Source organism: Bufo gargarizans, chromosome 3 (genome assembly GCF_014858855.1).
Source record: "Bufo gargarizans isolate SCDJY-AF-19 chromosome 3, ASM1485885v1, whole genome shotgun sequence".
Classification (NCBI taxonomy): domain Eukaryota; kingdom Metazoa; phylum Chordata; class Amphibia; order Anura; family Bufonidae; genus Bufo; species Bufo gargarizans.
Window position 1 is genome coordinate 235,785,701 of NC_058082.1, and position 144,179 is coordinate 235,929,879.

At 45.7% G+C, this 144,179-nt stretch overlaps 2 protein-coding genes across 2 annotated transcripts; both read right to left on the reverse strand.

Moving 5' to 3' along the window:
* Nucleotides 1-14,624: 14,624 nt before the first annotated feature.
* On the reverse strand, nt 14,625-73,066 carry IPO5 (importin 5). Its single transcript, XM_044284782.1, is given in 27 exon segments — nt 14,625-15,829; nt 16,367-16,508; nt 17,640-17,868; nt 17,962-18,181; nt 18,346-18,468; nt 19,436-19,491; nt 20,319-20,430; nt 21,031-21,144; nt 21,146-21,204; nt 21,641-21,737; nt 28,278-28,399; nt 28,984-29,116; nt 29,318-29,401; nt 29,523-29,741; nt 29,842-30,015; nt 30,843-30,932; nt 32,559-32,683; nt 44,699-44,805; nt 46,269-46,356; nt 46,430-46,550; nt 46,628-46,750; nt 46,880-46,984; nt 49,329-49,425; nt 55,700-55,802; nt 57,737-57,929; nt 58,899-58,979; nt 72,894-73,066. Coding segments are annotated over 27 exon segments (3,285 nt in total). The 5' UTR covers nt 72,975-73,066; the 3' UTR covers nt 14,625-15,742.
* A 38,208-nt stretch (nt 73,067-111,274) lies between these two features.
* Nucleotides 111,275-136,468, reverse strand: LOC122932305 (DNA dC->dU-editing enzyme APOBEC-3G-like). Its single transcript, XM_044286647.1, has 4 exons — nt 136,411-136,468; nt 120,798-121,357; nt 116,447-116,498; nt 111,275-115,353 (listed from the first exon to the last, which is right to left on the reverse strand). Exons 2-4 carry the CDS (start codon nt 121,344-121,346, stop codon nt 115,175-115,177), a joined length of 780 nt encoding a protein of 259 aa, XP_044142582.1. The 5' UTR covers nt 121,347-121,357; nt 136,411-136,468; the 3' UTR covers nt 111,275-115,174.
* Nucleotides 136,469-144,179: the final 7,711 nt, after the last annotated feature.

Sequence of the window (144,179 nt, forward strand, 5' to 3'; positions counted from 1 at the left end):
AACTGACTGTTGTCACGCCCCCTTGGAAATAAGCGAAGGCACCTAGAGGGTGTAATGCAACAGAAGCACGGTGATGTGCAACACCCCGCCTATGAAAAGCTAGTGCGACAGTTGGAACCGTATTCAATGGTAGCGTAATTAGCTACCCAAGGAAGGTGGATGCATACGGCAAGTACAAGTCAGTGGTAGGGAGAAGAACGCACCTACGAAGGGGGGGGGGGGCTTGACCACAGCCAGTACTAGTGCATATGGAGAGTCTTGTACCCCATGGGAGTGCAATTGTTGCATCTAAGGGGGTAATGCATACAGCACACAATGTACCAGTGACAATGTAATCACGCCATGAATGGATATGCATATAGCAGGTCCCAAAACCCATGTCATTGTACTTAGTACAATGACATATTATAATGCCTTATAATGTATAAGGCAGGTACTGTATCCTGAAGTAGTGCAATTACTCTACCTAAGAAAGGGTTAATGCATATGACAAGTACCACTGGCCACCTTAGAAGCAATCTTAGGAGATTGCTTCAGACTCATGTATACCGCGAGTCCTTGTCTGAGCGTGACCCGGGGAGGAATGCAGTATCAATCAAGCGACTCCGGAGGTGGATTGTATAGGTGGAGAATCATCCCCCAAACGAGGGCGAATTGGGAAAGTCAGAGGTCCCCAATTGAATGGCGCCGGCGAAAATGTATCAACCAAATGACCCCAGACGCCATCTTGACCCCTCCTCTGGTCCAGCAGGGTCACCCCTTCAGCTACTGGCATCGTAGTGGCAGGACACTGGAAAAGGGGGGGCTTGGCTGGCGCCTGGTGGGGAAGGCAGCAGTGCGCAACTCGACCCCGGGAGAACACGGAGGCGAGGCGTCCACCGTTTTCCCATCTGAAAAAGGAAAAAAATAAAATAACAATTCTTCAGGAGATCCCTGCAGAGCAGGGAGGTCTTGCCTCCTATTGACACTAGAAAAAACTGAAGCTCCTTCTCCAGGCTGCAGGGGGTATAGCTGCCAGGGGAGGAGCTAACAGATTTTACTAGTGTAGCCTCCTAGAGGACATAGCTATACCCACGGTTCCTGTGTCCCCCAATGAATATGGGCGAGAAACACGTGTTTTCGAAGCGTGTTGGAGGGGTTTTTTCCCCCTGGAGGCACCCGTTTTAATAGGTGTGATGTCACACAAACATTCCCTGACTAACTCTTACCGGCTTCGCTGTACGCACTCTATACACCAGCCGGAGAGGCATGCGCATGAAAGGGGAAGCAAGACGACCAAGTCATTTTACTACAGCACTTCGAAAGGAATAAGTATCTCGCCTGCATTATACCAAAGGCAGCGGGACGGCTGGAAATGTAGAAACATAGGTGAGTACATTTTACACATACCTATATTGATTGCAGATAAATACCTTTGGCTAATTAGATATACCAATAAAAAGAAGTCTCTTTTCCTCAACGCGGATATCCACTTAACCCTCTACAACAGGGGTGGCCAACCTGAGGCTCTCCAGATGTTGCAAAACTACAACTCCCAGCATGCCCAGACTCCCTACAGCTATCCGCCTACAGCAGGGCATGGTGGGAATTGTAGTTTTACAACAGCTGGAGAGCCACAGGTTGGCCATGCCTGCTATACAATCTAGACATTTTATGTAGTCAGTTGGCCGCTGCCTATGTGCGCCATCACCCATCCTCATGGCCCTCTGCGCTCACGTTCCACTGCAATGGCTGATGGAGGGGGCGGGAGCAGTACCAGCTCCATCAGCAGCAACTTAAGTCTAGAGTCTCTGATGAGCACTTTTCTTCACCAACCTAGTGAAGAAACCACCCAGCAGCAGCAAGACATGGAACAGAACCTGAGCCAGCAGGTGGTGGCACACTTGGACTGTTCCCCGCCTTCCCACATCGAAGATCCCCTGGACTACTGGGCAGCCAAACTTGATTTGTGGCCGCAACTGGCCAACTTTGCCCTGGACAAGCTTTCCTGCCCGGCCTGCAGGGTGGCATCACAGCAGGTGTTTAGTGCGGCAGGGAACATAGTTACCCCAAGGAGAACTCCCTCTTCCACCCAAAATGTAGAGACTGACCTTTGTGAAGATGATTCAGGCGTGGATCAGCCAGGATTCCCACACACCAGTGCCTGATGCATCAGACTAAATAATTCTAGGTGCCACTCCCAAACTTTGTCAAGAGACCCGTTTCTTGTGGCCACCTGCCTGTTACTGCCACTGCTTTTGCCCCCACTCTACGACGGGGGCACCATTGTCCCTGTTTGGCCTTGTTGATATCAACATTAATTTTACCCCTTTTCTGATCAGTCAGAAGGACTGAAAATTGAGAAACACAATGTATCCTGTCTTTGGAGCAGCCATAAGGCCTGTATCATACGGTCCCTATTTTATCAGGATTTGCTCATGGTTTGGAAGTCAAAAGAAGGAGTGGGTACAAAATACAGAAGGACATGCAAACTTTCCATCTCCGTTTTGGATCCACTCCTTTTCGGCAAAATAAAGTGAGGTAAACACAAACTTACTGTTGACGCCCTCTTCACTCTGTTATGGGGACACTACTTGTATCAGAGTGTAACAGAACAGGTTCTGTAGAAATCTATGTGGAATCAGCTGATGGTGTAAAAAGGAGTGAGCTCTCACTCTATTGTAGTATCTTAGGCCACTGCACGGTTCGTCATACCTGGCACTAACATTGACCTGTAAGGCAGAGTTCAAACTTGAGTTGAGTTATTTGGTCAGTTTTGGCCCCGTAACTAACCAAATAAGTGAAGTGTGAAGTGATTGTAAGAGTGACGCCTGTCATCTGCATGTCATACTGACTCACAGTACTGTTTCACTACCACAGCGGACCTATGCATGTTTCTGCAATGCACAGTGTTCTACACAATATACAGGCTCTCTGCAGCCAGGAAATAGCTGTTTAACGCAATAGATATATCGATCGATATATATCACACACAAAACAGTGAACATTTATGGTTATGCAGTCCGGCAAAAAAATAAAAAACGAGATTTTTGTATAACTTACCAGTAAAATCTCTTTCTCGCTCTTTCCTTGGGGGACACAGAAGACCTTGGGTATAGCTCATCTCCCTAGGAGGCGTGACACTAAGAAAAAACTGTTAAGCCCCTCCTCCACAGCTATACCCTCAGCCTGGAGAGAAAGGCTGCCAGTTGCGTGTCCAAGTAGTGAGAAAAGGCAAAGCCCAAGAAGTGGAACCAACAAGCCAACTACCCAACGGGTAAAACAAACTCGGAAACTCGCGTAGATAAAAACAAAGAATGGGTGGGTGCTGTGTCCCCCAAGGAAAGAGCGAGAAAGAGATTTTACTGGTAAGTTATACAAAAATCTCGTTTTCTCGCCCAGTTTCCTTGGGGGACACAGAAGACCTTGGGACGTTCAATAGCAGTCCAAGAGGGGAGGGACTACAGCACCAAGGCGAAGCACCCGAAGGCATCAAGAAACCGCCGCCTGCAGACCAGGCAGCCCAAGACAGCATCCGCTGAAGCCCGAGTATGCACCCTGTAGAACTCTGTAAGGTGTGCAAGGAAGACCAGTAACCGCCTTGCACAAATGCATGGCCGAAGCCCAATGCCTCCGGCCCAGGGGACACCGACCGCTCTGGTGAAATGGACAGTGACACCAAAGGCAGAACCCTGCCCTTGGTGCGGTAACCACAACAATAGCCACTCTGAGAAAGCGGAGGAAGCCACCCTGGAGGCCGCAACCCTTGCACGGACCTCCTAGAAACACAAGAGACCAAATGTCGACAAGAGCCGGAGATCTCCAAGCAAAAACGCAAGGCCCAAACAACGTCCAAACGGTGAAGTGTCCGTTCCCGGGGGCGGGAAGGGGAGGACGAATGCCTCGCGGAACTGAAAGACAAACACCACCTTCAGAAGGAAGGAAGAGACGGGATGGAGAACAGCCCTGTCCTATGGAAAGACAGAAGGCTCGGAACAAGAAGGACCGCCACTCAGGCACCCGTCAGAGACCCGACGGCCACGGAAACACAACCGCACAGGACAGAAGGAGTAGAGAGAACTACTGTAACGGCTCCAAAGGAAAGATAGGAGCGCCAAGAACCCAGTATGTAGATCCCAGGGAGGTACCGGAGGGCAGTACAAAGGGAACCCAAGAGCCGCTCCATGGAAGAAGGTCTTGACAGGCCCAGAGGGCCGTGGAACGCTGAAAGAGGAGGGACAGCGCCGACACTTGAAGCAACAGGGTCCCAGTCCCAGGTCCAGGCCGGACTGGAGAAAGACAGAACCATGGAGAAAGAAAGGCAGAGAGGGGAAAACGCCCAGCTTCCCACAGAACCCCAGGTAAAAACCCTAAGTCCTACAACAGAACCTGGACGAAACACGGCCAGGAGCGAACACTAACGAGCCCGCTAGAGTCGCCTGGGCAAGCGGGTGAAAACCCAACGAGATCATGCGCAGACCAGTAACACGGCCAGAACGGAAGCCGTTCTACAGTCCCAGTGTGGGAGATCCAAGGGCAACCCTGACCGAATGGTAGTCCTCCCAAGTTACCGAGAAGGTAAGTCCATGGCAGAACCATTGCCGAGAATGGAAAAAAACTCAATCTGCACCCAGCTGGAGGACAGAACGCGGCAGACCCGGTAAATAGGCACACAGCTAGTACAGCTAGTACAGCCAGTGTGAACAAGGGAAACAGTACGAGGCCAAAAGGAACACCGGAACCATCCACATGAACAACCATGCTCTCCCCAGAGGGGAGGGCAGCGAAGGAAAGCCTCTGAAGCATGGCCGGGACAGAAGCCACATCGGAGTGAACTGTACCGAGCGGGAGCCAAACAGAGCCGGCGAGAAAAGGCAGTCGAGACAGAGGCCGGCATAACACCCTCCAACCGAAAGGAGGGGTGGGCAACAGGGAAGCCATAGGACAGCTCAAGAGCAGAACCCCGCTACACCGAGACGCCCGGTTCACCGCCCGCAGAAGGCGAATACCCTGAAGAACCCAAGATGGAGGTCCTCCGGACCTGGGTACGCGAGCACCCAAGAGAAGTTGGGTGACCTTCCCGAGAAGAGCGGCCCGAACCTGGTAACAGATCAGACTGAAGCGCAGAGGGCACCAACCGGAAGGACTCACACCACACCGCATCTGAAGAGGAGGAATGGTAGTAGGCGAGGGAACCGTAGTCCCGCCAGAGAAAACGCAGAATTCGAGGGACGCTGCAGACAGCACTCTCGACTATGTGACCACCAACGCAGGGAAACAATGCCGCGGGAGGACGAACGGGTACGCATCTAGGGACCACGAACACACCCCGGGCGGAAGGGACGAAAGGAATGAGTACCACCCAGCTCGGTGCAGTAGCGAACAAGTAGAGCTCGTCTACTTATATGTAAGGTATATATATATACCTTTGAACACATTGGGCATTCATTAGCTGTTTGTTGAATACCACCGTAGGCTCACACAGGTGGACAGAACGAGCTCTTTAGAGAGATAGCGCAAGGCTAGCTGCAAGCATCGTATCTCAAGAGAAAAAAAGGTATGTTGCAGGAGAAAGGGAGGCATACGTACGAGTAGCCCCGTAAGCAGTGAGAAGACCAACCCACCCATGGGAGGAGAAGGCATACCCGGCCCAAACAACGGACAGAGCGCACAAGAAAGTCCGCTCACTGCAAAAAAATAGTCACTCAGCGAAGGATCAGCCAGAGTCCAACCGTACCAACGGAAGTGCAAGTGCAACCTGAAAGGCAGTCATGCACAAGACCAGCACGGCATGCAATGGAACGCAAGCAGTCCGCCCAGAAAAGGGGGGAAATGTACCTGGCCAACACAGCAGTCGGCAAGAGTGCAGAAGCCCGCCCCAAAAGGGGGGGGGGATACCAAGGCCAGTACCTACTTTGGAAAAGTAGGACATACCATATTCCGCCCAGAAGGGGGCCATGCCCATGGCCGCACATGTCCAGCAGAACGCAGGAAGGTACACTTAGGGAAAGGGGGCATGCACAGGGTTATTCTATCATTAAGTGATTGTGCAAAAATCCACCCAACACCGAATTTCGTGAGAGTGCACCACTCCGCCAATGAAGGGGGACGCGTACCAGTTCAGCACCGCATAAACACGGACAGCCATGGAAGCCCGCCCCAAAAAAGTTTGTCCTGGGATTTGAACTCATGACCTCTACACATCAGAGGCAAGGCATTTACCCCCACAGCCATGAAAGCTGTCCAGCACAGATTCCATGGGAGTGCAAGCATTCCACCCAAGTTAGAGGGCATGCTCATGCCCAGAAATGGGGGTCATGCACATGGCCAGCATCGCATCCAGTGAGAGTACGAGCACCCCGCCATGGATGGGGCCATGCACATGGCCAGCAACGCACTGGCGAGAGAACAAACACAGTCAGTGAGAGTGTACGTATGTCGCCTGAGGAAAGGAGACATGTCCAAGGCCAGCAGCGAATCCAGTGAGAGTGCGGCACACCGCCCACGGAAGGGGGGGGGGGGGGGTCATGTACATGGCCGGCAACGGATCCAGTGAGGTTCAGTGTTCCGCCTATGGAAGGGGAACGTGCACATGGCCGGCACCGTATCCGTGGAGAGTGCAGTGTACCTCTTATGGGAGGGGTACACGCACATGGCCGGCACCGTATCCGGTGAGAGTGCAGCATTCCGCCTATGGAAGGGTTCATGCACATGGCCGGCAACGAATCCAGTGAGAGTCCAGTGTTCCGCCTATGGAAGGGGAACGTGCACATGGCCGGCACCGTATCCGGGGAGAGTGCAGTATACCTCCTATGGAAGGGGTTCATGCACATGGCCAGCACCGTAACCGGTGAGAGAGCAGCAGTCCGCCTAGAAAAAAGGGGGGGTCATGCACAAGGCCAGGCCGCAGCCAAAGAGAGTGCAGTATTCCGCCTAGGAAGGAGGGCCATGCACCTGCAGCCACCAGAACTGGGTGACGCATACTGGCCAGAAAAATTTTATGCATGCACTTGGCCAGCGCCGTATCCCGGGAGAGGGCAAGAAAACGCCTGGGAGGGGGAACATGCCCTGGCCAGCGCCGCAGCCGGGGAGCGCGACATACCGCCTAAGAGAGGGGGGCATGCCTACAGACAGCATACCGAATGATGAGGCTGCCGCGTCCTGCGCAGCCCACAAGACCAGTTATTTAAAACAAAATTATAATTAATTTTTTTTATTTTTATTATATTATTATTATATTATTATTATTATTTATTAATATTACAGCCTCCCTGAGGCAGAAAAGGGGGGCAACCATACAGGGGCACAGGCCGTACGGGCCCATCAGGAGCTGGCCAGTACCCAAAGGGTTAACAGGCATCTGGCCTGTGGGGGGGGGGGGGGGGGGGGGGGGGCGGCGCTGCGAACTCTTGGGGGCGGGGGAACCTCCAGGCGGGAAGAATTCGCGCTTGGAGAGTTCCCGCCCCCCCCACAGAGGCCTGAATTTGCGGCCTAGCAGACCGTGAAGCCGGGGCCTAAATTTTACCGGCGCCCGGATGACCGGGGCCGCAAGCATTTAAAGCCTAAGCCGGCCGCGGGTGCCCACATACCGGCCGCGGGAGCCCACCCCGAGTGCCGGAATTGCGGTCGGCAGGCCGCGAAGCCTGACAAACTATGCAGCGCCCGGCCGGCCGGCCGGAATGCACCGACGGCCGGCCGGGGCCTGTTTGAGCACAGCTCTAGCCAATGCCGGCCGCGGGTGCCCACCCCGCGGCCGGAAGAATCAGGGACCCGAGAGGAGCGTGAGGTGCGGCCCAGCAGGCCGCGACGCCTGGGCCAAAATTTGCGGCGTCCGGCCGACCGGACCGAAGGTCGGCCGGGCCTAGTTGGAGCATAGCTCGCACATGTAACGCCGGCCGCGGGAGCCACCCCGCGGCCAGGAAGAGTCAGGGGCCCGGGAAGGAGCACCGGATGGTGCGGCCCAGCGGGCCGCGAACGTGGACTAAAGTTTTGCGGCTGCCCTGAGCACGCACCGGCAAGCGCCCCCTCTTTGCACGGACCTCCATCCTGTAGTGAGGCTGCCGCGTCCCTTATGATCTATGGAGGGGAGAGAGGGAATGGGTGAGTGCTGTAGCAGATTGCCGCCTTGCGACACCCCAGGGACCAGCCTAGGTCCAGCCACCCAATAGCCACTCTGCTTGGATAGGCTAAAGTATGGGGGTCAGTCACGCAGGAGACCGGGGTGGGGGGAGGGGGTCGTAGGGCTGGAGAAGCCACTCTCTCACCATAGCCGTCTTCACCCTCGGTCCGTTCCAGCAGGGTCGCCCCTTCAGCTACTGGCACCGTAGTGGCAGGACGCTGGAAGAGGGGCTTGGCGTGCGGGCGACCCTTGCGCTGGCGGGATGCAGGGGAGCTGGGCTGCCCTGGTCCACCTTGCCTTCTGTGGGGGAGGCAGCAGTGCGGATGACCGGCACTGGCGCAGCTCGACCCCGGGAGAAACAGAGAGGTCTAGTGCGACTCTGTTGTCCCCGATTGTCTGGAACAAAAAGAAAAGAAAAAGTAAAAATCAAAATTTAACAAGGAGAAAACAGCCCTGCAGTAGCAGGGAGTGTCTTGCCTCCTTGGACACTAAGCAAAAACTGGCAGCCTTTCTCTCCAGGCTGAGGGTATAGCTGTGGAGGAGGGGCTTAACAGTTTTTTCTTAGTGTCACGCCTCCTAGGGAGATGAGCTATACCCAAGGTCTTCTGTGTCCCCCAAGGAAACTGGGCGAGAAATATAAATAGTGGGACTTTTCAAATACAACCTTGTGCTCAGCCTGCTATATGATGACCAATAAGAAACAATATTGCAGCTTGCACAGGTGTGTGAAATTTAGTATTTTCCCCTAGTAGCATTAAAAAATTTTGCACAAGGCTTTGAAAATACTGTAGCTATATTAACCACCTCCCGACCGCTGTACGCACCGATGCGTCCGGGAGGTGGTTGTTTAGTTCCTCCTGGACGCATCGGCGCGTCCTCTCGCGAGACGCGAGATTACGTCACAGCCGGCCCGCGCATGCGCATCGCGGGCCGGCATTTCGCAGAAGACTATTTCGTCAGCAGCCTGCCGGCCACGATCATTGGCTGGCAGGCTGCTGATTTTTAAAAAAAACAATCAGCAGCCATATAACCCCACATATTAGTAAATATGATGGGGTTATATGGCTGCTGTGCTCCTCTGCTCCTTTTGGTCGGTTGGTTCCAGCAGAGGAGCACATCATTACTGTGAGTACCCACCACACCACATTTAGCCCCCAGATCACCCCAATTAACCCTTTGATCACCCCTTTTATCCCCCCCTGTCAATCACTAGTGAAAGGAAAAAAGTGATCAGTGCAAACTGTCACTTTTTTTTTTCACTGTTATTGACCGTTAGGTTTTAGGTATAGTTTAGGTCCCTTGGTTAGGTAGTTAGCGATCAGTTAGCGCCCAGCCCACCGCACCGCAGTCCGTTATTCGCTGATTAGCGTATCGCTAATCAGCATTTGTACTTTTATAGTATCTGGAAGTGATCAAAACTGATCACGGTCAGATCTATAATAGTACTAGTGTCACTTTAGTTCACCCTCCACCCAAAACGCAGTGTTTGCCCGATCAGGCCTGATCGGTCGCCCACACGTGCGTTCGCCCACACCCGCCCCACCGCAGTGACAAAAAAATATTTTTTTTTTGATCACTGCACATTCACTTTACACGCACTGCGGCGATAAAAAAATCAGTTTTGATATTTTTTATCAACTGCAGCAGCCTCCGGTACTTCGCTAGCCTCCCATTTGTAAGACAGGCTTGCTTTTTTTTTCTTGGGTAGTCTCAGGGAATACCCCTAAATTTAGTTGCCCACATGTCAAACAGGGGGTATTCCTCTGAAGAGGCCTACAGGCTTCTGACCCAGTCGGATGAGGAGTGGGAACCCTCATCTGATGAATCCAGCGGGTCAGAATACGAACCTGTAGAAAGCAGTGGCTCTCTGACCCAAAGTTCGGACGAGGAGGCTGAGGTCCCTGATAGCAGCAGGCGTACCCGGCCCCGTGTCGCTAGACCACAGGTTGCGCAGGATCCGCTTCAAGAGCAGCAGAGTGGGGCTGGTGCTGTCGGATTACGTGGTGAGGCATACACCAGCAGCCCAGCCCTTCCTGGACCTAGTACCAGCACTGCCGTACAACCTGGTGAAGTAGCGAGCACCAGAAGGGCAGTTGAAGCTGGTACGGTGGCACGTGCAGTAGTGACCCCGTCGCAGCCACCGCAAAGACGTGCCCGTAGAGCCCCTAGAATCCCAGAGGTGCTGGCAAACCCTGATTGGCAGTCCCCAACTTCAGCCGCACCCGTAGTTTTCCCTTTCACCGCCCAGTCTGGAGTTCGGGTTGAGACAGCTCAGATCGATTCGGCCCTGGGATTTTTTGAGCTGTTCTTGACTGCGGAGCTTTTAGACTTAGTCGTGGCAGAGACAAACAGGTATGCCACACAATTTATCACCGCTAACCCGGAAAGCTTTTATGCCCAGCCTTTCCGGTGGAAACCAGTCCAAGTTTCCGAATTTAAAACTTTTCTGGGCCTCCTCCTCAACATGGGCCTGACAAAAAAGCATGAATTGAGGTCATATTGGTCCACGAACCCGATTCATCAGATGCCCATGTTCTCTGCTGCTATGTCCAGGACACGATTTGAGGTCATCCTGCGTTTCCTGCACTTTAGCGACAACACCGCCTCCCGTCCCAGGGGCCACCCTGCTTTTGACCGGCTCCACAAAATTCGCCCCCTCATAGACCATTTCAACCAGAAATTTGCAGATTTGTATACCCCTGAGCAAAACATCTGCATAGACGAGTCCCTAATACATTTTACCGGGCGCCTTGGCTTCAAACAATACATCCCAAGCAAGCGCGCCCGGTATGGGGTCAAATTGTATAAGCTCTGTGAAAGGGCCACAGGCTATACCCACAAATTTCGGGTCTATGAGGGAAAAGATCAGACCCTGGAGCCGGTCGGTTGCCCTGACTACCTGGGGAGCAGTGGGAAGACAGTTTGGGACTTGGTGTCACCCTTATTCGGCAAGGGGTACCATCTTTATGTGGACAATTTCTACACAAGTGTGGCCCTCTTTAGGCATTTGTTTCTAGAACGGATTGGCGCCTGTGGTACCGCGCGAACTAGTCGCGCGGGCTTCCCCCAACGGCTCGTTAGCACCCGTCTTGCAAGGGGGCAGAGGGCCGCACTGTGTAACGAAGAACTGCTCGCGGTGAAATGGAGAGACAAGCGTGACGTTTACATGCTCTCCTCCATTCACGCAGACACGACAATACAAATTGAGCGAGCAACCCGTGTCATTGAAAAGCCCCTCTCAGTCCACGACTATAACCTCCACATGGGAGGGGTCGACTTCAATGACCAGATGTTGGCTCCGTATTTAGTTTCCCGACGCACCAGACGCTGGTATAAGAAGGTGTCTGTATATTTAATTCAATTGGCTCTGTACAATAGTTTTGTTCTCTACAGTAAGGCTGGGAGAACTGGATCATTCCTCAAATTTCAGGAAGAGATCATCGCGAACCTCCTGTATCCAGGAGGTTCCGTGGCCCCATCCACCAGTGTAGTTAGCCGTCTACACGAGCGACACTTCCCCAGTGTCGTTGCTGGTACCTCAAACCGACCGCCACCCCGAAAAAAATGTCGTGTCTGTAGCAGGAGTGGAATAAGGCGTGACACCCGCTATTTCTGTCCTGACTGTCCCGACCACCCTGCCCTATGCTTAGGGGAGTGTTTCCGAAAGTACCACACACAGGTACACCTAGCATAGGGATCACATCTCACCAGGATAGGCACACAGGGCTATTAGGGCCCATTCACTCACAGCTGCTGCAAACGTCTCCTTTCACATGGGACAAAGTGCATAACGCACTTCGCCACATCTTTGGGCGATTTGCGCTTTGCACATTGACCCATGGGGAAGGAGAGGTTTGTTCTATAAAGGTAAAAAAAAAAAAAAAAAAAACAGGTAAGCAAACAGGTTAATGTTTAGTTCCAAAAGTTAAAGTTACATGTTCTGTTCCAAAGTTAATAAAATTATTGCGTTGTGGCCTGGTTTTTTCTTTTTTTTTTGTCTTTTTACCTTCCAGGTGGACCAACCGATCTACTAGCTGCAGCACCGATGTGCATTCTGACAGAAGCATTGCGCTGCTGTCAGATTACACGCAAGTCGGTGTATGCGGCGCTGCAAGACGGGATTTTCTCCTCTGCAGTGACAGATACGTTTGCCAAGGCATACGAGCTGAGGAGGAGGCGGCGTTCCTATGCTTTGGCAAGCATTTTGTGTATATATATATATATATATATAAAAAAAAAAAATCCCGGCAATGATTTATTCATCCACATCGATTGATGCGAATGGAGAAATCTGGTTTGCCAGGGCATACGAGCTAAGTGGGTATGGATGTTGGGCGGAGCTCCTATGTCCTGGCAGACGCCTTTCCCCTCCATTTTTTTTTTTTGGCAGAGATTTTTTCATCCACATTGATCGATGCGAATGAAGAAATCTGTGCCGTTCATTTTTTTCTTTCAGCCCAGAGGCTGAACGGAAAAAAAAATCTCATTACCTGTATGCTCAATATAAGGAGAATAGCAGAAACTCCTAATGCTGGCCATACATGTAATGATTGCGGAGACCCTCAAATGCCAGGGCAGTACAAACACCCCACAACTGACCCCATTTTGGAAAGAAGACACCCCAAGGTATTCCGTGAGGGGCATGGCGAGTTCCTAGAATTTTTTATTTTTTGTCGCAAGTTAGTGGAATATGAGACTTTGTAAGGAAAAAAGAGAAAGAAAAAAAAAATCATCATTTTCCGCTAACTTGTGACAAAAAATAAAAAATTCTAGGAACTCGCCATGCCCCTCACGGAATACCTTAGGGTGTCTTCTTTCCAAAATGGGGTCACTTGTGGCGTAGTTATACTGCCCTGGCAATTTAGGGGCCCAAATGTGTGAGAAGTACCTTGCAATCAAAATGTGTAAAAAATGGCCTGCAAAATCCGAAAGGTGCACTTTGGAATATGTGCCCCTTTGCCCACCTTGGCAGCAAAAAAGTGTGACACATCTGGTATCGCCGTACTCAGGAGAAATTGGGGAATGTGTTTTGGGGTGTCATTTTACATATACCCATGCTGGGTGAGAAAAATATCTTGGTCAAATGCCAACTTTGTATAAAAAAATGGGAAAAGTTGTCTTTTGCCAAAATATTTCTCTCACCCAGCATGGGTATATGTAAAATGACACCCCAAAACACATTCCCCAACTTCTCCTGAGTACGGCGATACCAGATGTGTCACACTTTTTTGCTGCCAAGGTGGGCAAAGGGGCACATATTCCAAAGTGCACCTTTCGGATTTCACCGGTCATTTTTTACACATTTTGGTTGCAAGGTACTTCTCACACATTTGGGCCCCTAAATTGCCAGGGCAGTATAACTACCCCACAAGTGACCCCATTTTGGAAAGAAGACACCCCAAGGTATTCTGTGAGGGGCATGGTGAGTTCCTAGAATTTTTTATTTTTTGTCGCAAGTTAGTGGAATATGAGACTTTGTAAGAAAAAAATAAAATAAAAAAAATCATCATCATTTTCCGCTAACTTGTGACAAAAAATAAAAAGTTCTATGAACTCACTATGCCCATCAGCGAATACCTTAGGGTGTCTACTTTCCGAAATGGGGTCATTTGTGGGGTAGTTATACTGTTTGGGCATTGTAGAACCTCAGGAAACATGACAGGTGCTCAGAAAATCAGAGTCGTTTCAAAAAGCGGAAATTCACATTTTTGTACCATAGTTTGTAAATGCTATAACTTTTACCCAAACCATTTTTTTTTTGCCCAAACATTTTTTTTTTATCAAAGACATGTAGAACTATAAATTTAGCGAAAAATGTATATATGGATGTCGTTTTTTTTGCAAAATTTCACAGCTGAAAGTGAAAAATGTCATTTTTTTGCAAAAAAATCGTTATATTTTGATTAATAACAAAAAAAGTAAAAATGTCAGCAGCAATAAAATACCACCAAATGAAAGCTCCATTAGTGAGAAGAAAAGGAGGTAAAATTCATTTGGGTGGTAAGTTGCATGACCGAGCGATAAACGGTGAAAGGAGTGTAGTGCCGAAGTGTAAAAAGTGGCCTGGTCATGAAGGGGGTTTCACCTAGCGGGGCTGAAGTGGTTAAAGGACAGGTTAATCGGGAAATTATTTTAAAAATTTTATGCTAAACAGTTTAAGAATGTGTTTTTTTTTTTCCAATGTCTATGTAGAGAAAATATACAAAAATAAACCATATGAAAATAAAAAGTTTAGAACAAAATGAATGCTAAATTATTTAATTTGTCAAAAAAAACATAGGTGATACATCCCCTATAAGAAATTTGGCACAGAAAAAAGGCACACAAAATGGTGCCCAAAGGTGGGCATTGTCTTTACACTTCTGAGGCTGACACCTGGTTGACCTAGTTCTACAACAAACAAGATGCTTCCTGTTCAAATGGAAGCTATGACACCAGTGTGGAAAGAGCATTCTTCTGTTTTGCTTTCTAACAATTTTTAATATCAAGAAATATCTGTAACTGTTTTAAACAAAACAAGGTATAATTTTGTGGCATTTTTAGTTTAATGCAGAAGTTTTTTTTTTTGTTGCAGCATAAACTGAACTAATACAACAGAGTAAGCTGGAAGTGTTAATGCAAAGTGAAATTCTTATTTGTGCACACATTAAGTATCAGAAGACCATAAAACAAATGTATAGTGTTAAAACTCAAATGAATGCAGCTTTGAAAATAAAGGCATCCTATACATAAGACAAACATAGAAAAATCATACCTGTAACAGTCAGCAAAAATATAAACTGCTTACATGCAGAGTATACTGTATCTGTGTGCTGCAAACAAATCGCATAATGAAGTACAACGTGAATAAGTGAGACAGCAGGGGACTCGCGCGGAGACTCATGGCGTTTGTATTTCATTGTTGTTTATTGAAGAGTGAGGGAGATATTGCCAGACATGCCAAAAAGACATTTCACATTTAAGGGCCTGAAGCTAAATGTCCAATGTCAAAATCACATAAATTTGGGCACTATGGGTGACCAAAACTAATAAAAATATACCAATATAAATCTGTGCAAAATGAATGTTCTTGACCATCATATTTGAAAATGAATCCTATAACATGGCAAAAGTTGTATTCTACAGACTTCTTTGTTAGTACACTGTGGAGACAAATTTGTCTTGACGATTATAACATCGTGCTAATAATGAACTCGACATACCACTTTTTGCGAATGGCATGGGGAGCACCATTTTAAAAAGCTTTGAAGGCCCTTTGGATGACACCAGATCTAAGTCCATGAGTCTTAAAATTCATCTACAGCAACCACACTCCTAATTAGTTGATAACTGAAGACAATGGTAAGCAGTTTTTCCCAAGCCACAAAAGTGGAAAACTGGAGATAAAGGATGACAGAATAGAATAATCCAGTTAGAGTTACAGGCCTGCAGGGAACATCTGTCTCTTCTAGAAGAATTCATTTTAACAAGTTCTTTTATTCCATTCTGGGGTTTGATGCATCTCTCCTGACTTAACGCCTGCAGAACAACTGCTTATACTCACTACTGCTCCTTTTTCCTCAACACAAAAAGAAAGAAACCTAAACAGAAGAGGTAAGTTTATTTCATGTTAGTTTTCCTGATATACGCCAACAGTAGTGGTCTTCACGCAGCACTAAGGAGATCTTGTAAAGCCTTCTGCTGGACTGGACTCAGCTGTGATACACATTGTGTGAACAGTCCGCCGGATGCCTAAAAAATAAAATAAAAAAAGGTTTAGCAACATTAATATATGCAATTGCCAACATCAAATAACCTTCTAATAGCCTCAAATAACCTTCTAAAAATTCACATTGGGTTGTGGCAGAATCAACAGCATATTCTGCTTGTTATCTATTACTTGCAGTGGATTTCAGCTATTGCTGAGGGTAAAAAAACTGTGGGAAAACGGTCATTCACCCTTCAGTGATCTGAGAAAGATCAGAGTAGCAGCTCTGCGATTTTAGGCAACCAATCGTCGTTACATTCTTAAACCGGTTGCTTGCAGCCATTAATAAGCATTCCTGCAGAACCCCCTTTAAAGTTAATGGATCTGCCAAGGGATATGCCTGAATACAGTTTTCAGGTATTTAAACATACGCACCCACCTTCCACAGCAGAATGCTCAGCAAACAGCTGAAACCAATTGTAAACACAACCTTAATTTTCTGTATGCAATATGTGCTAGGTGGTATAGTACAGTACATAAAATAACTACAAGTGTACAAACCATCAGAAGCTAGAACTTACCTGAACTTGTCGTACTACATTGGCAAGTCTTTTACCACAAAAGTCTTCATTTTTGACAGATTCATGGACTCCTCCATCTGCTATAATACTAAATATTTGGGGTAAGTTTGAGTTGTTGGGTCCAAGCACAATTGGATTGTTACTGTGGGGAAAAAATAAATAAATGACATTGATGCAAGTGTAAAAACACTGCAGTAATACTATATATTTTTGGGAAATTAATGATTGCTAGAGGTAAGTGTTTATAGAAATATACATCTATACATTTATCAAAGCAAAATGCAACAGAACCAGTTTTGTATGTAAGATATAGAGCAACATGGAATTAATAGGTAGGGCACAAGAACTTAGACTGGAATTGAAACTTTAAAGTCAACTTTCCTTTTCTCTAAAGTGAAGCATGGTCCATAAAGCATGTATTGACTACTTATCCATCAGCATGTACAATACAAAGTAACTTATGCTACCATGATGGGAAATATTAAAAACACATAGCAGGCACCAATCTGTATAAATTCTGAAGCATATTTCTTAACATTTCTCCCATTCTAGTCTACTCAAGGTAGTCTAATCTAACTGCTGTCTGCACACCCCACAGTAGAAAAGGGATGTTCTTTCATCTGAGCACCGAACCCACCACCTAGAGCAGGCATCCTCAAACTGCGGCCCTCCAGCTGTTGCAAAACTACAACTCCCAGCATGCCCAAACAGCCTACAGCAGGGCATTGTGGGAGTTGTAGTTTTACAACAGCTGGAGGGCCGCAGTTTGAGGATGCTTGATCTAGAGTCTATAGCTAATTTAAGGAGTAGTTACAATCCTTTTTAAGAAAAGCTTCCCCTGAAGAACTGATTACAGCTGATCAGGCCGCAGAGATCCCCAACATTCAGCTGTAATCTGTAAAGGACCTGGTAGCAAGTGTCAGATCCCCCTTGCAGCACCACCAATGGCAACAGAAAGCATTTACCACAATGCCTATTGAAATCAATGGATTGACTATGAACTATATGGATGTGCCGAGTTCTCTAAAGTGAGAGACACTTTTTGCAGCCACTTTGGAAATTGACAAGCGGAAAAAAAGATTAGTAAAAACCACAATCACTTTTGTTTTTTAAATTTTAACATAGAACTGCTTTTATTTAAGACAAGTAGTTTACAGGCAGGGAAAGAAAAAGAAGGCTGAGAACATGGAGGTAGATGGCACCCTAAGAATATATATTACACATTTTTACATGTACTACTGATTTATGCAATTTGACAGATATAAAATTTTACCTTTCTAGAAGGTCACAGAGAAAGTTAAACGTGTGAACAGCTTCCTCCTTGTCCTCATGCAGCGGCAGCCATGACAGCCAATGAGGCAGAACTTCATCCACATTAACGCAATCTGGTCTGTATTTCATTATTTTTCCTACAGCTGAAATGCAATTCTCTGTTGCATTGATATTCTCTTTGGTTTTAGAGTCGGGGGTCTGTATAACCCCAACAAGAAGTGGAAGAGATTCTACAACCAAAAAGGGAAAAGACAGTGTTTGAAGAAAAATAAAAAATAAACACTAAAAGTAAAATGGCCTATTATACACCTACAATCACATACCTGTACAGAAAGGACGATAATTATCACCACCAAACTGTGCCATCACACCAACACCATAAGCAGCCGCTTGACGAACCTCTGGACTGCTGTCACAGATTGACTGTACTAGAGGTCTAAGGAAGTATTCGGCGTACTTGAAGGAAGTGGGGCTACAGTGTTCAATAACGTCGTCAAAGATACAGAGTCCCCACTGTCTGTCTGGCCATGGTCGATGAGGACACTGAAGAAAAATAAATCAAGCACTGGCTATTTAGGACATGTAGACAAAATGTAGTATTAAAAAAAATTACATGAAAACATGCAATAAAAAATGAAAATGTGCTACAATCAATTTGACAATAGCATTTCAATCACCACAAATAATAAAGTCTAAAGTTAACTTACAATTAAGTTAACAATTAATGGCAGCAACTGCTCAAACCACGGCAACACCTTCTCTTTGTAGCTACTGAATACAGAGTGCAAAATGTCTGCTACTTTAGTCAGAATGTAAACGTCATTGTCATCCTGTGGACATAAAACAAATAATTTGTTATGTGGGAGAGAAGTCTTCATAAAAAAAAAAATTCAAAGGTAATTAGTGTAGTCTCATTCAGGCTCCAAACCATAAACTGAGGCAAGTGAAGACACGGCAAAAAACATCTGCTTAGAAAGGAGATAGTTTTGCATTTACATTGGGGTTGGTAGCACCAAATTTTATGCGAGTTTAAAGGGGGTTTTCCCACAATTGGATTATCACCTATGCACAGAATAGGTGTAAATGTCTTATGGTTGTCCAATTGCTTGCACCTCCATATTGCTATGCCCCACCACTTCCAAGATGGTTGCAAGGGAAAGCGTCTGGGAAAAAAATGCCATACTCAGAGCATGCTATATTTTAAATAAATTCCAAGGAAGCAAAATTCATTTGGAAATATTATGTGTGCTTCATTGCTGTTTTTTCATATATTAATCCTGGAAAGCAAATGGTTCAATTTCCTGGTTTAGACCATTTGGTGCAAGGCTATTTAGTCTGAAAATTCATTTTGTTTCACTGCGGGACATTTGTTGAAACTGTTGGAATCCCTGGGTTTATGGAATCTTTTTGTCTGTAATTGTCCATTTTCTATAAATATGGTTAGATCCAGGAAATTAATTTGTTGTTTATCCCAACCAGAGGTAAAATGAAGATGAGTCATTTTTTTCAATTCATCTGAAAACCCAATCAGTAGTATTTCCCCTCCTTTCCATATAAAAAAAAGCGGAGGAGGAAAGAAGATATTTCCACCTACTACCCCCTGCACAGACAGGTAAAGAAAACAACTATAGACAATGAGCACCATTAAACGCACTGATTAACATCAAGAGGCTAGTTTTAGCAATGAGAATGGGACAAAGTTTCACATTACACTCTCCACCATTGAAATTGTTGGGATATAGAGTTTCACTACAGAGAATGTGAACATTTATGTTTAACAGCAAATCTAAGACGTACCTCATCTTGCAGGGATTCCTCAACTTGTTCATCATAATCTTCATCTTGTCTTTTCACTAAAAATAAAAATATTAAAGGATCAAATTCCTCACAAGCATATGTACATATATAACACAAGAAGAATTTTAAAGGGAACCTATCAACTTTATGCTGCCCATACTAAAGGCAGAATAGAGTAGAGACAGGCGAGTTGATTTCAGCGGTCTGTCATTTAAAAGTTAAAATTAAGTGGCTGCCAAGAACCAACATCACAATCATTGCAGACTGGGCCTGGAAAAGAGTCATGGTTATTCATGAATTCCTGCTCTCCCTGCCCATCTGCTGGTCATTGACAGGCTTCTACCTAGTTTTCTCTCTCTCTCTCTCTCTCTCTAGGAGAGAGCTGCCAACCATCAGCAGATGGGTGAGGGTGTGGGTGCAGGAGATTATGAACGGACTTGCTTCTGGACGCAATGCGTTTTTCACTGAAGCCCCATTCACTTCTAAGAACAGGCTGCGTTTTTCACGCATCAAAAAACGCTCATGTACACATACCCATTGAAATTAACGTGTCAGGATTCAGTGCAGGTGATATGTGATCACGTCACACATTGCAACTGCGCTGAAAACTCGCTCGTGTGAAAGGGGTATAAGAGAATTACTACATATAGGTTTTAAAAATTAAAATTGGGTAGATCAGGGATGGCCAAAATGTGGCTCTCCAGCTGTTTTAAAACTACAATTCCCACAATGCCCTGCTGTAGGCAGTCTGGACATGCTGGGAGCTGTAGTTTTGCAACAGCTGGAGAGCACCAGTTTGGTCATCCCTGGGGTAGATCATTAACCTTGTGGTAGAGAAGCAAATAAAGTAAATCAGCGCGTCACCATTAACCCGTAAACATACCTTGTCTTAGCTCTTGATTTTTAAAGTGCTCTTCTAGTTTACTCTTCAGCATGCCTCCAAGTTCTTCAAAATGTTCATTGTTTAAACATCCATCTCCCATCACCTCTATGCACTGCCAGAAAAATTTAAAGCAGAGAAAATCTGAGCAGACTTGCACCACATTAACGAAGTTCGCAACAATATTTTTCTCAGATGTGAAATATGAGAAAGAAGGATCAATGAAGTGCAAACAAACTTGCGAGAATGCGAGGCCAATGGAGCAGCGGTCATGGTTACTCCGTTCAGCTCTATAGGGCTGCCAGAGATAGTCAAGTGCTTGTACTCTGCTATAGCCGGGAGTTCCATAGAGTTGACTGGAGCATTTAGAATAAGGAAAGAGGGGATTTGATTTTTTAATTGGGCTTGTGTTTACTGAGAATTTAACTTTGACAGGCCTTAGGAGCCTTCAGAAGGCCAAGGCTGCCAGAGGAACCGAAAGGCTCCTGGATACTACCATTGAAATTGCTGGAGGTTTCTAATTTGTGCATTCCAGATACTGTAAGAAAATTTGATCTGCAGATTTTGAGATCTATTCCTCTGACACCAACTCAGATTAGATTTCTTCCCCCAGCCTTCTATATGCAAATATATCTGTAGTATGCTGTAAGAGATATATATATATATATATATATATATATCGTAATAAAATACTCTGTAAAGTTTCACAACTTACCTTAGCAAAAGAGTGCATAATTTCGGACAGAACATCAGAATCTGGTTCTGTTCCAATTCCTTTTATAAGAGCATCGCACATGAAGTGCCACATTTGGGTTAGGTACTCGGGGCCAGCGTACCCGTGCACATTCCAACAACAGTGGCATAGACTCTGCAGCAGCAACTCTTACCCGTATGGTTAAGGTTAAGGAAATACACAAGCCATGTTAACTCACTTTAAGTGCAACGGAACAATATACCGTAAATCTCAAACTGCTCACATAGCAATCCTTACAAATACTGAAATCACATAAAAAACCTTTGTATGTGCAAATAAAGTAATAAAAGAGGTCTGATGCAAAAAGATTTTTTATCAATGATCTTCTGCTATATTTTCCTTTATAAACTTTGGGCCTTAGCAGAAATGCAGGAAATCACAAATCCTCACAGCTGCCTTTAGAGACCATAAGCAAACAGGCGACAGGCAGCAGGAAAGACAAAGGGACCCGAGGAGCACACAGTTTAGCCCTAGTTTAGGCAGATTACTTAGCTATGTGGCTAGTTGTTTTTTTTAGCTCACAATTTCGAACACCACGAGTCACACATTAAAGATTCACTTGCAAGGATATCGTCATGAAAATAGAACTTAAGGAGTGGAACCATTAGTTTTACAACTTGTTCTGTGTACTCCACAAATCCTTCCTTCAGCTCTTTAGCATAACAGACCTGTAAGAAAGAAAAAAAAAAAAGTTCAGTTGACCGTTTTCAGACAAATTAAACTTTGGTCCCACCCAACTTGAAATTCCTTTTAGCAACTATCCACAGAACTTGCTCAGAACTTAAGCAACTGTATCATTCAGGGTGCCCTCACACATGACAACACCCCTATGTTAGTCTATGGGGATGAAAAGTGTCAACATGCGAGTTCTGTTCTGCTGCTGATTAACCCCTTAAGGACTGGCGCCATACATGTACGGCAGGCTAATTGGGCGGGTGCAGGAGCTGCGCATGCCTGATCAGCGGCAAACCCAGCAGTCACTGACAGCCGGGCCCCTGCTGCATATGCCGGCATTGGTGAAAACACAGATACTGGCATATTAACCCCTTGTATGCCACAGTCAAAGCTAACCGCAGCCAGTGGAGGGGTATGCATGCCCTCCGCACCTCCAACGGGTCCCCACGCTGCAATGGCAGGGACCCGATGGCAGCCTGATGCCTTCCATAGGCACCAGGGCGTGCCTTCTATGGAAGCAAAAAAGCTTACAGCCAACGCATTACAATACAGGAAGTATTGTAATGCATTGCAGAGGGGAACAGACCCCAGAAGTTGAAGTCCCAGAATGAGACATTAAAAAAAAAGTTAAAAAAGTGTTTTTCATAAATAAATATAAAAGTTTCAAGAAAAAAAAAAAGCCTCTTTCCCAAACACACATAAAATTGTAAAAAAAAAAAAATTTAATAATAATTGGGTATTGCTTACTAGTTTGTCTGGGTGCCGCTCCATTTGCCTGCTGTGCCCCTGTTCACTTTTCCCACCTGGTATGCTAATGAACATCATTGGTACAGGGAGGAGGAGACTGCCCAGTTTCTCAATGACTCACCTTCTCCCTGACTGACGCTGTCCGCTGCGATTAGACTGCGCTACAGCCAGGGAGAAGGAGACGCCCCTTGAGAAACCGGGCAGTCTCCTCCTCCCTGTACCAATGATATTCATTAGCATACCAGGCGGGAAAAGTGAACGGGGTGCACAGCAGAAGAACGGAGCGGCGCCGAGAAACTAGTAAGCTACATTACATCCCTGTACTATGCCCTACATAACCACCTAGTTATTTCATGTCTGGACCCATCAAAGGTCCTCTAAGGTAAAAAATGGCAGGGTCCTGAAAGGGTTAATTGTACAAAGGAACAGAAAGCAAATTACAATTTGTTGCGGATTTCATGTAGCTGAAGGTCTCCATTCATTTCGATGGAGATTTAATCCGCAACATAATTCACAAACATACCCATCCTGTTCCATTGTCTCATTTCTGAGACTGAAAATCAGTTCCACGCATGTGGACGGGGGTCATTTATGCATAAAGCTAGGGCTGCAGCTAACGATTATTTGAATAATCGATTAGTTGCCGATTAATTTCTACGATTAATCGATTAATCGGGAAAAACGACAAAATTACAAAACAGAGGTTTATATGATCTTACTTGAAAAATTATGTTCAAAGGCCATATTAAAACAAATTGTGGACGACACTATTATGGGGGATCTGTGGACGACACTATATGGGGGATCTGTGGACGACACTTATGGGGGATCTGTGGACGACACTTATGGGGGATCTGTGGACGACACTTATGGGGGATCTGTGGACGACACTTATGGGGGATCTGTGGACGACACTTATGGGGGATCTGTGGACGACACTTATGGGGGATCTGTGGACGACACTTATGGGGGATCTGTGGACGACACTTATGGGGGATCTGTGGACGACACTTATGGGGGATCTGTGGACGACACTTATGGGGGATCTGTGGACGACACTTATGGGGGATCTGTGGACGACACTTATGGGGGATCTGTGGACGACACTTATGGGGATCTGTGGACGACACTTATGGGGGATCTGTGGACGACACTTATGGGGGATCTGTGGACGACACTTATGGGGGATCTGTGGACGACACTTATGGGGGATCTGTGGACGACACTTATGGGGGATCTGTGGACGACACTTATGGGGGATCTGTGGACGACACTTATGGGGGATCTGTGGACGACACTTATGGGGGATCTGTGGACGACACTTATGGGGGATCTGTGGACGACACTTATGGGGGATCTGTGGACGACACTTATGGGGGATCTGTGGACGACACTTATGGGGGATCTGTGGACGACACTTATGGGGGATCTGTGGACGACACTTATGGGGGATCTGTGGACGACACTTATGGGGGATCTGTGGACGACACTTATGGGGGATCTGTGGACGACACTTATGGGGGATCTGTGGACGACACTTATGGGGGATCTGTGGACGACACTTATGGGGATCTGTGGACGACACTTATGGGGGATCTGTGGACGACACTTATGGGGGATCTGTGGACGACACTTATGGGGGATCTGTGGACGACACTTATGGGGGATCTGTGGACGACACTTATGGGGGATCTGTGGACGACACTTATGGGGGATCTGTGGACGACACTTATGGGGGATCTGTGGACGACACTTATGGGGGATCTGTGGACGACACTTATGGGGGATCTGTGGACGACACTTATGGGGGATCTGTGGACGACACTTATGGGGGATCTGTGGACGACACTTATGGGGGATCTGTGGACGACACTTATGGGGGATCTGTGGACGACACTTATGGGGGATCTGTGGACGACACTTATGGGGGATCTGTGGACGACACTTATGGGGGATCTGTGGACGACACTTATGGGGGATCTGTGGACGACACTTATGGGGGATCTGTGGACGACACTTATGGGGGATCTGTGGACGACACTTATGGGGGATCTGTGGACGACACTTATGGGGGATCTGTGGACGACACTTATGGGGGATCTGTGGACGACACTTATGGGGGATCTGTGGACGACACTTATGGGGGATCTGTGGACGACACTTATGGGGGATCTGTGGACGACACTTATGGGGGATCTGTGGACGACACTTATGGGGGATCTGTGGACGACACTTATGGGGGATCTGTGGACGACACTTATGGGGGATCTGTGGACGACACTTATGGGGGATCTGTGGACGACACTTATGGGGGATCTGTGGACGACACTTATGGGGGATCTGTGGACGACACTTATGGGGGATCTGTGGACGACACTTATGGGGGATCTGTGGACGACACTTATGGGGGATCTGTGGACGACACTTATGGGGGATCTGTGGACGACACTTATGGGGGATCTGTGGACGACACTTATGGGGGATCTGTGGACGACACTTATGGGGGATCTGTGGACGACACTTATGGGGGATCTGTGGACGACACTTATGGGGGATCTGTGGACGACACTTATGGGGGATCTGTGGACGACACTTATGGGGGATCTGTGGACGACACTTATGGGGGATCTGTGGACGACACTTATGGGGGATCTGTGGACGACACTTATGGGGGATCTGTGGACGACACTTATGGGGGATCTGTGGACGACACTTATGGGGGATCTGTGGACGACACTTATGGGGGATCTGTGGACGACACTTATGGGGGATCTGTGGACGACACTTATGGGGGATCTGTGGACGACACTTATGGGGGATCTGTGGACGACACTTATGGGGGATCTGTGGACGACACTTATGGGGGATCTGTGGACGACACTTATGGGGGATCTGTGGACGACACTTATGGGGGATCTGTGGACGACACTTATGGGGGATCTGTGGACGACACTTATGGGGGATCTGTGGACGACACTTATGGGGGATCTGTGGACGACACTTATGGGGGATCTGTGGACGACACTTATGGGGGATCTGTGGACGACACTTATGGGGGATCTGTGGACGACACTTATGGGGGATCTGTGGACGACACTTATGGGGGATCTGTGGACGACACTTATGGGGGATCTGTGGACGACACTTATGGGGGATCTGTGGACGACACTTATGGGGGATCTGTGGACGACACTTATGGGGGATCTGTGGACGACACTTATGGGGGATCTGTGGACGACACTTATGGGGGATCTGTGGACGACACTTATGGGGGATCTGTGGACGACACTTATGGGGGATCTGTGGACGACACTTATGGGGGATCTGTGGACGACACTTATGGGGGATCTGTGGACGACACTTATGGGGGATCTGTGGACGACACTTATGGGGGATCTGTGGACGACACTTATGGGGGATCTGTGGACGACACTTATGGGGGATCTGTGGACGACACTTATGGGGGATCTGTGGACGACACTTATGGGGGATCTGTGGACGACACTTATGGGGGATCTGTGGACGACACTTATGGGGGATCTGTGGACGACACTTATGGGGGATCTGTGGACGACACTTATGGGGGATCTGTGGACGACACTTATGGGGGATCTGTGGACGACACTTATGGGGGGATCTGTGGACGACACTTATGGGGGATCTGTGGACGACACTTATGGGGGATCTGTGGACGACACTTATGGGGGATCTGTGGACGACACTTATGGGGGATCTGTGGACGACACTTATGGGGGATCTGTGGACGACACTTATGGGGGATCTGTGGACGACACTTATGGGGGATCTGTGGACGACACTTATGGGGGATCTGTGGACGACACTTATGGGGGATCTGTGGACGACACTTATGGGGGATCTGTGGACGACACTTATGGGGGATCTGTGGACGACACTTATGGGGGATCTGTGGACGACACTTATGGGGGATCTGTGGACGACACTTATGGGGGATCTGTGGACGACACTTATGGGGGATCTGTGGACGACACTTATGGGGGATCTGTGGACGACACTTATGGGGGATCTGTGGACGACACTTATGGGGGATCTGTGGACGACACTTATGGGGATCTGTGGACGACACTTATGGGGGATCTGTGGACGACACTTATGGGGGATCTGTGGACGACACTTATGGGGGATCTGTGGACGACACTTATGGGGGATCTGTGGACGACACTTATGGGGGATCTGTGGACGACACTTATGGGGGATCTGTGGACGACACTTATGGGGGATCTGTGGACGACACTTATGGGGGATCTGTGGACGACACTTATGGGGGATCTGTGGACGACACTTATGGGGGATCTGTGGACGACACTTATGGGGGATCTGTGGACGACACTTATGGGGGATCTGTGGACGACACTTATGGGGGATCTGTGGACGACACTTATGGGGGATCTGTGGACGACACTTATGGGGGATCTGTGGACGACACTTATGGGGGATCTGTGGACGACACTTATGGGGGATCTGTGGACGACACTTATGGGGGATCTGTGGACGACACTTATGGGGGATCTGTGGACGACACTTATGGGGGATCTGTGGACGACACTTATGGGGGATCTGTGGACGACACTTATGGGGGATCTGTGGACGACACTTATGGGGGGATCTGTGGACGACACTTATGGGGGGATCTGTGGACGACACTATTATGGGGGATCTGTGGACGACACTATTATGGGGGATCTGTGGACGGCGTAGTTATGGAGAGGGGGATATGTGCACTGTTATGGGCATAACAGTGCACAGATCCCCCTTCCCATAGCAGTGCCATAGACAGATCCCCCTTCCCCCTAACAGCCCCGGCCCCGATGCTTGCATCTTTATTTTACCTTTTTACAATGACGCTCCCGCTCCTGTAACAGCCAGGCAGAGCGGACGGCGGCGTAACGTCACTCAATCACGTGACGCGCCTGCTCCGCCCACTTCATGAATGAAGGAGGCGGAGCAGGCGTGTCACGTGAGTGAGTGACGTTACGCCGCCGTCCGCTCTGCCTGGCTGTTACAGGAGCGGGAGCGTCATTGTAAAAAGGTAAAATAAAGATGCAGCGACCGCCCGCCCGTCCGAATAGCAACGAATCGGCGATTATTCGATAACTGGATTCGTCGACAACGAATCCAGTTATCGAATATAATCGATTACATCGATTAATCGTTGCAGCCCTACATAAAGCACATTGAGGGGACTAGAGTTTCCTATGTCAGTCTATCTAGTTTACATTGGAGTGGGATGTGCCCAACTCATTTAGAGGTGTAAGAGTCTTAGTAAATTAGATGCATGTCTAGCACTCCAGGTCAGAAAGTAAAATCTATGGTCAGCTATAAGATGCTGATTTGAGCTATAATTTGCCAGAAAGTTGTATAAATTATCACAAGTATTCTGGGCTATGGGAGACAGCGACCCTTCTACTAAGCTTGATCACTTTTCAGAAAAGGGGTAAGCGTAATCGCAACCTAAGAGCAAAGTGTTTATGCCAAAAAATTGACCCTGCAGCTAAATACATTCTCCCCATGATTTTCTACTAGCTTCCTTCAGATGAATGAGAATTGCAGAAATCTATTGGGATACACATTCTGGAAGTGTTGTTTCTGGCTATAGCCACCAGACAGACAGGAGGAGGCATCGGCCAGGAGCAGAAGAGAAGACTAGTCAGATGTGTCTTACAAAGTGGTTTCATGAGATCAGGCTGGTTTATACGGTATTAGAAATCACAGGTGACAAAATACATCTGTGTACATGTGATACCCACCAACATCTGGCAAGCAGTTGCTTTTTCTTCAAGTCCAGCAGTTTTGATTCCAAAACTTTGTTGGTCTCCTAGATTAACAAACTCCCATCCATCATCATCACCCATGCTCTCCATGTCTTGAGCTGTAAAAATGGAAACCAGTATAATAAAACTCTTCATATCATGTTTAAAAGGTTTAAGTTTTAAAAATTTTAAACTAATACACTCACTATGACAAAAGTAGTTTTGGGTTAGGGGGAGAGGGTTACAGTTTGGGTTGCCAATCATTCCATATTTGCAATAGTTAAGTCCACGTAGGATCCATACATAGTACTGAACAATAAAGCTTTACAATCTAAACAGAAAATGCACATCAAAGGGGATGTTCCTTCTGGGGTACTGACAGCTGGAACCCACACCCCATTCTGATAGAGCAGTAGGTCAGGCATGGGTGATGCAGGTCCATTCATTCTCTATGGGAAATACTGCCAAGCACTGTGCCATTACATTCACATTCCAGGATCGCTGGGGGTCACAGTGGTCAGACCCCCACCAACCTGTGGACAGGGGACTGTAGAACTTCCATAAATCTAAAAAGTACCTATGTGGAAACAGATTTCACCTGCAATATAATCTATATCTATTCCAAAAACATTTATGTTGAACAAATTTATGTCAAAGTCATCAATTTTTCTGAACATGAAATAAAAAAAGATCTAAAACTCACTGTCAAGAAGAGCCACCTCTGGTTTAATGGAAGCGGTTTTCATGAGAGGTCCCATAACCACAGGAAGGTACTGCTGGAATTCTTTTCCAAGGATTTTACACATACGTGCCCATGCAGATATCATATATGAAATCTGGAAGAACAAAGGACCAAGTGAATTGACAATCCAGAGGGTTTGACCAAGAATTTCATTGTTGGCATACATCCTTCAACGGTTTCAGTAAGTTAACCCTGATGCAGTATCCAAGTCCATGGTCACTATTCAGTTTAGAGTTATCAGCATGTGTGTGAATAAAAAAAAAAAAAAAACACCTTTTCAAAACATATTACATACCTGAGGATCATCATCTTCTAACTCGCTGAAGTCTGTCTGAGTCTTTAGCAGCAGCTGCATCACATCTGACGCATCTTGCATAAACTGCAAGAACCATTGACGCCTTGTAAATTGCATATAAAAGTTATTCTGTACCATAAAACCCCATGCAACCAAAAGAGAAATGCTTAAGAATTTCCCCCTGGTGCATGAGCGTGACACTTACCTTCTCTTTACCAACAGCTAGACCAATAAGACTTATGCACTCAATGGTTTTCCCTCGGAGAAGGCGTAGCTCTTTTTGCACGGCATTTTCCACTATATGTTTCAGGGAGGGCATAAACATATCGTAATAAGGAACAAACTTCTCTTCAGCAGTGTCAGCAACAGAGGCTATTGATGTCACCACTTGTTCCAAAACCAGCTTTGTGCCTTTCTGGATTAACTGCTCAGAACAAAACGGAAACAAAAGAATTTTATAGTTTGAATCTTTAAAGTTGTGAAGCAGAATACTACTTAACAACCTACGTAGCTAAAAAACATACCTCCTGCAATTTGACCACCATAATTGAATGTAAATGTTTAACCAAATTATCCAGATAAGGAACTAGGAGTGACTTGGGGCAATCTTCAGTGAAATTAATAAGAGCTGCAGCAGCATGGGCCTGGACTCGAGGGTTAGCCTGGTCTTCCATGGTTTGCAGTAGGCTTGCAATGACCTAAAAGTAAAATATTAAATAAAATTAAAATAAAAACTCCAGAGCCAGAATAATTTTTTGGCCACCACGCATCCCCCCCAAAAAGTTAATACTTTTTTTTATTGTTTTTAAATGTCACATATCCCAAAATGGTATTAAATAAAAACTTCATATCGCTCTGCAAAACATGAGCCCTCACACAGCTCAGCCATAAGATAAAAAAAATAGTAAAAAAAGGAATGTAAGATTGGAATCTCCATAATAATATTACTGACCTGAAGTCAGAACATGTCACTTTTTACAGTCCTAGCGAACACTAAAAACGAAACCCTAGACTTACATTGTTCCTTCACACTGCATATAAGTCACATAGCAGCAGAGCTCCGGATGTGTTCACTGTGCGTTCAGTGGAATTCGCACCATTTTGCAAGCAAGTTCAGTCAGGTTTGTCTGCAATTGCGTTCAGTTTATTCCGAGCCGGTGCAATGCGTTTTTTCACGCGCATGATAAACTGAAGGTCTACAAATAACATCTCTTAGCAACCATCCGTGAAAAACGCATTGCACCAGCACTTACTTGCAGATGCAATGCCCTGACTCCATAGAAGTGAAAGGGGCTGCGTGAAAAACGCAGAATATAGAACATGCTGCGATTTTCATTAAACGCAGAAGTGATGCGTTATAAACAGATTGAAATGAATAAGTCGGGTTTCAGTGCGGGCACAATGCGCCGAAAACTCGCTCGTGTGAAAAGGGACCTTACTGATAGTGGTAAGAGATGGTTGCTGACCCCTGAAATCACTGTATAGCAGTTATAAGCTATTTATGTACAGGTACAGGCTGCCTTACCTTTTCATGAAACTTTTTCTGGAAGGCAGGGGCAAAGTCAGTTGCCATCTGTCCAATAGCATTGCATGCAGCATAGCGCACTCTAGGATGCTAAGAATCAAACAAGTTGCACACACCTAGTTAATTTCATTTTACCAAAAATCTCATAACAAATAAAATGCAATGTTTAACTAGTATCACGTGAAAGCACTTATGTGCACTTAGGTTTCTAGTATTTTTGACAAAGTGAACAGTACTACTGACTGCAACTGGAAATTAAAGGAGTTGGCCACTTTGTTACAATTTCAGGTTACTTACTCATTTAACGTCCCTGCTCTTGTGCTGGCCCCTCTAATTGACGTCAAACAAAATGGCTCCAGTCCCAAACCGATCCTGCTCGCTGTGTGCACTCCCCTTCAGTGTTATAACGCGCAGATGCCACATCCTGCAATCCAATTCTGTGCAGTAGAAATTATTAATGGCATCTATAAGGACTGGACACTGTAGCCATTAAAACATTTCTAATGCGCAGAATAGAACACTGAAAGGGAGTGCACACAGCCAGCAGGACGTGCTTGGAACTGGAGCCAATTGGGCAGAAACACGGTCATAGAAATTTACAGAAGATAACAGGAGCAGGGACATTAACTCTTTCCTGATATCGCCTGTATATGTATGGCAGATGTCAGGTCTTTCAAGATGTTGCCTGCTCCAGAGTAACACAAGCACCATAGTTACCAGGTGCTTGCCGTTTCACACAGCAGACACCCAGGGCTACTGTCAGCGACCCATAGTAATAAATGTGACCCGGGCATTTGAGAGGTTGAAAACCCAGAAGTGCACACTTTCCAGGGTGGAACTTCCCCCCCGGCTCAGATCAGGGGGAAGCGTTCCATTGAAGTAATAAGCCAGAGCCTGTACTAGGCTTCTAACTGGTATATTCCAATTCAGGCCTGCAGGTGGCAGCACTGGATTGTAATCTCTTTGTATATGGTAATGGTAAAATTCCACTACTGATTCAGTTTTTTCAATTCACCTCCGAAAAAACGGAATAAAAAAAAGGTCACACATCCAAAAACGGTATCAATAAAACCTACAGATCATCCAGTAAAAAATGAGCCCTCAGACTGCTTCATAGACATGACTTTAAAAAGGGTCAGAATATGGCAATGAAAGAATATATTTTTTCCAAAGTTTTCAAAAACACAAGAAAAACTATACAAATATGGTATCATTGTAATCATACCGACTCAGAGACTGATTAGGTCAGGTAAGTTTTACCGCATAGTGATTGCTGTAAAAACGAAACCCATAAAACATTTTGGATTTTTCAGCTTTCTACTGCATTTTATGAAATATGAAATGGTGGCATTAGAAAGTATAACCTGTCCCACATAAACAAGCCCTCATACTGCTATGTAAAGGCTCTGGAAGGCAAGGAGTAAAAAACGGAAACACAAAAATTGCAATGTCAGAAAGGGGTTATATAAATAAGTAACCTATAATTATGACTAAAGTGGCAACTTTAAGTGCACTTCTAGCTGATGGTAAGAACTGTTGAGTCATGCTGTCAATAACTAGTCTACATGGACCAAAACGAGCTTCAAAAACACAAAAAGATCTTGCTTAGCATATTGGCCACATTCTGAGTCTCTCTAATAAAATGTTGACATTGAGTATGTAAGATTTTCTAAATGTATTTTTGTAAAAAAAAAAAAGCACTGAAAACATTTTTACCGGGTCTTGAAGGAAGAGCAATACAAAGTTAACCATCTCATTGAGGATGCCCTCCATCTGCTGGTGACAACCTTCCCCAATGGCTGATAATGCCATAAGACCAGCATGCCTGTACTTCCAGTCAGCTGTAGTAAAAGACAATACACAAGTACTATTTTAAATTGTTCACAAAGCATTTGCCATCAAAAACATGATTCTAGAATAAATACATTCATGTTAACTGGTCTCCCAGCCACACAGAATATAACTGTACAATTTAGAACACTTACCTAGAAAAGGTGCAGTAAACCACTTGTGTATGGGATTATTATACAAGGTATACAACCTTCAACTCTTTTCGTGCCAAAGACATCTCACAGGGCGACACCTCAGTAGTCAAGGACATACGAGATACATACTTGTTACTAATGGCTCTATCTCAGGCTGTATGCCAGCTAGAGAGATGTGTCTGAACCAGTTTTAAAACTAAAAGCTGGTCATACACAGAGCTATGTAAGCCAAACCTGCCGACGTCATGTCAGTAGAGACATTTGGCATGCCTGATCCTTTTGTGCTCAGGCTACTGCCAGAAGTGTCTGGTAGATGCTTTCTCTGCTCTCTTCATTCACCACATATACATGCTTGGCATATGTATGGGAGGATAGGAAAAGAGTGGTTTTCTTGAGTGTATGCACATCTTAAGAAACTAAGCTTTAAAACAAGAGATTACAATAGAGATTGTGAGGTTATCCAGGATACAGCTCAATCACAGATCCAAATGAAGGGCAAGATGCATCTACCTGCAGCTCTCACTCTACACTCCAGCTTTCTAAATGTTCTATCTCCAGCTGTATAGTAGTCTTTATTCAAAGAAAAGCACAGATCACAATGTGAGGACAGGATTCCTTTAGTGACTACATTTTTCCAAAATAGTCCAAATATCAGAAAAATTGTTAACATTGGTCCATTGTTAAAAATAGTCTTGAAGATATTGAGGAGTTTGGCAATTTGCCATTAATGTCCTACCGCAGACCACCTAATTTGCGTGATAAATTGGTTTGTGCAGATATTGCACAAGTAATGGTCTTACAGGAGGGGCAGTCAGAGCCTCCCTGATATACTGCTCAAAAAAACAAAAAATAGAACTCAAGGGGCAGTAGACTAAAATAAAACTTCGCTTTTAATAAACAGGAGATAAAATAGCCCCTACTAGACAAACAACGAATAAGACATGCCCTGTGGGCAACTATACACACAGAACAGATAAGGGGGTCAGAAAAGGGCGGCGGGATTGATATTAAAGCCCACGAACCCTAGTACCTCCCTGCTTGTCCTGTGACTCCCTACAAGGTATCCAAAGGACGGGGTCCAAAAATGCCCCGCAAGGGGTGGCCCAGACAGGAACTCTGATCCTAGGTAGGAAACCCTGATAAGGCCCTATTCGATTAGTGACTGAAAAAAGGCAGAGTTCACACTTTGAGATACTACAGAACGTACAATAATGAACACAGAAAAAGGGGGGGGGGGGGGGGGGTACAACACCACCTAGACATCAGAGGTGGTCAGGGTGGGTGCATACTTAAGTGTCCAGACGCGTTTCTTCGGTTAGAGCCCCAGGATTCTTCAGGGGACAAGGGGCTACGTGTTCGTCTAAGTCAAACCATGGCTAAGCCTGTGGACGAAAACATGTATGTCTAATACGTCACTAGAACAATAGTCAGATAGTCTTTTTCCATCTGACTATTGTTCTAGTGACGTATTATTAGACATACATGTTTTCGTCCACAGGCTTAGTCATGGTTTGACTTAGACGAACACGTAGCCCCGTGTCCCTTGAAGAATCCTGGGGCTCTAACCGAAGAAATGCGTCGGGACACTTAAGTATGCACCCACCCTGACCTCCTCTGATGTCTAGGTGTGAACTCTGCCTTTTTTCAGTCACTAATCGAATAGGGCCTTATCGGGGTTTCCTACCTAGGATCAGAGTTCCTGCCTGCCACCCCTTGCGGGGCATTTTTGGACCCTGTTCTTTGGATACCTTGTAGGGAGTCACAGGACAAGCAGGGAGGTACTAGGGTTAGTGGGCTTTAATATCAATCCCGCCGCCCTTTTCTGACCCCCTTATCTGTTTGTTCCACTAGTGACTTTTTTTTGTGTTCTGTGTGTATAGTTGCCCACAGGGCATGTCTTATTCGTTGTTTGTCTAGTAGGGGCTATTTTATCTCCTGTTTATTAAAAGCGAAGTTTTATTTCAGTCTACTGCCCCTTGAGTTCTATTATTTTGTGCAGATATTGGTCCCCGCAAAAAAGTGTACGACAGACATTTCTTTCAACCCCAAAAAAAAAAAAAAAAAAAAGTTGTTTTCCATGCTTAAACTGTATAAAAAAAAATATGTACAAAAAGGCAACACCTTTACGGATACATCTTCCCTACAAAAACATAGGTTAAATCATTCTCTAACATGTGATTTACATACTATGGTGTCCCTGTCCACTATTATATGTGGGTGAGACAACCTTGGACTTTAAAACAAGGTTGAATCAACACAGGTATACCATCCGGAAAGGTCGGATGGATCTACCTGTGTCAAAACACTTCATAGATTATGGACATAGGGAGAGTGAACTCAAGTGTATGTTGGACGACCATATTCCTATCTCCCGTAAAGTTGGAAATAGGACAAGCAGTTTGAAGAAGCGTCAAATCCAGTGGATAACTAAATTAAATACATTACGCCCCCATGGCTTGAATGTGGACTGTAAACCAGGGATATTTACTTAATTATCTCCTTCCGCATTATAATCCGCCCGCTACATAGACTGTGTACTATTCGATCTATGGTGCTATAAATACGATGTTTGATTATACGAATAGACTAATATTTTTATTTTCTCTTGCAGAATTGTTAGACAGCAGAAATATTTTCTTATAAAAGCAGCATTGTTCCTGTGAAAATTATCTATGAAAAAGGAATACGGATTTAGGCTACATTCACACGTCAGTATTTTTCTATAATCCGAATTTCGGTCCGTTTTTTGCGAATCCGTTGTTCCCGAAAATGTTTCCGTATGTCATCCGTTTTTTGCGGATCCGCAAAAAACGGAAACATGTATACATTTCAATAATCAAATAAAGTTGTTTGGATTTCTTTGAAAAAAAATAAAAATAAAAATTTGCTATGTGTTTCCAGGAACGGATTCCGCAAAAACCGGAAGACATACGGAATGACATCCGAATGTCTTCCGTTTTTTGCGGAACCATTGACTTTGCATTGTACCAGGATCCGATTTTTCAGGAACATAATAGGACATGTTTTATATTTAAACGGACATGCGGAACGGAACAACGGAAACGGACAGCACACATTGTGCTGTCCGATTTTTTCCAGGACCCATTGAAAATGAATGGGTCCTGATCTGTTCCGCAAAAAACGGAACAGATCAGGAAAGAAAAAACGGACGTGTGAATGGACCCTTAAATTATGGTGCACGACATTGATGTTGGTCTCCTATGTATAATTTGGGTGCCTATGTGATAATATTCTTTAAATTTCTTTACTTTCTTCTAGACAGTGGGATAATTATTTGTTTGTACTTAGTTTCTATGGGGATTAACTAATTGCAGGCCCAGTGGTCTGATACTTGGATTACGGGTCCACATATAGTATGGGGGGCACAGGGTGTACATCTATAGTCAGAGGAGATCAATGACATGAGCCCAAGTATGCCGGGGAGGACGGTCATGTGGCGGATTGCGCTCACGTGGCGGTCAGCTGATGGCCAAAGGTGTGTTCCACCACATCACCACTTCCTGCGCTCCACAGGTTATTTATTTTACTTCCGCACATGTGCAGTTGGCTTTGTTTGACGCCGAACGCATGTGGAGTTTCCATGCTGGTTAGTAATCTGCTATGTTCTCAATTTTGTTTTTAATCAGGCTGTGCACGAGTTTTTAATATATCAATTATGTCACTGGATGGAGGATATATATATATATTTTAATAGGAATCATGCATCATTACATTTGGGATTGATAGGCAGTATCACATGTATTTAAATTAAGTTTTATTATTTTTTTGACAATTATGTATTATCTAGTTTAACATATACATATACATATATATATATATATATATATATATACACATATATATATATATACACACATATAGATATATATATATATATAGATAGATAGATAGAAAATGCGGGTCTCAGCAGCACAAGACAAAAAAACGGTGCACGTCCTCACAGCCGTGGGCTCAGGCGGCTATATGTTGATAAGCATCAAAAGGATAAGGCAGCACTCCAGGTAAAGTGAAAAAAGGTGGATCTTTATTCCCTCTGCAACGTTTCAACCGTCTCGATGCAGTCTTTCTCAAATATATATATATGTACTTAGCACCATTGTTATGTATCACTGCTTGAGAAAAGTCCCAGTGAGAGGACTGAAACGTCGCGTTGGTGAATAAAGAACACTATTTTTGATCATAACACTGGGAGTGCCGTGGAATGTTCTTCTCTATCCAGCTGTATAGAAGCTAGTACCTAGGCAGCAGGTTGAATTAGCCAACCAGACATAGGCGGGAGGCCACGTGGGTGCAAATTTAGGCCTGTATGCACTCGGCACGTTTACATTTTAGGAGCTTTGATTTCAACTTGGGTCACAGTTCTAATAATAATTTTTATGAACAATTACTGGTAGATCTTGACAGAAAACTGAATGAAGGTGCCTGTGTGTGTATTTCATAATTTAGCCTATGCAGCATGGTGACTCAGTGGATAGCACTGGTGCCTTGCAGTGCTGGGGTCCTAGGTTTGCCTGGGTTTCCTTCCACACTCCAAAGACCTAGTAATCGAGAACTGCGTGATGCTAATGCCTGTAAAGCGCTGCAGAATATGTCAGCACTATATAAGTGAGTAACTAATAAAATAATTTATGTTTTCTTTGTTTCTTTTAAACAGCATTAAAACTGTTCTAGCAAAAAAGGAGATTTTTGTATAACTTACCAGTTAAATCTCTTTCTCGCTCTTCCTTGGGGGACACAGACCTTGGTATAGCTCAGCTCCCTAGGAGGCGTGACACTAAGTAAAACTGTTAAGCCCCTCCTCCATCAGCTATACCCTCAGCCTGGAGATAGAGGCTACCAGTTGCGTGTCCAAGTAGTGAAAGGAAAACAACCAATAACAGGAACAACCAGCCAGCAACCCAACGGGGCGCCAGACCATAACCCTGTAACCAAACACAGAAGGGTGGGTGCTGTGTCCCCCAAGGAAGAGCGAGAAAGAGATTTAACTGGTAAGTTATACAAAAATCTCCTTTTCTCGCCCATTTTCCTTGGGGGACACAGACCTTGGGACGTTCAAGAGCAGTCCAAGAAGGGAGGGACCACAAACCCAAGGCGGAACACCACCAGAGCATCAGGAAACCGCTGCCTGCAAAACCAGGCGGCCCAAAGCAGCATCCGCTGATGCATGCGTATGCACTCTATAGAACTTTGTGAAAGTGTGCAGAGAGGACCAAGTGGCTGCCTTGCACAACTGTTCAGCCGAGGCCCGATGCCTCTGCGCCCAGGAAGCACCGACTGCTCTGGTGGAATGAGCAGTGATGCCGAAAGGCGGAGCTCTGCCCTTGGCTCGATAAGCCTCAGACACCGCCAGTTTAATGAAACGGGCAATAGCCACCTTGGAGACCGCCAAACCCTTGCGCGAACCCTCCGGAACCAAAAACAGAGAGTCCGTGCGCCGAAAGGATCCGGTGACCTCCAAGTAAATCCTCAACGCCCTGACCACATCCAGACGGTGCAGTTCCCGTTCTCTGGGGTGGGAAGGAGAGGGACAGAGCGACGGAAGGACGATGTCCTCATTGATGTGAAAGGCGGAAACCACCTTTGGCAGGAAGGTCGGGACAGGCCGAAGCACAACCTTATCCTGGTGGAAGACCAGGAAAGGGTCGGAGCAAGAAAGAGCCGCTAACTCCGACACCCGTCGGAGAGACGTGATGGCCACAAGAAAGATGACCTTGCAGGACAGAAGACGAAGGGAGACTTCCCGTAAAGGCTCGAAGGGGGCGGATTGGAGCGCCGAGAGCACCACATTCAGGTCCCAGGAAGGAACTGGAGGGCGGTACGGCGGAACAGAGTGAGCCACCCCTTGTAAGAAGGTCTTAATGGGCCCTAGAGGGGCCAGGGGACGCTGGAGAAGAATAGACAGCGCCGAAATCTGTCCCTTCAGAGAACTGAGGCTCAGCCCCAGGTCCAGACCCGACTGGAGGAAGGACAGGAGTGTGGGAAGGGAGAATCGGAGAGGAGGGATGCTCCGGGACTCACAGAACCCCAGATAGGACCTCCAAACCCGATAGTAGATCCTAGAGGATACAGGCTTACGAGCACGGATCATTGTGCGGATTACGTCCGCGGAGAAACCCCGTCGCGTTAAGACGGCGGTCTCAATAGCCACGCCATCAAACGTAGCGAGCCTAAATGCTCGTGGAAGATCGGTCCCTGAGAGAGAAGGTCTTCCCTGGAGGGCAGTGGCCACGGTGCGTCTGCCAACAGCAACATTAGGTCGGCGTACCAAGACCGGCGGGGCCAATCCGGGGCGATTAAAATCGCGGGAACGCCCTCTGCCGCGATCCTCCGAAGAACCCGTGGCAGGAGGGGAAAAGGAGGAAAGACGTACAGAAGGGAGAATTCGCGCCACGGAAGGACGAGCGCGTCGGCGCCGTATGCCTTCAGGTCCCGTGCCCTGGCCAGGTATAGGGGGACCTTGTGGTTGAATTTGGAAGCCATGAGGTCCACGTCGGGGCGACCCCAGCGAAGACAAAGGGCTTCGAACACCTCTGGGTGCAGGGACCATTCTCCCGGGTCGATGGTGGACCGGCTGAGGAAATCCGCCGCCCAGTTGTCCACCCCCGGGATGTAAATCGCAGATAAGGCCGGCACGTGCGTCTCCGCCCAGAGGAGAATGAGGGACACCTCTTGCATCGCTGCAGCGCTGCGAGTGCCTCCCTGATGGTTTATGTATGCCACAGCCGTGGCATTGTCCGATTGGATCCGAACAGGGTGGCCCTTCAGTAGATGGGTCCAGTGTCTGAGGGACAGAAAAATCGCCCTCAGTTCCAGAATATTGATTGGAAGTCTGGACTCCGATAGAGACCAAACGCCCTGGACGGACCGGGGAGGGAAAACCCCCCCCCACCCCCGTAAGCTGGCATCGGTGGTAATCACCAGCCAGTTCAGTGGGAGGAAGGACTTCCCCCTTAGAGGGATATGCAACCACCAGCTGAGGGAAGCCCAAGCCAGGGGAGGCAGAAGAAAGGTCCTGTCCAGACTCCCCGGTGATTTGTCCCAGGCCGACAGAATTGCCCTCTGAAAGGTGCGGGATCGGAATTGTGCGAACGGCACCGCTTCGAAACAGGCAACCATCTTTCCCAACAACCGCATGCTGGATCTGAGGGAAGGGCGGCGATGACGGAGGAGACTGAACCGACCCGCGAAGGGCCAGACGCTTGTCCGACGGGAGGCGGACCTCCGTCAACTCTGTATCCAGGAGCATCCCCAGGAAGATCAGCCGTCTGGAGGGGATAAGGGAAGACTTGGGGTGGTTGATAACCCAACCGAACCGCGTCAGGGTCTCCAGGGTGAGGTCCACACTGCCGGATGCCTGAGAGAAGGAGGGTGCCTTGACCAGGATGTCGTCCAAGTATGGGAGAAGAAAAACACTTCTTGAACGTAGAAGGGCCAAGACAGGGGCCAGGACCTTGGTGAACACCCGAGGAGCCGTCGCCAGACCAAAGGGAAGGGCGACGAATTGGAAGTGATCGTCCCCCACCGCGAAGCGCAGGAAGCGGTGATGACATGGAGCAACCGGAACGTGGAGGTATGCATCCTGAATGTCGATCGAAACCATGAAATCCCCTCTTTCCAGGGAGGCCACTGCGGACCTGAGAGACTCCATCCGGAATCTCTGTAGTCGGAGAAAACGGTTCAGGCATTTTAGGTCCAAGATCGGTCGCACTGAGCCTTCCTTCTTGGGAACCACAAAGAGGTTCGAGTAGAACCCCCTGAACCTTTCCGTCGGAGGCACGGGGGCGACGACACCCTTGTCCATTAGAGAGCGAATAGCCGCGAAGAAGGCGGCCGCTCGTACGGGATCCCGCGGAGGACGGGATCGGAAGAAACGGTCTGGCGGAATGGACGCAAATTCGATCTTGTATCCGCAAGATACAATCTCGAGCGCCCATGCGTCTGAGATGTGGGCCCGCCATACGTTCCTGAACAGGAGAAGGCGGCCCCCCACCCGGGTGGGTGGGGGCGCACCTTCAGGCAGAGGGCTGCTGGCCTGTGGGAGCCCGTGCAGGCTGGGACTTGCGCCAGGTAGGTTGCGTCCGAAAAAACGGCTTCTTGCGCCTATCTTGGACTGGGCCAGAGGAAGAAGAACTGGCCGCGGGTCTAGACCCGGTGGTCTTGCGAAAGGACCGAAACCGGGACGAACCAGCGCGACCACGGGGGGCGCCCTTTGGCCTGGACTGGGGGAGGAGAGTACTCTTCCCACCCGTGGCCTCTGATATAAGTTCGTCCAGACGGGTCCCGAACAGGCGGGAACCCGTAAATGGTAGGCCGGCCAAAGAGCGTTTCGAAGCGGCGTCCGCCGCCCAAACCTTCAGCCAGAGTTCCCTCCTGACAGAAACTGCCAGGGCAGAGGAACGGGCAATGAGGGCACCCGCATCAAGGGAGGCCTCACAGACGAATTTTCCGGCCTGAACAATTAGTTGGGCTAAGGAGCGGAGGTCCTGAACAGGGACGTCCGACCCTAACTCCCGTTCCAGTTGCAAACCCCATTAAGAGACCGCTTTACCAACCCAGGCGGAGGCAAAGACCGGTCTAAGGGCCGAACCAGAGGCAGTAAATATGGCCTTGGAGAGGGATTCCGTACGACGGTCCTCAACAGACTGGAGGGAAGATCCGTCCTGTACCGGAATAGTAGTGCTTTTGGACAGGCGAGCCACGGGAGGATCAACCTTAGGCGGGGATGTCCACGTGGTCACAGAATCCGCTGGAAAGGGATAGCAAATGTCCAGCTTTTTGGGTGTAATAAAGCGGACGTTAGGCCGGGTCCAAGCCTTGGATACCACAGAAGAAAAATCAGCGTGTATGGGAAAAACCTTGGAGGCCTGTCTGGGGCGGAGAAAGGACACGTCGGCCTGTTCGGAGCTGGGGGGGGTCATCGTGTATCTGAAAGGTATCACGGATGCTAGCGATAAGATGCCCCACCGCGGACGCCAATTTGGACGGAAGCTCTGAGTCCATGTCCACGTCCGAATCCGCCAGTTCTCCCTCAGAAAGCGTATCCCTTTGAGAGGATAGACTCGACTGAGCTCGCACGCATGGCGGAGAGAGCGAAGCATCTGGAGAAGATGTGCGCTCAACCCTTGAACGTTTCTGAGTATGCCGGGCCCTGGAAGATTCGCTGGGAGGCAGGGAACCAGTGGGGGCGGCAGAAACGGTAGTCCCAGCGGGTGCGACAGGGATTGTGGCAGCCTGCGGGAGAGGCGGTCTATCCACGAGACGGCCCACTACGTGTGTAAGGCTTTCCACTGCCTGAGACAGAGACCTAGCCCAGTCAGGGGGTTCAGAGGCACCGGGGGTCGCAGCGGGAAGTGGGCCCTGCATCGGGGCCTGACATGCAAGGCAATGCGGCTCAGATTGTCCACGCGGAAAAAGTTCCTTACAGGCGGTACAGGCATGGTACCAGGGTTGGGGGGCACCCGTGGGATCTGACATGCTGAAAGGTGGTTGTACTCTAATACAGAGACCACAAAGGGTTATAGCAGCTATGACCAGGAGGGTTAGGAGAGGGTTAACTGTCCTACCAGTGCCTCAGAAGAACGTCAGGAGTAGAGATGGAGCAGATCAGCAGCAGCAGAGAGCAGCAACAGCAGTGAGCCAGCAGATAGCGCCCACAGAAGCCGAGCGATGTACACAGGAGTTTAGAGTCCCCCACCGTGTCTCAGCTTCCTGTCAGGAGTGAGGAAGCGCGGGAAATCTCAGCAGAATCGCGGGGAAAACAAGCTCCGCCCCCTCCAGCGCTTGCTCCGCCCCCAACAGGACGCGCGCGTAAGCCACGCCCCCTGCTGCCGAAAATGCTCTCAGGGCTAAGAAGAAGCCAGATGCCAGAAAATAAAGGGCCCGCAGGCCCCTGGAGTGCGGCGATTTGCCCAGGTGGGTGACCCTCTGCCACCAAGTCCCCTGTTTCGCCGAGAAACAAGCTCCACCGCGATCTGCCCATGTCGGGCATAAGCCCCGCCCCCCGATCGGAACGGAGCGGGCGGCGGCGGGAAGGGAGAGAGAATGCCGGGCTGAAGAAAGCAGCGTGGGGGGAACGGCGTGGAGGAAGGCGGCCCCCCTGCTGAGGATAACCTGAGGGGAGCTGGGGAGGGTCTGCTTGAGCGCTCAGAATAAGCGACCACGGGTGCCCCCCTTACCCAGAGGGGTAGGTGCTGCAAATAGGGACGGGGTATGGGCTGGAATAGCCATCTCACCGAACGACGTCTTCACCCTCAGTTCCTTCCAGCAGGGTCGCCCCTTCAGCCACTGGCACCGCAGTGGCAGGAAGCTGGTAGAGGGGCTTGGCGTGCGGGCGACCCCCTAGCTGGCGGGATGTAGGGGAGCCATTGCTGCCCAGATCCTCCTATTGCTTCTGTGGGGGAGGCAGCAGTGCAGATAAATTGGCACTGGCGCAGCTCAACCCCAGGGAGAGCAGAGAGGTCCATGCGTCTCTGGTATCCCTAGGAAAAAGTAAAATAACAAAATTAGAAAAATAAAATATCAAGGAGAAAACAGCCCTGCAGTAGCAGGGAGTGTCTTGCCTCCTTGGACACTAAGCTAAAACTGGTAGCCTCTATCTCCAGGCTGAGGGTATAGCTGATGGAGGAGGGGCTTAACAGTTTTACTTAGTGTCACGCCTCCTAGGGAGCTGAGCTATACCAAGGTCTGTGTCCCCCAAGGAAAATGGGCGAGAAAAATAAACTGGCATAGAAAGGGTTTGCTCCATAAACTACTTTTCAATCTAAAGTTTATTTTCAGCAATTCGTTCATGAGGAGACATGAAGTACATAGAGGTGGTGGTGTGACTAATGAGCAGCAGCTCTTGTATGTAGTCTCCATTACCAGTGTCTGTCCTGTCCGTCCTCTCTGTACTTCATGTCTCCTAATGAGCTCCATTCCTTCAGAGATTCAGCTGAAGTTCTCATCTGTATTCAGGATCATAATCCCTAACAAGTAGAGCAGAGAGGAGGATAAACCAGCTCTTTAGCTCAGTGTTGTGAAGTAACTTGTCCTCCTGTGTTATTAGGACAGGTTTTGTGTGTGTACTAATAGGACGGTGGCCATTTTATTTCTCCTAATGATTGCTCCCTAGACAAAACAAACCATTATAGCTAATGAAAAGGTATTTGGGAATATATTTATAATAAAGTGATATTTAGGTATTTTCATTTTCTTAATTCCCGGAGAGCCCCTTTAAAGTAGTCTCAAGCCACATTAACACGTCAGTGTTTTGGTCAGTGATTTCCATCAGTGATTGCGAGCCAAAAACCACGACTGGAGCCTCTACAGACATAAGGTATAAGGGAAAGATCTGCACCTGTTCTGTGTTTAGCGCCGCACCTGGTTTTGGCTCTAAACATAACAGGAGCAGGTCTTTCCATTATACCTTATGTCTGTGGATGCTCCAGTCCTGGTTTTTGGCTCACAATCACTGATGGAAATCACTGACCAAAACAGACGTGTGAAGCTGGCCGGCAACCTCTGCGGAAGCTGAATGGCGGTCAGACTGGTTCCTAGGTAGTTTTCAAAAAGCTAAAAACTATTTCAAAGTTGACAAAAATAACAGGAAGGATGGTGGGAAGAGGGTGCTCTGAAGCTCATTTACAGACATTTTTAATCTGTACATAAAAGGTGATACAAAACTAGTAATAAGTATAGACGTGTGTTCTTGCACAGTGACCAAAACACCCCAGCAGACCAATAATACACAGTCTTAATACTGCAGTTCATCTGAGATATCATAGGTAGTTTGTCTGGCACAGTAACGCGCTATATATATATTCCTATAACAATTAAAAAGTTGGTTTAATGTAATCTTAGAGAAAAACTCACGGTTTTGTAGCATCTGCATGATGTGCTCCTTTATCATGGGGAGAACAATTTTTCCACCTAAGCCACAGGCCATTCTGTCCAAAGCACTTTCACCAGCTACAGCATTGCTACATTAACGAGACAGTTTTTAACATAAAAATGCTTTTGAAGCAATTTACTTACAAAGTGTTTAGTTAAAACATTGCACGCTTGCCATATTGCAATTTTCTATTAGACTGCACCTAAACAGAAAGCCCCAAGATGAGAAGTTTGCCTTGCTAGCTCCCAAGTTAACATTCAAGGCATTTTTACTTCTCCAATAAGGCAGAGGAGGTCGGTTTGTGACTACGGGAGAAAGATACAAGGATATACAAGACCGTTTTTAGAGGAGAAGGGTAGAAAGTGCTTTTATATATAATATGTATGACTGGTGATCAAACTAATCCGCTTCAAACACCACTGACTGTCAAGTTACAAGTAGGTATCTGGTAGAAACCTCTCAACCCCTTAGTGACCTTAAAGAGGACCTTTCACCGATTCGGACACTGTGAACTAAGAATACAGAAATGTAGAGCGGCGCCCGGGGATCTCACTGCACTTACTATTATCCCTGGGCGCCGCTCCGTTCTCCTGCTATGCCCTCCGGTATCTCCGGTCACAAAGTTATGGTAGGCGGAGTCTGCCCTTGTTCTTCTGTAGCGCTGGCCAATCGCATTGCAGAGCTCACAGCCTGGGAGAAAATAACCAGCGCTAGAGTAGAACAAGGGCAGACTCCGCCTATCATAACTTAGTAACTGAAATCTCTGCCTACTATAACTTAGTGGCCGGAGATACCGGAGCTTATACCGGGAGAACGGAGCGGCGCCCATGAAATAGTAGGTGCAGTGAGATCCCTGGGCGCTGTTCTCCACGTCTGTATTCTTAGTTCACAGTGTCATAATCGGTGAAAGGTCCTCTTTAATGCACTATTTTAATTACATGCAATCATTGATTAAAGGGAATCTGTCACCTGGTTTGATCAGATTCGCCTAATTTATTTAAAGGATAACTGCCAGTTTTTTTTTTTTGCTAAAGTGTAGGGCAAGTGATAGGTAACAATTTTGCTATAGACTTTAGCCAAAACATTTATTTTTGGTAGAAAGCTATTTAGCTAAAACCCCCTTTTTTACGTCAGTAAAAAGGCGAATTAGTGGTCACTGAGGGGTTAAATAAATTAGGCGCATATCTGGCACTCCATGCGATAGAAACTGAAGTCGTCGTATACTTCAGTTATAACCGACACCTGTTTCTAACACAAGTTATAGTAAATCCGGAAGGCCATGCTAAGCCCCACCCCTTTTCTTCCTGCTTTAGAAAAGTAGCAAGAAGTTTAAAAAGTTGCATAATTTGTGGCATTTTTAATCCACCATAATGGCATAAGTCCACTCTATTTGTCCAAATAGTTTTCCATAATTATGTCTACTGTGTTCACTTTGCTATTCAATGAGAAATGAGGTAAATATACAAGAACTTTGCTTCAAAGTGAAGTCAATACACAAAATAGATGGTAACCATTCTAAAACTGCCTAATGCTACATGCATAGGAGTATACCTGTCAAAATCATCATCGTCCAATTCATCAGCATTTGACCACTCTTCATCATCTTCCAAGTCTACCATCATTGCCAACATCTGTGGCACTGAGAAACAAAAATGGATAATGATTTCTACTTCCTAGCCAGCAGATCCTACTCAGATAGAAACAGTACTTACTAGCTTGGGCAACAATACTAGTATGTTTCCTCAACATAGCTGCTGCGGTCTCAGAAAGGGTGACAATGACCTCAAGTGCCAACTGTCTCTGCATGTTATTCAAGCTGGAATCTGCACACAACTACATAGAAAATACAATTACTGGCAAAGGTTTGACTATTTTACAAATTAACGCATGTTTCTTGGGTCCAGGCCTACCTTCAAGCTTAACTGCAGCGTTGCTTCCAAGTGAGGCCTCAAATACTTTGGAACTGTGTCAGCTATTTCAACCAGAGACTTCAGGACTGAGTCGTCATTCTGATAACAGGATTCATTTACTGACTAAAATAAATGGATACATAAATGTGAATTATATCATTTACATCAACATGACAACATTGATTTATCAGTTATTTTACAGGTCAGGATAAAAAGTGAAATGTATTTAAGCAAGGCTCAGTGCGGTCTCACCTGCAGGATGCCAGGTAATAAATCCGCAAAGTGCTTCAGTAATGGAACATTGTGTTCATTGGCCAGAACGAATGCAGCAGCAGCTCTGGCAGACAGTGTCCTGATCTACAAATGAGAAAGGAAGAGCAACAGTAATGCCAAAATCCAGATCTTCATGAGTTTACTGGCAGAATTGCAAGTATTCCACTTAAAATAACAAAAATGAAGAGAATAAAAAATAAATAGCCATATCCTTCCTACTGAACAATCACTACTAAAGGGTTTACCAGATTTATTTATTTTTTGTCTTCAGGGCAGGCCATCAATATTGGATCCCTGGGGATCCAACTCTTCGCATCCTCACAGATCAGTTGTTTGAAGGGACATGGCGCTCATGTGAGTGCTGCAGCCTCTTCAAGGCTTAAAACGCTCTACATGATGTTTGTACTGAGAATGCCTATAGACTACAACCATTTTTTTGGATCAGAATATTCATGGAATATACAACAGCTATTACATGGCTGGAGGCAGTGTGACAGTTGCTCCAAAAGTATATTGTGCAATCTTGATAGATATGGCGTTACTTGAACCAATCAAAAAGGTCACTCTAACATCATTCACACGGTAGACTAACATTGGTAAATGGGACTAAGGCCTCATACACACAAACATTTTCATTCAGTGCCCGTTTTTTTTTTTTTGCAGGATCGTATGCGGAACCATCCATTTCAATGGGTCCGCAAAAAAAACAAAAAGCATGTCTCATTATGGTCCACATTACAGACAAGGATAGTACTGTTCAGTGGCCAGCTGCTCTGTTCCGCAAAATACATACGGTCGTGTGCATGAGGCCTAATACTGGTTACATGTCTTTTTGAATCACTAATCTTTTTTGGGAGGGGAGTGAAGTGATTGAAAAATACAGAAAATTGTCCATTTTGATCCCCCCCCCCCACCCCCCATTATGGTATTCACTGTATGGGATAAATACGTTTATTTTAATAGTTTGGGCATTTGCGATGTGATTATTTTTTTTTTACTGGGGAAAGTGGGCGATTTGAATTTTTTAAGGAGTAACTTTCGATTACATTTTTGTTAAAATGTCCCTAATGCCATAACATTTTTTATAATATACGTTATTAACATTTTTTGTATTTTTAATAGACTTTACCCCCCCCCCCCCCCGCCCCAGGCGCACCTTTCCCTGTGCATCTAAATTTGACTTTTCTGTACACCGCTGACTTCTCAGAGGTGTATGGAGTTTACAGTTTTTCTCAATAGGGCCATAACGTATATTGCTGCTCCTGCCCGTGCCCCTAATCATGTGTAGGGCTGCAGCTATTGATTATTTTAGTAATCAAGTATTCTACCGATTAATCCAACCATTAATGGAGTACTCTAATAAGAAAAAACAAATTAACAGTTTTCTATAAAAACTCATCAGCACCCCCCGTGCCATCAGTTGCTGCCACCAGCTCCCCCTCCAATGCCACCAGCTCGCCCACTCACCCTACTAGCCATCAGTGTCCAGCCGCAGTGCCAGTAACCTAAAATACTTACCTTTCCTATAGGGGTGCTGCCGACACGCCAGAGATCTTCCATCCTCTTCTTCACCCGCTCGGACCTGACGTCACACAGCATCAAATCATAGTGCGTGTTTATGTGCACTGTTTCCTGACGATGTGTGTACATCAGGATCCAGTGCAGCACTTTGCGTGCAGGAGGGTGACCACGGAGCGTGAGTAATGGCAAACTCTTCACTTGCACTCTGTGGTCACATGGAACAAACAAATCATGCAAAATTTTTTTGTGTCAAGTTAATTTGAGTAATTGTTTCAGCCCTGAGCGGAGCGGGCTCCTGTCTGCTTTGCTAAGCTAAAAGCCGACATGCTGGACTTTTAGCTTAGTAAAGCAGGTACAGGGAGGTGCCCGCTCTGCTCAGCTAATCATTACAGGGTAGCCATGTGCTATGCCATGATTTAGTAAACCCCCGGGGGGCACGGGAAGGAGCTGCAATGTGTGCTCCTGCCCATACTCACTGTGCTGCCCATTGAGAAACTGTTAACTCCGTACACCGCTGAGAAGGCAGCAGTGTACAGAAAAGTCAATTTTAAGCGCACAGGGAAAGGTGTGCTTTAGGGGGGTAATGTCTATTAAAAATATAAAATGCATTAATAAAGTATATTAGTCCCATAGAGTGGAACTCTCCATTCAAATGGGGGTCCCCATTACTCTGACTGGTGGGACCCACAACAATCAAAACCCTGTTGATCAGATACTTATCCCCTTATCTTGAGGATAGGGGATTTGAGTTGGTATTGGGCCAAGCCCTTTAACATACTTTAGTGGATGGTTAAAAAGTGCATTGAAATGATCAAAGGACTTCATGCCATTCAAAAAAAAACTTAAGGGTGGACAATAATAAAAAAATAAAAATAAATTGTGGAGTTTGTATAAAAAAAATATTTACCCCTGGATGATCCTGGTCTTGCATGCACTGCACAAGCATTCTTTTGATTACTTCTAGGTAGTGCTGCTGCTGATTTCCAAATATACCAGGGAAATTCCTAAAAAATAAATAAAGTCAAGATTACATAACCTGACACGATTTGTGCAGGAAAACATTTATGGTATACTATATGTAAAATGTATTTAGAAAAATGAATATTACATGCAATTAAAACAAGCATGTAGATAGTACCAATGTGAAGTCAACTGATAAGATTTTAATCATTAAAGAGGACATTTCACTGATTATGACACTGTGAACTAAGAATACAGTCGTGTGCATGAGGCCTAACCTTCATCATAAGATCAGACAGCAGCAGTTAGCATGCAGGTATGTGATGCGTTTTTGCCCAGTACACTAAGTAAAAACAAAAAGACATTAGGATTTGCTGTGGAGCTTAACTTTAAAGAGGACCTTTCACCGATTATGACACTATGAACTAAGAATACAGACATGGAGAGCGGCGCCTGGGGATCTCACTGCACTTACTATTATCCCTGGGCACCGCTGCGTTCTCCCGCTATTCCCTCCGGTATCTCCGGCCACTAAGTTATAGTAGGCAGAGATTTCAGTCACTAAGTTATGGCAGCGCAGAGCTCACAGCCTGGGAGGTTATTTTCTCCCAGGCTGTGAGCTCTGCAATGCGATTGGCCAGCGCTACAGAAGAACAAGGGCAGACCCCGTCTACCATAACTTTGTGACCGGAGATACCGGAGGGCATAGCAGGAGAACGGAGCAGCACCCGGGGATAATAGTAAGTGCAGTGAGATCCCCGGGCACCGCTCTCCATGTCTGTATTCTTAGTTCACAGTGTCATAATCGGTGAAAGGTCCTCTTTAAAGTTAAGCTCCACAGCAAATCCTAATGTCTTTTTGTTTTTACTTAGTGTACTGGGCAAAAACACATCACATACCTACCTGCATGCTAACTGCTGCTGTCTGATCTTATGATGAAGGTTAGGCCTCATGCACACGACCGTAGTTATGGTCCGCATCCGAACCGCAGTTTTTGCGGCTCGGATGGGGACCCATTCACTTCAACGGGGCCGCAAAAGATGCAGACAGCACTTAATGTGTTGTCCGCATCTGTTGCTCCGTTCCGAGTCCCCGCAAAAAAAAAAAAAAATATAGCATGTCCTATTCTTGTCAGTTTTGCGGACAAGAATAGGCATGTCTACAATGGGCCGCCCTTTCCGTTCCGCAAGTTGCGGAAGGCACACGGGCGGCTTCCGTTTTTTGCGGATCTGCGGTTTGCAGACCACAAAACACACCACGGTCGTGTGCATGAGGCCTTAATATGTTGAATAACAAACAAATTAAAAAGGGGTGTTTTTTTTTTTTTTTTTTTTTTTTTTACTGAAAACAAAATGAGTTACACAATGTCCCAATATACGTTTGGTAGCTGTTCATAGTTTTCAAGGTCTCTGCTTGCAGTTATTCAATAGGACTGTTTATTGCCAAGAGAACAGATCTTTAAAACCTGGATGAGTTCATACAGAAAGTATATCGGAAAGTGGTTTTCTGTATAATAGAAAGTTATGCATAAGCCTTTAACCCCCTACCGACATTCAGCATGCATGTACAGCGGATGTCAGGTCTTTAAAGATCGTACCCGCTCCAGAGCTGCTTGCCTTTTCATACAGCAGACACCCGCAGCCAATGTCCGCAGTCAGCCGTGGTCAAATGTGACCACGGCCCTTGAGGGGGATAAAACCCGGAAGAGTGTGCTCCCAGGTAATGAACGCCTCCCCCGGACTGAGATTAGTGAAGACGTTCACACATAGTAATGAGCCTGTACTAGGCTTCCAGGCTCATTACTTTTATATTACAGTTCAGGTCAGCAGGTGGCAGCACTGAACTGTAATATAGTGATTTCCGTATAGAATAATAGAGCAAATAGATTTCAGGACTCTCAGGGTTATAGAGCACTATAAATCAGTATAAGGCCCCATGCACACGGCCGTGTTTCACAGCCGTGTGCGGGCCGTGGAACCGCGGCCTGGATCCCTCCTGAGAGCAGGAGCGCACGGCGTCACTGGTTGCTATGACGCCGTGCGCTCCCTGCTGCCGACACAGTACAGTAATACACTGGTATAGATCATACCAGTGTATTACTGTATTGCGGCGGCAGCAGGGAGCGCACAGCGTCATAGCAACCAGTGACGCCGCGCGCTCCTGCTCTCAGGAGGGATCCAGGCCGCGGTTCCACGGCCCGCACACGGCTGTGAAACACGGCCGTGTGCATGGGGCCTAATGTTGTGTGATCCTGTCAGAGTGGAAGCCAGAACGGGACCTCTCACTGACACACCGAGTTAATCACATTCAACTTGCTCATGTCTGGCCTAAAACACAGATGCTATAGCAACGCAGCATCTAAGGGGTTAAACGGACAAAATTCTGTCAAACATCTAGTCCATTAGAGCAGAAGCCCAGCTGTCATGAAAGTCAAGCTCCTGCTATTCTGTGCAGCCATTAGACTAGGCTACCGCAAAAAGGCAGTAGCTTGACCTAAGGAACCTTAGTGACTGCCATAAAAAAATAGATTTTTGTACTCGCTGTAAAATCCTTTTCTCGTAGGATGCATTGGGGGACACAGCACCATGGGTATATGCCCAGCTGCCACTAGAAAGAAGTGTTGGCTCCACCCATCTGGGCTATAGCCACTGCACATGCTGGAGCTAACCAGTTTGTCAAAAAAGCAGTAGGATCAACAACCGAACAAGAAGAAGCCAACATGTCCTAAACCAGTGATAAAACGAGAACAGAACCCCCCGGGAAAAAACCCGGAAGACTAGAAATAACCAAAGAGGGCGGGATCTGTGTCCCCCAATGCATCCTACGAGAAAAGGATTTTATGGCGAGTACAAAAATCTATTTTTCTCGTGAATGGCATTGGGAGACACAGCACCATGGGACGTCCAAAAGCAGTCCACAAGGGAGGGAAGAAACAGCCATGCAAGCCACCTAACAGCTGCTTGCAGAACCTTGCGACCCAAGCTGGCATCGGCAGAGGCCAAGGAATGGATCTGATAGAACCTCAAAAAGGTATGAAGCGAAGCCAAGGTGGTGGCCTTGCAGACCTGGTAAGCAGAAGCCTGATGCCTAACTGCCCAAGAGGCCCCCGACCGCCCTAATGGGGTGAGCGGTCAACAGAAAAGGGGAATCCGACCATTTGCTACAAAGGCCTCCTTGACAGCCGACCAAAACCAATGGGAGATGGTGGCTTTGGAAGCTTGCAGACCCTTACAAGGTCAGTCAGGAACGACAAAGAGGAAGTCGGAATGCCTGAAAGACTCAGTTAACCGAAGATATAGGCAGAGCGCCCAAACGACGAAGGGATCTCTCCCTGGGATGAGAGGGATTAGGACAGAAAAAAAAGGACATTCTCCTCATTAATATGGAATGAGGATACCCCCTCGGGGAGAAAAGAGGGAACCGGACGAAGGACCACTTTTTCCTGGTGGAACACAAGGTAGGGAGGCTTGCAAGAAAACGCAGCAAGCTCAGAGACCATGCGGCTAGAGGTAATCCCTACAAGGAAGGAGACCTTAAAGGGACTCTGTCACCAGTTTCTGACCCCCACTTTTAAAAATATTGTTCTGTCCATGGAGCCCTTGTGATTACTATGGTGTTGTTATAAGCTAAATCTGCTGGCTCGTTTTGTTAAAAAAACGTTTTATCTAACCTGTCAGTCATATTGTTAAGGTGCCCAGGGCATTGCTCATTGCCTGAAGATGCCGCCGTTGGTGCCCAGCTCCTCCTCTGCTCTCATCAGCGCCGCCTGAAAATACTTAGATACGCCTCCGGCTCTCCCTCACTCCCCCCTCCTTTTCTAAGATCCTGCGCGTGGGCAGTGTTCGCGTTATCAGGAGGTTGAGCGAAGTGCCCGCGCATGCGCACTTCGCTCAATGAGGCTGAACGGAAAAGTCCGCACAGGCCTGTGCGCACGCGCAGGATCTTAGAAAAGAAGGAGGGGGGAGTGAGGGAGAGCCGGAGGCGTATCTAAGTATTTTCAGGCGGCGCTGATGAGAGCAGAGGAGGAGCTGGGCACCAACGGCGGCGGCATCTTCAGGCCATGAGCAACGCCCTGGGCACCTTAACAATATGACTGACAGGTTAGATAAAAAGTTTTTTTAACAAAACGAGCCAGCAGATTTAGCTTATAACACCATAGTAATCACAAGGGCTCCATGGACAGAACAATATTTTTAAAAGTGGGGGTCAGAAACTGGTGACAGAGTCCCTTTAAATGAAACGAAGGAAATAGATACATCCTTCAGTGGCTCGAAAGGAGAAGACTGAAGAGCGTTAAGGACAAGGTTCACGTCCCAAGGCTCCACAGGGGTACGAAAGGGGGGAGCACGGTGAGCGACCCCATGGAGAAAAGTCTTTACCTGAGGAAGGGAAGCCAGAGACCTCTGGAAAAGGGCCGAAATCTGACCCTTGCGAGAGACCAGTCGAAGACCCTTGTCAAAACCGGCATAGAGAAAAGACAGGATCCTAGGCACAGAAAAGCAGAGAGGGCGAAATTGGCCAGATTCACATCAGGAAAAATACGCCCACCAGGTACGGTGAAAAACCCTGGCTGAGTGGGGTTTGCGGACGTGAAGCATAGTCTGAATGACAGACTCCGAGAGACCACGGAATCTCAAGACCGCGGCCTCAACAGCCACACCGTTAAATGCAGAGGCGAGCCACCCCCGAATGGAGAGACGTTACCTTGGCCTGGGGAAGAAAGACTCGCCTGAGGAGAGTGACGAAGATCATGCCCAGGAAGGTCATCCTCTAGCCAGGGACAAGGGAGGACTTGGGAAAATTCACCAGCCACCCGAACTGGGACAGAAACGAAAGAGTAATGTGGAGGCTGGACAGAATGTCTGCACGGCAGGGGGCATTCACTAGAAGATCGTCCACCCCCCTGGAGGGACTCCATACGAAAATGGCGGACGCGGACAAACAGGTTGAGGGCCTTGAGATCCAAGATGGGGTGGAGCAACCCGTCTTTCTTGGGAACCGTGAAAATGTTTCAGTAAAATCCCTGGAACCGTTCAGAGCTCGGAACTGGGACAATGACCCCTAGGAGAATGAAGTGAATGAATGGCCTGAAAAAAAACGTCCGACCCTTGAGGGGGATCGGGGAGGAGAAGAATGGAAAAAACAAACGGAAGGGAGGTCGGAAAATTCTATCCTGTAACCGGAGGAAACCTGTCAGCCCCAAGAAAGAATGACAGAAGGGCAGGTAGACAAGGGCACCCTGACTATGGATAAGGACCCCCCTCATGCTGGGAGAAAAGGGACCCACTAGTTCCATGGGAGGATTGGGGATGAAGGGATCTATCCTTACTTACCCTCAGACGTCTTCAGGCGCAGCTGGGTCACCCCATCGGCAGACTCAACAGGCGAACCTGGGAATGCTGGCATCCACTGCGGATGCAGTTGTGGGGACTGGGCAACTGGCTAAGTACAAAGTACGCGCCCGCAGTAATGATTGAGCCCCAGCCTGCTGAAACTGTGAAAGAAAGAAAAAACAAGAAACAAGAAAAAAGCAGCAGGACCTGCAAAGAAAGAGAGCAGGTCATGTCTGCCTCCTACTGACACTAGAAAAAAAACTGGTTAGCTCCAGCATGTGCAGTGGGTATAGCCCAGATTAGTGGAGCCAACGCTTTTCTTTCTAGTGTCAGCTGGGCATATACCCATGGTGCTGTGTCCCCCAATGCCATTCACGAGAAATTGCATGTTGGTGATCTCGAAGTGATCAAATAACTTGGTGGAGTGTCACTTTAAAGGAATGGCTCTATAATGAGCTGAATGTAGACAGTGTTAAACCAATACACAATCTTATGCTCTTATATGCTAATATTTTACCGTGTTGTCTCACTTCAGTAAGTTGCAGAAAGTTAATACAAGCCACTTACTGATGAATTATTACCCATATTGCTTCCTTTGTTGGCCGGATTCCTTTTTCCATCACATTATATACTGCTCGTTGCCATGGTTACAGACCACCCTGCAATCCAGCAGTGGTGGCCATGCTTGCACACTATAGAAAAAAAGTGTCAGCCTCTCTGGTGGCCGCTACCATGGGAGTGCACATAGGCTATTGCTTTCTCCTATATTGTGCAAGCACGACCACCACTGATTGCAGGGTGGTCTGTAACCATGGAAACGAGCAGTATATAATGTGATGGAAAAATGAATCAGTCCAGTAAAGGAGGCAATATGGATAACAATATATTAGTAAGTGGCTTGTAATAACTTTCTCTACATGATAAATGCCACTTACTGAAGTGAGACAACCCCATTAAAGTTTTTTAAAAGATAGATAAATCATACCAGAAAATATGCAGAGCAGATTCGCGTAGTCCCACATCCTGCGAGTTCACAGAGTCGAATAAGAACTTTAATGCTTCAGGCCACTGATTATTGCCATCATCATCTGATAAAACAGAACCATCTTAAGGTCTAAGAAAAGGTTTGAATTTATTTCTAAGGTAAAAGGTAAATATGGCAATTGCTTTAATATCCTGCACTGCGACTACTAAAAATACAGTGTGCGCAGTATGAACAGTGTCCAAGACCAATGTAATCCATGATGAGGCCACTTTGCCTCCCTTTCACAAAGCCGGGAGCAGGCAGTTTCGAGAACAGCACGATGAAGGCCCCCGGTGGCTGTTCTCGGAACTGCCTGCTCCCACTGACCTCACTTATTTTCAGACCGGCTCACGGCACAGGTAAGGGCTTACCTGTGCCTCACCGGACTTGTGAAAAAAAGATGGCAGTCCGCATATGTTCGCAAGCGAACAATGCGAATTGGCCATCACTGCCTGCTTTCACCAAGTCCTGGTAAAGCCGGCTAGTCCATGCAGAAGCTCACATTAAGGGTACATTCACATGACCGTATAAAATGGATCTGCCTCCGTTCCGCAATAATGCAGAACGGGTGCGGACCCATTCATTTCAATTGGGCTGCAAAAGATGCGGACAACACACCGTGTGCTGTCCGCATCCATTGTTTCGTTCCACAGGCCCACATAAAATATGGAGAATGTCCTATTCTTGTCTGCGGTTGCAGACAATAGGCATTATCTATATAGCGCCGGCCATGTGCGGTGCACAAAATGCGGAACGCACATGGCTGGTATCCATGTTTTGCGGACAGCAAAACACTGACAGTCGTATGAATGCACCCTAAAGGGGTTCTCCAGGAATGATTTAAAATTGCCACCAGCCACTGCTAGAATGTGAGCAGGCCTCACTACACTGCTCTACAATATCTGGTAAAGATGCAATCCTTCTTATGATATGCCATCAAGGCTGAGCAGCCTGACAGAAAAACTTCCCAATATGGAGTAAAAGAAAATGTCAGAGCATAGTGTATAATGATGCCCCACCACCCTAGGCAGCTCTGCAAGTGGATGCCACCGATCCTGCTGACATTCTAGGACTTGTTGCTGGCTGCCATTTTAAATAATTCCCGGAGAACCCCTTTAACACAGGTGCTCGGTATGCCCACTGCTCCCCTGTATATTTCATGGGCTCTCAGTGAGAGAAGAGTGTTAAAGGGGTTGTCCGAGCTATATAAAAACTCAAGCAACCCCTGTAAACAGTCTAAGGGTACTTTCACACTAGCGTTATTCCATTCCTGCATTGAGTTCCGTCCTAGGGGCTCAATACCGGAAAAGAACCGATCAGTTTTACCCTAATGCATTCTGAATGGAGAGCAATCCGTTCAGGATGCATCAGGATGTCTTCAGTTCAGTCTTTTTGCCTTTTCAGGACGGGTGTGGATGTGACGTCATCGGCGCAGGCGCATCCTCAATGACGATGACGTCACATCTACACCCGGCGCAGGCGCATTGAGGATGGAGCGGCCGGGAGAGAGGCCGCCTCTCAGTGCGCCTGCACCGATTAAAGAAAGGTACGGCGCAGGCGCGATATTTTGAATTCGAACAGGGCCAGCAGAGAACGAACCCGTTCCCTGGCCCTGTCAATCAAACGGCGGAGGGGGCGTCATGATGAGAGGAGGATGCGGCTGCTACCAGCAAGTAGCCGCCCTACTTGCTGGTAGCAAGGTAATTTACATATGATAAAACTTGATTTTTAACAATATCTACTGAACGAAAATTAATATTTAGCATATGTACAGGGAGCTTGCAGTGTAGGGATTAATATTAACGGAAAAAAAAAAAGGGTTTAGTGGGCTGACAGAAGCCCTTTAATACTTTACTTTGTAAACATGCATTGCTAAGGGACCCCAGTAAATATTTCAAATATTTAACACCCACAATACAGAACCTTACAAAAATGTCATTTTCTCGACAAAACAGAGGAAGAAACACCACATATGCTTACATTTCACTTAAAGCTTACCAATCAAATTTCGAGCCAGTTCTGCAACAATATCACAAATCTTCTTCCTCATACTGGACTGAGATTCCAGCTGAATGACCACCAGTAGTTCAGTTTTGATAGCATTCTGCACATCAGTTGGAAGGGATGGATAGACCTCTTCAAAGGATGAAGACAAGAGGCGTCGCAGCAAGACTGCTGCCATCTGCCTTGCCTGAAATACAGTTAGAATATTGCCAAACCCAAAAATAAAAAGGTGTTTTACATGGGCACCATGTTTGGCATAACGGTATGTCTATGAAGATATTTAAGTGCAAGTGCATACATTTATATAAACATTCAAGAATGGCATATAGCAGTGATGGCTAAACTCCAGCACTCCCAGCATGCTCCGTTAATTTCTGTGGAATTCTGAGAACAGCCAAGCATCTTGGGAGTCATAGTTTTACCACAGCCGGCGTTCCGGACGTTAGCCAACAGGCATACAACAATCCCCTAACATCAAAAGAACTGTATCATATATAAGAATGGGGCTACACGGCAACTCTGCCTGAAACAAGCGTGTAGCCTTTAATTTTGAAAATAGGCTTCCTTAAAGGGCATCTGTCAGCAGATCGTGCGCACGGGAGCACACTGATAGAATCGCAGGGCAACACTGTGGAATTAAATTTTCTCCCATAGAGTTCCTGGAATAATTTATCATTAATCCTTACGGCCCTCGCACAAGACCGTATGCCCTCCAAGATATACGGTCTGTGAGCAGGACATATGTCCCGAGGCGGCATTGATTGTGCGCACAGGAGCACACAGCATTATATATTACAATGATGCTGTGCACATCGGGCCACCGTGCACAGCATCATTGTAATCTATGATGCTGTGCGCTCCCGTGCGCACGATTAATGCAGCTCCGGGACATATGTACTGCTCACGGACTGTATATCTTGGAGGGCATACGGTCGTGCGTAAAGATGAGTGAAATTATTGCAGGAACTCTATGGGAGAAAATTAAATTCCACAGTGTTGCCCTATGATTCTGTCAGTAAAATCTAGGCTGACCTTATGGACTCCCATACCTTTCCTATAGAGCTGCAAAAAGGCATGTAGCATAATAAAGATGCGCCATTGTGGTAACACTGAAGATAAATGAAATAGTTTCCTAATTTCTCGCTTTAAGGCTTACCTCTTCCGCAGCCCCGGCATTCCGAATAGCTTGTAAAAGAAAAGTGATCTTGGATGGTCCTGGGATGCCGTCATAGGCTTCCTACAAAATAAAATCATATGCATTTATATGTGTGTATTGTTTATGCTCTTCTACATCAACTGACATTACTAAGGTTGTATAGGGCCAGAGAGCACAGGAACTCTGAATTAGTTAGATGTACTGGATCGGGTGCTACCAAACAGAAAATATACAGGTCACATTTACTGACCCCCATTTTGTATGCTAATCTTAATCTTGTGCGCCTCTTCATAACAATGTGCACCATTGTTATTAAGAGGTGCATAAGATTAAGATTGGCAAACAAAATGCTGGCCAGTAAATGCAGGCAGATCCGTGCGCCATAACTGAAAACTATGCCACCTAAGAGCAGGTGTAGATTTCAGGTATAACTTATGCCAGTTTTCTGGGGTAAAGTATAAGAACACGCCTGCTTAGCTCCGTTTGCTATTTTAGAAGAGTGGCGAGCAGGGAGCTGACCCACCAAAAAGTTATTCATTTGTGAGCAAGGAGGGTCTTGCACAATATTTGCAGCTTTTTGATGCCAGAAAACTGTTGTAGGGGTATGATATATTAGTGAACCATAGTGCTGTATGAGACAGCTGCTCATATGTAGTAATGGGAGGATCACAACCGGTTCCATACACCAGATTTGACTCATATCAAGTAACTGACCAGCACTCTGAAAGTGAGGGGAACAGTATTAGGCCCCTTTCACACGGGCGAGTTGAACGCATTGCACCCGCACTGAATCCGGACCCATTCATTTCTATGGGGCTGTTCACATGAGCAGTGATTTTCACGCATCACTTATGCGTTGCGTGAACATCGCAGCATGTTCTATATTCTGTGTTTTTCACGTAACGCAGGCCCCATAGAAATGAATGGGCTTGCGTGAAAATCGCAAGGAAGCGCGGATGCGGTGCGATTTTCACGCATGGGTTCTAGATGACAGTCTATTCACTGTATTATTTTTCCCTTATAACATGGTTATAAAGGGAAAATAATAGCATTCTGAATACAGAATGCATAGTATAATAGCGCTGGAGGGGTTAAAAAAATAAATAAAAAAGTTAACTCCCCTTCTCCTCTTGATCGCGTAGTTCCCGGTCTCTTTACTTCTTTAATGATGAGCTGTGGGCTAAAGGACCTGTGGTGACGTCAGATCACATGCTCCATCACCACGGTGATGGACCATGTGATTGGAGCATGTGATCTGACGTCACCACAGGTCATTTAGCCCACAGCTAGTAAAGAAGAAACCGGGAACTACGCGATCAAGAGGAGAAGGTGAATTAACTTTTTAATTTTTTTTAACCCCTCCAGCACTATTATACTATGCATTCTGTATTCAGAATGCTTTTATTTTCCCTTATAACCATGTTATAAGGGAAAATAATACAATCTTCAGAACATCAATCCCAAGCCCGAACTTCTGTGAAGAAGTTCGGGTACCAAACATGCGCGATTTTTCTTACGCGAGTTGAAAAATCGCAGCGTGTTGCCGCAACGCACCCGCCTCTTATTTGGGCCAAAAATAAGACGCCCGTGTGAAAGGGGCCTTAAGGGCTCATGTCCACATCTGTACGGAGCTGTAACGGAGGTGCACAAGTCCTCGAATGAACCTCTGTATGCCTCACATATTGTTGGATTCCAAACAAATACAACAATTTGTGGCGTGGTGTTTACACAGATGCCGGTGGAGAATAACCCCCTTAACAAACAGTACCCAACATAACCTGTATGAAAGCATAAGGAGGCTGTACAGCTCTATAGTAGGCATACAAACACCTTGTGCATGCTTGAATTTTTTTCTTTTTATTGAAAGGGTGGCCCCATGAGGGACAATCTCTGGCTACATATTTTATTAGGGCATAGAGATGTTGCACACATTGGCAGCGCATTGTATAGTCTGAATGCCAACGACCACTTCCATTATGGAAGCAGTCATCGGCATACTAGAAAGACTGCGCTAGCTCTACTCACTTTCCATGATCTTCTTTCTAGGCCCCATTCTGCTGTGTGTGCACTACGCCCTGACACTGTATGCCGTCAAGACATAGGCATGCACTATGACCTGACATTGTGCGTCGTTAAGTCGGCTGAAAGACCAGAGATTGGCGAGTGCATGGCAGGGCTATCTGGAGCAAACAAAGTATGTTTATTTATTTTTGTTGAGGATCTGATAGAGCTTGGGGGTCTGAGGTCTGCTAAAAATTTGTATTTTCTTTTTTTTCTCCTCCAGATTCTAGGTGTGTCTTATAGTCCAAAAAATACTTTATTTGGCACTGTAATTCCAGCAATAATGAAAAGCTATACAACTGGCAGAGCTGATCTGAGGCTGCCAACACTCAGCACCTCGGCCCAGAGAAAACTGTTGAGGCAGTGGCACTGCTGCTTTTTTTATTTGTTACATAAAATCGCAATTTTATGTAACAATCGCAATTGCAGACAAGAATAGGACATGTTCTATTTTTTTGCAGAACGGAAGTGCGGATCCGCAACTGTGGTTGTGGACAGCACATTCTGGCCCTAGTGAAAATGAATGGGTCCGCACCTGTTTCACTAAATTGTGGAAAGGATGCGGACGTGTGAATGGACCCTTAGTCAAATGATGGTTGTTAAACCCTATGGACACCTTTGGGGGCATTTTTTTTTTATTAATTCATTTTACCAATTTTGGGACATAAATGAAAGATGGAAAAATAAATAAAAAAAAAGTTATGGGGTTCAGAAATTATAAAAAAAATAAATTTAAAACAAACTATATAAATGTGGTATCGTTGTAATCGTACTGATCCAGAGACTAAAGGGAACAGTTTAGCTTTATTGCATAAGAAAAGTTGTAAAAATAAAACCCATAAAACTATGGCACAAATTATAATTTTTTTAATTATTTTTATGTCCATGAGGCCTTACATAGGCAGCTGTGTATTCCTGTAGTAGTGCTGCAGGGAATTAGGGCTAATTCACACGACCATGATTGGCTTAGGAAACACAGCCTGCGTGGCCCTTAGGCCTCTTTCACACGGGCGTCATTTTTTTTGCCCGGATAAGAGCCGGGTGCGTTGCGGGAAAATGCGCGATTTTTTCTGCGCAAGTGCAAAACATTGTCATGCGTTGCACTCGCGTGAGAAAAATCGCGCATGTTTGGTACCCAAACCCGAACTTCTTCATAGAAGTTCGGGCTTGGGATTGATGTTCTGAAGATTGTATTATTTTCCCTTATAACATGGTTATAAGCGAAAATAATAGCATTCTGAATACAGAATGCATAGTAAACCAGCGCTAGAGGGGTTAAAAAAATAATAATAAAAATTTAACTCACCTTAGTCCACTTGCTCGCGAAGCCCGGCATCTCCTTCTGTCTCCGCTGCTGATGAACAGGACCTGGGGTGAGCTGCTCCATTAAATACAAGTTAAGGACCTTTGATGACGTCACTCCGGTCATCACATGGTACGTCACATGATCTTTTACCATGGTGATTCACCATGGTAAAAGATCATGTGATGACCGGAGTGACGTCATCGAAGGTCCTTAAGCTCTATTTAATGGAGTAGCTCACCCCAGGTCCTGTTCATCAGCAGCGGAGACACAAGGAGATGCCGGCTTCGCGAGCAAGTGGACTAAGGTGAGTTAATTTTTTTTATTTTTTTTTTTAACCCCTCTAGCGCTGGTTTACTATGCATTCTGTATTCAGAATGCTATTATTTTCCCTTATAACCATGTTATAAGGGAAAATAATAATGATCGGGTCTCCATCCCGATGGTCTCCTAGCAACCATGCGTGCAAATCGCACGGCATCCGTACTTGCTTGCGGATGCCATCCGATTTTCACACACCCCATTCACTTCTATGGGGCCTGCGTCACGTCAAAATCGGAAAATATAGAGAATGCTGCGATTTCAACTGAACGCACAAGTGATGCGTTAAAAACATCGCTCATGTGCACAGCCCCATAGAAATGAATTGGTCAGGATTTAGTGCGGGTGCCATACGTTCGCCGCACGGATCGCACCCGCACGGAAAACTCGCCCGTGTGAAAGGGGCCTTAGACTGGTAAGCTCCACCACAAATTACAGCTGATCACTGGGAATTTCAAGGGAATGTGTCATCAGAAAAGGTCCTACTGCTTAAATCATGTTTAAATATTGCTTGGTGAGGTTATACCTAATATTTTATATCACTATCTATTTTAAGAAAAACCCTAAACCCGTGAGTGTTTGCACTGGCCACTAAAGGTCCTTTTACACATACTGACAATCAGGTCGATTATCGGGGATGAGTGCTTGCAGAAACTTGTGTAAATGATGCCGCTGATCACCTGATGAACAAGCAAACGCTCGCTCATCAGGTGATGGAGTCTTTCACTAGGCAACTAAAAATCATAATTTCTTGAGTAAACTGGGATCTGCTGTCAAGAAAATCATTTTCTATGGCAGTGGTCAGCAAACTTCAGCTGCAGTGAAACTACAATTCCCAGCCTGCACACCTGCTTAGCTGTTTCTTGTAAGGGCTCTTGCAAAAAATGGATCCGCAAAAAATACAGATGACGTCCATGGGCATTGTGCTTTGCGTAACGGAACAGCTGGCCCCTAATAGAACAGTACTATCCTTGTCCGTAATGCAGACAACAAGCGTCCTAGACGCCTGTTCAGGCCATTTTACTCCCTGTAAAAAGTTTAAGGCATACCAATACACCTTAGACCAGGCATGTCCAAACTGCGGCCCTCCAGCTGTTGCAAAACTACAACTCCCAGCATGCTCTAATAGCTGTAAGCTATCCAGGCATGCTGGGAGTTGTAGTTTTGGAACAGCTGGAGGGCCGCAGTTTGGACATGCCTGCCTTAGGTCCCTTTCACACGAGCGTGATTTCCGCGCGGGTGCCATGCATGACGTGAACGCATAGCACCCGCACTGAATCCTGACCCATTCATTTCAATGGGGCTGTGCACATGAGCATTGTTTTTCACGCACCAGTTCTGCATTGCGTGAAAAATCGCAGAATGTTCTATATTCTGCGTTTTTCACGCAGCCCTGACCCCATAGAAGTGAATGGGGCTGCGTGAAAAACGCATTGCATCCGCAAGCAAGTGCGGGTGCGATGCGCTTTTCACTGATAGTTGCTAAGAGATGTTGTTTGTAAACATTCAGTTTTTTATCACGCGCGTGAAAAACGCATTGCACCCACGCAGAAAAAACTGAACAACTAAACGCAATTGCAGACAAAACTGACTGAACTTGCTTGCAAAATAGTGCGAGTTTCACTGAACGCATCCGGACCTAATCTGCAACGCCCGTGTGAAACCAGCCTTAGACTTTTCCCTGCCATTCACCAGCGCAGTGGGAGCTGTTACCTGAAACAACCAATGACAAAGCTCCTTACAGTAAGGAGATTAGTGATTGGTCAGTTTGAGCAGGCTGCCGGCGCTTATGGCACACCGCTCTGAAGGAAGGAGGCGCATGCGATAGTCACTGGCGGGGTAAGTGGCCTTGCTGCAGCACCTTGTTGTTCAGCCTCACATGCTGTATGAGGCTAATCCGGCTATGTGCGGTGCTCGTCCGCGGTGTGCACCCTTGTCAGGGACCAGCCCTGCTAGTAGTAACTGTTCGGTAACGCCACAGTCCGCACAGGTTACCCATAAGTGACGGCCGGCAGCATGGCGAGTGCTGTGTCACCGACGACGTAGGGGTGGGCGATATAGACGATATGCAACAAAATGATATACATTTGGCCAACGGTAGAGATTTTGTTTATATCGCCATATCGCGGTAGAACATAGCATGCGCCGCTCACCATGTTCTCCTGAGCCGGCACAGTTGAGAAAGAAGGGAGTCCCTTCTAGAGTTGTTGCGATACCAATTTTTTGATTCGGTTTCGATACCATGAAAAAGTATTGCGATACTCGATACCATTCGATACCACGCGAAAAAAATAAACAAAAAAAGCCACGTGCATTCCTCATTTTTAAAAATGGCGAATCGCGCAGTTTTTATTTTATTTTTTCTGTTCCGGCATTCACCACCTAGATTTTTTTTTATATATTTTAATAGTTTGGACTTTTCTGACGTGGCGATGTAATATGTTTATTATTTAAATATTTTATATGTGAAATTGGGAAAAGGGGGTGATTTATACTTCATATTTTAGTGTTTTTTGTTTGTTTTTTTTACACTTTTTATTTAATGACTATTTTCCCCTTAGGGGCTAGAACCTGGGATCTTTCATCCCTTTTCCTATTCAGCCTGATAGATCTCTATTAGGGTGAATAGGACTCCACACTGTCCCTGCTGCTCTGTGCACACAGCATCAGGGATGTTACCATGGCAACCAGGGCTTCTGTAGCGTCCTGGCTGCCATGGTAACCGATCGGAGCCCCAGGCTTACACAGCTGGGGCTCCGATCAGAAGCTGCCACTGCACCACCAATGAGGGGGGGGGGGGAGAGAGGTCCCTGTGGCCACTGCCACCAATGATTTTAATACTGGGGGGTTGAGAGGGGCCGGCACACTGTGCCACCAATGATTTTAATGGGATGGGTGGGTTGAGGGGAGGGGGTGCAATGATAACTACCTCTTTATACAGGAGGCGGGTACTGGCAGATCAGCGGCAGTTAACTGCCGCTGATCGCAGCTCCCTGTCAGGGGCAGGGTGCCGGCAATGCGATTCTGCTGCCGGCACCCGCCTCCTGTATGTGTTAAAGACTGACTACTATATGGGACTCCAGACTTTCACTATCAGGCCACACAGAGCGGCGCCCAGCAATGTCCCAGCACTCACCATTAGTCCTGGGCGCCGCTCCGTTCGCCTGCAGTGCTCCATTACTGTCTCCTCTCCTGCTCCACATGCTGCTGATTACTATCGGAGCGATGGGAGGAGACATCAGATTCACTAGTGGGCGTTCCTTCTCCCTGGCTGTAGCGCTGTCCAATCGCAGCGCAGGGAGAAGGAACGCCTACTAGTGAAGCTGATGTCTCCTCCCATCGCTCCGATAGTAATCAGCAGCATGTGGAGCAGGAGAGGAGACAGTAATGGGGCACTGCGGGCGAACGGAGCGGCGCCCAGGACTAATGGTGAGTGCTGGGGCAACGCTGGGCGCAGCTCTGTGTTGAAATAATCCTATCATTGGTGGCGCAGTGCGCCCGCCCCTCCTCCGCCCCTCTCTTCTCATTGCCGGCGCTGCCCCTCCTCCGCCCCTCGCTTCTCATTGCCGGCGCTGCCCCTCCTCCGCCCCTCGCTTCTCATTGCCGGCGCTGCCCCTCCTCCGCCCCTCGCTTCTCATTGCCGGCGCTGCCCCTCCTCCGCCCCTCGCTTCTCATTGCCGGCGCTGCCCCTCCTCCGCCCCTCGCTTCTCATTGCCGGCGCTGCCCCTCCTCGGCCGTCGCTTCTCATTGCCGGCGCTGCCCCTCCTCGGCCGTCGCTTCTCATTGCCGGCGCTGCCCCTCCTCCGCCCCTCGCTTCTCATTGCCGCCCCTCCTCCGCCCCTCGCTTCTCATTGGTGGCAGCGGCAGCAGCAGCAGCACAGGGGGAGGGAGGACAGCTTCCTTCTCCCCGTGCTGCTGAGAGAGAACATGAGCGCGCCGATAGCAGCGCGCTCATGTTCAGAGATACTAGACTGCGCAGAAGCGCAGCCCAGTATCGAAAAAACGGAAATCCCGGTATCGTATCGATACCGGGACAAAAGTATCGATTGGGTATCGAAATTTCGATACCCGCAACAACCCTAGTCCCTTCCTCCCCACTGTGTGCGGCTGCCGCTGACCACCAATGAGAACAGAGTAGGAGGGGAGGGACTGTGGCCACTCCGCCACCAATGAATATAGTTAATATGCCTGAATACAAACGTAGCCTGCATGTGCCAACCATATGCCATACCCGGCCTCTGACTGCATGCTGTGATCCACAGCAATTACGGCTCGCAGTAATAGAGGCCAGGTATGGGATATGGCCGGCACATGCAGGCTACGTTTGTATTCAGGCATATTAACTATATTCATTGGTGGCAGAGTGGCCACAGCCCCTCCCTTCTAAGTATTATATTAATTGCGCCCCCCCCCCCTCCACACTGTTAAATCATTGGTGGCAGTGGCCCAGTGTGGCAGATTCTGATCGGAGCCCCAGCAGTGTAATCGTGGGGCTCCGATCGGTTACCATGGCAGCCAGGATGCTAGTGAAGCCCTGGCTGCCATAGTCAGCTCCCTGCTGCTGTGTGCACTACGCACAGGGCAGCAGGGAGTGTGTGAAGTCCTATTTACCCTAATAGAGCTCTATAAGGGTGAATAAGACAAGGGTTCTAGCCCCTAAGGAGTCTAAGAATTCTTAAATAAAAAGTTGAAGAAAAAAAAAAAAAAAAAGTTTAAAGGGACACTGACAGGCCCAAAAAGCATATTCAGGGGTATATATGACAGTATAGGTCTTATAAAGGGTATTAGAATCATCTAAGTATCCCCCCTGTCCGCCTCATAAATACAGTAATCTGAAGTTTTATAACCTGCTTTCCTGGTGTTCAATCTGCCCAAGGGGCGGTGCTTCATATCAACTTGCGCCCAGCCAGCCTCGCCACAACTGCCGTTTGAAGCGCCGCCCAGCTCATCAATATTCACTGAACTGGGTGGCTACTCTGAAGCGCTGTACTTGTGTCCCCGGCCATCTTCAGCGCATGCGCCCGTCTGCTTTATGCGCATGCCAGACTGGCACTGTTCTGGGGGTAATGTGGCTGATGGGGTTGTGACTTATGAACAGACTGTGGCTGCTTCCTCTAATTACAGAACAGGCTGTCTCCGGTTGCTATGGGTAACAGCTGTACTGTACTCATCCTCATGACGCACGCTGCCTGCACATTAGGAGGCTGCTGCCCTATGGTTACTTGATAGGCCTTCAGGGCCTAATATGGCTGATGCTGTTCTGCCTGGGGGTAACATGTATGTCCCATGTGATGGATGACAAACCCCAGTGAACAACGGCACAGAAACAGCAGCAAAAATATAAGGGACTGCCCCAAGATCAACACTATTTACCTATCCATACTTCACTCAGAGAACACTAGAACATGGTAACCAAGGTGGGGTCCCCAGCGATCATGTACTTGAAGGGGACATGTCTGTTTTAGTCACGACTTGCATTTACCATGCAATAATTCTAGGGAATCAATTCTTGTGACTCTATATTGTACCATTCCTCTATTATTCCTACTAGAACTTATTAACAAATTGCTAGTAGTCTGCAATAAAGGTCCAGCGGGGGGTTACCAGTTGACAGCACTGATTGAATAATATCAGGCTGTGCAGTGACATCTGGACCTTTACTGCAAACTGCTAGCAAGTCGATCATAACTAATAGCAGAAATAAGAGGAAAGGTGCAACATAAAGTTAGAAGAATAGATGCTCCAGGATTGTTATTACATGGCGGGGGGGGGGGGGGGTGACCTCAGTGGTGCCGACCCCCCTCAGAGCAACAGTGACCTCAGTGGTGCCGACCCCCCTCAGAGCAACAGTGACCTCAGCTAAAATTAAAATTGTCTACATTTGCTATTTATGCATGGAAGACAGTTCTAGAGTACTAGCAATGGTTTCCCTGCATAAATAGAAACCACTTAATGTTATGTAGGCCTTCGTATTAACTATTTGAATTACTGTAACTTTCGTACTCATCGGCTAAAAATACTCCTCAAAAATGGTAAGAGGAGTATTTTTACTCTTCCAGAAGAAGCGACCTCTGGTTTCACACCAGCTGGACTATCAGAGATTGCCGATCCCTGTTCTATTAGGACAAGTGATCACTGTATCAATCACATGCCCCGATACAGCGGAGGTAATTGCAGCTCTCACATCCTCTAACAATCAGGCAATTTTTGGGAACGTTTGGTTCATTCCCAATACTATCCTGAAATATTGGTTCATGTAAAAGGACCTTTAGTCTAATAATAGGCGCCACCTCTTGGTCTGTACAGATCACATTTCTGCAGTCTTGTCCTTCTTACAAAAGCAGAATTAGAACAGATATCACCTATATACGGTAACACAGGATCCACAATATGTGACACCACCGCTTATCTACTCCATCATCCTGCACAGGTAACAGAGCATGCGTCTATGGTCCAAGGTGGCTGCTGTAAAGCATACCCCTAAATGCTGTAATAACAGACAAAATGGCTGGTTGAAAAAAATCCACAATCGGCTATAAAAAGACTAAAGAAATAAATAAAAAGTTGAAAAAACTATAGGTGACATTTACTTTCAGCAGTCAAACCCCATGTAATAAACCTATCGTTTGGGACCTCTGGACATTCCCACAACCTGAATTCCTTATAAACCAGACCTTTAGGGTCTATTCAGACGTCCATAAGTGTTTTGTGGTCCGCAAATAGCGGATCCGCAAGACACGGATACCAGCCGTGTGTGTTCCGCATTTTGCAGACCACACATGAACGGCCCTTTAATAGAAATGCCTATTCTTGCCCGCGATTGCGGACAAGAATAGGACATGCTCTATCTTTTTTGCAGAGTCGGGGAACGGACCCATTGAAATGAATGATGCTGAGCCAGAAATGGACGCTGAGGGGAAGAGTCATCAGGACAGGTGAAGCTGGCTTAGTTGCCCATAGCAAGCAATTAGATTCTGCCTTTCATTTTCCAAAAGAGCTCTGAAAAATGAAAGGTGGAAGCTGATTGGTTGCTGAGGGCAACTAAGCCAGTTTTTCTTTACACCAAGTTTTGCTAAATCTCCCCCTTAAATAGAATGACATAGTGAAAAGAAAAGCTAAACTCATAAGCTGCCTCACTGTAATGCCAATGCAGAGGAGGCAAGTGATACCGACTGTCCCCAATGGCAAATGTTGGGGAACAGAAGGATTAGGCAACATGTCAGAACAATGGATGCAAATCGCTGCCCATTCTCTCCCTATTGTCACAAGAAAGAAAATGCTGAACTGTGCTATTCAATGATGACACTGAGAAAACTATCGCCAATGAGACCCTGGCATCCAGAGCCATTCAACAAGGATTTCCCTCCAAGCGTCACAATGTGGCCTGCCGAGGAAGGATTAAGTCACATCCAGAGTGACAAAGACCTGAGCTGCCTGTGGAAAAGCTGAAAAGAGTGAAAGTGATGAGCGATGGGCTAGAAAAATGAATAGTCTTCCACACTCAGAACAGCCTAAAATGTACAGAGGTTCTCCAGGGATTTGTAAGCGATGACCTGTCCTCAGGTTATCTTGGGCCATGTGCCTGATGAAGGGGACATCACATGGCCTAGGCAAAGCTGTGAGAAGGACATGGTACTACAGCAAACAGTTGAGGGGGCGAGGGTCCTGGGTGTCATACATCCACCAATAAGATACTGATGACCTATCCAGTTTTTACCCATCATCTCTGCATTCGTGTTTCGGCTGCTTTTCTCGGACCCGCACTGACTCCATCATAGTGTTTTATGACGCAGTCAGTTCAGAGCTGGATTTAGAACTTTTTAAACGCCATTTGTGCAACACTTTTTACGGAAATACTATTTTACCGTCGCCCTCTGGAAAGATTTCTTCTAGTAAACGAGGACTGAAATCCACGCTAGGTACAAACTGGCATAGATTTTACTCTAGGTCAGTGTTTCCCAACCAGTGTGCCTCCAGCTGTTGCAAAACTACAACTCCCAGCATGCCCGCAAAGCCAAAGGCTGTCCAGGCATGCTGGGAGTTGTAGTTTTGCAACAGCTGGAGGCACACTGGTTGGGAAACACTGCTCTAGGTGCATGGACGATGTGCTTAAAAGGAATGTGTTACCTGAAAATGACCCCTTTAAATCACATTTTTATGTTGAACTATTTTTTTACTTAGCTACAGGGTCCATAGACACAATGGTCAGGAGAAGACCCCATTGACTTGTATGAGAGAGTCATCTAGACATGCTGTGACCTGTGCAGATGTCAGGAGGGAGTAGATAAGCTGTGATATTATCTATTGTGAATGCAGGATTCTGTGTTATCTATACAGAGGTGTTGGGGTCCAGTCACACCTCCGTAGTGTATTGTGGATCCGCAATACACCCGGCCGGCACCCCCATAGAATTGCCTATTCTTGTGCGGACAAGAATAGGACATGTTCTATTTTTTTCCGGAGCTGCGGACTGGAAGAACGGGGCCGCACTCTTGAAATGCGGATGCGGAGGACACATAGTGTGCTCCCTGCATCCATTTCTGCCCCATTGAGAATAAATGGGTCCGCACCTGTTCCGGATAGTGTGGAATGGATGCAGACCCATTACACGGACGTGTGAATGGACCCTTACTTGTCAATAATTCTGCCTGTGGTGGTAATGATAATCGCGACTGAAAGGTTACCTGTACAGACCAAGAAATCCTGGCCTTTTATTAGACCTAGCGGCCAGTGTGAAAACGGCAGGATTATGTACATTATTAAATATATAATGACATGGAAAAATAAAAAAATACATTTTAAGAAAGGGTTTGAATCCAACGTGCAATAAAATATTCATAATTTATTTTCACATATTAAAAGCCAGTTACACTGCTGTTCGTCGGCAGCCGCATCCTTTCTGCTTCCCATTTATTTCAGTGTGGGGTAGCGCTGAGCAACAGGCAGAAATGACATGGCCACCGGTGGGTTGCCTGGGTGGCTGACCGCGTCAAAATTCCTATCTAAAATCTGTCATGGGAATGTCCCCTTAGTGCAGATTTCACCCTTTTGCACGGATCGGGTCAAAACCGCATTATGCTAATTTTGGTGGGGCAACGCAGAGAAATCCACATGGAAATTATGTCTAAGGCTACTTTCACGCTTACGGCAGAGTGATCCGGCAAAACGTATGCCAACTGATGGCATTTGTAAGACTGATCAGTCAGAAAAATGTATTGAGATGCTGGATCAGTCTTTCCGGGGTCATCCGTAAAAACGGATCCGGCACCAATATATTCTTACGGACAAAATGCTGTATCCGGTATTCAGTTTTTTTGGTCAGAGATAAAACCGTAGCATGCTGCGGTATTATCTCTGTCCTGAAAAGGCAAAAAGACTGAATTGAAGACACCCTGAGCGGATTGCTCTCCATTTAGAATGCACGGGGATAAAACTGATCAGTTATTTTCCGGTATAGAGCCCATAGGACGGAACTCAGTGCCGGAAAAGAAAAACGCTGGTGTGAAAGTACCCTCATAAGTGTTCCGCTTTGTGCTACTGGATGACCCCCTTTAAATAGCGCAGATTGCAATGGGAAAATCTTGGCAGCGCTCTGCCGGCTTCCTCCACAGCGTGACACACTGGTGACTGAATGTGCACTGTCATCTGTAGACACACTCCCTCCACTGGATCCAGACTAGTCAGAGGAGGGGGCTAACATTACCCAGGCCACAATCGCAACTTTACTTTTTCACCTGATTTTACACTTGTAGCCGGCTACAGGCTCACCCAGCAACTGACCAGCGATCAGCCAATCCATCTGCCAAAATATCACTTCCATCAATAGACAGGCTTCCAATAACTAGTGGGGGCACACCCACTCTCCGTTATTTAAGGGGAGACCGGCTCAGGTCCTAGCCCCCACCTTCCCGATCTATACAGACCCCCAATGACTGGGGCAGGCTATGGACACTGCTATAACTAAGAGAGGTTCACTTCAATCAGAAATTAGATTATCGGCCGATCAGTTTATTAGTAGAACTTTACATGGATCTTTCTGGACTTCAGCTCACGTCCGAGGGAGCAGGTTACAAGCCCAGCAGCCACATGCACCGTTTACCGGCCGGCAGGTGCCTGAGCACTGTGTGTCATTACACCAGGACGTGGGAGAGCTCCACAGGGTCGTCCCTCCAGGCTGACGAGGGGGCTGGGAAGGAGCAGCTGTGGAGCACCGCTCTCTGCTAACACGTGGGCCGCGTCTGGGACTGGAGGAGACGGGGACTAGCACAGGAACTGCACCGCTGCACACATCCTCCCCCGGCCCGGCTCACCTCGGCCTGCTTCCTGGTGCCGTTGTCCGGACTCAGCAGGTTCTGGAGAAGCAGGTAAAATTGCTGCTGCTCGGCCGCCATGTCCGCAGCTCCACACACGTAGAGAGAGAGAGGGCGCGACACTGAGCGCGGGCCGGAGAGCTGCCTGCCGGGGGGCGGGGCCACGGAGGAGGGACACTGGCCAGGCCGCGCTCTGACCTCACAAGCCGGACATTCTCTGACACGCCATTGGCCCAAACTGGAATGGGGCGTGGTCTACGGCGGGTAAAGCCGGCAGGAGGCATTTGGTGCAGCCTGAGAGACAGTTAGGAGAAGCCCGCTGATTGGTTCTTGTTGGAGCAGCTGGTTGAATTGGAGGCGTGGCCGCGAGAGGTTGTTACCCGATGACGTATGCCTTAGCGGAGGATGCTGGAACTGGATGTGTCATAGGAAGCGCGGCAGAGTGGAAAGCGCGGGAGATGCGGCAGCTGTCCCGGGCTCACACTGATCTAGTGAGTGCATGCACTGGTCCGGGGTGCGGCAAGCGGCACATACCATCAGCCAAGCGTACTCCAAAACTCATTTAAGGGGTCACTTCTGCAAACGGCATTTATCATGTAGAGACAGTTAATACAAGGCACTTACTAATGTATTGTGATTACCTATATTGTTTCCTCTGCTGGCTGGATTCATTTTTCCATCAGATTATTCAGGGGTTGTGGAGAGCTGCTGTGCATATGTGGCCTTCCACAGTCCTGACCACCAGCGAGGGTTTTTTTTCTTTTTCTTTCTATAGTGTGCAAGCACAAGCCTCACTGATTGTAGGGTGGTCGTTACCATGGAAATGAGCAGTGTATATTGTGATAAGGAGGCAATATCGACAATTACAATACATTAGTAAGTGCCTTGTATTAAAGGGTTTCTGTCACCAGAGTTAACCCTATTAAGCTAGCTGACATTAGCGATGTGCTAATGTCAGCTGAACCTAACTAGCCTATTCCTACCTTTTTTATTTATGCTGCCGTTACTCCAGATATATATATATATATATATATATATATATATATATATATATATATATATATTGTATAATATGTTAAAGGGAGTCTGTCACCACATTTTAGCATGTTAGACCGTTAAAATAGGGTTATGTGATCCAGCCAGAACATAAAAACGGTACCTTTGTGGTAGAAAACTGACTTTTCAATTTGCAGAAAACGAACTTATAAGATTATTTTCAGAGCCCTCTCAAGTGCCCAGGGCGGTCTCTCAATCCTCGGAGCCCCAGGCAGGCACCTCCTAAACGGCTGATAACTCCGCCCTCCGTGCGCCTCTGCCCGCCCGTTTACTCCCCTCCCCTGTCCCTTTCCACTGCGGCTGTGCGGTACAAATCGTAGCGGGCGCATGCGCAATGCGATGCCCGCTCCTGGCAGGGCATCGCAATATCTATTGCGCATGCGCCGGCTAAACGGCGCGAACTCTGCAGGAAGGAGGCGGCGCGCCAGCTAGTGAGTGAACACAGGGGAAGAAGAGGAGAGCCGAGCAGACGTCTGTGCGATCTGCTGTCCGGAGGGTGCGCAGTGTTGACAGGTAAGTTTATCAGCTTCAGACCGGCAAACCCAACTCCCTGGGGGCTCCTTTCTTTGGCTACTTATCTTTTAAGATCCCACCCTGCCTCTGAACTTCATGGTCTCTCTACATAAATGTTATATTATTTCAGCACTCTTGTTTTAATGGGGGGGGGGGGGGGGGGGGGCAATTGGGGGCGGGGGGGGGGTCATTTCAGCAATTGTGGGCACACTTTTCTGTGGTTCCTGGCTATAGAGAAGAATGAGAGATAGATCTATCTATCAATGGGGGCCATTATTATTATTTTTTGGTTCTTTGGGGGGGGGGGGAGGTTAATAATATGTGATATTTATATCATTTGGGGGCACTCTTATGGGGTTCCTGGCTATTGGCTATAGAGAATACAGAGATCTATCTGTCTTCTCTATAGCCAATAGCCAGGAACCCCATAAGATTGCCCCCAAATGATATAAATATCTCACATATTATTACCCCCCCCCCCCCCCCCCCCAAAGAACCAAAAAATAATAATAATGGCCCCCATTGATAGATAGATCTATCTCTCATTCTTCTCTATAGCCAGGAACCACAGAAAAGTGTGCCCACAATTGCTGAAATGACCCCAATTGCCCCCCCCATTAAAACAAGAGTGCTGAAATAATATAACATTTATGTAGAGAGACCATGAAGTTCAGAGGCAGGGTGGGATCTTAAAAGATAAGTAGCCAAAGAAAGGAGCCCCCAAGGGAGTTGGGTTTGCCGGTCTGAAGCTGATAAACTTACCTGTCAACACTGCGCACCCTCCGGACAGCTGATCGCACAGACGTCTGCTCGGCTCTCCTCTTCTTCCCCTGTGTTCACTCACTAGCTGGCGCGCCGCCTCCTTCCTGCAGAGTTCGCGCCGTTTAGCCGGCGCATGCGCAATAGGTATTGCGATGCCCTGCCAGGAGCGGGCATCGCATTGCGCATGCGCCCGCTACGATTTGTACCGCACAGCCACAGTGGAAAGGGACAGGGGAGGGGAGTAAACGGGCGGGCAGAGGCGCACGGAGGGCGGAGTTATCAGCCGTTTAGGAGGTGCCTGCCTGGGGCTCCGAGGATTGAGAGACCGCCCTGGGCACTTGAGAGGGCTCTGAAAATAATCTTATAAGTTCGTTTTCTGCAAATTGAAAAGTCAGTTTTCTACCACAAAGGTACCGTTTTTATGTTCTGGCTGGATCACATAATCCTATTTTAACGGTCTAACATGCTAAAATGTGGTGACAGACTCCCTTTAATCTCTAGGAGAAGGGAAGGGAGTGTTGCCCCTGCTCCTAGGGGCTCTGTTCTCCCACCTCTGGCCACCCCCTGCTACACTAGATTGATAGGGCCAGGCAGCCTTCACCTCTAACTGCCAGCCCTGTCTGCCATGTAAAGCTCACGCCGTCCTGTTCAGTATTCGGCGCAGTGAGTAAAAGGCGCTCACCGGCTGCCAGTTTCCTCATTGCGCTTGCACCGAATACTTAGCGGTGCAAGATGTCCACAGGGCCGGCAGATGAAGGCTGCCTGGCCCTGTCAATCTAGTGTAGCAGGGCGTGGCCAGAGGTAGGAGAACGGAGCCTCTAGGAGCAGGGGCAATGCCCCCTTGCAATCTAGTAGCTAATTATCATATTATAAGTTATATTTCTGGAGTAACGGGGCATAGATAAAAGTAGGAATAGGCTAGTTGGATTCAGCTGACGTTTGCAAATTGCTAATGTCGGCTAGTTTAATAGGGTTAATTCTGGTGACAGAAGCCCTTTCACTTTGATTACATGATAAATACCACCTGCTGAAGCTTAATGTTCACCTGACAGCAGGAGTGGGTTGGTGCCTGTTCTCCTGATCTTATTGTTAAAATTTCAACCAGATCGCAGAATTATATGGCGGCTCAATCCCTAAGTGGTGCTTTGTACTGTTCAAAGTCATTGATTGTATTACAGAGCCCTTGCCAGTAGCAATCCTGTATCGCCATCCTGAGGATGGCGGATATCTTCATAGGGCCATGGGTTATAAGCAATGAGAAACTACAGGGCAGTGATGGTGAACCTTTTACAGACCGAGTGGCCAAACTCCATGTACTTTATCATTTGGCTATAATAGCCTGCCTACATTCAGTGCACTGCCTGTGCCGTTCATAGTGTGCCCTGCGCTGATGAATGGCAGGAAAAATCGAAGGCATATTGGTCCACTTTTAGACTCTTTCCAGGGTGTGGGTGCCCCCAGAGGTCTCTGAGTGCCACCTCTGGCACCAGTGCCATAGGTTCACCACCACTGCTATAGGGGATATTATAAGTATTGGGGGCACTATATAGGGTCATAACTATTGTGAGCACTCTATGGGGGCATAACTACTGTGGGCACATTGGAGGAAAACGTAGTTAATCAGAGGAGACATCAATAGATGTAATAGGTATGTGGTGCTGCATTCTCCTGTATGTTTGTTAGCACCTAATGTAATTTCCATCCAAACGTGTCGTCTGTGTAGGGCAACTATGGGGGCAGTCTACTGTGTGGGACTGGACGTCTATAGATAGGGATTTGGCGGAGTTAGAGGCATGACTTCATTTACATCACTGTTTTGTTTTCCATTCCATGCAAACTGATCATAACTGATGCAAAAAAAAATACACATCAGTTATTTTTTGTGCAAAGTAATGCTGTCAGTATCAGGGACTTAGATTCAGGAGGGGAGCCTGCAGGGTCATGCTGGACCTCCCTGTGTCATCCAAAACTAATCAATCTGAGCTGCCACCACTCGTCCTATCAGGCTAAGGAGACACCTTTGCATTAAATAACACCTAAGGCTCCATTCAGACGTCCGTAGTGCATTGTACTTGGCCGGCACCCCCATAGAAATGACTATTCTTGTCGGCAATTGTGGACAAGAATAGGACATGCTCTATTTTCTTGCGGAGCTGCAGACTGGAAGTTCGGGGCCACGCTACGGAAATGCAGATGCGGAGAGCACATAGTCCCCATAGAGATTCCGTCCCCATAGAGAATGAATGGGTCCGCACCTGTTCTGCACAATTGTGGAACGGATGCGGACCACGCTTGTAGACGTCTGAATGGAGCCCAAGTACTCTCTACAACTGCTAGCATTCACAGGGTTAATAAATCAATCTAGGTAACGCTTCAAAGGTTATGGAATCGTTGGAACACAAGAAGGCTCTTATTAAAGTGAAGTTATAATATGAAAAAAAGGACAGTGCGTGCAAACAATGGGGTCATCATAGAAAACAGAACATAAAATATACAGACCTGGTCCTCGCGGGACGCATGACCTCTCAGTGGTCTCCTTCCGTGTGCATATAGTCCCTGAGCCGCAGGTTCTGTCCGGGCTGTCTCCTTCCGCTCTCAGCCCCTCAGCAGCGGCATCTGTGCCCTCACACAGGAGAGAAGCGCTTCCCGCTCAAATGTATGGAGAAGGAAAGAGGCGGAAGGAGCATCCGGAAGTGGAGAAGGGGAAACCGGAAGTCAGACGCTGAGAAGTAGATCCGGCGGCAGCGTCCGGTGTGAGGCTCTCCCGGGGCTTCCGTGTCCTGAGCTCCTGTCAGAGCCGCGTACACACAGCCGGGAAAAAGCCGCAGAAAGGAAGGAACCGCAGGAGAAGTGGCCGGGCGAGGCCTGGGATGGACGACGGGGCCTCCGCTCCTCACCCCATGGACGGGCGCTGATCGGGCCGACGATGAAGGCTTGTGATTGAGAGAAATCGGACCGCGGACAGATCGTCGGCACGGGGAGCTCTGTAACCCTAGAAGTGGAGCCATGCCATCTTGTCTGGTGAACCAATGCCTAAGCAAGTCGGGCCGGAAAGGCCAGAGCGAATACATCATTCTGCATAAGTTTCCTAATGAGTTACCAAGAATAAAATCATGGCTGGCACAAACTGGTCAACGCTTCGAAGACCTCGAGGTTCTTGCCAACAAAGTGCTGGAAAGTGCGCAAAAAAAGGAAAAAAATTATTTCCTGTGTTCAAACCACTTCACTGTGGACTCGTACAGAATCACTCACTATGGCCGGGCCTTGAAGCAGGACGCGGTGCCATCCATTTTTCCGTTGGTTGAGGAGGGCGAGTCCATTATTGAAGAATCGCTCAGAAAAGACCGCACTAAAAGCAAGAAAAGACGCTTAGAGAATGAGCCCCAATTCCATGTCGCGTTCTATTCCAAGGTCCAGGCCGAGACAGAGTACGTGAAACCTGGAATGGCGAGCGAGTCGACACAAACTGAATACAACCTGACTAACTCTGAGGTGACTTTCACTTCCAAGAAGCCTTCAGCCATTGTGTACGAGCACACCGCCAGAATTAGTGACGACATTTTTGAAGTGAAAATCAAGAGTGAAATCAAAGAGGAGGAGGATGAGAATGATGTGTAGCATCTGCCCTTTGTGATTTCCGTCCTCTATCATCTACTCCTCATTTGGTCTTCCAAAACTGAAGGGCACGGCCACACGGTCAGGTTTCCTGACGCAGAGTAAAGTCTTCTGATGCTCAGATGCATGGCCTACAGCTAGAACATCCTCCCCAGACTCGTCTCTGACTCGCAGAAGGTACAGCATTGAGGGACTCTGTCCCTGACACCAGAATTCATGTTCTCAATGTTTCTTTGAATGAGGAACCAGATATCCTGAAAGAGTCGCAGCAAACGGTCATGGAAACCCCGATCTGCATATCTGTTCATCTTGTTCCTCGACCGCAAACGATTCAGTCGGAGCGCCACCCGAATCAGAAGAAGAGTTGCTGAATACAGAAAACTATTGGAATTTGCAATGCGTTTTGATAAATTGTTATTAAAATGACAAAAGAATGTGAAAAAAAAAAAAAAAAAAAAAAAAATATACAGACCTATACATACCCCCCCCTGGCCTGTGATGTAAGAGGAGGCCGGGGTGTATGGTAATGATCTGTTATGACGGTTTTCACTACCTCTGCTGCCCATCAGGTCTGCCTCAAAATCTGTGTGTTAAAAGATCTTTTTGGCATGCATCCTAGCAACTTCATATTACCTCCATCCACTCCGTCCTAATGTCCCCCACACTTGCGTAACAAATATGACGGAGGCAATGGTAAGATGTCTGGAGTTATATAATTGCTCCCCGTTACTGAGCTGGGATCTATCTGATTTTGATATCGTGGAAGCATATACATGGCCTGAGTTCTCAGGAGGAAGCATGTGGCCCAAATATGGATTATGCCATGTATTTCTTTGATTTAATGTGTGACCTTGGTTGGAAAGAACGATAGCCTTTTCCTGACCCCTCTAACGGTTCTGGTCTGTGTAAGGCTTGTGTATGACCCTCCCACTATCTTCAAGTTCGGGGGACATGGACGAGGTTATGCCCCAAGTTTTTCTAAAGGAAACGTAACGGAAAACACATTTTGTGAATGCACGTTTTAGTGCTAAAAAGAATTTGCCCCGCTACACACACTAGTGATGTCCCTCCTTGGCCTTTTTAAGGACTGTTTCACACGAGCGGATGCCGTGCGTGACATCCGCTGTGTGAATGAGAGCCAAGACCCACTGCAGAGACACGGAGCATTAACATGATTGATAATGCTCTTTCCCTCTCTGTGATCTTTTTACTACAAAATCACGGTGACAGAGTTGACATATGTGGGTGTATTTATGTGTATAATACATATGTATAGTGTATGTATAGTTTATACAGTATACAATGTGTGTCAGGGTCATATAACAGAAATGTCAGCATTACAGAAGTGCCAATAATCATGACTCACCATTAACAATACCAGAAAACCTTATATTTAGGGTTCCATTGCGGGTAATACATGGGAGGCAGAACGCATGGAGATCAGCTAGTGACAGTCTCTTGTCCTGACGCTTTCTGCAGGCTAATCTGTTTGTTTCCCTTGTATTACATGCAGTGAAGCAATAAATATAAGGATTTCTGCTATTAAGGGCTCATGCAGATGACCATAGTTTTGGTCCAAATCGATTCGTGGTTTCCATGCAGGCCCCTTCATTTCAATGGGGCCACAAAAGATGAAGACAGCACACCTGCAAGTCCGTTCCGCTGCTCCGTAAAAAAAAAAAATAGAACATGTCCTATTCTTGTCCATTTTCCGGACAAGTATAGGACATTTCTGTAGGAGTAATGGTGGCATGGACTCAGCTGGTATCCATGTTTTGCAGATCCATGATTTGCGGACCTCCTAAACACTTAGGGCTATGTGCATGAGCCCTAATGGTGAGTGCCGTGGTCTTCTCTTGTAATGGTTATTTTTGCATAGTTAACATCATGTAAAGTGTTTTCTAGGGATGCTCCAACTGATTGTTGTGAATTTCCTGGGGTGCAGTTTATAGGAATACAACAGCTTTCCCAGAATTTTTACCATGAAAATAAACACTGTTGACAAAATCTAACCTGCCGCACAGCCCGATTCATTTGCCAGGTTCACTACTGATTAGAAAATAATAATTGGAATCATCGTGCAAGTCCAACCTAAGTTCATGCAAAAGCATATGTTGTGTGTAGCCTGATCCTGCAACTATAGTCTCTTCCCTCAGTCTTCTACTTCGTGCTACTAACTGAAACACCCCAACCCCCCTCAGGATCAGCTACAGATCAATTCTTCCACTCCACAGGGTCACCAAATTGTTTCTTCTCTCCTTTGTCCCAGATCATCTTCTCACTAGGTATTCTCTCCCATCCATGGACATAACTTGAAGCTCCTGGGGCCCAACTACCTTTGCACCCGCTTTAGGGAAACCATTCCTCAGCCCCCACTCCTCCACCTCAGGTATCTTTCTCTTACATCCCAACCAGCAGAACAATAATGGGGTATTTCTGCCCCTGTGTACTAGTAAGACAGGTGGAATTTTTTATTAAATGAATCGCTAATTAAATAGACACCCATGAGCCTCTAAGGATATCTAGACCATCCTACCTTGTGTTTTTTTTTTCTTCTTCTGTTGTGTGGACTTAGATGCTTTACTTTGCTTGCTTGTTTGTTTCTTATGTTTGTTTTTTTATTTCATTGTGCTGGACTTCCTTTATGATTCTTGGAGTTGTAGTAGGGTGTTGTATTATCCTTCTCCTGGTTTTGGAACCTTTTGTAGCTGCTGTTGCAGCCTGCTATTGTGTGCTTAGTTTGTTTGCACTAATGCTCTTTACTTTTCCTCCCCGCTAGGTAGTTTGACTTGTTTTTATGGGGTGGAGGTGCCCTTCATTTTCAACGTTTCTTAGATAAGTATTTTTCCTGAAAAATAAATCTATATTGTAAGAAGAGGGAGTCTCTTCAGTGTCTCTCTATCCTTAATCTTATAAAGAACTATCAATCTGGGAACTAGGTTCCTTTAGATGGGTGTGTTACAGCTGAAGCTTTCACTTTTCACTGTTTAAACTGGGCATACGTAATGCATCTGAATTGCTTCTTTGAGAGCAGTGTGTGTGTGTGTATATTATACAGTACAGACCAAAAGTTTGGACACACCTTCTCATTCAAAGAGTTTTCTTTATTTTCATGACTATGAAAATTGTCGATTCACACTGAAGGCATCAAAACTATGAATTAACACATGTGGAATTATATACATAACAAAAAAGTGTGAAACAACTGAAAATATGTCATATTCTAGGTTCTTCAAAGTAGCCACCTTTTTCTTTGATTACTGCTTTGCACACTCTTGGCATTCTCTTGATGAGCTTCAAGAGGTAGTCACCTGAAATTGTCTTCCAACAGTCTTGAAGGAGTTCCCAGAGATGCTTAGCACTTGTTGGCCCTTTTTGCCTTCACTCTGCGGTTCAGTTCACCCCAAACCATCTCGATTGGGTTCAGGTCCGGTGACTGTGGAGGCCAGGTCATCTGGCGCAGCACCCCATCACTCTCCTTCATGGTCAAATAGCCCTTACACAGCCTGGAGGTGTGTTTGGGGTCATTGTCCTGTTGAAAAATAAATGAATGAATGATGTGGAAGGAGGAGACCCAAAGTGGTCTCCTCCTTCCACAGGTCACAAGATATAGTGATCCTGTCTTTCTTTCCTAACCCTACAGACGAGCAGGAATCTAGATTCCACAATTTAGTTCGTGTTCCTCATTATTTACACACCACAGATATCAACAAAAAATGTATTTATCCAGTTTGCAGGTCCAAATAGGGGTAAGAAGGCAGCTAAGAGCTCTATATCCTGCTGGATTAGATGCACCATCTCCAAGGCCTATAAAGCCTCTGGTAAGGAGGCTCCTCCATCCCTTAGAGCCCACTCAGTTAGATCGGTCTCCACTTCTTAGGCTGAGAGAGCCTCTGCTTCGTTAGGACAAATCTGCCACCTGGAAGAGGGCCCACATCTTCACCAAGCATTATAGGGTGGATGTGTTTGCTGACGAGGACTTGGCCTTTGGATATAAGGTCCTAGGTGCTGTAGTCCCCCCCCCAAGTTACTTTTAGTTCTCAGTTTGTGCTGTCATGGAGATGACTGGGGAAATGAGTATTACACTCACCGGTAATCCGGTTTCTTGAAAGTCTTCATGACAGCACAACTTTGTCCCACCCTTGTTTTTTTTCAATAGACTATTTCGACTAGTTCTGTTCTACCTCCTTGTCCTAGTCCTGTTATAATACACTTTCCATGAGGGGTGAGGGTGGGGTTTTTAACCTCTGTGTGCCTTTTCCTGTCCTATCAGAGGAGGGCAATCTCAGTTTGTGCTGTCATGGAGACTTCCAGGAAACCGGATTACTGGTGAGTGTAATACTACTCATATTTTTTTCCCTGGCGCCTCCACAACAGCACTCCAGGAGGGTGTCCCGGCCTCCCCAGGACAGGAAACAACGTAGAAGCTTAGGTTTAAAAGGCCCACTCACCTTACCTGCTTCAGTTTGTTGTTTCCTGTCCTCGGGATCGCGTGGAAGCCGCTCCTGCTACGGCAGGGGTTCATCGCGCACGGCCTGGAGAACTTGCCCCATCGGGGAGGGCTGTGCAGAGGTCGTGGGTTAACCGACCTGTACCCGTTCCTTTAGGCATAAGTCCTGTGAAGGCAGCCACGGGCTTCTGTTCCCTGTCTTCGCTGCAGGGAACGAGGGATCACGCGCACACAGACGGAAGTTAAAGTTGCCAGTCCTCGGCGTCACTTCTGGTGGTGAGTGATGTCAGAAGACTTGCGGATATAGGGCGAGGAGTGCGGAGTTCGGCGTCCTGCTTCACTGACCATGACATGTCAGCTCCTGTGGAAGCTCCTGAGGCCCACAAGCCTGTGGATCCTGCTGCCCAGAGCCCGGTAAGCCTCCTTCCTGTCTGTTATTGACCCTGTTAAAAGGGGGGCGGCGGGGGAGAGAGCACATTACTATTTCCTCACTGGTGTGGTGCTGGTGTTATAGAGTAGCCCTATTACAAAGCCCTGAAAGGATTCAAATATTATCTTTCAGGGCAAGGACACCAGCACCAGAAGATCTGAGGAGTCTTTATCTAAGAAAAGATGTGCATTATGTAGAAAATCCCTACCCTCTAAGTCCAAGAAGTGGCTATGTCCTAAATGTACGGACAAGATAGTTGAGGAAGAATCGCCCTCTTTTCTTGAATCAATCCGAGATATGATTAAAGAAGAGGTTAAATCAGCAATTGATACAAGACTCCCTCTGTGTTCTCCTCAGCCCTCCACCTCGCAAAGATCTCAGGTTTTGGACCGTCAGCCGGAGCCTGACTGAGGAGGGAGAAGTATTATCCCTTGAGGAAACCAAATCATCTGAAGAATCAGGGAGACCCCTTTGTAGCCCAGAAGAGACTGAAAGGCTGTTGAGGACCATTAGGGCCACAATGAAAATAGAAGAGACTAAGGAGCCTCAGTCTGTGCAGGACAGAATGTTCCAGGGGCTGGGAGAAAAGAAAAGGAAGGTTTTTCCTGTCCATAGTAACATTAAAACATTGATTAAAAAGGAATGGAAAGAGCATGAGAAAAATAATTTAATCTAGGCCTCCTTTAAAAGGAATATCAATTTACTGAGGAGGATTCAGTTCTGTGGGACAAGACGCCTAAGATTGATGCGCCTGTCGCCAGAATATCAAAAAAGACGTCTCTTCCCTTTGAAGACACGGGCCTGCTAAAAGATCCCATAGATAAGAAATGCGAGGGGCTATTAAAACGTGCATGGGAGACAAACACAGCCATGCTTAGGCCCAGTATAGCTGCTACATGCACATCAAGATCCCTGTCAGTATGGCTAACACAGCTTGAAGAACACCTGGCGGTAGGGACTCCAAGGGAAGAGATCCTGGCCTCAATGCCTACCCTAAAACAGGCCTGTAATTCAGGCCAGATCTAGTGACACTCTCTGCTAGGTCATCAGCCCTCTCCAATTCCACAAGAAGAGCTATATGGCTTAGATCTGGGTCCGGTGACGCCAGCTCAAAGAGTAGGCTATGCGCCATTCCATGTGAGGGGGATAAGCTGGTCGGGTTAGTCCTTGCGGACATTTTAGAGAAAGCATCAGACAAAAAGAAAGGATTTCCTTCAGAATCAAAATTTTATCAGCAGCGTCGGTGCTTTTGGAATCAAAGGAGAAATAGACCAGACCAGAAGAGGAAAGACCGTACTGGAAGATGGCATGGTCCTCCAAAGGGAGAGGGAAGGGGTTCCTATTCAACCCCGAATCCACTTCTAAACCCGGTCAATGATGCCAGGCATCAAGTAGGTGGCAGATTAAGGATGTTCTCCAAGGCCTGAGAAAAGATCTCTTCTGCCCCTTGGATTATAAACACTGTATCCATGGGGTACAAACTAGAATTCGATATGGCTCCTCCGGAACACTTCACCATCAACAAACCGTTAAAAAGGCCAGAAAGACAGCAGGCCTTAGGCCCCTTTCACACGGGCGAGTTTTCTGTGCGGTTGCGATGCGTGCGGTGAACATATTGCACCCGCACTGAATCCTGACCCATTCATTTCTATGGGGCTATGCACATGAGCGGTGATTTTCACGCATCACTTGTGCGTTGAGTGAAAATCGCAGCATGCTCTATATTGTCCGATTTTTCACGCGACGCAGGCCCCATAGAAGTGAATGGGAAGCGTGAAAATCACATAGCATCCGCAAGCAAGTACGGATGCGGTGCGATTTTCACGCACGGTTGCTAGGAGACTATCGGGATGGAGACCCGATCATTATTATTTTCCCTTATAACATGGTTATAAGGGAAAAATAATAGCATTCTGAATGCATAGTAAAACAGCGCTAGAGGGGTTAAAAAATAATAATAATTTAACTCACCTTGGTCCACTTGATCGTGAAGCCCGGCATCTCCTTGTGTCTCCTCTGCTGAACAGGACCTGGGGTGAGCTGCTGCGTTAAATAGAGGTTAAGGACCTTTGATGACGTGACTTCGGTCATCACATGGTCTTTTACCATGGTGAATCACCATGGTAAAAGATCATGTGACGTACCATGTGATGACCGTAGTGACGTTGTCAAAGGTCCTTAACCTCTATTTAATGCAGCAGCTCACCCCAGGTCCTGTTCAGCAGAGGAGACACAAGGAGATGCCGGGCTTCGCGAGCAAGTGGACTAAGGTGAGTTAAATTTTTATTTTTATTTTTTTTAACCCCTCCAGCCCTATTATACTATGCATTCTGTATTCAGAATGCTATTATTTTCCCTTATAACCATGTTATAAGGGAAAATAATACAATCTTCAGAACATCAATCCCAAGCCCGAACTTCTGTGAAGAAGTTCGGGTACCAAACATGCGTGATTTTTCTCACGCGAGTGCAACGCATGACAATGTTTTGCACTCGCGTGGAAAAATCGCGCATTTTCCCGCAACGCACCCACCTCTTATCCGGGCGAAAAAAACTGACGCCCGTGTGAAAGAGGCCTTAGAGTTAGAAATATCATCTCTCCTAAAGAAGGGCGTAATTGTTCCAGTTCCGCAAGATCAGGGAAGGCGGGGATTTTATTCTCCCATATTCCTTATTCAAAAACCAAACAAATCCTTCAGACTAATAAAGAATCTAAAATAAAAACTAATACAAATGCATGACCTACAAGAGATTCAAAATGGAATCGATCAGATCCACAGTGAATCTCCTATCATTCAACTGTTACATGGTAACTATAGACCTCTCGGATGCATATTACCATGTTTCCATACACAGAGCATACCAGAGATATCTCAGAATAGCTCTACTCCTAGGAGGTCAGGAGTACCACTTTTTAAATTTCAGGTTCTTCCCTTTGGGATATCCTCAGCCCCAAGAATATTTTCCAAAATCATGGCCGAGGTGACGGGATGTCTACACCTTCAAGGTATAATAGTGGTCCTATACCTAGATGACCTCTTGATAGCAGGTTCACCTCTTCAGGTTCTCCAGGGGCATCTGCAGACGGTGCAGGAGAAACTGACCGAGTTAGGCTGGGTAATAAATACCCAGAAATCCCACCTGGTTCCCATTCAGCAGCAAAAAATTCTAGGAATATTGTTAGATTCATACAACCTCATGTCCTTTTTACCTCCAGAAAAACAGATGATCATAACTCAAAAGATCTCCCAATTCTGCAAAGCCAAGAGAGTGGCCATAAGGGACATCATGAGACTGTTAGGACATCTAACATCCACCATCCCCACAGTGCGATGGGCCCAGCATCATACAAGGACATTACAAAAGTTTCTCCTGGGACGGAGATCAAAGCTCCTTAAACAAAAGAATAGAAGTTCCATTAAGAGTGAAAATAGCTCTCTTCTGGTGGAAGATAAAGAAAAATCTCCAAAGAGGAGTTTTCTGGCGACCGGCGAATTCAGATCATTTATAACAACCGACGCCAGCAGCCAAGGATGGGGAGGCCATATAGGAAATCGGATAGTTCAGGGCACCTGGAGCCCAGAGATGTCAGCAGCCTCTTCAAACATATGGGAACTGTCGGCAGTACTGGAAGTTCTTGCGTATCTTCTTCCATAAGTAAAATCTCATCACGTAAAGATACTGTCCGACAACGCTACCACAGTAGCCTACTTAAACTGACAAGGGGGTACCAGAAGCAAAGAATTACAACAGTTGTCATGGAAAATCTTCAGTTGGGCAGAAAAGAATATAAAGTCCCTGGTAACGCTCCATCTGAAAGGCAAGGAAAACAGAATAGCGGATTATCTCAGCAGAGAGGTTCGAAGAAGTGGGAGACTGGTCATTAGATCCCAACATGTTCAAGCAAATATCTCTCAAATGGGGGTTACCAAAAGTGGATCTTTTTGCAAATCAAAAGAACAAACAACCCGAGTTATTCAGTTCCCTCCAGCAGAGATCACCCACTAATGGTGGACGCTCTGCCCTGTCCATGGCCGAAAGATCTCCTGTATGCCTTTCCCCCTTACAGTATAATTCCTAAGGTGCTAATAAAGATAATAGAAGAAGAAGCACAATTGATATTGATCGCTCTATTCTGGCCAAAAAAGGTCCTGGTTTCCCCTCCTCTACAATCTGTCGGCAGGTCAATTCTGGTCTCTCCCGTCGTATCCGGGACTACTACGCCAGAGCCCTGTGCTCCATCCAGATGTAGCAAGACTTCATTTAACAGCATGGAAAGTTAACGGGTCTGCTTACAACAAAGTGGCCTATCAGAATCCATAATATCCACCCTATGTAGTAAAAAGGTCTCTACCTCAGAAGAACATGGAAAATATTCCTGGAGTTTGCAGGAGACAGACTATACCACAATCGGGAAGTTAATATTCCACTCATACTGGATTTCTTGCAGGCAGGCCTCGACAAAGGTCTCAATCCTAACCATAAAGGTGCAAGTCTCAGCATTAAGTAGCTTCCTTGATGTGAAACTGGCAGACTTACCATTAATAAAGAGATTCATAAAAGGAGCATTCAGAAAATGCCCATTTATTCATTCTACCATTCCTCCTTGGGACCTGAATTTAGTATTAGAGGTTTTAATGGAAGCACCCTTTGAGCCCTTAAAGGAGATCTCACTTAAGCTTCTGACCCTAAAGACTGCCTTTCTACTGGCGATAACATCGGCCAAAAGGGTAGGCGAGTTTCAGTCCATTTCCTGTAAAGTTCCCTATCCCACAGTATTAGAGGACCGTATTGTCCTTAGACACACCCCCATGTTTCTACCCAAGGTGGTCTCAAAATTGCATCGCCAACAGGAGGTGTCGCTTCCATCTTTTTGTGAAAAACCAGCCTCTGACTTAGAGAGAAAATACCATAATCTGGATGTCAGAAGATGTCTAACTTGCCTGGAAGTCTCAGCGGTATTCAGAAAATCGGACCATCTCCTCCTTCAGTACTCCAAAATCATGATTTATCGTATAGCAGAAAAGTCTTATCTGCAGTAGTCCCACTCTAGAGTTTATTTCTCTATTAATCCTCCTGGAGTGCCGTTGTGGAGGCGCCGGGGAAAAGAGACGATTACTCTTACCGGTAATTGGATTTTCCAATAGCCTCCACAACGGCACTGGCTTCCCTACCCAAGTTGTGTTATTATTGTGGGAGTGTTATGTTATCATTATATCAATACAGTTCTTGAACTAACTAACCGAGTCCTATATCATTAACTGAAGCAGGTAAGGGGAGGGGGCCTTTTAAACCTGAGCTTCTACGTTGTTTCCTGTCCAGTGGCCGTTGTGAAGGCTATTGGAAAATCCATTTACCAGTAAGAGTAATTGTCTCTATAAACCCCCCCCCATTTCTTGGAATACATTTCTAATTAATGTAGTGTCTTTTATGTTTTCTGTAGGTCTTGGCGACGATGGTTGAGATGAAAGAAACGCAACTTCCAAAAGCACTTTATTTGCAGGGATTATGATATGCCCTTGTCTGTTACCTATGAATTTCTAAAGCACCAAAATGTTGCCCTTGTGACCTTGATGTGAATCATCTCGGGGAAAAAAAAAATGGTTATGAAAAACATTTTGTCTAATCATTTTCAGTTGCATCACAGACAGTGAAGAGAGATTAGAGAGGAGACAACTTAATTTTAAGAATGTTTAGAGCTGAATCTAGGAAAATCTTCAGATTCGGGTCCCTTAGGGTACTTTCACACTAGCATTGTTAGAATCCAGCAAGCGGTTCCGTTGCCGAAACTGCCTGCCGGAATCCGGAAATCTGTATGCAAACTGATATCTTTTTTTTTTCTGGATACGGATCCGTTAGACTTATTAATTGAAATACTATATCAGTCTTTCCGGTATAATCTGGAATAGCAGATCCGGTATTTATTTTTTTCAAAGCGAGAAAGAACTGTGCATGCGCAGACCAGAAAACCCGATTTTTATTTTTTATTTTTTTATTGGGAGCCATAACAGTGAGGGCCCCAAATATGACTACCTGAAGGGACTGTGGCTGTTTATAATATTATTTTATATATTGAATGTGTATGAGACTCTCTTCTATTTTTAATTAAAGGAATGCTTTGTCTTTAGTCTTAATCTTTTATCACTTCCCTGTATTTTTTGTTCTATTGGGTAGTAGCTGATTGAGTTTGTGACTACAGCCACATTATGCTGACTGGTGTGCGTAGTTTTATTTATATGATAATGTGGAATCTAAGCAGACAGGGGTCTGTATTCTGTTCTGAATGGGAGACCTATGCCTGAGCTCAGTAGGTGCTATACCTGAGAAAGTAAAATTGTCTCGCAGTTCTAAAGGGCAAGAAAGTCAGCTGCTTTATTTTTATTTTTTCTGTGGAAGTGTATACTTCAGCTGATATTTCTTCTGAATAACGTGAGTCATCTGTCAGAGCTAGATAAAATAATGGAGACCTTATCTGATCTGATATGACATTCAGTACAGCAGTTTTTTTTGTTTTGTTTTTTAGGGTAAATATAGACCCTCCAAATGTGGAACGTCTCTTCTGAGGTTCCTAAAATCAATACTGAGGCAAGAGGCTGTAAAGCCATAACAAGGTCACTCAGGATGACTAGTCTAGACTCTGAGTAGTGGTCCTACTCGATAAAGAGGAGCAAGGCCTGTAATTGTAGCTCCTAATTCTCTGGACTTGAGGTTGTTTCCTATTTTCTTGTCTCTTAGAAAATGGCTGTGTAAAAATGAGTCATCGAGCTCCTGAAATTCACAGCTCATCTGTTCAGGATCTCCTCAACTACTCGCACCTTTTAGATGGGGGTGTCCCCTATAATATACGATTCTTGAGCCTTATGGCACTTACTCACTCTATAGAGAGAGATGCTGAGTTCAACCTACGGGTTGAACAGTAGGTGCAACATCTCATTTTAAGCTAATCAATCCCTCAGATGGCTAACACAGATTAGTGCTCCTTGAAACATCCTCTCTGGATCCTGTTGACTACTAATGTTTCAATTAGGTTGCAAATCTCACCTGGAGGAGCATACAGTCCATGGGATCTTGGAGTCCCTTTAGGGGTCTTTTGTCCTGAAAGCTGTAAAATATGCTTTATCACTCAGTAGTCTGTGTAAGGCCAGACAAGAAAATATCAGTGCTCTATATCCTCAAACAGTGACACCAGATCAAAACCCTTTCTCAAGGAAGTGGGAATGTTCAAAAAATGAACAGAATTGAACCTGATCCATCTGTCTGCTACACGTATTTGATGCTTCCTCAAGGTCTAGCAGTCCCAAGAGAAAGGTCTCTTAATCCAGAAATCTTCAAGCAAATTGCCAGGATATAGGAAATGCCAGGGATTGATCTCATGGCGACTAGGTTCAATGCCAAGTTGGAAGCATTCCTTTCCTATTATCAGGAGAACAATCCCTTGGCAGTGGATATCCTGTCCATTCCTTGGAGGTTCAGGCTGGCTTATACTTTCTTCCATTTTTTTTCAATGTTACCTGGGGTATTGATGAAAATCAGGCAAGACCCTGCCATGGTGACAGCCATCACACCACTCGTCGAAGAGGTTGCGGTTTTCCCAACTCATTTAAAGGAGGGCGTAACTGAGACTTTCCTCAGTGCAAATCGTGGGTGTCTAAGGTACTCAACTCTGCCAAGATCTCAAAAGATTCAGTCTGACAGCCTAATGTTAACCAGACTCTATTACTATCTGTGATTACAGTCAAGAAGACCATGTCACACTTTGGGTCTTGGTCCACCACAAAGTCTTGTTTCCCAACGTATTCAGATTGAAGATTGATCAGCCAAATACTACTTGGATGCCTCTCAAATTCAATCATGCAGACCTTCTCACACTGGTTATCAATTTAACAAAAAGGTCATTTTGTTCCCAACTCATTCAAATGAGTCAAGGGTGTAGCTGGAGACTTCCCTGAGTGCAGATCGTGTGTCTCTAGATCACTTGAGTCTGCCAGGACCTGATGAGATTCAAGAAGTGGATTGTTCCAAACCATAGATTATCAGACTCTTGGGGCTGTATAACACCAACAGATTATCTGACAGATTCCTGACCAATCACTGTTCAGATGGCCAATTACACACAAAGATCTTTGGTTATAAATAGAAATGAGGAAATCGAAGTTGACGAAGTGGAATTCAATCCAAATGTAAGGAAAAATTATTTGATTCGCACTGAAGTCGAATTTCCTCACGCTTCGTGGTTTCCTAAAATGGCTGCTGCACGTGTTAGGACATGAAGCAAAGAACTCTGGAAAAGAGGGATCACCCACAATGCCATGCATGCAGCCAATCAGCAGCCAGCCCTGTGATGTCACAGTCCTATAAATAGCCCCAGCGATCTTCGATTTTGCCATTTTCCAGGATGCTTAGTGCAGGGAGGGACAACAGCAGGTGCTAGGGACAGTGCTCGGAAAGACTTCATTGTGCTCAAAAGCAATTTACAAATTCAGGGATAGATTATTCAAAGGGTAGGGAAAGGATAGGGAGGAATCATTTACACTATAAAAGGAGAACAGGGTGCAATAGGAGAGTGTACCGCCTGGGTAATAGGAGCAATTCTATTACACCTTGCTGCACTAACTGGGGATCCAAATTGCAGTTATACTGCTGCTTTTAGGTTGTTTGCACTATATGATACATCACTAATTCCAGCAAACCTTGCTTGTGATTGGGGTGAAAGTTCTGTGTGATTTACTGGGTGTGTTAATATGAAAGATACGTATGTCCTATTAGCCGTTATGCGTCAATTTTACATTGTGTTCCTTTTTTTTTATTTTTTATTGTGGGGGAGGGGGTGTATTGATAGGAAAAATTTCATAATTGCCGTTCAGCAGTGAAGTTACATTGTACTACAGTCATTTACATGGTATATTAAAAGGAATCATACGTACGTCCCATTAGCTGTTTTGCAGTGAATTGTCAGTTAGATTTCTTTTTGTGGGGTGTAATAATAGGAAAAAGAATCCCTTTTTTTATTTTATTTTTTTTATACTTTTTTATATTGCCATTCAAAGGTGAATTCACATTGTACTACAGCCATGTATTAAAAGGAAATATACGTACGTCCCATTAGCCGTACTGCAGTGAATTGTGAGTGGGGAGTTTAAGGCATATACAGTTGCAAGAAAAAGTATGTGAACCCTTTTGGAATTATATGGATTTCTGCACAAATTGGTCATAAAATGTAATCTGATCTTCATCTAAGTCACAAAAATAGACAATCACAGTCTGCTTAAACTAATAACACACAATTAATGGTTACCATGTTTTTATTGAACACACCATGTAAACATTCACAGTGCAGGTGGAAAAAGTATGTGAACCCTTGGATTTAATAACTGGCAGCAATAACTTCAACCAAACGTTTCCTGTAGTTGCCGATCAGATGTGCACAACGGTCAGGAGTAATTCTTGACCATCCCTCTTTACAGAACTGTTTCAGTTCAGCAATATTCTTGGGATGTCTGGTGTAAATTGCTTTCTTGAGGCCATTCCACAGCATCTCAATCGGGTTGAGGTCAGGACTCTGACTGGGCCACTCCAGAAGGTGTATTTTCTTCTGTTTAAGCCATTCTGTTATTGATTTACTTCTATGCTTTCAGTCTTTGTCCTGTTGCAACACCCATCTTCTGTTGAGCTTCAGCTGGTGGACAGATGGCCTTAATTTATCCTGCAAAATGTCTTGATAAACTAGGGAATTCAGTTTTTCTTTGCTAGCAATCCGTCCACGCCCTGACGCAGCAAAGCAGCCCCAAACCATGATGGCCCCACCACCATACTTCACAGTTGGGATGAGGTTTTGATGTTGGTGTGCTGTGCCTCTTTTTCTCTACACATATTGTTGTGTGTTTCTTCCAAACAACTGAACTTTTGGTTTCATCTGTCCACAGAATATTTTGCTAGTACTGCTGTGGAACATCCAGGTGCTCTTGTGCAAACTGTAAATGTGCAGCAATGTTTTTTTGGGACAGCAGTGGCTTCCTCTGTGGTATCCTCCAATGAAATCCATTCTTGTTTAGTGTTTTACGTATCATACATTCGCTAACAGGGATGTTAGCATATGCAGGAGACTTTTTTGTAATTCTTTAGCTGACACTCTAGGATTCTTCACTTCATTAAGCAGTCTGCGCTGTGCTCTTGCAGTCTTCTTTACAGGATGGCCACTCCTACGGAGAGTAGCAGCAGTGCTGAACTTTCTCCATTTATATACAATTTGTCTTACCGTGGACTGATGAACAGCAAGGCTTTTGGAGATACTTTTATAACCCTTTCCAGCTTTATGCAAGTCAACTTTTCTTAATCATAGGTCTTCTGAGAGCTCTTTTGTGCGAGGCATCATTCACAACAGGCAACGCTTCTTGTGAAAAGCAACCCAGAACTGGTGTATTTTTATTTTATAGGGCAGGGCAGCTGTAACGAACACCTCCAATCTCATCTCATTGATTGGAATCCAGTTGGCTGACACCTCACTCCAATTAGCTCTTGGAGATTTCATTAGTCTAGGGGTTCACATACTTTTTCCACCTGCACTGTGAATGTTTACATGGTGTGTTCAATAAAAACACGGTAACATTTAATTCTTTGTGTTATTAGTTTAAGCAGACTGATTTTCTATTGTGACTTAGATGAAGATCAGATCACATTTTATGACCAATTTGTGCAGAAATCCATATCATTCCAAAGGGTTCGCATACTTCTTGCAAGTGTTTATATGTGTGTGTGTATATGTGTGTGTGTGTGTGTGTGTGTGTGTGTGTGTGTGTGTGTGTGTGTGTGTATATATATATATATATATATATATATATATATATATATCAGTACAGACCAAAAGTTTGGACGCACCTTCTCATTCAAAGAGTTTTCTTTATTCTCATGACTATGAAAATTGTAGATTCACACTGAAGGCATCAAAACTATGAATTAACACATGTGGAATTATATACATAACAAAAAAGTGTGAAACAACTGAAAATATGTCATATTCTAGGTTCTTCAAAGTAGCCACCTTTTTCTTTGATTACTGCTTTGCACACTCTTGGCATTCTCTTGATGAGCTTCAAGAGGTAGTCACCTGAAATGGTTTTCACTTCACAGGTGTGCCCTGTCAGGTGTAATACGTGGGATTTCTTGCCTTATAAATGGGGTTGGGACCATCAGTTGCGTTGTGGAGAAGTCAGGTGGATACACAGCTGATAGGTCCTACTGAATAGACTGTTAGCTGCTTTTTTTCTTGCCATAATACAAATTCTAAGTAAAGAAAAACAAGTGGCCATCATTACTTTAAGAAATGAGGGTCAGTCATTCCAAAAAATGGGGAAAACTTTGAAAGTGTCCCCAAGTGCAGTCACAAAAACCATCAAGCGCTACAAAGAAACTGGCTTACATGCGGACCGCCCCAGGTAAGGAAGACCAAGAGTCGCCTCTGCTGCGGAGGATAAATTAATCCGAGTCACCAGCCTCAGAAATCGCAGGTTAACAGCAGCTCAGATTAGAGACCAGGTCAATGCCACACAGAGTTCTAGCAGCAGACACATCTCTAGAACAACTGTTAAGAGGAGACTGTGTGAATCAGGCCTTCATGGTAGAATATCTGCTAGGAAACCACTGCTAAGGACAGGCAACAAGCAGAAGAGACTTGTTTGGGCTAAAGAACACAAGGAATGGACATTAGACCAGTGGAAATCTGTGCTTTGGTCTGATGAGTCCAAATTTGAGATCTTTGGTTCCATCCACCGTGTCTTTGTGCGACGCAAAAAAGGTGAACGGATGGACTCTACATGCCTGGTTCCCACCGTGAAGCATGGAGGAGATGGTGTGATGGTGTGGGGGGTGGTTTGCTGGTGACACTGTTTTATTCAAAATTGAAGGCATACTGAACCAGCATGGCTACCATAGCATCTTGCAGCGGCATGCTATTCCATCCGGTTTGCGTTTAGTTGGACCTATCATTATTATTTTTTTTTCAACAGGACAATGACCCCAAACACACCTCCAGGCTGTGTAAGGGCTATTTGACCATGAAGGAGAGTGATGGGGTGCTGTGCCAGATGACCTGGCCTCCAGTCACTGGACCTGAACCCAATCGAGATGGTTTGGGGTGAGCTGGACCGCAGAGTTAAGGCAAAAGGGCCAAGAAGTGCTAAGCATCTCTGGGAACTCCTTCAAGACTGTTGGAAGACCATTTCAGGTGACTACCTCTTGAAGCTCATCAAGAGAATGCCAAGAGTGTGCAAAGCAGTAATTAAAGCAAAAGGTGGCTACTTTGAAGAACCGAGAATATGACATATTTTCAGTTGTTTCACACTCTTTTGTTATGTATATAATTTGATGCCTTCAGTGTGAATCTACAATTTTCATAGTCATGAAAATAAAGAAAACTCTTTGAATGAGGTGTGTCCAAACTTCTATATATGTAATTTTAATTTTTCTCTGATTAATAACCCCCCCACCCCCCCAAAAAAAGGGCTTCCTTTCAACACACCACGTAAATGGCTGTAGTACAATGTAACTTTACCACACAACGGTAATTATTAAATCAGAAAAAAAAAAAAATTATATATTTTTTTGATTTAATAATTACCGTTCAGTGGTAAAGTTACATTGTACTACAGCCATTTACGTGGTGTGTTGAAAGGAAGCCCTTTTTTGGGGGGGGTTATTAATCTGAGAAAAATTTTAAATTACGTGTGTGTGGTGAAGTTACATTGTACTACAGCCTTTGTGGGGAGGAGGTAGTATATAAAATTTTTTTATTTTTATTATACAGTATGCTAGACAGGTGACAGGCCCTTCAAAGGGAACGGGCATTGGCCAAAATATTTCTGTCACAGCAGAAGGGGGGTGGCAGCAGGAGTCACAGCGAGAGGTCTGAACTCCTGGTGTCATCTAGCGGTCGTGTCTTGACCAGCAACCCAGCGGTGCTTGAATGGTTGACTCGGTCTTCAACTTAATCGCAAGTGACCTCGGACACCCCCAGCCAAGAGTTGGTGGGTTCCTCTGACATGACTCGTAGTTGGCATGGTCCGGGAGCAGGCCCTTTGCCCCCACCTGTCCTGAACCTTCCTCTGTCATTTTCAGTTCCCTCAGCGCTAGAAGTATTATATACCATAGGCTTGACTCCACTTTTCAGCGAGGAAGAGCTACTAAAGGACAGTCAGCAGCTACTGCCCAGCCAAGATCTGGAGGAGACTTCTGCCACTTCCTCCAGTAGGCGGGCAAGTAGTGATGGATAGAGTCGTGTGAGAACAGGTGTTGCGAGCGTTCAGGCTCCTGGCCCTGAGACCGTTGAGGGGGACATCAGTGACGTGCAGACAGTAGCGGATGATGATGATGATGTAGCCGATTGCACTTGGAAGCCAGGTAAGGAAGGGGCTTCAACATAATCAGGAGAAAAGGGTGGCAGCTTGCGCGTGAGGCAGCGGCTAGGCCAGCAGGGTGGTAGCGTGGCTGTGAGTCACCCGCTTCACAGGAGCCTTCTTCCCCGGAAAGTAGCGGTGCAGGGGTTCACGAGGGAGCGGTAGCAGTCAGCCCGCCCGGAGTGACTAGGCCGCCAGAGGAGGTTAACATGGCCATTTACAGAATTTATGGGTAGGTGGTGAAGCGTGGGCAGGGTGCCAATGTTGGCACCACAGCCCTGCGTCAACAAATGCAGCATCACCATGAAGTGGCCTGGGAGAACCGTTGCTCCGATGTGGTGGTCCAGCCTGCTGCATCACCCAGTGGTACACACCCAATTTCATGCAGTCAAGTCTCCACCACCTCAGCTGAAGGGAGCTATCTGTCCTTCTCATTATCTGCTGGTCCTAATGCTCCTGCTCCTCGTTCTCCTACTCCTCATTTAGTGATGTCCCGAACTATTCGCCGACGAACATATGCGATGTTCGGTCCGCCCCCTCTACATCATCATTGAGTAAACGTTGACCCTGTACCTCACAGTCAGCAGACACATTCTAGCCAATCAGCAGCAGACCCTCCCACCTCCTGGACAACATCCATTTTAGATTCATTCGGAAGCTGCATTCTCAGTGAGAGGAGGGACAGTGCTACTGCTGGTTCAATAGGGAAAGCGTTAGCTAGGGCAGTGTTCTGTGTCCACAGACTCATCTGCTGTAAGGACAGCGTCCTGACAGCACCCCCAAAAGCCCTTTTCAGGGCTGGTACATCAGTCTGCTTCATTATTATATATATATATATATATATATATATATATATATATATATATAAAATAAAAGTGCAGTTGCCTGGCTGCTCGTGTGTGAGAGGCTGCAGGCTCAGTCACAGACAGCACTGTGTGCACACCATTCATACAGGGTGTGACAGAAAATATTCTATTTAATATTTCTCTGTGATATAATCACATTTGCAAGCCAGTGTGTCAGGCCCACACACACTGTATTGTGGCTAGTGGCTAGGCCTCCACTCATACTGTTACAGGGTGTCATTCACTCAAATACCTTGCAGATAAAAAAAATTATATTATTTTTCTGTGATATAATCACAGTTGCAAGCCCACACAGACTGTACTTATCTAAAAAAAAAAATATGACAGGTAGAGGCAGGCCACCCCGCAGGGGGCGTCGTGGTCGTGGTGCTGTGATTTCCACTGGCCCTGGAATAATGCCCAGTGTTCAGAGGCCACGTACCCTGAACCCCAAAAATTCGGAGAAAATAGTTGACTGGCTTACACAGGACACCCAATCTTCAACAACTTCCGCTAAGAACCTTGACGCATCATCCTCCTCCAGCTCAGCTTTGGTCACTGCTCGCCCGCCGCCGCCACCACCACCACCACCACAGCCGCTTCACTTGATCCCTCAGAGGAGTTATTTACACATCAGTTGGATGAAATTAGTGATGCGCAACCATTATTGCCAGAAGATGTAGATAACAGGGATATGTCTCAGTCAGGCAGCATTACACACATGGACGTACAATGTGATGATGATGTTGTACCCAGTGCTGCTTCCTTTGCTGAGGTGTCAGATACAAGTGAAGTGGTTGATGATGACGATGTGTCTGTGGATGCCACGTGGGTGCCTACTCGAAGAGAAAAAGAGGGGGAAAGTTCAGAAGGGGAGACAGAGAGAACTAGGAGACGAGTTGGAAGCAGGGGGAGGTCACCACAAGGAGCTAGTGGCACAGTCAGACAGCATGTATCGGCACCCGGGGTCAGCCAGACAGCACACCAATCAACACATGCTGTTGCCACCACCAGAATGCCGTCATTGCAAAGCTCAGCAGTGTGGCATTTTTTGTGTGTGTCTGCCTCTGACAACAGCGATGCCATTTTCAACCTGTGCCAAAAGAAACAGAGTCGTGGGAAATCCAACACCCACCTAGGTACAACTGCTTTGCGAAGGCACATGATCGCACAAATGCCTATGGGATCAGCACATGATGACGAGTAGAAGCAGCACACAAGCTCAAAGCCACCATCCTCCTCCTGGTCCAGCATCTTCAGCCACGTCAACCACTGCTGTCCTCCTTGCCCCCTCTCAAACACCTGCCACTCCGCCTCTCACCTTCAGCAGTTCCATCTCATCTGCCCACAGTCTGGTGTCTGTAAAATAAATGTTTGAGCGTAACAAGCCAATGTCACAGAGTCACTCCTTGCCCGGCATCTGACAGCTGGCTTGACGGAACTCTTAGCCCGCCAGCTTTTACCATACAAACTGGTGGAGTCTGAGGCCTTCAAAAAATTAGTCTATTTTGGGACACCACAGTGGAAGGTACCCGGACAAATTTTTTTTTCAAAAAAGGCAATCCCAAACCTCTACTCAGTGATTGAACAGGAAGTCATGGCAGCTCTGGCATACCGTGTTGGGGCAAGGGTCCATCTGACCACTGATACCTGGTCTGCAAAGCACGGTCAGGGCAGGTATATCACCTACACTGCGCATTGGGTCAACCTGCTGACGGCTGCCAAGCATGGAATGCGTGGCTCTGCAGTGGAGTTGGTGACACTGCCACAACTTACAGGCAGGCCTACTGCCACCTCCTCTACTCCTCCTACTCCATCCTCTTCCATCACCTCCTCGGCTGAGTCCTCTTCTGCTGCGGTGTCTGGCTGCACATCAACTGAATCCCCCCAGCTCCCCAGAGGCTATTCCACTTCCCGGATACAACAGTGTCATGCTGTCTTGGGGTTGACTTGCCTGAAAGCAGAGAGCCACACCGGACCAGCACTCCTGTACGCCCTGAACGCACAGGTGGATCAGTGGCTGACCCCGCACCAACTGGAGATCGGCAAAGTGGTGTGTGACAATGGAAGCAATTTGTTGGCGGCATTGAATTTGGGCAAGTTTTCACATGTGCCGTGCATGGCACATGTGTTGAATCTCATCGTACAACGCTTTGTGTATATGTACCCACGCTTACAGGATGTCCTCAAGCAGGCCAGGAAGGTGTGTGGCCATTTCAGGCGTTCCTACACGGCCATGGCGCACTTTTCAGACATTCAGCGCCGAAACAACATGCCAGTGAGGCTCTTGATTTGCGACAGCCCGACATGTTGGAATTCAAAACACCTAATGTTCGACCGCCTGCTCCAACAAGAAAAAGCAGTCAACGAGTATTCGTATGACCGGGGTGCTAGGACAGCCTCTGCGGAGCTGGGAATTTTTTTGCCACGTTACTGGATGCATATGTGCAATGCCTGTAGGCTCATGCGTCCTTTTGAGGAGGTGACAAACCTAGTCAGTCGCACCGAAGGCACCATCAGCGACCTCATCCCATTTTTTTTCTTCCTGGAGCGTGCCCTGTGAATAGTGCTGGATCATGCTGTAGATGAGCGTGAAGAGGAAGAGTTGTGGTCACCATCACCACCAGAAACAGCCTTGTCATCATCGCTTGCTGGACCTGCTGCAACGCTGGAAGAGGCGTCGGAGGAGGAATGTGGCTTTGAGGAGGAGGAAGACCAACCACAACAGGCATCCCAGGGTGCTCGTTGTCACCTATCTGCGACCCGTGGTGTTGTACGTGGCTGGGGGGAAGAACAGACCGTCAATGACATCAGTGAGGACGAGAAATGAGTAGCTTGGCATCCAACCTTGTGCAAATGGGGTCTTTCATGCTGTCATGTCTGTTGAGGGACCCTCGTATAAAAAGGATGAAGGAGAACGACCTGTACTGGGTGGCCACGCTACTAGACCCCCGGTATAAGCAGAAAGTGGTGGAAATGTTACCAAATTACCGAAAGTCAGAAAGGATGCAGCAGTTCAAAGCCAAACTAAAAAATATGCTTTACACAGCTTATAAGGGGGATGTCACAGCACAACGGGAATCTAACAGGGGAAGAGGTGAAAGTAATCCTCCTGCTACCATGACCACGGCGGTAAGGACAGGACGCTTTACAGATGTGTTGTTGATGGAGGACATGCAGAGCTTTTTCAGTCCTACACATCGCCACAGCCCTTCGGGATCCAGCCTTAGAGAACGACTCGACCGACAGGTAGCAGACTACCTCGCCTTAACTGCAGATATCGACACTCTGAGGAGCAATGAACCCCTTGACTACTGGGTGTGCAGGCTTGACCTGTGGCCTGAACTATCCCCGTTTGCGATAGAACTTCTGGCCTGCCCCGCTTCAAGTGTCCTGTCAAAGGACCTTTAGTGCAGCAGGAGGCATTGTCACTGACAAAAGAAGTTGTCTCGGTCAAAAAAGTGTTGATTACCTCACCTTCATTAAGATGAATGAGGCATGGATCCCGAAGTGACTGACAGTGGGGGATACGTTTGACTAAGGCTACTTTCACACTAGCGTTCGGGCGGATCCGTTCTGAACGGATCCGCCCATAATAATGCAGACGGAGGCTCCGTTCAGAACGGATCCGTCTGCATTATATTAGCTAAAAAAAGCTAAGTGTGAAAATAGCCTGGGACGGATCCGTCCAGACTTTCAATGTAAAGTCAATGGGGGACGGATCCGCTTGAAGATTGAGCCACATTGTGGCATCTTCAAACGGATCCGTCCCCATTGACTTACATTGTAAGTCTGGACGGATCCGCACGCCTCCGCACGGCCAGGCGGACACCCGAACGCGGCAAGCAGCGTTCAGCTGTCCGCCTGTCCGTGCGGAGGCGAGCGGAGCGGAGGCTGAACGCCGCCAGACTGATGCAGTCTGAGCGGATCCGCCTCCATTCAGACTGCATCAGGGCTGGACGGCTGCGTTCGGGTCCGCTCGTGAGCTCCTTCAAACGGAGCTCACGAACGGAAACCCGAACGCTAGTGTGAAAGCAGCCTAACAAAAGGCCTGATGACATGCCTTGGCCTCAAAATGGTCCCCACGCTGCTGTATTTAATGTCTGCATACCGGATGACTTTCGTGAATTCTCCGCCACCAACTAGGGTTCAAGCCGAAATGTTTTAGTCACCTTTCTGCCTGGAAAACATCAATTTTTCCGGCCGCTGCTACAGCAGTGGCTGCAACAATACCTACTTTTTCAGGCATGTGTACATGCCTAATTATTTTGGCCTCTAGTGCTGCACTGTGGCTGCAAAAACAAAACAAAAAAAAGGCACATACATGTGTCAATTCCCCTTCGTGATCGGTACCTTGTTGTGGTGAAGGGGCTTGCGTATCACAATGAAGCGATCATCACCTCTATGAGTGTGGTGGCAATGTTGCCACACCCCAGATAAGGCCGTTGCTTCATTATGATCAGACTAAAAGCGATCGGCTGGATAATTTTTCATAGAAAAAACATTACCGTATTTTTTGCCATATTAGAAGCGCTCGCCGTTCGGAGCAGAGAGGAGGGAGGAGGCAGGCCGGGAGGACGGGCGCTGGCAACGTGAGTCATACGTCACGCGCCTGCGCCGCCCACTTTATGAATGAAGCAGGCGGCGTGGGCGCATGACGTATGACTCACACTGCCAGCGCCCGTCCTCCCGGCCTGCCTCCTCCCTCCTCTCTGCTCCGAACGGCGAGCGGTTTTAATTGTAAGTAATGCACAACAAACGTAATACAGTAAGCGGGGCCCGTGTAGTAGAATACAGTCACTGCACAGGCCCCGCTGTCATTATTAAAGCAGATGCGACCCCCACCCCCATTATAAAAGCAGATGCGACCCCCACACTTATGGAGGGGATCTGTGGATGACACATAGCATAAGATGCTATATATGTGTCATCCACAGATCCCCCCCCATAACTGTCATACACAGATCCTCATCCTCATAACAGTGCCATCCAGAGAGGATCCCCCATAAGTGTCACCCACAGATCCCCCATAACAGTGCGTCACCCACAGATCCCCCATAACAGTGCGTCACCCACAGATCCCCCATAACAGTGCGTCACCCACAGATCCCCCATAACAGTGCGTCACCCACAGATCCCCCATAACAGTGCGTCACCCACAGATCCCCCATAACAGTGCGTCACCCACAGATCCCCCATAACAGTGCGTCACCCACAGATCCCCCATAACAGTGCGTCACCCACAGATCCCCCATAACAGTGCGTCACCCACAGATCCCCCATAACAGTGCGTCACCCACAGATCCCCCATAACAGTGCGTCACCCACAGATCCCCCATAACAGTGCGTCACCCACAGATCCCCCATAACAGTGCGTCACCCACAGATCCCCCATAACAGTGCGTCACCACAGATCCCCCATAACAGTGCGTCACCCACAGATCCCCCATAACAGTGCGTCACTCACAGATCCCCCATAACAGTGCGTCACTCACAGATCCCCCATAACAGTGCGTCACTCACAGATCCCCCATAACAGTGCGTCACTCACAGATCCCCCATAACAGTGCGTCACTCACAGATCCCCCATAACAGTGCGTCACTCACAGATCCCCCATAACAGTGCGTCACTCACAGATCCCCCATAACAGTGCGTCACTCACAGATCCCCCATAACAGTGCGTCATCCACAGATCCCCCATAACAGTGCGTCACTCACAGATCCCCCATAACAGTGTGTCATCCACAGATCCTCCATAACAGTGCGTCACCCACAGACCACAATTAGTTCAAAAGCACACCTTTTGGTTCAAAATATTTTTTTTCTTATTTTCCTCCCCAAAAACCTAGGTGCATCTTATGGGCCGGGGCGTCTTATAGGGTGAAAAATACGGTATTTATTTTATTTTTTTAAGTTGTATGGGTTTTTAATACATAAAATAAAAAAAATCATAATAAAGTCTCTTAATAGTTTATTAGAAATAATGCAGACAATTAAAAAAATCCCCATCAATTCCAATACAAAGCAAGTACAGAGCTCAGAACAAAATTATTTCAGGATGTCGTTTATTCGACAATGATTAATCAATTCGACACACGTCCCCGGATAGGGGACGTAACGGGGATTAATTGTAAAATGGGAGTTGGGGGTCACTCAAATATTAGGCAAAACACACGATATAAGTAATCCACATAAATTTTATAGGCTTGAATATCACCACATTACGATATTACACATAAAACATTTCATAAAACACAACATTAATTGAACACAATATAATAAGATAAAATTGTAGTAAAATTATACACCGCACTAATAAGATCGCACTAATAAGATCGCACTAATAAGATCATAGACTGTAGACCTATATTTCAATAACACTAAGGGTCTCTGAATACTATAGGTGCTGATATAATTAGTTGTTGGCAATTTGCTGCACGTTCTCTAGTTCAGAGGCAGCTGTAGCTGATGAATCGCAGGTTCTATAGTCCTGAAACAGTTGTATTTGACAAATCACAAAGTGTCAGTAAATCCAAAATATATACGGTACTTTACCGCTCCCGTAGCTGATCCGCTTGTATGTCAGGTTGGCTGATGGAACGCTCTGCTTTGAGCTGTCAGGACCTGTGAGTCGGCTGTGAGATGAAGTTCCCCGGATATTTGTTGTAGGCGGTGGTGTTTGTATTACCGCTTTGACCTGCCAGGACCTAGGTGGCGTCCCACGTGGTTTGCTGGGCGGTCAGGTGTTTCCAGGCGGGGTTTTCAAACTTCTGCAATATAACAAACTTGCTCCGTACTCATATGGACATCCGATTGTGTATTCTTCTTAATGGTCCCTCACTGTCATTCACCAAACGCGTTTCGGGGTAAGAAGACCCCTTCCTCAGTGGAAGGGGTACTTTACCGCTCCCGTAGCTGATCCGCTTGTATGTCAGGTTGGCTGATGGAACGCTCTGCTTTGAGCTGTCAGGACCTGTGAGTCGGCTGTGAGATGAAGTTCCCCGGATATTTGTTGTAGGCGGTGGTGTTTGTATTACCGCTTTGACCTGCCAGGACCTAGGTGGCGTCCCACGTGGTTTGCTGGGCGGTCAGGTGTTTCCAGGCGGGGTTTTCAAACTTCTGCAATATAACAAACTTGCTCCGTACTCATATGGACATCCGATTGTGTATTCTTCTTAATGGTCCCTCACTGTCATTAACCAAACGCGTTTCGGGGTAAGAAGACCCCTTCCTCAGTGGAAGGGGTACTTTACCGCTCCCGTAGCTGATCCGCTTGTATGTCAGGTTGGCTGATGGAACGCTCTGCTTTGAGCTGTCAGGACCTGTGAGTCGGCTGTGAGATGAAGTTCCCCGGATATTTGTTGTAGGCGGTGGTGTTTGTATTACCGCTTTGACCTGCCAGGACCTAGGTGGCGTCCCACGTGGTTTGCTGGGCAGTCAGGTGTTTCCAGGCGGGGTTTTCAAACTTCTGCAATATAACAAACTTGCTCCGTACTCATATGGACATCCGATTGTGTATTCTTCTTAATGGTCCCTCACTGTCATTCACCAAACGCGTTTCGGGGTAAGAAGACCCCTTCCTCAGTGGCTTGCCATGTAATTTTCCATGGGCGTTTTGCCATGGATCCCCCTCCGGCATGCCACAGTCCAGGTGTTAGTCCCATTAAAACAACTTTTCCATCACTACTGTGGCTAGAAAGAGTCCCTGTGGGTTTTAAAATTTGCCTGCCTATTGAAGTCAATGGTGGTTCGCCCGTTCGTGAACATTTGCAGAAATTCGCGTTCGCAAACGGAAAATTTTATGTTCGCGACATCTCTGCTCCTCATCAGTCATTCCATCAGCAATCGACCACTGAACGATTGCCAAGAGACAACCCATGGCAAAACTCCCAGACACATCATGGCAGTATGCAATGGAGATGGAGGCAGGGAGTTCCTCCGAGTCACTTAAGCAAATGGTCCGATGCATGCTCAGTTGCTTGCATAGTGATGGCCGAATTGTCACCATTCGGCAGAGGGATGACAACGGGCTCTCCACCATGTTAGACCCTCGCTACCGGTCCAAAATGGGGGCCTTTTTTTACGCCCGCTGTGAGGGAGGACAAACTGAACTACTATTGAGACATCCTATGTAGTCAGTTGGCCGCTGCCTGTGTGCGCCATCGCCCATCCTCACGCAGGTCTGACTCTGCACTCACGTTCCACTGCCATAGCTGTTGGGGTGGGGGTGGGGGGGCAGAAGAAGTACCAGCTCCATCAGCAGTAACTTAAGTCTAGAGTTGCTGATGAGCAGTTTTCTTTACCTGCCTACTGAAGAAACTACGCAGCAGCAGCTAGATATAGAGCAGAACCTGAACCAGTAGGTTGTGGCATACTTGGAGGGCACCCTGACACCCCACATCAAAGCTCCCCTGGACTACTGGGCAGCCAAACTCAATTTGTGGCCGCAACTGGCCGAGTTTGCCCTTGACAAGCTTTCTTGCCCGGCCAGCAGTGTGGCATCAGAGCGGGTGTTTAGTGCGGTGGGGGCCATAGTTACCTCAAGGAGAACTCGCCTGTCCACCAAAAATGTGGAGAAACTGACCTTTTGTGAAGATGAATCAGGAGTGGATCAGCCAGGATTTTCAAAGACCAGTGCCTGATGCGTCAGACTCGATTATCCATGGGGCCACACCTACACATTGACAATGGAGACCTGTTTCTTCTGGCTTCCTGCTTCAGCTACTATTCTGATGCTGCCACCCGCCTGATGCCACACCTTCTGCCAGGTGCTCTTACAGCCACCCACCATCTTCAGCTGGTACTAGTATTGCCCCCCACCTCCCCACTATGTCACTGGGCCACTTTGTGCTCTCCTCATGCTGCTGCCACCTCACCACTATGTCACTGGGCCACTCTATGTTTTCCTCATGCTGCTGCCAACTCATCACTCTGTGGTCTCCTCATGCTGCTGCCACCTCATCGCTCTGTGGTCTCCTTATGCTGCTGCTGCCACCTAATCACTCTGTGGTCTTCACATGCTGCTGCCACCTCACGACTATGCCATTGGGCCTCTCTGTGCTCTCCTCATGCTGCTGCCACTTCACCACTATGTCACTGGGTCACTCTGTGGTCTCCTCATGCTGCTGCTACCTCCCCACTCTCACTGGGCCACTCTGTGGACTTCTCATGCTGTTCCCACCCTCCCCACTCCATGACTGGGCCACTATCATCATTTTTATTTGAACCTTGTTCTGATCTGTCAGAAGGAAGGAAAAATGAGACAAACTACAGATCCTGTCTATGTAGCAGCTGTAAGGCCTGTATGACATGTTGTATCACAGAGAAAAATGACTTTTCATATTCAAAAATAACTTTTACTATCATTAGTTAAAATATTACCCCATCTATATATAATCTTAAGCTATGTCAGATAATTAGACAAGGCCTTACTTAGGACGTATCCAGGATAATACAATCAGATATAAAAAATTGCCGCAACTTAGTTTGATGACTGTGGACCTGGCCAGACTGAACGAGAGGTGAAGGGAATGGGGGGGGAACAAATCCCTAATGCGTCCCTCAATGTACCCCTGCCCCAAAAGGGGTGACCCCGCCTCTCTGTGGCTAAGCCCTCACTGTCGCCTACTTTTACCCTGCCTGTAGAGATTGAATATGTTCGTCCCTTCTTAGCAGCTTGTCCCGACACGTTTCCCCAGTATCCGTGAGAACTGGTTCATCAGGGGACCGAGGATAAGTAATCCAATCTTGGCAAACTTCAATTCGATTTGTTTCCCCCCCAGCCCAGACTTCACCTCTCGTTCACCGTCTGGCCAGGTCCATAGTCATCAAACTGTAAGTTGCCGCAATTTTCTATATCTGATTGTATTATCCTGGATACATCCTAAGTAAGGCCTTGTCTAATTATCTGACATAGCATTATATATAGCATTATCTGACACACATTATATATAGATGGGGTAATATTTTAACTAATGATAGTAAAAGTTATGTTTTATAAGAAGTCATTTTTCTCTGTGATACATTATATTGATACTTTTCTAACCCTATAAATACTACTGTGAACTGTATGACATGGTCCCTATTTTGCATCAGAATTGGCTTATAATTTGGTAGCCAAAAGAAAGAGAGTGGGTACAAAACACAGAAAACATGCAAAGATCCCATTCATGTGTCATCTCTGTTTTGGATCCACTCCTGTGTTTTGGTTTTTTTTGACTTTAGAAATACTGAGTGATGGATTATTGACCAAATGCTGATAGAGTGAAAGTTATAGGGGGTTATTGTTCTGACGGAACAGAGGAAGGGCAAAATAATCAGTGACGTCAACACAAACTTGGGGTCCATTCACACGTCTGTAGTGTATTGCGGATCCGGCACCCCCATAAAACTGCCTATTCTTGTCCCCAATTGCGGACAAGAATAGGACATGTTCTATTTTCTTTCCGGAACCGCGGGCCGGAAGATCGGGGGAGCAGTCCGGAAATGCAGTCACTACCACAGCAGACTCCCTATGTGTGTTACTGCAAGACAGTGTTCTACACTACTTTACAGGCTCTCTGCAGCAAGGAAATCGAATCAAATCAAATATTTTCGGAAAATTCGGAGATTCGCTCATCTCTAGTTATAAACACCAGCTATTGGTTTGATTGGACAAATATTGGTCAGATAATCTGTTGGTGTAATGCAGCACTTATCATTTATTGCAGGAAGGATTGGGTAAGCCTGATTATATCCATATAAAGGTCAAAAATTTGGTCATGTCTTTCGGAGTAATCATTGTCATGAGTCCTTGGTGAGAAGGTTCTCAAGAGGGTTGCTAAAATGCGGCCTTCCATATCTGTAATCAGGTCATCTCCTTCAGGTGTCTGTCATGAATTTTCCTCTAATGAGGAACCTAATCTCCATTCCCTAGATCTTTTCAGATGGCCCAATATTTAGGGCTCATGCACACGACCATATGCCCTCTGAGACATAGTCCGTGAGCGGGCCATATGTCCCGGAGCGGCATACATAGTGCGCCCAGCATCATAGGTTATGATAATTCTGTGCGCATCGGGCCGCCCGTGAGACTATTGTCTTGCACTCCTATGATCATACAACTGGGTGCCAATAGCCCTGTGGGTGGACCGATGCGCACAGTATCATTGTAACCTATGATGCTGTGTGCTCCCATGCGCACGATGTATGCCGCTCCGGGACATGTGGCCCGCTCATGGACCGTATGTCTCAGAGGGCATACAGTTGTGTGCATGAGCTCTTAGTTAGCCTGGAGTAAGAGATCAGGAAGTTTGAGGATGAATGGATTCACTTTTGTAAGAAAAAAAGGTGCTTAAGAGCCACCATACTTAGAGTGGGTATGTTTTTGGCTGCCGTATGACTGACTTACTTTTTTCAGAACTCTGATTCACCTAATTTTATTAGAGCCCCCTTTGCTGGAGCAGTGTCCACTTCTTAGGTTGATTTAAAAAGTCTGATCCTGCTGGAGGTTGCACAGTTGAATTTCATTTGAATTTTCCATTTTCAGTGACTCAGGCGGTCGATAAATTCCAGCACACAAGAGGGTTAGGAGGGTTGAGAAGCTGGTTAGGAGATAAGGGAAGTGTTGCTTTTTAACGTTAATCTGTTTTCCCTTAGTCCTAGCAGCAGCACAAGCTTCCCACTCTAAGTTCATTATATACTTCTTTATAATAAACACAAGGCAAGAGACACTAGATATTGTTATATAGGCTCAGGAGTCTCCTATTAATGGTTAATTCAAAATTCCTTCTGTCCTACTAGTACAAAGGGTCATAAACACCCGAATATCGTGCTGCTGTTAGGACTGAGGGAAAACCTATCAACCTTAGAAATCAACGATTCTCCTTCCTTTTGTCACACCCTAGGTATCCTATCTTTTCCCTCTGTATTACCTCAATTTCATCATATCCCTCCCTCCCTGCATATTATTTTCATTGTACTTACTGTGCAGTACAACATCACTCACAGCTCCTGTGCTGTGTCTTCTGTGTACAGGAGCTGTGAGAATAATCACCAAGAGCTGCTGACCTCCCATGTGGTAAGGCTGGGTTAATACATTGTAGTTTTTGCAGCAAAATGCATTTTTTTGCCATGGTTTTCTGTAATTGCTTCATCCGCTGCATTTTGCTGTAATTAAAGAATGCCGTGACATGATACATACATACTGCGGTCATGATATACGTGTAATGTGTAAACCCGACCTCAGTACTTTAGTTCAAACTCAATAAGAGGATATAATGCAGTCCCTTTCTGAGGGTGGGGGTGAACAGATGTGTGCTGGCAGGGGGCACAAGCAATATAGACCGACCTTAATTTTCCCATCAGCACAGGCATGAGGACGACGTTGAGCACCCATATGAAGCATAGACACACTAGTCACACCGGATACATGAAGCATAGACACACAAGTCAAATAGCAACTACATAAAGTAAGGACACTGGTCAGTGGCTACATGAAGCATTGACTCGCCCCCGCCAATCAGCTGTTTGAAGAGAAAGCAGCACTTATATGAGTGCTGCCTTTACTGTTTAACTGCTTGCCATTGCAACTGCAGCGGTAAGCAGGTGTAATTACAGCTTATCTGTCCCCATTCACTTCAATGGGACAGCTCCTTCCTATTTACTGGAACAGGAAGGAGCCATCCCATTGAAGTGAATGAGATAGCGAAGTTGTAATTACACCTGCTCACTGCTACAGTTGCGATGGTGAGCAGGTAAACAGTGAAGAGAAGTCAGCTCTTGTTTGACCGCTGCAATCTCTTCAAACAGGTGATTGGCGGGGGTGGGGGCAGCCAGCCTCCCTGCTGATCTGATATTGATGACCTGTCTTGAGAATAGATCATCAATATATAAAAGTGGACAACCACTTGAAATTAACCCAACCCAAATTGCATTGAGCGCTCTACAGGCAGGTGCCCCATAGCATATTGTTGCTCTTGCCTGTACCAACACTGCTCTCCTAAAAACTGGCATTAGATGTGCTATGCCATGCTTTATCAGAGCGGATACAGGCAGCGGAGTGATGTGCTATGCTGAACTCTTGCCCTGGGCCTGCTTTCTCTGCTCTACAAGACCCTGCACCATGCAAGGCTTTAACAGAGCGGGCACAGGCAAGGAGCTCAGTATAGCACATTACTCCTCTTCCTCTGTCTGCTCTGATAAAGCCTAGCATAAAACATCTACAGTATGCCAGGCTTGAGAACAGTAAAAAACAAACAAAATGGCCCAACCAAAACAATGAACCTACAAACAAACTCCAGACAGGGGGAAAAAGAAGCATGAAAGCTGAAAAAAACATATTAAAAATTCAATTTTATTGAAATATATACTAAATATAGAGGAAATAAATTAAGATGAGGACAAAACATCAAATTATGAAATAGTCTTCACACACGCTGCACTGAGTATAGAACCCCCAACATGTACACTCCCACAAAAGTTGGAAATGCATGTCACTATCACAGAGGTAATGAACCTCATCGCTGCTCTGGTCCTCGCTGGCACCCAACACCAGTTAGCCGATGAGGGATATGTTGTTCAGTTCAGGTGATAATCATACCTGGACCTTTCGATCAGTCCCCTGATGATCTGGATTATTTCCAAGGAATTGTGTCGGGATAATTGCTTTCAATCTGAGACCCTTCTGCTGTGTATCCTGACAAATCTCTGCACCTAGCTGTGAAGCTGCCTCTTTCATAGGGTACATCAGTTATTCTTATTAAGCTGTGAGGGACGGCTCAGAGGGGTTGCCCTTATCAGGGTGAGTGCTCCGCTACCTGGGTGTAAAGAGTAGCTCAGGTCAAGTAAGGGCAACTAGGGAAAGAGACCCAGCTCCCTGATATTGGGAACTCCTGGAAATCTACTAAATGTTATTTCTCTATTTTTTTAATTTTTTTATTGGGCACTGGCAATTACTGCACATTTGTTTTCATTTCTCTACCATATGCGCTTCATTTTAATCAATGTATTTAAAGTTAAGTATTATCGTTAGGGTCACCTTCCATGTGTATTTGTAATGAAACCGTTACAATTCAAAAAGTATAGTGCATTCCAGAGAGTTGGTACAGCTAGATCACAGAATCTAGAGCACCGGTACTATGCTAGACAGAAATGACGAAGGATATGTAGGGAGGTATAGCACTGTGGAGAGTTTTGTGGGTAAGACTGATAAGTTTGACTTGTATTCTGTAGTGGATGGGCAAGCAGTGAAGTGACTGAGCTAGACAAGCTAGAGAATAGATTGAAGGAGAAAGTTTAGTGACTGGGAGACCGTCATGAGTTGAGATAGTTAAGACAAAAATGAAAAAATTCTGTTTCTATTGTGAGAAAAGGGTGGATTCTGGAGATGTTCTTGAAATACAGGTAACATGAGCGTGCCAGTGACTGGATACAGACAGCAATGGAAACCTCTAAATCAAACATAACTCCAAGACTGTGCTGTCATGCTGTCCAGGAGTGATGGTAGTAACAACACTGAAATTGAAATATGAGGTTTAGGTAAGTTAGTAGATGGTGAAAAGAGATGAATTTCCATTTTTTGGAGATTTAGTTTCAGATAAATAGCATACATGATGTTAGAGACATCTGGCAGACAATCACTGGTGTTTTACAGTATTGCTGAGGTGATGTCATGAGAAAAAGTGTATAGTTGGGTATCATCAGGAAAGAGATGGTACTGAAAAAATAATCAGCCTATAGTCTGTCTGATATTGACTGTATAGAAATAACAGAGTGGAGCATACTGAGGAAGAGTTAGTGATTTACTGCAGAGAGATTGTGAAGAATCAGTACAGAGTAGTTGCCATTACTTTTAGCTGCCAGGAGATCATCTTGACATGTGGTCAAGAAGCAGGATAGCAGTTAGGTGAGAGTAGACCAAGAATTCCAGGAGTTTAGATGGCATATTTTTTTTTTAAGTCGTTTTTTTTGTAGAACACATTTAAAAGAGCAGGGAACAGTTCCAGAAGAAAGAGAGGAAAGATGTTAAAGGGGTATCCAAGACTTTAACATGACTTCTGAGAGAGTGGTGATCATACTTACCTGGTTCCTGCCACTGGGTTCGGTCGCCATCGCTCTTCAGACTGCTGTTCATCTCCATGCTGGCTGAAATCAACATCCCATTGACAGGGGGGCACATGACCACGCCAGCTAATCGCTGGCTGCAATGGTGATTTGCTCCCCTTGTATCAAAGGTGATTGGAGTGGTTACTTGCCTCCCTTGAACAGGATGTTGATTTCAGTGCAGCAGGGAGAAGAGCCATGGTGTGATGGAGACCAAACCCCGCAACGTCTGCAAGGTGAGTATGATCAACACCGTAGGTCGGCCACCGTGGGAGGTCTGTTATAGTCTTGGATAACCCCTTTAAATATTTTGGTTAGGTAACTAACAGCTGGGAAGAGGGACTGAACCAGGGAATAGAATAGTAATAGGATCACTATTGAAGGTAGTTTGGCAAGAAGAAGAGAGGAGCCTGGAGATGACTTGTACTGTTATAGGGCCAAATGAGCAACAAAAGGAAGTGTGGGAGAGAGGGTGATTGATGGCAGTTGGACACTGGGAGATTATTTCCTGTCAGATGTTATCAGTTTTAACTTTGAAATAAGTGGCCAGGGCTTCAGCACAGACGTTCTTAATGGGCATGTTCACTTTTGGGCTAAGTAGAGAGTGAAAAGTATCAAAGAGTTGTTTTAAGAATAAACTTGTAATGAAGAAAATCTGCTGACATATGTGATTTTCTCCATAAACGTTCAGCAAGCCTGAAAAAAATGTGTTTCAGGTGTGTGCCAAGGCTGCTATGGACTATGTTGGGAAGGTCGGAATGTAATGAGAGCAGTATCATTCAGGGGGATTTTGAGGGTAAGGTTGTGTTGATTGGCAGCCAGATCAGGACAGGAGAGAGTAAGAGATTGGGGCCAGTGATAATTCTAGAGTGTCAGCAAATTGCTGGGATTTATGTCATGTAGGTTTCTAGAAGTATGAAAGGTATGAGAAGTCTTCATAGTAAATAAAGGAAGGTTGTGTCAGAAAGGAGGAAAGACAAGTTGATACATTCATGAACTGTTGCTTTGTGGCAGAGAAGTAAGTTGTAAGAGGCCTAGAGACGAGGTTATAGATAGAATATGAAAGGCAGAGGAGGAGATTAGAACGTTAACGGAGATGCTAAAGTCATCCATATTAAGGGTCTGTAATTTGCAAGATAGGGGTGTTAAATTTACTCATTAGTTATTGATCTTTGGTTTAAAATTTCACTTAGTCGCATTGCCGTGGCTTCACAAAGTGGCCCAGTGGTTAGTACTGTTGATGACTGTTATCCTGAGGTCCAAGGGCAATATCTGTATGGAGTCTGTATATTTTCTTTGTATTTGCATCGTTTTTCTCCAGTTATTCTGGTTTTCTCCCACCAAACATATAGATCTGGCAATTGGCGTCATTAAATTGGAGCTACTGTAGTGTGTAAGGGCCTGAGATGCTTGCTGGGGACAGGGACTGATATAAATTTTGACAATCTGTATGTTATGTATGATGTCCTGTTTTCATAATTTACAATTTTTGTGTACCTAAATTGCTTAATAATATTCAAATAAAAAATGTCATACAATTTACAGTGGTCCCTGAATATACAATGGTCTCAGGATACAATATTTTCAACTTACAATGGTTTCTCTTGGGCCATCATATGTTAAATCATACAATGTCTAAGACTCAGATCCAAGTAATCAATTGTCTATTTCTCTGTGTATAGAAACACCTGTAATGGTTGTCTAGTAGCTCCTCTTTTCTGTACGGAGTGGTACTACATGCCTGTGTTGCCCTCTGTCAGTGCTATGAACTGTTCCTTTGGATGTCAGTTAAGGGTGGCTCCATGTTATTTTCATGGTACACTGTGTGCTATACAGGACCCTGACGAAGCTCCTTTCCTCATCATAAAAAGTAATTTACAGCTCCCAGCACCTATTCCTGACTGTTATATGTAAGGACTCGCTTTATCTGTCTCAGTTATCTGCTTATGTTTCTTAAATCTTCTCTTATTCTGGGCTGGCATTCGGGTCTTTGGAACCAATTAAAAGTTTTCCATAGTGTTATGGACTCAAGTCATAATTGTTTCAACATACAATGGTCGTCCTGGAACCAATTAATATTGTATCTTGAAGGATCACTGTATTTTATAGACCGTATAATAGCTTTGGAAATAAAATCTGGTTAGTCAAATGAGAGTTTTCTCTTAAATCTCTCTTTGCGATCCATATCTTTTATCTGGGATAACTTCACTGGGGTCTTTGCTTGTGATGTTGTCTCTTGTTCATCCTTTTTCGGTGTTGTAAGATCTTTTTGCAGTCTGTTGTGACCGGGTGACAAATGCTCAGAAATAAAAGATATTGCTTAAAAAAATTAATACATTTGAAAGTTAGCCGGCTGGTTACTCAACACGCACAACATTTTTTTATATAGTTTGCAGGATATATCTGAAAGTACAGAAAAAAACCTGACATATACTGTGCACTATTTAGAGTTCTATGAGGCAGATGTATTCTTGATGTAAAACAACAGGAACATTTAAAGGGGTTGACTCATCTCAGACATTGGTAGCATATTTCTAGGATATGTCACCAATGTCAGATAGGGTGAAAGTCCCACCTCTGGGACCCGCTCTTATCTCCAGAACCGGCCCCTCAAAAGTGAAAGAGAGGGCACCGAGCACGTGCGGCCGTCCTCCATTCAGTTCTATGGGAGTTCTGAAAATAGCCGAGCGCTGGTTGGTCTATTTCCGGCAGTCCCATAAAGGTGAATGGAGAGGTGTCTTTTCATGCATGGTGTGCTCTCCCTTCGCTTCTAGGGGACTTCCGAAAATGGAGCTGGCTTAGCTATTATCGGAACTCCCATATAAGTGAAAAGAGAGTATGCATGCTGATCTCTCCTTTGCCATTCTGGAGAAAGGAGCGGTGAGCAGACAAAGTTATGGCTTTAAGAAGGGAGTAAAATATGAAATAAAATTAAAATGTTAGAACTCTGGAGACACCACAACTGTGACCTCAGAATACCTAGTAATGGGACCTGAGTCCCCTATTCCTCTTCACTAGCTCATCAAAGTTGAGAAGGCGTTTGTAAAGAATTCTGGTCAACTATGCACACTGCCACTCTATAGATTATTATGGGAGTTCTATTCTATAAACAGCATACATCCAAGCACAACTTGTCTGTACAGCTCTTTGCCAAAAGTGCATCCACAGTACACAATATAGAGTTACTGTGGTGTACACACTTTAAATAGTAGTATAGCACAAGTAAAATTTCCTGGGTAACAACGATAGATTTGCTGTTGGGCCACAATAAAACATTTTGCCACTATCAAGTAGTACATCAAAAAGTGCGGATAACAGGCCAAATAGGTTACATGGCATAGATACAGCCCATCATGTAACTGGGGAGGCTGTATTTGACACCCCTTAAAATGATCACTCCTGTTAAACTTACCTGAGTTCTGTCCCTTTCTTCTTACTAAATTGTCTTCAAATACCTGAAATTCCTGAAATCCCAAAAAATAATTAGATTGATTAGCATTTGACTATTTTGGAACTGTATAAACAATGCTCAAGATAACACAATTTATATTCCTGAATAGGTAAGATTTTGTACAGTGTTTCTGAAAAGGGGTTGTCTCACCCTTTTGCCTATGACCTGTTAGGTCACATAGACCTATTCCCGGGACCACACCTACTAGCCAATGGCATTAGAGTGAAGAGTTGCCATAAAGAACTGCTCTCATTCTGGCACATCTTGTTTGTCCATGTATTATATATTATATGTATGTCCAAACTGCAATACTACAGTGCATTTTTCTTGCAGGGTTTCTGAATCCAGATCCATGATGATCAGTTAATCACTAAGATGGCTTTATTGAACCTTTTTATAGTATATCATGCAGTACAAAAAGGGGTCTTATAATTAAACTTTGTAAAGAGAAAATTCTGTTAAGTTTGACTGCTGCCTACTTCTCCTTTTTATGCTGCACATATAAGGACTTAAATGTAGTATATCTATATAGACTAGCACTCCTCACCTGGTTTTACGCAGAGCAAGGTATTTATTTAGTTAAAATGAGTTATAAAAAATGTTTTAATACAAAAAATTGCAGGACTATAGAAAAGTACATGTAAATAAATATATAAATAGATAGATCGCGTGATCAAAAGGTATGGCGGTTCCTTTAAATGTTCAGTTGATAGTAGTACTTCCCATATGATCAGAGACCCATGAATGTAATTCAATCTTCCCCCAATTCGGCATAGAAGTACAGAATAGTGCAAACAGTAGTGCAAAAAAGTGCAATAGTTATGTTTGAAAGATATGAAAATATAAAAAATACAGTCAGGTCCATTAATATTGGGACATCGACACCATTCTAACATTTTTGGCTCTATTCACCACCACAATGGATTTGAAATGAAACGAACAAGATGTGCTTTAACTACAGACTGTCTGCTTTAATTTGAGGGTATTTACATCCAAATCAGGTGAACGATGTAGGAATTACAAAGGTTTGCATATGCGCCTCCCACTTGTTTAGGGGGCCAAAACTATGGGACAAATGGCTTCTCAGCTGTTCCATGGCCAGGTGTGTTATTCCCTCATTATCCCAATTACAATGAGCAGATAAAATGTCCAGAGTTTATTTCAAGTGTGCTATTTGCATTTGGAATCTGTTGCTGTCAACTCTCAAGATGAGATCCAAAGAGCTGTCACTATCAGTGAAGCAAGCCATCGTTAGGCTGAAAAAACAAAACAAACCCATCAGAGAGATAGCAAAAACATTAGGCGTGGCCAAAACATTCTTAAAAAGAAGGAACGCACTGGTGAGCTCAGCAACACTAAAAGACCCGGAAGACCATGGAAAACAACTGTGGTGGATGACCGAAGAATTCTTTCCCTGGTGAAGAAAACACCCTTCACAACAGTTGGCCAGATCAAGAACATTCTCCAGGAGGTAGGTGTATGTGTGTCAAAGTCAACAATCAAGAGAAGATTTCACCAGAGTGAATACAGAGGGTTCACCACAAGATGTAGACCATTGGTGAGCCTCAAAAACCGGAAAGCCAAATTAGAGTTTTCCAAACGACATCCAAAACAGCCTTCACAGTTCTGGAACAGCATCCTATGGACAGATGAGAACAAGACCAACTTGTACCATATTGATGGGAAGAGAAGAGTATGGAGAAGGAAAGGAACTGCTCATGATCCTAAGTATACCACCTCATCAGTGAAACATGGTGGTGGTAGTGTCATGGCGTGGGCATGTATGGCTGCCAATGGAACTGGTTCTCTTGTATTTATTGATGATGTGACTGCTAACAAAAGCAGCAGGATAAATTCTGAAGTGTTTTGGGCAATATTATCTGCTGCTCATATTCAGCCAAGTGTTTCAGAACTCATTGGACGGCGCTTCACAGTGCAGATGGAAAATGAACCAAAACATACAGCAAAATCAACCAAAGAGTTCTTTAAGGGAAAGAAGTGGAATGTTATGCAATGGCCAAGTGAATCACCTGACCTGAATCCGATTGAGCATGTATTTCACTTGCTGAAGACAAAACTGAAGGGAACATGCCCCAAGAACAAGCAGGAACTGAAGAAAGTTGCAGTAGAGGCCTGGTAGAGCATCACCAGGGATGAAACCCAGCGTCTGGTGATGTCTATGCGTTCCAGACTTCAGGATGTAATTGACTGCAAAGGATTTGCAAGCAAGTATTAAAAAGTGATAGTTTTCGATTTATGATTATTATTCTGTCCCATTACTTTTGGTCCCTTAACACATGGGAGGCACATATGCAAACAGTTGTAATTCCTACACCGTACACCGGATTTGGATGCAAATACCCTCAAGCACATCTTGTTTGTTTCATTTCAAATCCATTGTGGTGGTGTATAGAGCCAAAAATGTTAGAATGTGTGAAAGACTTCTACCCCTACCTGCCACAGACACACTGACTGGATCCCTGAGCTCAAGTGCTGGAGTCCACACACAGACATAAGAGGATACAGCACACATAGACACACAGGAAGCCAGAACCATAGCTGCAATAATACAGACACCACATAAACATAACATCACATATCAACATTTATGACCACAAGGGTGGCCCTCACTGGCAGATGGTATTAGAGACCAGGAGGGTGCCTCCAGATTGCTACAAGGCTGGAGTACCCCTCAGCTACTGATCTTAACTGAGGCTTTATAGCCCATGTAGTCACACACACACACACAGACACACCCAGTGCTCACACACTAGGAAGGAAGTTAACCCTTCCAACACCAGGGAAGGAAAGACAGCAACATAAAGGGGAATACACAGACAATAAACCCCGTGCACACCAGAACGGAAAGTGCATACATATAAACACACGTTGCAGGTGCAGCCGCATGCACTTGACAGCAAGCTGCCTAGCACCAGCTCAGGCTGCTATACTGCCACATACATTATGTTGCCAGTGGCAATCACAGGTGAGGCAACATACTACAGCCCTCACCTGTGATTGACAACAAGACAAGACCGCAGGCAACTGCATGCAGTTCCAGAAGTCACGGCCATGACCATGGTCGTGACAGTCGATGTCCCAATATTTATGGACCTGACTGTATATAAAAAAGCAGCGTCCAATCTGTTTGGTGGACAGATTTAGTGAATATATAAACTTGTGTTTTATGAGTAGATTGTTCTGGTGGGCATAAAGCGTCCTCTCTATGGTACTTCTGCAGTCCTTATTCCTTTAGTTGATAATATATAACAAAGTAATGTCCTTCTATGATTATTAATGTTGCCAGCAATATATCGCTGGGTTCCTAAAGGGTAATGCTGCACAATCTCCCAATGGTGTTATTTAGGATGTTAGTAGTTATTGCAGAGTTCCAATGATCTAGGAAACATTAGTAATATGACCCATCTACTCATAAAACACAAGTTTATATATTCACAAAATCTGTCCACCAAACAGATTGGACGCTGCTTTTTTTATATATTTTTTTATATATATTTTTTATATTTTCATATCTTTCAAACATAACTATTGCACTATTCTGTACTTCTATGCCGAATTGGGGGAAGATTGAATTACATTTATGTGTCTATGATCATATGGGAAGTACTACTATCAACTGAACATTTAAAAGAACTGCCATACCTTTTGATCACGCGATCTATCTATTTATATATTTATTTACATGTACTTTTCCATATTCCTACAATTTTTTTGTATTAAAACATTTTTTATAACTCATTTTAACTAAATAAATATTTGCTCTGCGTAAAACCAGGTGAGGAGTGCTCGTCTATATAGATATACTACATTTTTGAATTATACTGATTGGGTGAATCAGATAGACTTTGAGCACCTAATACATGGTAACAATCAGGTGAGCCACCCAAACACATTTTGTGTTATCACATATAAGGACTTCTGGACAAGGACAAACCTTTTCATTGTGTACACAGGGGGAGATTAATCATTCCCTTGACGCCTGAAAGACGTTTTTTTATTTATTTTTTATTGTCTCGGCTCTCCTTTTTCGCCATCCTCGCCACCTTTCTAAATTTTTCTTCATTTATGCCAGTTTTCTGGCGTAAATGAAGCCACCAATCTATGGTGGCTTTGAGTTGTTGTAGATTTCTCGTTAGGCGCACAGACTGCAGGAGGATGCGCCTAATTTAAGGACCAGGTGTGCGGCAGTGCAGAGGATATAAAGACAGGCACAGAAAGCCCCAGTCTTGATAAATCTCTCCCATAGTTGGTACTGTGCTGCAGTTCTCTTCACACATATGCAGAACTCTACCTCACTCCAGAGACGATCCAGATCAATTTCATTTCTTTGACACTGAACATCTAATTCTTCGCAGGGTTGGAATTTCACTTTTGGATCCACAAAAAGATAAAAGCATGCCTTATAATCTTCCATATCCATCATTTTAATTTGCACTCCATATTTTCCCAGAATTTTTAAACAGATTTTATTGTCATAATTATGAAAATTATAGAATCTGGAAATATTCAGTTTCATGATTACTTTTTCATTGTTATTATTGAGAAATTTGCATATTTCTTCACAACAGGTGAGGCAGGGACTGTAAGATGCGTAAAATGTGATTTTATATTGAGAGTCTTTTTTTGTAGGATTCAATTCCAAATATTTTTTGAGCTCTCGTAAAACAATTGTTTCAGCATGCTCCACTTTTGGGTCATTGTATGCATAACCCCATAGCTTCCATAGTGGTTTCTTGTCCTCCAGGCTAAAGCAGACTAATGTTTTTTTGACCAGATCTACAGTATTAAAATTATCATCAAATTCTTCTTCTGATAAAAATTTTCTGATAAATATCGTCATGTCTCATATAACTGCAAGAAATAAGAATTTGATACATGTCAATAAAACTATACATTCACAGTCAACTTTTTGATACATTACAAAGTTTATCTTACATTGGTATTTATCCCCTGCATTTTTATTCTACAAATCCGGCACCTTGCCAAATGCTAGCAAATCTCTCATGGTCTGTGGACCTTTCAAAGGTGAAGAAAGTACAGCCACACATGACATAAAGGCTGCAGGTATTCCACAGTGGAGTTGTGTATAGAAAATCCAGCAGTGTTTTACAGAAGTAGAAAAGTGAATAAAATTAAACAAATCTCTTAAAATTTGAAATTGAGATGCAGTTTAACCCCTTAATCACCTGTAGGGATGAGCGAATCGACTTCGGATGAAACATCCGAAGTCGATGAGAAAGCGCTCCGTACAGTATTAGAATGTATTGGCTCAGATGAGGCGAAGTTATTACTTTGCGAAGTTTCGCAAGACTTCGCTTAATAACTTTATAAATTAATTTCTACTGTAAAAAATGTTTCCCAAACTCTGGTTCGGTTCCAAGGTACCACTTGTTTAATGTTTCATCCGAAGTAATTTCGCTCATCCCTAATCACTAGTGATGAGCGGCATAGGCAATATTCGAATTCGGGATATTTGGCAAATTTTTGGCCGAATATTCGCCATAAATTAGCAACATTTTGGCCGAATATTCACCATAAATGATCAAATTCGAGAGTTCGTGATCTCCAGTCATTATTTACTTGATTGCGAAAATCCGCAATGTAATATATTTGCGAAAAAAATTTGCGATTAGAATATTCGCGATCAACACTAAGGGGTAGGCAACTTTACTATTGGTTGCTAGGGATGTTACTAAGTGCAGATAAATTTGCGATTAGAATATTTGCATTCAACACCATTCGCGAACACAAATATATTAGCACTATATTATGTTTGCGAATTCTGGAAGTGGCGATATTTGCGATTTCAAATATTTGCGCTTAACACTACTAATCACCGGACCCGAAAAGGCTTCAATGACCAGACACCTTTTTGAGACTTGGCACAGGTGCTTGTTAATTGTTACCTAATAATATCTAATAATATTTGTGATGGCTTCTATGTGACACATACAGAGGGCTGTTTATTAGTACTTGTAAATGTGCTCCTTATTTTTCAAACTTACAAATTAACACTAAAATAATTATTTAAACAGTTTACCAATTTTATTTTGGTCGCTTTGATATACAAATCGGATTCGAAAAAAGTTGGGACACTAAACAAATTGTGAATAAAAACTGAATGCAATGATGTGGAGATGGCAAATGTCAATATTTTATTTGTAATAGAACTTAGATGACAGATCAAACGTTTAATCCGAGTAAATGTATCATTTTAAAGGAAAAATGCGTTGATTAAAATTTTCACGGTGTCAACAAATCCCATAAAAGTTGGGACAAGTAGCAATAAGAGGCTGGAAAAAGTAAATTTGAGCATAACGAAGAGCTGGAAGACCAATTAACACTAATTAGGTCAATTGGCAACATGATTGGGTATTGTTGAGGAAGGGTTGAGATGTATGCATATATATCCATGCATGCCTGCAAACACGTGCGGGCATGTATGGTATATATGTGCATACATTAACCACAGCATCATGGGACGATGTGCGCAGATGTGCCCAGCATCTGCGCACGTCGGCTCATGGTGGCCCCTGTGGGAAATATGTGCCTCCTTTAGACCGTGCCCCTTATAACATATATATGGCTGTGGCCCCTTATAACATATGTATATATATATATATATATATATATATATATAATATCCCCCTTAGAATACATTATGCCCCTTATATATGTGTATATATATTATCAGGAGGACATATATGTGTATCTGCCATGGCTCTCCCCCAGGTGTGTGTGTGTGTGTGTGTGTGTATATATATATATATATATATATATATATATATTAGGCCTATAACTGCCCATGTATGCCCCCAGGTTTATAATGAGTATATATATATATATGTATATAGATGCGCCCCAAGTATCTATATATACATATACATATATATATATATATATATACTTAAATTTCCCCGGCGTTCAGCCAGTTCCTGCAGGGGGGTGGATATGTCTCCAGGTGGCTGGTGACTTCAAAGGCTAAGGGATCAATTGATTTGAGGCACTTTGTTGAGTTTATGTCACTACCAGAGCTTTGAGACGTTCTGAAAGCTCTGTGTCTCCACCCCTGTGATGATGTCACTTAGGGTTGGAGGTTTTCTCACTGTTCTGTTTCTCCGCCCCTGTGATGAGGTCTTACTCCCAGCTGTCTCTCCTGCGTCTGATTTCTCTGCCTTTAAATCACCCCTCCTCCTATTGCAGGGCGTGGATTATACTTCTCTTTTCAGTTGTAGCTCTGCCTTGAGTATCTTCACTCCTTTAGCTACTAGTTCTCTGGACCTGTGTTCTGCTGCTGCAAGCACTCCGGATATTGCCAGCGGTCCTTGGATCCGTCTTCTCTGCGGCTGCAGCTCCATCAGCTAAGTGTGCAGACTTTGTTATGTACCTGGTGATTTCCTGACTGGATCTGAGGTGGCCCCGGTTCCCTCCATATTCTGTGCAGGGCATCGGAGGCCGTGCCCCTTCCACTATTGTAGGGGTTACAGGGCTCATCAGTCTAAGGTACGCGGGCATGCCTCGTTCCACCATTTGGATCCGGGCATGTGCTTTAGCAGCATAGGGAGAGTGTTGAGGGTCTGACAGGGGTCACCCTTTCTCTTCCCTAGTTTGGGGTCCGGTCAGTAGCTCTTTTTACTGTGTATACTCTTGTTACCCTTAAACAGCCGTGACATTATAATCCACCAAAACCGTCCTTGTTGACATGGATCCGCTTTCTGACCTGGTTGACCGCATGCAGGGTCTTTCTTTGGAAGTAGCGGATCTCCGTCAATCTCTGACTCAGCTACAAGCATTGGGCTCTGCTCCGGCTCATGGAGTCTGTTGCGAGCCAAAGGTCTCACTTCCGGAAACGTTCTCCGGGGGCAGTGAGAATTTTGTTCGCTTCAGAGAGGCATGTAAACTCCATTTTTGTTTGTGTCCCCACTCCTCTGGTAATGAGGAACAGAGGGTGAGGATTGTCATCTCCCTGCTCAGAGGTAATGCTCAGACTTGGGCTTTTTCGCTGCCATCAGGGGATCCTTCCCTGCGATCCGTGGAGAGGTTTTTTGTGGCCCTGGGGCAGATATATGATGACCCGGATCGTGTTGCTCTGGCAGAATCGAACTTACGTGTTCTATGCCAGAACAAACTGTCTGCGGAGCTTTATTGTTCTGAATTTCGGAGATGGGCAGCTGATTCAGGCTGGAATGATGCTGCACTCCGAAGTCAGTTCTGTCATGGTCTCTCAGAGGGTTTGAAAGATGCCTTTGCTTTCCATGAGAGACCAACATCCTTAGAGTCTGCCATGTCATTGGCGGTACGCCTTGACAGGCGTCTAAGGGAAAGAAACAAGACCTCTCCGTCCAGCCATTGTCAGTCTAGGGGCAATGGTGCGGACTCATTCAGTATGCAGGGGTCTCATCCTGTCTCGCTCCCCTCTGAGGAGGAGCCCATGCAGCTAGGCCGACTTGCCCCTGATAAAAGAGGATTTAGTCCTCAGAATATGGTGTGTTTTTGTTGTGGGGGCATAGGTCATTTGGCAAATGTTTGTCCGTCTAGGAGATTCCTGAACTGTACTAAGAGCGATAATAAGAGAAAAACCTCAAGGGGTAGATCATCAAGTTCTGCTTCATCTGCTACTTTGGGCAAAGTTGATGTGGGAATTGATGCTTTTCCTCTGACCTGCAGTTCCCGTTTTCTCCTGTCTGCCAGGGTGGCGCTAGAGAGCAAGGTCATTCCTTGTGAGATTTTTGTCGATAGTGGAGCGGCCGTCAATCTTATTGACACTCAATTTGTAGCCTTGCATGGGTTTCAGGTTTGTACATTAGAAAAGGATATACCTGTTTTTGCTATTGACTCTGCCCCACTCTCGCAGAGATCTCTGAAAGGCATTGTTCACAATATCCGGCTAGCTGTAGGTGACACTCATGTGGAGGAGATATCTTGTTTTGTCCTTAACGGATTGCCTTCTCCTCTAGTTTTGGGGCTACCCTGGCTCACTAGACATAACCCCACTATTGATTGGCAAGGAAGGCAAATAAATGAGTGGAGTGACTTTTGTAGAGAGAATTGTCTCACAGCCACTCTTGCAGAGGTGTCTACTAAAACTCTGCCATCATTTCTCTCTGATTTCTCGGATGTGTTTTCCGAGAGCGGTGTTCAGGAGCTACCTCCTCACCGGGAGTTTGACTGTCCCATTAACCTCATTCCCGGCGCCAAGCTGCCAAAGGCACGCCTCTACAATCTCTCACAACCGGAGAGACTCGCAATGCGAACCTATATCTCTGAGAGTCTCGAGAAGGGGCATATTCGTCCCTCAAAGTCGCCTGTTGCCGCGGGTTTTTTTTTTGTTAAAAAAAAAGATGGCTCTCTGAGACCTTGCTTAGATTTTAGGGAGCTGAACCGTATCACGATTCGCGATCCCTATCCCCTTCCTCTGATCCCGGACCTCTTCAACCAAATTGTTGGGGCCAAGGTGTTTTCCAAATTGGATCTGAGAGGCGCGTACAACCTGGTCAGGGTCAGAGAGGGGGATGAATGGAAAACGGCCTTTAATACCCCTAACGGGCATTTCGAGAATCTCGTTATGCCTTTCGGCCTGATGAATGCTCCGGCCGTCTTTCAGCATTTTGTTAATAGTATTTTCTATCATTTAATGGGGAAATTTGTATTGGTGTATCTTGATGATATTTTGATTTTTTCCCCTGATGTTCAGACTCATCAGGATCATCTTTTTCAGGTCCTGCAGATACTGCGGGAAAATAAACTGTATGCCAAGCTGGAGAAATGTCTTTTTATGGTATCAGAGATTCAATTTCTGGGTTTTCTCCTCTCTGCTTCTGGTTTTCGCATGGATCCGGAGAAGGTCCGTGCTGTGCTGGAGTGGGAGCTTCCTGAAAATCAGAAGGCATTGATGCGCTTTCTGGGTTTTGCTAACTACTACAGAAAGTTCATTTTGAATTATTCCTCTATTGTCAAACCCCTTACTGACATGACAAAAAAGGGGACGGATTTTTCCTCTTGGTCGGAGGAGGCGCTTGCAGCCTTTTCTAAGATTAAAGAGAGTTTTGCGTCTGCTCCCATCTTGGTGCATCCCGATGTTTCCTTACCTTTTATTGTTGAGGTGGATGCTTCCGAGGTGGGTGTGGGTGCAGTTTTGTCCCAGGGCCCCTCTCCTGCCAAATGGCGACCTTGTGCCTTTTTCTCTAGAAAACTCTCCCCGGCAGAGAGAAACTATGATGTGGGAGATAGGGAGTTGTTGGCCATCAAGTTGGCTTTCGAGGAATGGCGCCATTGGTTGGAGGGGGCCAGGCACCCTATCACCGTTTTTACCGACCATAAGAATCTGGCGTACCTGGAGTCGGCCAGGCGTATGAATCCGAGACAGGCCAGATGGTCTCTGTTCTTCTCCAGATTTAATTTTGTTGTTACTTTCCGCCCTGGGATCAAGAATGTGAAGGCTGATGCTCTCTCTCGCTGTTTTCCGGGAGGAGGAAACTCCGAGGACCCGGGTCCCATTTTGGCGGAGGGGGTAGTTGTTTCTGCTCTATATTCCGATTTGGAGGCCGAGGTCCAGGCTGCCCAGTCTGAGGCACCTGCCCGTTGTCCCTCCGGGAAGTTGTTCGTGCCTTCTGAGCTACGTCACAAACTCTTTAAGGAACATCATGATACAGTTCTTGCTGGTCACCCCGGGAGTAGAGCCACGGTAGATCTCATTGCTCGGAGATTTTGGTGGCCGGCTCTTCGTAAGTCTGTGGAGGGTTTTGTGGCGGCTTGTGAGACGTGCGCTCGCGCTAAGGTCCCTCGTTCACGACCTTCAGGTTCCCTTCTCCCGTTACCCATACCTTCCCGTCCTTGGACACACCTGTCCATGGACTTTATCACGGATCTTCCTCGTTCCTCGGGGAAGTCGGTGATCCTGGTGGTCGTGGACCGTTTTAGCAAGATGGCTCATTTCGTTCCTTTCCCTGGTTTACCCAATGCTAAAACGTTGGCGCAAGCTTTTGTCGATCATATTGTTAAATTGCACGGCATTCCCTCTGAGATTGTTTCCGATAGAGGCACGCAGTTTGTGTCCAGGTTCTGGAAGGCTTTCTGTTCTCGCCTGGGGGTTCGGCTGTCCTTCTCTTCTGCTTTTCACCCGCAGTCGAATGGTCAGACTGAGCGCCTCAATCAGAATCTGGAGACATATTTGCGCTGTTTTGTGGCAGAGAACCAGGAGGATTGGTGTTCATTTCTCCCTCTTGCTGAGTTTGCTTTGAACAACCGTCGTCAGGAATCTTCTGATAAGTCACCATTTTTTGGTGCATATGGGTTCCATCCGCAGTTTGGGACATTCTCGGGAGGGGCTCTTTCTGGTTTACCTGAGGAGGAGAGATTTTCCTCGTCTTTGTCTACCATTTGGCAAAAGATTCAGAGTAATCTCAGAAAGATGAGTGAGAAGTATAAGCGTGTGGCTGATAAGAGACGTGTGCCTGGTCCGGACCTGAATGTGGGTGATCTGGTGTGGTTGTCTACAAGAAATATTAAACTGAAGGTTCCCTCCTGGAAATTGGGCCCCAAGTTTATTGGGCCTTATAAAATTTTGTCAGTCATCAATCCTGTTGCCTTCCGCCTTGATCTTCCACGGGTTTGGAAGATACATAATGTTTTTCACAGATCTCTCTTAAAACCATATGTCCAGCCCACTGTACCCTCCTCTTTGCCTCCTCCTCCGATTTTGGTTGATGGCAATCTGGAGTTTGAGGTTTCCAGAATTGTGGACTCTCGCATTGTCCGCGGTTTTCTTCAGTACCTCGTTCATTGGAAGGGTTATGGTCCTGAGGAGAGGATGTGGGTTCCGATGTCGGACATTAAAGCCACTCGCCTTATCAGGGCATTTCATAGGGCTCATCCTGGGAAGGTGGGTCCTGGGTGTCCGGAGTCCACCCGTAGAAGGGGGGGTACTGTCACTACCAGAGCTTTGAGACGTTCTGAAAGCTCTGTGTCTCCACCCCTGTGATGATGTCACTTAGGGTTGGAGGTTTTCTCACTGTTCTGTTTCTCCGCCCCTGTGATGAGGTCTTACTCCCAGCTGTCTCTCCTGCGTCTGATTTCTCTGCCTTTAAATCACCCCTCCTCCTATTGCAGGGCGTGGATTATACTTCTCTTTTCAGTTGTAGCTCTGCCTTGAGTATCTTCACTCCTTTAGCTACTAGTTCTCTGGACCTGTGTTCTGCTGCTGCAAGCACTCCGGATATTGCCAGCGGTCCTTGGATCCGTCTTCTCTGCGGCTGCAGCTCCATCAGCTAAGTGTGCAGACTTTGTTATGTACCTGGTGATTTCCTGACTGGATCTGAGGTGGCCCCGGTTCCCTCCATATTCTGTGCAGGGCATCGGAGGCCGTGCCCCTTCCACTATTGTAGGGGTTACAGGGCTCATCAGTCTAAGGTACGCGGGCATGCCTCGTTCCACCATTTGGATCCGGGCATGTGCTTTAGCAGCATAGGGAGAGTGTTGAGGGTCTGACAGGGGTCACCCTTTCTCTTCCCTAGTTTGGGGTCCGGTCAGTAGCTCTTTTTACTGTGTATACTCTTGTTACCCTTAAACAGCCGTGACAGTTTATCAGCCTATTTACTATGCTCGGCCCCACCTTGTGTTTGTGACATGGCTGGGCGTGTGGTGCTGCTAGCCTCAGGGGGCCAACTGGCAGGCATACGTCACAGTCACACTATGATGTCACATCCCTGAGGAGGGGGGAGGCTGATATAGGAGCCTGAAACCAGGAACTTGCAACCAGACTAGGATCAGAGACAGATGGGGACTGCTGCCTGAAGGAAGAGAGGCCCATATGCCCCTGGAGATGGCTGAGTATATGCTGGCATGGCATTGTACCTCTGCCCTTGCAGTGCCAACCATATTCACCCCTTCCCTGCCTATCCCTTCACTGCTGCCTGCTTACTCCAGTAGCAGCTGAGTGTGTGTTTTGGGGTGGGCTGCTAAGGAATGTATGTACAGCTAGAGTGTGGGGTGAATTTGGGAATTGTCTAGTGTAGCTAGGTTTGTATTGTGGTGTGTACGTCTATATGTATATATATTTATAACCATTGATCTATAAATATATATAGATATAGCGTATAATTAGATTACGATTATCCCCCCCCCCCCTGGTTTACCCTTTCCCTATCCTGATTAACCCCTGGTTGTAACCCCTGCTTAAACCCTGCCACCCCCCCCCCCCCTCACTGTACACTTGCAGGGTATTTAACCCCTGCATTGCTGTACAGTTCTGATATTATCCCCATTGTTAATCCTTTGTGTTTGTGGTCGGCTTACACCCCTGTAAGACCACTGTTAACCCTCGGTGTACCCCATAGGGATAGTATAGAACTAGATGGGTGGGTTGTTAATATTAAATGTGTATGTGTATTGTAAAGTTAGTTTGTGGGTGGAATTTGGGAACCGTGTAGTGTAGTTGAGTACTGTATATTTAGTGCTGTATTGTTAGTGTATTGCGTGCTTAGTGTATTAGGTATTAAAAAAATACTGTGTTTTATGTACAACTATCCGTGTAACGTGTTGTTATTAACGATAGTTAGTTTAGTAAGGCGCATGCAGCTAGCGTAGTGATTAGTGTAAAGCATAGCGAAAGTATTGTGTTATTGTTATATAAAGGTATAAATAGGCGGAGTCATCAATAGACGGCTCCTCCTATTTAGTAATATTAATTATCGATATTCGCATAATATTGGTGAATAATATTCCCCCTTTACAGGTATAAAAAGAGCTTCTCAGAGTGGCAGTGTCTCTCAGAAGCCAAGATGGGTAGAGGATCACCAATTCCCACAATGTTGTGCAGAAAGATAGTGGAGCAATATCAGAAAGGTGTTACCCAGCGAAAAATTGCAAAGACTTTGCATCTATCATGATCAACTGTGCATAACATCATCCGAAGATTCAGAGAATCTGGAACAATCTCTGTGCGTAACGGTCAAGGCCGTAAAACCATACTGGATGCCCATGATCTCCGGGCCCTTAAACGACACTGCACCGCAAACAGGAATGCTACTGTAAAGGAAATAACAGAATGGGCTCAGGAATACTTCCAGAAACCATTGTTTTTTTATTTTTATAATATTTTATTGATTATAGTACAAAATTCATATCCATATAACATTTATAATATTATAAATCCTTAAGTCCGTAGGTTTCTAATTTATAAACATGGTTAATAATAATAATTTCATACAAATGCCCATGCTTATGGGGATAATACAAGTCGAATGGAAATCTCACTTGCTGAGAGGAGAGCGGGATTCGCCCGACATCAACAGCCTAATACCGCAAACACACACAACATCTCAATGTCGGAAGGTCCCGCCATCCTCCAGCATTCCTAGAGATACTCCAATGCTCAGATGTAGCTTTACATCCTTCACCAATTACAATGCACATAGAAAAACCGGACTAATAAGATCATCCCCAGCCCTCCCCACCTATCCCCCCCCCCCCCCACCTTGCAGGGGAAAAAAAAAGAAAAAAAAATTTAATAAAAAATATGTATAATAAAGAAGGAAATTCCAGATTAATTAATTAGCCATGTCCCAGTCTTCCCACAGTTTGCCCCACTTTAAGTAGGATCATCTTTGTTTATACAAAATCCTCTCATAGATTTTCACTTTCTCGACCAGAGCCAACCAGTTGTTACAGTCTGGAGCGGAAGAGCAAAACCATAGTCTAGAAACAAGAAGCCTGGCCAAAAACATCACCTTAATCAATAATTGGCGTTTTATAGGTTGATAATTAACCTCCGATAAGTCTCCCAGGACCCATATCCTGGGGGACAGAGGAATAACAATGTTAAATTTGCGAGCCAAGTTAGTTTGGACCGATCTCCAATAGCTGCTCACCATTGGGCAGTCCCAGAACAGATGTAGATGATCTGCCTCGGAGTCGCCACAGCGTGGGCAGTCGGAGGAGACTCTAAGTCCTCTCCTGTATAACCACATAGGTGTCACATATATTTTGTGCAAAATATTGAATTGTACGACAGATTTTAAGCTTTCCCCTATATTCTCCCAATCTGGGGGACCCACCTCTGAGAGTAACAAAGACCAGGATCTCTGTCCTGGAGAAAGAAGACCCCCAAATAATTTTTTCCATTAAGTGTCTATAGCAATGTGATATTTTAATTTTCGTGACAACTTTCTTAATAATTAAATCATGTAAAAATTCAGGAGTATCTATAAAAAAAAGGTGACTATTCAAAGTGCTAGAAAGTGCTGACCTCAATTGGAAATATGCATACCAAGCCACCTCACCCAAATTTGCCCTTTGCCTTAGCTCCGTCAGGGACAAAATTTGTCCACCACTAACCACCTGATATAGGTACTGAACATTCTTGATCCTCCAATACTGACAACAACTCAAATCCGTTAAATTCAAAAGCTTTGAATTATGCCACAATGGGGTGCAAATGAGTGAGGCCTTAACTCCACACCAGCTCCTAATAACCAGCCAAGTCTTTATAGCCATTCTGCAAAAAGAACCTGGGGCAGTACTACCATTTTTATTAAAGAGATTCTGTCCGCTCTTGCAGGCAGAATTTTTTGCCATATCTTGATTTTAGCCCTCAACTTTATCAGCAGGGGAATCAGATTGAGTTGTAACTATTCCTGAGGTTTGGCAGAAACTGAAATCCCCAGGTACTTTATTGACTCAGAGATTGTTAACTGGTTATCCCAATCACCTCGCAACTCGTCTATAGGGAGGAGAACGGTCTTCTCCCAATTGATCTCTAAACCAGACGGAACGGAGAAGAAACCAACCAAATCCATTATACGAGGGAGAGTGGTTTCTGTTTGATTGACAAAAACCAAAATGTCATCTGCATACAGGGATACACGGTCATACTTCCCCATTATGCCAAAGCCGGCCACCTGCAGATCCTGCCTTATGCTAGCTGCTAAGGGTTCAATATAAATATTAAACAAGAGGGGGGAAAGAGGACAGCCTTGACGGGTGCCTCTTTCTAAAATAAAACTCTCTGTGATAGTATCGTTAATCCTAATCCTGGCAACTGGAGAGCTATATAATAACTGAGCCATCGCCATAAATCTAGGGCCAAAGCCCATTTTTTTCATCACCTCCCAGAGAAAAGTCCACTCCACCCTGTCGAAGGCTTTGGTAGCATCCAACGACAGGATGGAGCGGGTACCACACCCCAGAGACTGAATATTCATAAATAGCCTATGCAAAATAAGGTGAGTACCCCTTTTTGGCATAAAGCCATTTTGGTCTGGGTGGATGATAGTGGATATGACCCGCGACAGCCTCCTGGCCAAAACTTTTGATAGTAAGTTAGCATCTGTGTTTAATAACGAGATTGGTCTATAGGAACTCATTTCTATCGGGTCTTTATCCTTTTTAGGAATTAGGACAATAAGAGCCTCCATCATAGAGCATGGTAGGCTCCCTCCCTGTGTTGCTTGGGAAAAAACCTCTAGCAGCTGAGGAAGAATCACATCACTATACTTACGGTAAACCTCATATGGGAGGCCATCCATCCCTGGCGATGAGCTCCCTGAGATAGACCCCAGAGCCTCCTGAAGCTCCGAAAGAGATAACTCCTCCTCCAAATATTCTATTTGGGCTTCATTTAAATTAGAGAGTGAAATCCTCTCCAAGAACCGCATCGCCAGATCGGATGACACACCAGAAGAGGAGCTATATATCTGGGTAAAGTATTGTAAAAAGGAGTCCCCAATTCCTTCTGGATCTGTTATAATTTCCCCCGCTATATTGTGAATCGCAACGATAGATTGATTTTTCTTGTCTTGTTGTGTGATTATCCTAGCTAAAAGCCTACCAGGGCGTCCAGACTCTGAAAAATACTTTAAGCCCTTAAATAATACTCTATGGTTTGCTTTCTCTATTATATATTTCTCCAAGGAGCAGCTAGCCTTCTGCATCTCTTCCCTGTTATGCTCAGTAGGTTGACTGGTGAATCGCTCAGTTGTACATGCGGCAGTCTTGGCCAGTTCCTCCTCTTTTTTTTTTTAAATGTTCTCTTTGCTGCAGCAATCTCGCTTATAAAGACCCCCCTCAGGTATGCTTTCAGGGCATCCCATACTGTATTGATGTTGGCAGAGGGGAGATTCACCTCCCAAAAGGAGGATATCAATGATTTAGTAGACTGAAGGTTATCCATAATAGTAAGCCAATATAGATTCAGCTTAAATCCTAGCCCTCTGTTGTCCTTATTCTTCCCGGTGCAAACCTCAACCAGTACGGGTGAATGGTCCGAAACTGTTCTTACCCCATATCGTATCTTCCGGATATTACTCTACTAATAATAGTTTCATTAAAATTGCGCGCGGCGGCCTCCCTGGAATAGGTTTCCCTCCTGGGATTCGGTGGGCTCTTTCTATTTGAAACGTAGAGGAAAAATAATCGCTACCAAGATTGTTCAAAACCACATCTTTAAGTTGTTCCTCTAGTTGTCGGCCTTCAACTCCCTCTGGAAAACCAATTAAGCGAACATTATTTCGCCTTGCCCTGTTTTCCAGATCCTCCAGCTTGTTTTGTAGTGATTGATTTTCTGAGGCTAGAAGCACGGTTTTGGATTTTAACGTATCTATATCAATTTGCAAAGAGTCAACAGTTTTTTCAACATTATGAACTCGATCCCGGATCTTTACTAAATCTTCTCTTATTAAGGCAATATCACTCTGCACTGAACCCAGTTGAGTAGACATCCCTTGCACTCAAGTGCCGTTATTTTCCACGGCGCACAGGATTTTATTCACAACTGAAGGGTCATATTCAGTTCGCATTTGTGCAGCTTGCATTTGTGCAAAGAGACTTTCCGCTCCTGCCTCTTGACCTGCCTCTACTGATCCATCATCGGATGTTTCGTCAGTTTGGGGAATTTTAGCAGATTTCTTCAAATTAGCAGACAGTTTTGTTTTAACGGTGTTCTTTTCGTTTGGGAAGGGTAATTTCAAAAACATATCAATCTTATTCTCAGGAGTCTTGGAACCCATCTTTGTTACAGAGGAATCTACTGACCGTCGCTTTGGGGCCATTTTCTTCCCCTTTTTTTTTTTTTTTTTTTTTTTTTTCTCCTTAACTCTCTTCTTGCTATGCGCATGCGCCCGACATCCTGTATCAAACGCGCCCGCGCCCAGATGCCGGGCGCGGGCGCGTTTGATACAGGATGTCGGGCGCATGCGCAGTGCGGCGAAAGTAAGACGGCGCGTAGTACGCGCGGCAGCCGGGACCGCGCTCCTGCCGCCCTTTACTGCGCATGCGGCCGTTGAGCGCGGTCCCGGAATCGGATTTCGGCTGTCAGTCACAGAGGCAGGGGGCGGGGAGAGGGCCATGTAAGACGCCGAGGCCGCTGCCCCCGTGACTTCAAGCCTGACTTGAAGCACGGGGCAGCAGCTGAATATAACATCGATTTCTGACTGAGCATACATGCTGCAAAACTAACAAAAAGTGCATCAGGAAACGACTATACAGCACTATAAGGTACTGTAAACAGCTTAATAGGCGATTTTTGGGTGACAGGTTCCCTTTAACCAACTGATGAAAAAAACAGGCCTATATTTTTGTTCTGGATTAAACCAACTGATGAAAAAAACAGGCCTACATTTTTAAAGGCATTGTGTCATTAGAAAATGACCTATTGTTTTGATGAAATTCTTTTCCCCCCCATTTTTTTTTCTATTTTTTAAAATATTGCATATAATCCTGCACATTTCACACTAGCCACTAGGCCTAAGAGCTGGAGAAGACCCATAGACATCTATGGGATAGTTTTCTAAGCATGCTCCCGTGACCTGTTCAGAGGGAGATGTTAAACTGTGATATGATGACACCTATTGTGAATGATGGATTCTGTCTTATCTATACAGAGGTGTTACTTGTCATTGTAATTCTGCCTGTGGTTATAATGATAATGGCTACTTAAAAGTTACCCGCAGAGAACATTAAATCCTGACCTATTAGACCTAGAGGCCAGTGTGAAAATTCAAGGATTACATACATTTTTTAAATATAGATAGTTACATGGAAAAAAATGAAAAACTCATTTATTTTAATATTTGTTATGCAAGTTTTTAAATAAAAAGTAAGAAAGTTAAGATCATATTTCTCTGCTTCAAGTATCGGGATTTGGGATATGCTAGTGTGGATCTTTGAGAGAAGCTGGTGCAGGTTTTTTATGTATCTGATTGGTCACAGGCATTTGTTGAGTATGATAGAAAGATACCAAAAGATACAATGCATTGCAGCTTGCTGCAGAGTTGTGAGAATGCCCATGCTGACCCCTGTCCAGGAGCCTAAGGCTACTTTCAGACTTGCTTTTTGGCTTTCCGTTTGTGAGATCCGTTCAGGGCTCTTACAAGCGGTCCAAAACGGATCAGTTTGCCTTCTTAATGCATTCTGAATGGAAAAGGATCCGCTCAGAATGCATCAGTTTGCATCAGTTCAGTCTCCATTCCACTTTGGACACTGACACCAAAATGCTGCTTGCAGCGTTTTGGTGTCCGTCTGATCCACACAATGTAAGTCAATGGGGACGGATCTGTTTTCACTGACACAATCTGGCACAATAGCCATTTTGGCTATGTTAAAGATAATACAAACGGATCAGTTCTGAACGAATGCAGATGGTTGCATTATCTGAACGGATCCGTCCATGACGGACCCGCACAAAACGCAAGTGTGAAAGTAGCCTTAAATGGAGCCGAGTATCGTAACTAGACTAATGAATAATCAAACTAGGTGGTCTGATTTAATGAGTCATGATTTCTTTCACCATGTTGACTACATGATGTTAAAGTCCGAGTCCTCCTTGCAGAAGGCTGTAACGTATCCTACTGTATAGGCATGCAGTGGGATAGGTTACCCATACTCCTCCCCCCCTTCCCTAAAAGTCCTACCTAGAAGCAGCAGGTTTGGAGCACTGGCAGGCCGTTCACTGAACAAAGAGCAGAGAGGAGTCACATGATGATCCTCGTCAGGTGTCCCTTCCCTCTGAATGCACTCTGTCCTCAGTCAGTTCTGCAGCTCTCATGAGCTGCTTTCAGGATCAAACGCCCCTTTGCTTTCAGCGCCAGCCACCCTCTGGCAAACAGGGTGTCTGGGGACATATGGATTTATATCTCCTCCTCCTATTGCTGCAATCTGAGTGTCTGTCCACGCTCAGGTCACAGCTATAGGACTACAGAGGATATATAAATCCTCAATCAACACAGTCCTGTCAACAGAGTGGCCATCTTACAGAAGACCACAGTGCTCCCTCTGCTTTCTGCCTCTAGGAGTTCCTTTAACAATTGTTAATATATGAACAATGACGTTTTATAGGACCTCTCTGAGGGGTCTGTTCAATGGAGCTGGAGATGAGAAACAGCGAGTCTGTGTGGTTATTTCCTTGCTTAAGGGGGATGCGCAGTCATGGGCTTTTTCTCTGCCGACCGGATCGCTGTCTCTCCAGTCGGTAGATTAATTTTTAGAAGCTTTGGGTCTTATCTATGATGTTCCGGATCGGACCTCTCTAGCCGAAACCAAGCTGCGCGGCCTTCGTCAGGGTGTTCGTTCCACTGAGATTTATCGCTCTGAGTTTAGGAGGTGGGCTACAGATACAGAGTGGAACGATCCTGCCCTCCGTAGCCAGTTTTGTCAAGGGTTATCGGAGAGGCTAAGGGACGCTTTGGCCTTCCATGAAACTCCTATGTCTCTGGTTATACGCATTGATAGACGCCTGAGAGAGAAATCTAGGGGCCCCCACTCTCAGGACGTACTATCACATGATGTATAGTCCTCCTCTGACACTTTGGGTGAAGCTACTCCTGGGTTTATGTCTGGGGACGAACCCATGCAATTAGGGGGAGCTACTCCTGGATCCGCTCTTAAGCATACTGGTAATAGGAAGGGGGTGTTTTTTTTTTTTCTTTTCTGCGGACAGAAGGGACATTTGATCAGAGTATGTCCATACATTCAGCGGCAAAAAGAAAAAAAAGGGACATTTAATTCCCATCTGACTCTTGGAGAGGTGAGAGGAGAGTCATATAAAATGTGCATTTGTCTTTGACTGGTAGTACCCGATTCCTCCTGACTGCTGAGGTGGCGCTAGAGTTAAAAACTGTGGGGATTGAGGTGTTTATCGACAGTGGTCATGCTCAGCTTGTCTGTATGCACGGGTTGTCGCCAAGTGCATTAGAAAAAAACTTTTGCATTTTTGGACCTAAAAGACTGGCCATGAGAGAGTATATTGCAGAGAGTTTGGCTAATGGACACCTTCCAAGTCTCCAGTGGCAGCAGGGTGCTTTTTTGTTTAAAAAAAAAAAAAAAAAAAAAAAAGGACTGAGGTCTTCGGCCATCTCTGGATTTCCATGAACTCAATCTGATTACTCGTCCAATGCCCTTGCTCCAGACAATATATTGGGAGAACTAAGGCTACTTTCACACTAGCGTTCGGGCGGATCCGTTCTGAACGGATCCGCCCATAATAATGCAGACGGAGGCTCCGTTCAGAACGGATCCGTCTGCATTATATTAGCAAAAAAAAGCTAAGTGTGAAAATAGCCTGGGACGGATCCGTCCAGACTTTCAATGTAAAGTCAATGGGGGACGGATCCGCTTGAAGATTGAGCCACATTGTGGCATCTTCAAACGGATCCGTCCCCATTGACTTACATTGTAAGTCTGGACGGATCCGCACGGCCAGGCGGACACCCGAACGCTGCAAGCAGCGTTCAGCTGTCCGCCTGTCCGTGCGGAGGCGAGCGGAGCGGAGGCTGAACGCCGCCAGACTGATGCAGTCTGAGCGGATCCGCCTCCATTCAGACTGCATCAGGGCTGGACGGCTGCGTTCGGGTCCGCTCGTGAGCTCCTTCAAACGGAGCTCACGAACGGAAACCCGAACGCTAGTGTGAAAGCAGCCTAAAAGGACTTTGAAGGTGAGGATTTCTGAACATGTGTCCAATATAAAAAAAAGGATACTTGAAACACTCGCTTTCGAAGCACTTTAAAGAGGCACCTAACCAAGACCCTGTGGGATTGATATTTATGGCCTTGGAGAAGATAGAGACACACTGGAGAGGGGGGAAACATGTAGAGAAAATGTCTAGGGCAGAATCCCAACGCATATATGATTTTGGAAGTCTACTACCGGCAGGCTTGAACGCTGAACTTGAAATTTTTGGCTTCCTCTAGATTATGGTGGGTGTGCCCCCCCATCTAATGGGGGATCAGATGTCTGGCCATTTATTGGCACTCTGATTCCCCCTTGGAGGCGGGCCCACCCTCCTATTCCTACGATAGAATTAGAGTACAAATCAGCGAAAATATAGATTGAATTACGCCATGATTTCTGTCCCTTTTGCCGTAGGGTACTTCGTCTCCATGTATAATCAATTATTTGCAGTAACTTTTATCAATTTATATCCTTGTCTTTTTTAGAATTTTTTAAACATTATATATTTATATTGTTGTATGATAACCTTTTATAACTTTCATCGCAGATGTATTTATGAGAATGTGGATCTAAAACTGTATATGGGCATTACACCTAGGCCCACTTATATTTATACTTTTGGAATAAATATATAGTAATCTGTATATGTCTATATACTCATATACAGACGTGGACAAAATTGTTGGTACCCTTTGGTCAATGAAAGAAAAAGTCACAATGGTCACAGAAATAACTTTAATCTGACAAAAGTAATAATAAATTAAAATTCTATAAATGTTAACCAATGAAAGTCAGACATTGTTTTTCAACCATGCTTCAACAGAATTATGTAAAAAAATAAACTCATGAAACAGGCATGGACAAAAATGATGGTACCCCTAGAAAACACAGAACATAATGTGACCAAAGGGACATGTTAATTCAAGGTGTGTCCACTAATTAGCATCACAGGTGTCTACAACCTTGTAATCAGCCATTGGGCCTATATATATGGCTCCAGGTAATCACTGTGTTGTTTGGTGATATGGTGTGTACCACACTCGACATGGACCAGAGGAAGCAAAGGAAAGAGCTGTCTCAAGAGATCAGAAAGAAAATTATAGACAAGCATGTTAAAGGTAAAGGCTATAAGACCATCTCCAAGCAACTAGATGTTCCTGTGAGTACAGTTGCACATATTATTCATAAGTTTAAGATCCATGGGACTGTAGCCAACCTCCCTGGACGTGGCCGCAGGAGGAAAATTGATGACAAATCTAAGAGACGGATAATCCGAATGGTAACAAAAGAGCCTAGAAAGACTTCTAAAGAGATTCAAGGTGAACTTCATGCTCAAGGAACATCAGTGTCAGATCGCACCATCCGTCGTTGTTTGAGCCAAAGTGGACTACATGGGAGACGACCAAGGAGGACACCATTGTTGAAAACGAATCATAAAAAAGCAAGACTGGAATATGCCAAACTACATGTTGACAAGCCACAAAGCTTCTGGGAGAATGTCCTGTGGACAGATGAGACAAAAATCGAAGTTTTTGCCAAGGCACATCAGCTGTATGTTCACAGACGAAAAAATGAAGCATATCAAGAAAAGAACACTGTCCCTACTGTGAAACATGGAGGAGGCTCTGTTATGTTCTGGGGCTGCTTTGCTGCGTCTGGCACAGGGTGTCTTGAATCTGTGCAGGGTACAATGAAATCTCAAGACTATCAAGGAATTCTAGAGAGAAATGTACTAGCCAGTGTCAGAAAGCTTGGTCTCAGTCGCAGGTCATGGGTCTTGCAACAGGACAATGACCCAAAACACACCGCTAAAAACACCCAAGAATGGCTAAGAGGAAAAAATTGGACTATTCTAAAGTGGCCTTCTATGAGCCCTGACCTCAATCCTATTGAGCATCTTTGGAAGGAGCTGAAACATGCAGTCTGGAAAAGGCACCCTTCAAACCGGACACAACTGGAGCAGTTTGCTCATGAGGAGTGGGCCAAAATACCTGCTGAGAGGTGCAGATGTCTCATTGACAGTTACAGGAAGCGTTTGATTGCAGTGATTGCCTCAAAAGGTTGCGCAACAAAATATTAAGTTAGGGGTACCATCATTTTTGTCCATGCCTGTTTCATGAGTTTATTTTTTTACATAATTCTGTTGAAGCATGGTTGAAAAACAATGTCTGACTTTCATTGGTTAACATTTATAGAATTTTAATTTATTATTACTTTTGTCAGATTAAAGTTATTTCTGTGACCATTGTGACTTTTTCTTTCATTGACCAAAGGGTACCAACAATTTTGTCCACGTCTGTATATATTTTTTTGTGTATTTTGAGACAGCAATATCGCAGAGATGTCTCCTTTAGCATACGATCTAATCGCAAATAGATGGAGAGAATATGCAAAAAAACGCAGAAAGATAGGAAAAACCGCATACAAAACGCATTGATGTCCAGGAAATAGGAAAAAAGCTGACTCCGGTCCAGATTTTCGTCAAACCCAGGTGAACTATAAAAGGAAGTGATATTCCAATGGGGGTTGAGCCACTGAGGAAGGGGAGAGAGGTCCCTGAAACGCGTCTGGCAGAGTTCACCCCCACAAAGAAAGATCCGGATCAACTGCACAGGACCGAGGACTATACTACGCGGAAGTCTCGGACGAGGACGCCAAGCGGGAGGAGAAGACGCCGGTACAAGGCGGTGAGTGGAAATCTTAGCGGCGTTCCCGATGCAATAGGGGTAAGGAACTATTTCACGCCCTATCCACCAACTATACCTAACAACTACATAAATCGGCATACCAAGGTCCCGCCCCCCGACTTTATCCACCGTCGAGGGTACGCAGCGATATTCAAGTAACTGATATATACAAGTCTATTCTTTCCAGTCCTATACCTGGATTTATTTTCTATGAACTATACGCGATTTTATAATCCATTCAACTGAAGGACCAGACATACATGCACTTTATCTAGTTTCACCAGTGTACAAATAATCTGCGATTATCTTCACTATTTAATTGTATTTTTATTACTGGATTTTATTGTACGTTCATAAATGTGATTTTATATTAATTATTACTGTAATAAGTTGCCACGTTCTATGTGATCCACATAATTGAGTGCCAGTCTCATACCATTTCATTTCAACTTTCCTCATACTGATTGGGTGATCAGTTTTTGACTAGAGCACCAGCTCCATACCGTAAAGAAGGTGAGCTATCCACTTTAGTGTTATCAATCTGATTACTGTCTGTGATCCTTACCCTCTTCCTTTTGATTCCCGATTTGTTTAACCAGATTGTTGGTGCCAAGGTGTTCTCCAAGTTGGACTTAAGGGGGGCATATAATCTGGTTAGGATCAAGGAAGGGGATGAATGGAAGATGACTTTTAATACTCCCGAGGGGCACTTTGAGAACCTGGTCATGCCTTTTGGGTTGACCAATGCTCCTGCGGTTTTCCAGCATTTTGTGAATGACATTTTTCATCACCTTGTGGGGCAGTTTGTAGTCTTGTATTTGGATAACATTCTAATTTATTCTCCAGACATGGAGATACATCAGGATCATGTTAGACAGGTGTTACAAATACTAAGAGTAAGCTTTGTATGCAAAATTAGAAGGGTGTTTTTGCTGTACACGAGATGCGAGGGCTACCTGCTGTCATCTTCGGGTTTTTTAATGGATCCAGAGAAAGTCTGTGCTGTATTGGACTGGGATCAACCCGACAATCTGAAGGCTCTTATGCGGTTTTTGGGGTTATTCAACAATAGTAAGACCCTTAACTGACATGACTAAGAAAGGGAAAGATGTTTTAGTGTGATCTGATTAGGCGTTGCGAGCCTTTTCTGCGATTAAGGAATGCTTCTCTTCTGCCCCTATATTGGTGCAGCCAGATGTATCACAACCTTTCATTGTGGAAGTGGATGCATCTGAGATGGGGGTAGGAGCAGTTTTATCACAGGTAAATGGCGTCTGTAACGAATACCTCACCTCACGTTGAGCTCACGAGATACGGTATAGTCACTGGTTACCAAGCTGTGACGTTACACTCTCCCGGAGGAGCAGTGCAGTTTACACAGCTGCCTCCTGTCCACGCGGGCACAGAGAGACAGAGGGTTATAGACACTCGCTCAAAACCCTGACAAGCTGAGAGAGCCTTTTCACTGCCCTAGTGAAACAGCGCTTCCTCAGCCCGGGTATACTGCCACCAGTTTCTCGTTTGATATAAGCCCGGTCCGCTAACACGGTAGCATATAACTATGGAGAAAAACGAACTTGGGTATTCGTGATCAAGATACAGGACAGCACAAGATTAAATTATATATTTAATCGCCTTAAGGGCTCACTAGACCGTACACAATATAACAGAGAATATATACAGTGGTCCGATGTGCAGAATACAGGTGGTATGGTACAAACAGGATTAAGCAGAGCAAAAAGTCAGTTTACTAGATGGATGAGTCCTTTGGGCTGATGAATAATGGTTCCTGTAATCCTTGGCTGTCGTCACATGGGAGGCAGTGATGTCAGCAGTTTAAAAGGTCCCTCCAAACACGATGCTCAGTGTGATCCCCCTTCAGAGAAAAGACGCTGGACTCTTCCTGCATAGGTCTTTTCACCTGTAGTCGGCCATGCCCCTCCCTGCCTCTGGGAGGGGTCCCCCCTCAGTCCTGGTCCTGGCAGCCACACAAACCACAAAACCCATTAGGGCCCATAGCTCCAGCCTAACGGGTCCGCCTGGGTTCCTGCTATAGGTAGAGTCCACACATGGTACAGTTATTAGGTTTCTGTGGGGAGATCTCCGGATCTCCCCTCCCTGGCATCCTACCACCCAACTACAAGCAGGAGCCTGTACGTCTTGGCCACAGGGTTGCAAATATATATCTGGGTTATGCCTGTGATAAACGGGCGATTCATAATTCCTTATGAATCGCCAGTTCCATGATGTCTGAGTTGCTTTTGTTCTGAGGAATGACTTAGAGCACCTGCAGGGAAGTTTTCCTGCAGGATCTGTGCTGTCTGAATGGAGGTTTGAAATGTAACCAAATGTGGCCTGCTAGGAGTCTTCTGCTAACTGGCTGCGCTTTGAAGCAGGGCCTCCCTGTGGAGTTTGATTTCCTCTGCCACTCCTGGAGCAAATGGCAGGAATTAAATTATACTCCATATTCCTCACACCTCCCCCGTTTAGAGGGTGTTAGGGGGCAGCACATTCCTGTGTTCTCCCATGCACCCATCCGTACCCTCTCCTTGCCATGATAACCCGTCGGCGTTCCCGTGGTCGTGACCCTTTCTGTGACGAATGGTAAAGTGATACTACTGGAGAGCGAGGCTCCAGCGTAGCAACCTCCCGTTCATACCTGACACAGTGTTTAACCAGCTGAGGGGGTTGTGGTCCATCTCCACGTTGAAGTGGCATCCGTATAAGTACGGTGCAGTGCCCAGACAATTGCCAGGCACTCCTTCTCCATCGTGGAGTAGGCCACCTCCCTTGGCAGGAGCTTCTGACTCAGGTACAAAACGGGGTGTTCCTGGCCTGTCGTGTCGACCTGGTTAAGCACGGCCCCAAGGCCGAAATCACTGGTGTCGGTCTGTACTATAAATGGCCGCGTGAAGTTGACTGCTTGTAGTACAGGGAAGCTCGAGAGGGCGGTCTTAAGTGCCCAGAAGGCCATCTCGCAGTTGTTTGTCCAATCAACTGCGGAGGGCAGCTTCTTCTTGGTGAGCTCTGTCAAGGGCTTTGCCAG

Coding starts and splice junctions, on each gene's coding strand:
- LOC122932305 (XM_044286647.1), bottom strand. CDS start 121,346: ATGACGATATTTATCAGAAAATTTTTATCAGAAGAAGAATTTGATGAT. Junction 116,499..120,797: donor TGGATCGTCTCTGGAGTGAG/GTAGAGTTCTGC, acceptor TTGGGATTTCAG/GAATTTCAGGTATTTGAAGA. Junction 115,354..116,446: donor AAGAAAGGGACAGAACTCAG/GTAAGTTTAACA, acceptor AATTTTTTTAAG/CAATATCTTTTATTTCTGAG.